General features: G+C 47.6%; 4 protein-coding genes across 8 annotated transcripts; 2 read left to right on the forward strand and 2 right to left on the reverse strand.

Moving 5' to 3' along the window:
- The first annotated feature begins 630 nt into the window (after positions 1-630).
- On the forward strand, positions 631-54571 carry SYNPO (synaptopodin). 2 transcript variants are annotated; one of them, XM_045079575.1, is made up of 4 exons: positions 631-715; positions 17440-18087; positions 43942-46295; positions 51700-54571. In XM_045079575.1, exons 2-4 carry the CDS (start codon positions 17685-17687, stop codon positions 52390-52392), a joined length of 3450 nt encoding a protein of 1149 aa, XP_044935510.1. In that variant the 5' UTR covers positions 631-715; positions 17440-17684; the 3' UTR covers positions 52393-54571. The 2 variants fall into 2 exon arrangements, with proteins under 2 accessions (XP_044935510.1, XP_044935511.1); XM_045079576.1 differs by lacking the exons at positions 631-715; positions 17440-18087 and adding an exon at positions 38341-38527.
- Positions 54572-56077: 1506 nt separating this feature from the next.
- On the forward strand, positions 56078-73051 carry MYOZ3 (myozenin 3). 2 transcript variants are annotated; one of them, XM_004737813.3, is made up of 8 exons: positions 56078-56386; positions 56587-56730; positions 58205-58266; positions 64218-64372; positions 65258-65326; positions 65434-65569; positions 66004-66166; positions 69354-73051. In XM_004737813.3, exons 3-8 carry the CDS (start codon positions 58206-58208, stop codon positions 69520-69522), a joined length of 753 nt encoding a protein of 250 aa, XP_004737870.1. In that variant the 5' UTR covers positions 56078-56386; positions 56587-56730; position 58205; the 3' UTR covers positions 69523-73051. The 2 variants fall into 2 exon arrangements, with proteins under 2 accessions (XP_004737870.1, XP_004737871.1); XM_004737814.3 differs by lacking the exons at positions 56078-56386; positions 56587-56730 and adding an exon at positions 57018-57337.
- Positions 73052-79975: 6924 nt separating this feature from the next.
- Positions 79976-90123, reverse strand: RBM22 (RNA binding motif protein 22). Of its 2 annotated transcripts, none has more exons than XM_045079580.1 (11): positions 89962-90123; positions 89466-89519; positions 88479-88508; positions 87548-87680; positions 85915-86015; positions 85641-85813; positions 84650-84850; positions 83282-83446; positions 82450-82538; positions 82105-82236; positions 79976-80837 (listed from the first exon to the last, which is right to left on the reverse strand). In XM_045079580.1, the coding sequence occupies exons 1-11, from the start codon at positions 90013-90015 to the stop codon at positions 80731-80733; spliced, it is 1239 nt and encodes a 412-aa protein (XP_044935515.1). In that variant the 5' UTR covers positions 90016-90123; the 3' UTR covers positions 79976-80730. The 2 variants fall into 2 exon arrangements, with proteins under 2 accessions (XP_044935515.1, XP_012906136.1); XM_013050682.2 differs by having other exon boundaries at positions 80685-81065; positions 89962-90121.
- A 6714-nt stretch (positions 90124-96837) lies between these two features.
- Positions 96838-127070, reverse strand: DCTN4 (dynactin subunit 4). 2 transcript variants are annotated; one of them, XM_004737808.3, is made up of 14 exons: positions 126893-127070; positions 123957-124027; positions 121572-121750; positions 114861-114904; positions 113559-113666; positions 112437-112457; positions 111951-112024; positions 111612-111724; positions 111168-111277; positions 106808-106881; positions 104810-104864; positions 103633-103740; positions 101902-101999; positions 96838-99437 (listed from the first exon to the last, which is right to left on the reverse strand). In XM_004737808.3, the coding sequence occupies exons 1-14, from the start codon at positions 127025-127027 to the stop codon at positions 99224-99226; spliced, it is 1404 nt and encodes a 467-aa protein (XP_004737865.1). In that variant the 5' UTR covers positions 127028-127070; the 3' UTR covers positions 96838-99223. The 2 variants fall into 2 exon arrangements, with proteins under 2 accessions (XP_004737865.1, XP_004737866.1); XM_004737809.3 differs by lacking the exon at positions 112437-112457 and having other exon boundaries at positions 126893-127069.
- Positions 127071-141872: the final 14802 nt, after the last annotated feature.

Genomic DNA, 141872 nt, shown 5'->3' on the forward strand with positions numbered 1-141872 from the left:
CCTGATTTGCTGTGTGACCTCAGGCAAGTCCCTGCCCCTTTCTGGGCCTTGGTGCCCTTTCTCAGAAATGACAAGGCAAAGATTTCTAAGGTTTTTTGGAACTTGGACACTCTGGGGTCTTGCTGGGAGTTGAGGGAAGTGAGGGGGGGGGAGCTTCCTGGGAAAGAGAACTGGGATGGAGGCTGGATTCCAGCGGCTTGTTTCCCTGCTCTGAAGTGGAAGGTAGCGGGATGCAGGGAAGGAGGGGGGAGGAAAGGAGCCTCAAGGCCTCCAGGTGGTTATAAGAAGGGCAAGGCGAGCCTGAGGTTTGGGAAACATATTTACTTTTAAGTGTCCGGTGTCACTGGGGGCTTTCTCTTTGGGTTTTGAAATGCTCCAGAAGTCGGCACTTGGCATGTGCATGTTTGCCGAGTGGAATATGGGCTGTATTTATTCATCCTTTAGCGGGAGCCCTTAAAAATATAGACGGCTAATGTCTTCAGTATGTATGAAATATCCCATATGCTCGGAAACAAAAGGGGCTCTGTTATTAAAGTTTCATTTCCACACGCCCCCTCCCCTCCCTCCCGCCCGCCCCCCTGACACCCTGCCCTCCTTCCATCCCGCTCAGCCTGCTCCGAGACAGAGCGAGAGCGAAGAGGCAGGCGGGCAGTCGTGGCCGGAGGCCCCGGGCACAGCTAGTGCCTGCGCGAGTGGGTGCAGCTTCTGGCTCCAGGTGAGGGGGAGACTGTGGGAGAGGAGATCAGGGGTCTTCCAGGGAAAAGGGCCCTCTGGGGTCCCCGGGATGGCCAGTGGAGGAGCGGGGGCCGAGGTGGGCCCTTCTTGTGGGCGCCTGTGGGGCCGGGGCCCTGGCAGGGCCCGGCTGTCTGGGACGGAAATGCCCGCTCTGCTGCTAACTGAAACCACATGTGTCTCCCAGGCAGCGGGACAGAGACGCCGCCAAGCCTGGGGCTGGGGACTGGGGGCGGGGGGGGGGGGGAGGCAGACTGGCCCCGCTGTGTGCCCAGGGTGGGCGGTGGGGTAGGAAGGGTTGGGGTCATTTGCATCTGTACAAATGAGGGCATGGCAAGAAATGTGTGTGAATGTCTGAGTTCTGTGTTTGTGTGCCTGTTGCATGGCTGAGTATGTGTGTGCGAGCATGTCTGTAGGTCAGTGCGGCCCTGTTCACAGGGCCAGACTGGCCTCCCTCTTGGCCTGCTGTGGCCAGAGTCCTGGGCAGACTCCTACCTATCTCCCAGCACCGGGGAGCCTGCTCGCTGCCCCCTGGAGGGGTCCCCTGGGGTGAGGAGACCCTCCAGCTGAGTTGGTGCTGGTCCTTCTGGGGGGGGGGGCGGGACACCCCGTGACTGCCATCTTCCTTCTTTTCTTTTCCTCCTACCCAGTTTGGCCTTCCTCACACCTGCAAACCTCTGCCTGTTTGCCAGAGACAAAGACTGAGGCACAGAGCAAGGGGCTGATAACGGCCTCTTTGCCCACGTCTGTGGTCCTCTTTTCCAGAGGGCTCCGTTCCAGCCACGTGGCATCCTCCCTGTAGCCAAGGAAGGTGAGGAAAGCCAGTCCAAGAGAGGGGACAGCTTTCCAGCAGCATCAGGGAGAGAGTAGTGGAGGCTGGCAGCTCCAGAAGGGGTCAGAGGAAAAAAAACAGGACAAGGGCCAGGCCTCGGGGAAGAGGCTGGGGGCTGCCCTCAGATGCTGTGCAAACAAGGGCACTGGGGGCACCAGGGACCTGAGTCCTGGATCCTCTCTCCCTAAAGAGTGAGGCTTGCTGGAAGCAGGGCTCCAGATTCTGGTGGTGGCCCCGCACAACCTTGCTGTGGAGGCTAGACAGGTCTCCTCCCTTCCTTGGGCCTCAGTTTCCCTGTCCTTACAATGGCGGATTTGTGCCAAGACAGTATTTCCCCAAGTGTGGAATGTGGATAGTGCCACGTGGACCGCTAATTTTGGTTTTCACAAGGCTTGTGTGTTATTTCGCACCTACACAAGGGAAAAATACATAAAAACATATTAGATGAAAGTATGAACTACTCAGGTGAACGAAGACAGGGGAAGGTTCCTGGGGTCCTGTTCATTTTGGCAACAGCTCTCTTGGTGCTTCTCTCATTTTAAATCCCCAGAAGAATGTTTGGTCAGGGTGTCTAGGACCCAGTGTGATCTGTTTATAAACGATTCTTTGGCCCCCACAAACTAGCAGTTTTATAATTCTGTGATAAGAGTGAAAAGCCCAATTGTCACATACTCTGTGTGTGTGTGTGTGTGTGTGTGTGTGTGTGTGTGAAGGGACAGGGGATGGAACGCCAGACCTGGGAAAAAGATCAGCCCATCCCAAGGTCAGGGCTGGGTGCCCAAGGTCAAAGGCGGAGAGTTTGGGAAAGAGATTGTTCCCTGACTGACATTTTCAAGGGCTTTATCTGGCCTCAGCCTTGCTTTGAATCATAGGGTTGGGCGGGTAGGCGAGGGGCCACCCTGGCTTTAGCCTTCCTGCTATTCAGCCTTGACACCCTAGTTACTTAGCTGTGTTTTATGTGCCAATCCAGGACTGCCCTGGAAGGGGGGAGGTGCCCTGGGAGGATGCAGGGCACATGGGGAGCCTGTGGGTGGACCCCCTGATCACTTCTCCAGGCTGGGGTGCTTAGAGCTAGTGCCAGTAAGGATGTGCCCCTGCATATCCCCTCCTTTCTATGTGGCTGGCTGATGCTCTCACTGTTACTCATGGCAAAGACTATCTGTCCATGGAGCTTCATTGGTGATGGGTCTCAGCAGTAACTCTAGGCAAGCACGACCCTGCCTGGCTGCAGGAGGCACAGCTTCTGAGACTGTCCTTTCTGGTCTCTCCTGCAACAGGCAGAGGGCCCCACAGATCGGCTCCAGGATGTGGACAGCATCTGTGGGTGGGGATGGATTCAGGAGCCCTTCTTGGGGAGACAGCAGGTGCAGAGGAAGGAGCCCAGGGCAAGTTCCTTGCACTCCCAGGGCCCCAGTATCCACACCAGCCTCCGGAGACGTTGCTCCCAGCAAGGCTGCAGTCGTTCCCTAGCTCTGCCTGAGGATGGGGCGACCTCCATCTACTTCTAGGGGGTTCTTGTTTCTCTGGAAGGTTGGGGGGTTTAGGGCTGGGCTCCCTGGAGCAGGGGTGGGCCACATGGAGTTGTCCGCATTCCTTTGTACCAGGTTCGCTTGGGGCCTGGACCAGCTGTTTCAAATCCTGGACAAGCAGCCGGCCAGGGTCAGGGGCACAGACCTTGCTTTCAGAACTTATCACATTTCCCAGGCGGCCTTCAGTGGCCTTGTGGGTCCTGCAGAACTACCAACAGCTACACCCAAGGCCAAGGACAAACAGAAGCCTACTTTATGAGGCACTGGGCAGCTTTCTGTGCATCGTTATAGAGAGATCTGCCTGGCTAGGGAGCGGGAGGTGGGGCCTGCTGCGTTGGGAGCAATGGGCTTTCAACAACACTTCCTAAAGTAACATTGCCATTTAGAAGACGAAACTGTTCATGCGACCAGCGTCCACTCAGACACGTAACCCTTGCCAAGCCACAGGGAGACCCTGAGCACTCCATTTCCTTAGACTTCACCTTGATTTCTGGGGGCAGAGTTTGTGTGACAGCAAGGCTCCTTCCCGGCAGAGTCGCACCCAGGTCAACCGGTGATGACACAACTTCAGGCAGAGGGAAAAGCGTGCATTTGCTGTGCGGTTAGGAGAAAAGAGAAGGAAGAAAAGCAGTCAGGGGGGCCTGTGCTCTGCTCCTGCTGCGGCCGAGGGACCTGGCGGGTCGCTGCTCCTTTCTCAGCTCTGCTTTCCTGATCTGTGAAATGGGTTGTCAGGAACCTGAGCTGATGATGCAGAAGCCAGGGTCAGGCCCATCAGTGACTCGGCTGACGCAAGAGGGCGTCACCACCACCTCACGAAGGGAAGAACGGACTGCGAGCGATTCCCCTGGGGGGAGAGGAGAGTACTCACTCTTTCAGAGCCTCGGACTCCAGACCCAGCTCTGTCTGTACCCACTCTGTAACTTCAAGCAGCCTCCTGACCTCTCTGAGTCTCAGTTTCCTCATCTGTAAAATTGGGGCAGTGACAGCACCTGCCTGGCCAGATGTCTGTGGGGGTTCAGTGAGCCAACCCAGCAGGTAGTAAGGGCTCAGCGACCACCGCCCTGGCTGAGTCCGACCTGGAGCCCTGGGGCTGGGTCCTGGCTGGTCTCAGGGGCCCTTGCCCCTCAGAATGCCCCCAAACAGTCCCTCTGGTCCCGGGCCGGGGCCACAGCCTTTACAGGTAGTATAGTGGGTGGCCGGAAGCTTGGGGAGGCCCGAGGATGGCTTCTGCTTGGGGACTGGCCTTGGATCTAGCCACAGACACTACCAAAAACCCCTCCTGGGGAAACGCTGTGCCCCATCCGGGGCAGTGGCAGGGCTAGCCGTGCTCTTCCGTAGCATGGCCAGCAGGATCATGGGGTGCCCTCCTCCAGGAGGGAACAGGAAGACTGAGAACCCCTTCAGAGAGGGAAGGGGCCTGTGTGGGGTTGTAGCAGCAAAGCAGGGGCTAGAAAACCTTGTGAGGAGGGAGAGGGGAGTGCCCTGTACCTACCCTGCCAGGGCCTCCCTCCAGCTCTGCTCCCTGGAAGCAGGAACGGGCTAAAGGGAACCGGAAAGGAGAGAGAGAAAGCTGGAGCTTGGAGCACTGGGGTTGTTTGGTCTGGCGGAGCCACCTCCTAGGCCACTCCCAGCAGCATTGCACACGGTCTCCCCAGCCGCCCCACACACGTGCACACACATATGCAAAGACAGACACACACACAGCTGCACACAGGCGTACAGACCAGGCGTGCACAGAGAGACACACGGAGACTCACCCCTGCATACAGTCACTTGGAGAGACATGCACACATGCACACGAGACAGATCCACGTACACACGCACACACGTGGTGCAGCAGCTCTGAGCTGGAGGGCAGGTGCTGAGATAGAGAGTTTCTGGAACCCCTGGCTCAGCCCTTCGTGGCAGCCGCAATAACACATACCGTGTACTTACTGGTGAGCTCGAAGCCCTTTACTTATATGAACTGGTTTCAATCCTCACAGCAGCCCATTGAGGTGGGGGCACTGTAATTAGTCCTGGTTTGCCTATGGGAAAACAGATGCGAGAGGCAAACTAATTCAGACAACGTCGCGCAGTTTTTCCACCGACCCCCACAAAGCAGACCCCCAGCACATGGGGCCCGTTGGCTGAGTGCTCCCCCCACTGTCTCTGGGAGGTGCTAGGCTGTGGCTCTGGGCCAGGCACCGTGTTCAATACTTTTGCCCCCTCTGCCCTCGCCATGTGAAGCAGCAAGCAGAGGTGGCCCGTTTTCTCAGGCCCAGGGAAGGGAAGGGCCCTGCCCTTGGTCACAGAGAGTGGAAGGTGTGGGGCTGGATGACTTGGTGTGAGCTGAGCAGAGGCTTCAGGGGCCAGGAGAAGCGGGGGTTCAGGGAGGGCAGGACACTGCATCTGCAGAAGTCAGACTCAGCACCTCCGGCCTCCTCCTTCCGCATCGTCTGTCACAGCTCCCTTTCTGCCACCTGCCCCGACCCCTGAGACTGTCGCCCTATTGCCCTAGATCTATACGTTCGGGGCCCCCACACCTCCCGGTTGTTCAGCCAGCCAGCCATTACCTCGATAAGCGTGTTCTGAGTTTCCTTAATAACAGTTTTGGATAACTGTTGACAAAACATGTTTCCCTTCCATTGTTTTATTTTATCCTGTATGTGCATGTATGTGCTGGCGGCTGGGGGGTGGGGTGGGTTGTTGGTGGTGATTATTATTTTCTTTTAACTTGACTCCACCACTCACAGAGAAACCTTTCCACGGATGGTCAAACTTGCCAAAATACAGATCAGAATCCGCCACTGGGCTCGCCATGGCCCAGCGCAGGTCCACGCTACGGGCGATGTGGCATGAAAGTAGCAGTTGTAGAGTGAGGTCTTTGTGATCCATGGGGACAATGTGACGCAGTAGAGATACGGCTATGGAAAGAAAGGGAAAAAAGGCTAATGTGTTTGGCCGCGTTGGTGATGATGGAATGCCCGAAGTGAAGGTGGTGATGGTCTGTACCGGTTTGGTTTTCCTGGAATACTGGGTCCGTTCACTTCTGAGAATCTGATAGACTGGGCTGACGGTAGAGGAAGGTGAACGGGATGGGAAGGGCTCAGAAAACTCGTTCCTGGTGGAGTGTTTGACGGGACTGAGGTTTAGCTTGAAGGAAGGTTAGAAAAGAGGGCTGAAGTTGTTCCATCATGCTCAGACGATGGGATTATGATCCGTGGGGTGGGGTGAAAGGGGCTGCCGGAAGAGAGATTTCACCTCAACAGAAAAGGGGCGCTCGGGATGGAATGAATGAACTTCCCCTAGGGAAAGCAAGGCCCCTGACCCTGGAGGTGAACAAGCTGAGGCTGAGGGCCCTGAAGGAAAGGGAATCCAAGAATCAGATGGGGGCTTTAGCTCTTTCCAGTCCCAATATTTGGCCACTGTGCACCAGTGTCTCGTGACTTTGGCTCCTCCCACAGGGGATACTGAAGCTGAGGGGTCCCCAGAGGGGGTTGGGTATATTCCCGCATCCAGCTGTGTCCATGCCACACAGCCCCCAACCTCCCCGAACCACTGCCCTCTGGGATCAAGGCACAGAATCTTGGATAAGGAAGACCCACAGACTTACCAGAGTTGAAGGAACTCTTGGCAAGCATCTCTTCCAGCCTCCTCACTCTGGGGAGGGGTAAACCGAGGCAAGAGAGGAGAAAGAGCTTGCCTGAGGTCGGTGGCTCCTAGAAGATGGCAGATCATAACTCTGGCTTGTACGCGGGTCTCCAGACCCAGGTACCTGCTTCCCTGCCTTGCCAGGCCACTGATGGACTGACAGTCTGATTCCCCGTGTCAGAGAAAATTTCCAGGTGGAACCAATCCATCCCTTTTCCACACCCCACAGTGTCTCTTGTTTGAGATCTGCACAGCAGGCATTGCGGGAGCCCCTACTGGGTGCCAGGCCTGTGGCCCTGGGGACGATAGCTGCCACATTAGAGCAGAAGCGGTGCTCTTTCTTCTATCGTTTACAGAGCGCCCCTCACAATCTGTGATTACCTGGCTTATTTAATTGTCTCCTCGTGTATCATTTGTCTTCCCTATCCTCCCGGCTCTCAACATTTCCACGTCCAGGGGAGTGACTTGTCTTGGCTGTGCTCACCACTCACAGAGCAGCCCTGGCTTCCAGCACGTGCTCCAAAATTGCTGGCTTGCTGAATGAATGAGCGAGTGAATGAATGAATGAACAAACGGTGAGCAAAACTGACAACTTTTGTGGAAGCCCTTGTGATAGCCCGGCTGCCTCAGGCCATCTGTCGACACTGGACTGCTTGTAGGCAAAACCATGTCTGTTTTACCTTCATTTTCCCCCATAGTGTCCTGCAAGACTCTGGCCCCCAGAGGCACCTGTAAGTCTATTATATTTAGTGGGGTTGAATGAAAATTTGGGAAAGGGAAGGATATGATGGAGCGAGGCAGCGTCAGAGTTGGGAGTCATCTTCAAAGATCATCTCACAGTGCCTCCCCCACCCACATTCAATTTTCTGGCCATTTCTAGAGCAGCCTGCCAAGGAGTTTCCCAGCTTCTGCTTGGTCACCGCCAGTGACAGGGAGTTCGGCATCTAATGAGGCATGATAATCCAAGGAAGTCACTTAGCCAAGTGCCAGATGGTCCCCTGATTGCTGATTTTTAATGGATTCCTTGTCCGCGCCAGGACGCTAAATCCACACCAAAGTCACAAGAGGTAATTACGATTATTATCCTCATTTGACAGATAAGGAAACCGAGGCACAGTTATATACCTTGCTCAAGGCCTCCCAGCTGGTAAGTGTCAGAGTACAGGATAGGACTCAAAGCCCAGGACCATGGCATTGGAGAGTATGTCCTCCTGACCTCTATGCCAGCACTGTTTATTGAAATAATGCAAGTACTTATGTAACTGTAAATTTTCTAGCAGCCACGCTACCCAAGTAAAAAGCAACAGGTGGGGAAAAAAGAACTCAGGGGATTTATTTTAATAATACACATTTATTGAAGTCCACGATAGCATCATTTCATCATGTAATAAATCCTTAGAAAGTTATCAGTGAGACATTTTACATTCTTCCTTGGGTACACAAAACCTTTGCGGTATCCTTCCTTGACAGTACAACTCAGGGTAAACTCACCACATCCCAAGGGCTCGGTAACGCAGGCGGCGCATGGCCACGGGATCGGAGAGCATAGCTCCATACCAGACTGTCTGTCAAGGGCCTGATGCGGTACGTCCTAGTGCATAGGACGAATCCAGTACATACTGACCAGGATATTTTTACTACTGATTTTCATTTTACTACTGCTTTCATTTTCAGTGGTCCAGGGCAAAGCTGGGCTGAGGCCCCAAGCCCTTGGCATAAGCCGAATATCTCTATTCTTAATCTGAGTCTTCCAAATCGGCAGCTTGCTGTCTCCCAGGCTAAGCCAAACTTCATGGATCCTTGGCTTGTGGGTTGAGAAGAGCTGGCCTCATCCTCTCTAGGAGGGGAGGGAGAGGCCTGGCTGAGGCCTGTTCATCTCCCAGCTGGCCAGCTGAGTAACACATGAAGTGAGGCCTCCTCGGGGTCTATAGGCTTGTGCCCATCTGCTCTGGAGCGTGGAGGGGTGTCCAAGAGCACATCTGGAAAGGAGAGGGCCAAGACCCTCCTTTCGTGGTCCCTGGAGGCAGCATCTCCTACACATTTTAGGCAGACTGGGCCTTGAAATAGAACAAACAAGCAAGACTCCCCACTACTGCCCCCTTCTCTTTCCTAGTTCCTGGACAGCTGCTGAGTGCTTGCCAAGAGGCAGGCAATGTGAGCCAGCAGTTCCCAACCTTGTCTGCATGTTGGAATCACCCAGGAAATTTCCAAATACATGGGTGCCCCCATCCTACCTCCCTAGGCTGTAACTGAGTTGGCTCGGGGGATGGCCGAGGCTTTGGTGTGTGTAAAAAGTCCTCCGGGGATTCGAACATGCAGACAGGTTTGGAAACCGCTGTGCTGACCCTTAGGGGTACAAGCTTATTTAGCCTGACAGTCGCAATGCTGTCGGTGTGGTTATTGTTCCCACTTTGCAGATGGAAAAAATGGAGGCTGGCAGAGTTCCGATGGAGAACTGGCCCAAGGTCAGCCAGCCAGGAAACAGGCAGAGCAGGGATTCACTAGTCATGGTTGTAAGCAGTGGTGGACTGATAAATGTTGACAACTGGCTCTCCAGGGGGAAAAAAAAAGCCTGATCTGTAGCATCTGCCTGTCTCTATGGTGTGACAACTCGCCCCGCAGCCATTTTCGAATTATCAAAGTTATGTCGCCAAGTGCAGACTAGGGAGGAAATTACAGGTCGGCTGTTGGGTCGGTATGGCCTGCTTCAGTGCAGGACTAGGCCACGCTGCGTGGGAAGAGTCGGATGGAAAGGGAGGTAGCTACGGTTAGTCATTTCCTGAGGTTTTAGTCACAGAACTCTTTCTCAACTGAAATTTTTGAGAACCCCAATACATACATAAAAAGAAGTATGTTATTAGCAGAAGCTTATTTTATTTTATTTTCTGCTTATTTTAAGCCGAAGCTTAAATCTTAATATAATGGGTTTGTTGAACCAGGGAGAGTTGCCGGGCGGGGTGAGGGGTATTTACGAGTGAGGACAGTAGGTGGCGCTCTACTCAGAGCCTGGAGCCTTGTACTCCATGCCCACCCACCTCAGACCCTCACTGTCCATGTGGCCTTGGGCAAGTCCCTATCCCTGGGGCCTCTGTTCTCTTGCATTTCCAGGACACTGGACTGCACACAGGACGCCCCAGGGTGTGGTTTTCCAGGCCGGCCTTGACCCTGCGGCATCCCCCTCCTGACCCCAGCCAGCCTTGGCCCTGTATTTATAGCCATGACTTCAGTCCCTCTGGTTCTGCCCAAGCTGGTTCCCTGGCCCACATATTTATAAACCCAGCAGGGCAGAAATAGATGTGACGTGCATGGGATTTGGCTGATTTTGTGAGCAGGCTGGATTTGAGGCATCCATTTGGAACGGGTTTGAGTCCTCCAGCATCCTGGGTGCTGGGACCCATGGGCAATCTGCAGCAGGAGAGCCACTTGGAGCCCCCAAGCTCAGCCCTGCAACTGTGTGGTTGGAGGGGGTCACCGAGGCCCCGGAGTGGAGGGATGCGGCCCAGGTCACACAGGGCGTGGCAGGAGGCAGAATGAGGGGTTCTTTTCACTGACCCTCAGAGAGCCCCCCAGTGGCCAGCTCAGGTCCCAGGCAGCCTCAAGTCCTGGCTAGTGGTTTTTCTGCTCTGGGACCACGGGCAGACTCATCTTCCTGGCCTCCATTACCCTCCTCGGTTAAATGGGGATAATAGTAGGTACCTGCCTCATAAAGTTATTGGGGGGAATAAATAAGATCATAATTGATATAATGTATGAATTCAGTGCCCAGTACATAGTCAATACGCAATAAATGGTAGCTTTTGTTCTGATTATGTCCGCAGTCACCCCCGAACAGAAATAATAATGATTCCAATAGTTGCATCTTATCAAGTACTTACACACATTACCTGATTAAATCCTCACAACACTGTGACATCAATATTGTTATCCTCAAGTTCGTGTTTTACATGGAGGAGACACTCTCAACTTAATGAACTTGGAAAAGAATGTTTTCAAAGAGATAATGCTAATACGCGAAGTCATATTTTTATATCCAGGATTATAAAAATACTCAATCCTAAACGGTAGGTTTGTTCGTAGTGGAAGATGAAATGAACAATTGCATAATCAAAATATTAGCATAAGAAATAAATCTCCCAGAGGTTTGCAAGGCTTCTGTTCCCGAGTTTGCCACCTAATGTTGATTTTATGTATTTATAATTGCATATGAGAATTTAACATAATTGTGAACTTGAAATACATATGCCATAAAAACACAGAATGGCATCTGTCAAGGGTTTTCATATTAATATCACTGTTTTCTCTGCCCTCCTAATACAGAGCAGTCCCTGCTTCCCTTTCCTGCTTAATTATTTTTCCATTGTACTTATCACCATCTGACATGCTTTCTTATTTACTTGTTACCCATCCACCCCAACTAACATGTGAGCGTCCCGTGGGCAGAGCTTTTCTCTTTTCTGTTCACTGTGTATCACCAGTGCTTAAAATAGCCAGTGGTACATAGCTGGCATTCGTGAGTACGTGTTGAATGAATGAAGGAACAAATGAATGACTGAGTCGCCATTCTAGCAAAAAAAAAAACAACTGAAATCCGGTGAGATGATGTGACTGGTGCTGTTACCCAGCTATAGGAAGGCTGAACTGAGGTCTGGCTGACACTCATCCCTCCTGGGACCACCCAGCGTGCCCAGCTTGGGGGGCTCTTCCCAGCCCCTTCTTCCTTCTCACCAAGGGATGGTTTCCTGATGCCTCCAGAGCTCCCCACCTTCACATGATACCCCCTCCCCATCGCCACTGGCTCCTTCCGTCCCAGGAGGTAGACGGGAACGGAGGAATGGAGAGAAGTAGGGAGGCAGGAGGAGAGGTCAGAGCAGGCTGTGCAGTGAGGGCAGTGATGGCTGGAGGCTGAGGAAGGAAGAAAGGAAGGCAGGACTGGTCCATCTGTCCTGCAGCACTGAAGGGAAGGGTCAGTAATGTGTGGTCACGCTTGCATATCCTTCTAGAACTGACTTCACTCACCAGAAAATGCAGGCACAGGGCCAGTTCAGGGAGGATTCGGGGATAGTTTCGATCTTGGCAGCTCCTACCCCCACCAACCATTCTGCCCAAGGCCTTTTTCAGCTGGGGAAACTGAGGCCCACTGTAAGGAAGTGACTCTTCTGAGAACATACAGCAGGGTAATCGTGAATGCTGGGCTTTCTCATGCTCACCTATTCCAGAGGTTTGGGGTGCTTGGGATTTCCCCTCTGGACCCCCCGACCTTGGTTCCCATCACTTCATTGGGAGAGAAATGCTAAGGCAGGAACGTACTCTCAGCTCAGATTCTTGAGGACAATAGAAGCTCTCTTTTCAGTGACAGGAGGAACTCGGCTCCAGACAGGCTGGACACTATCCCCCCCACCCACTCCTGATGCTGAGGGGCTGTCAGGCAAGGGTGGGGTGAGCAGAGGTACCCTTAGCCATCTGGATGAGTTCTGACCGACTCCTTTCCCCATGGGAACTCCATTTTTGCCCCTAGGCTATGCACACAGTTAATGCCTCAGTCACCCTGCCCTCATTACTCTACTTGATAAATATTTATTGAGTGATTACTATGTGCCAGGCAATCTACCACGTGTTGGAAATAATCTCCTCCCTCTCTCCCTTCCAACTTTCCCTCCTCCTATCCTTCCTTCCCATTCATTCATTCATTCATTCAGTAACAATCATACTACTGAGGCAGTATAGTCTTATGGATAAGAGTGCTATTTGGAGCTAGACCATCAGGATATGAACCCTGACTCAGCCACTTACTAGTTGAGTGACAACTTCCTCATCTGCAAAATGGGATAATAATAGTACCTTCCTTATAGGGTTGTGATGAAGATAGGATGGGTTACTGCACACTGAGTGTCTGGAACAGCACCTGACATAGTAAACACTTCATAAACATCAGCTATTATCATTGTTTTTGTTATTATGTGCCTGGCGCTGAGCCAGGCGTTGAGGCGTTCCTCTGGCAGGAATCCCTGCGCCAGCCCTGGTTTCAGGCTCCCACCTTTTCCTCCCAGCCCAACCCCCCAAGAACTGGGCCTTGCAGCGGCTCCCCACATCCCATCGGGCTGCCCCTGCATCACCTCTCGAGCCAGCAGGAACGAGCGTCCAGGCAGCGGAAGCCTGGGGATTTTGTCTTCCAGCCTTACCTCCTGCAGCCCTGCCACACATGGCCTAGCCTCAGCCTATCCAGGCCATCACATTTCTCCAGATTCCTCCCCAAACGGTCCTGCCTTTTTGCCTTCACTGGGCCTTGGTGGATGGAGTACCTTCCATCCATCAGAATGCTGAGCACTTCCTGTCAAGGTCCTTCAAATCCAACTGAAACGTCACCCCCAGGAAGCCCCCCTTCCTTGCCTTCAGCCAAGAATCATGAGATCTGCCTTTGAATCTGCATTTCCCTTTGTTGGCAACTGGGGTTTTTTGGTTTTGTTTTGTTTGTTTTCTTTTATTCTGTGGGAAACAAGGAGCCATGGAGTGTCCTTGAGCAAGTGAGCACATTTCAAGGCTGCACTTTAGAAGAATGGAGTAGACCCAGGAGAGGGTGGAGACAGGAAGACTGCAGGTGGGGAGGCCAGGTACGAAGACTTCCGGGGCAAAAGGGCCTTCAGAGGAAAGAGGGTCTCGTCTTTCTGGACTGCTTCCCCCCTCCTACCTAGTTCCGTCTCTGCACTGTGGAATCAGAGCCTGTGATTTTCCCCCGACATGACTCACCAAGTCAGTGGGAGACTCAAAACTGGGACCCCATGCCCTGACCCTGCAATGTACCCACTTAAGCCCAACCCTCACCATTCCTCACTCCCTCCACCTTCCCCTGCAGCAGGCTGTGGGCACTGTGGATGGGGAACCTGGGGAGGCCAGACTGTGCTAACATTCTCCCCCAGTGCCCAGCTGCTGAGCTGCACACAACGGTGCTCCCTCATTTCCTGCGGAGGAAAGGAATGAGCCTGTGTTTTTTTCAATAAATCCCTGCATCAACCCTTTGAAGTCGGCCCTACTTTAACCCATTTTGCAGCTGGGGAAGCTGAAGCTCGAATACATGAAGAGACTTGCCCAGGGTCAGGCAGCCACTGAATAGTAGAGTCAGAATTGGAACCCAGATCTGATTCCAAAGCCAGTGCCCTTTCCCTCCCATCACAAAGTAAACAGCAGAAAGAGCATGAGGCTGCCAAGGCCATCTTCCCTGGGCCTACCCTCGGGAGATCTGGGCAGGCCCTCAGACTTCCTGGACAGGGACTGTAGAGCATCTGACCATCAGCTCAGCCGGGTACCCTGTTTGGGCTCCCTAAGGTCAGGGGAGGGAGCAGGGAAAGCTCCCTCAGGGTGGAGCTGGGCTTAGCTGGAGGCAGGTGCCTGGGCGCCTGGGTCCTAGTGCCGGCCTGGCATCTGACTTGCTGGACAACCTGGGGGAGATCTCCGTGGCTCTGGGCTGAGAGTTGACCTCCCTGATAAGAGGACAGCAGATTTGTGCCTTCTGTGTCACCCCTGCCTGCTGAGGCTCCATGCCCTTGGAGCCTGTGGTCATGGAGGGATGTGGGTCTGAGGGAGCCAAAATTAGAAGACCCCTCCCCACCCGTTTCTGCTGAGACTGGAGCAGGCTCTCTCCTGTCCACCTTGGAGATGTTCCCACACAGGCAGGCCCTCTGTGGGGGGTCCTGGAGTTAGTCTGCAGTCACTGAGAGCAGAGGATAAGAGCACAGAGCCCAGCATCTGGACACATGTCCCGCTCTACCACTCAACCATGGTGTGCTTCTGGATTTGGAATTTATCTCTGCTTGCCTCAGTTTCCTCATCTGTTTACAGCACCTGCACACCTGCCATTCAGGAGTGTTGGGTGCAAGGTGTGGCCACGCACTAGGGGATGCTCAGTAAGGGGCTGCTGTCATTCCTGTTGTGGGTCCTGACCACCTGTCCCTGCACGGGGCTCCCGAACTCAGTGGGTGTTCCAGAACTCGGGCCTCGAGGGGCCTGCCCAGGCCTCCCAGCTGGCTTGGGAGTCCTCCCTCTTTGGGAGGCAGACTTGCATTGGAGTGCTCCTGCCAACCCCTCCCTCCTGGCTTGGCAGCCCAAAGACAAAGCCGGCCAAAAATATTTGTGTGGGTGGCGGAAAGTTAACTCTTCCGCCTCTCTCTTCTTTCCTGGAAACCGTGGCCACCGTCAAATACAGCAAAACAGAAGCAGAGATAGAGCGAGGCGAGGCTCCTGTGGGGTATCAGAGGGAGCCCTGCCCCCCCCACGCCCACTTCTGCCTCTTGCCATCTGGCTCTGTCATGGCGTGGGTGGCCGTGGCAGTGGCTGAGGGCGAGGAGCGGTGCTCCAAGGGCTTAGAATCATGGCATCCTGCAATGAGACCTGCCCCCATCTGGCTCAACCCCGCCATCATGCCTTGGGGCAAACGGACTAAGAGTACAGAAGGCACCTGCCCAAGGTCGCATGGCCAGTTAGGTTTTTCCAGAATTCTACTGGCTCTTCATGAGAGTCTAAGATTCTGTGTGACACTCTAGTGTGGAAATCTGGCAGCAGCTGGGGAGTGAGAAAAAGTCCAGAAAGGAGAGAGGTTCAGGAGCCATCCCTCCCATGTCTCTGTGTATCCACCCCATCCTCACGGTCAAGGTGCCAGAGCTGTGTCCAGATGGCGCCCTGCCGCTTACTAACTGTGTGATGTAGGCCCAAGTCACTTCACCTGTCTGAGCCTCAGTTTCCTCACTTCTGAAATGGTCTAACAGCAGTACTTCTCTCGAAGAGTTTCTTGGTGATTTATTTCAACACCCTCCATGAATAACCCGGCGTGGAACAGGTGTTCAGTTCTTCTCCGGGAGAAGGTTGGCTCCTTTGTGCTCATTTCACTGCCGCAGAGGCTGCTGTAACAGGTGCCTGTTATCTTTCTGATCCTGACGCTTGTTTGCCTTTCCCTGGTTGGCACTGATTTGCCCCAGGGCCTGGTAATGCCCTTATCTTTCCTCTTGCCTACCACAAAACACCGGCCCAGTGCCAACCGGAGGCTGAGGCCTTGGGCCAGCTTGCTGGGGTTGGGGGTGGGGAGGCCTGACCCCACCTGGTGGGGGCGGGGGCGGTGCGGAGGAGTGACCTCCAGTTCAAGTACCACAGCAGATGAGGTCAGCGTAAGCCCTAAGGTCGCCAGTGTCCCCAGACTTGCGTCACATCTCAGGATTCTCACAATTCATGGCCAGCCTGTGTGTGTGTGTGGGGGGGGGTGGTTCTTCTCTCTCCATTTCCCAATAGGATGAGATTCAGAGGGTGCACACTTGCCTGCATTACACAGCTAAGCAGTGATGGACTCTGCTAGCCAAGATCTGTAAATGCCAGGGTTTCCGGCCAGTGTCCATGGCCACTGGCCCTGTCTTAAGCTCTATTTGCCCGTCCGAGGCATCTTGTCTACCCCCTCCCTGTGCCTCCACAAATGATTTTCAAGCCTTTCTCTCCAGCCTGGAGCTCTCCTCCGCTCTCCCCCCCTGCATGGAGCTGACACACACTCCCCTCCTGCGGAAGCCAAATCAAACTCATCTCCCGACTCCTCTGGACACCTGCTCCTTCCCATGTACTCCTGATCTCTATGAACAAAGTCTCCCTGTCACCAGAGCGACAAACCTGCCTGCAGCCTGGGCTCCTCCCTCTTCCTCTACACCCACTCTCCATCTGCCGCCCAGCCCAGCCGGCTCTTCCGCCCAAGCTCCTCTCCCACGCATCCCTCCCCGCATCCCGTACACCCTATGGGAAGCCTTGTCCCCTCTCTCTGAGATCATCTTCATTGTTAACATTTATAAATAATCACACTGTTATTATTATGGTTCTTGTGATCATTCACAGCTCCCCCGACCAGATTTTAAGGCTTCGTGAAGCTAGAGTACCATATCTTCTTTTTCCACCATTGTACTCTGGCTTGTACGGAGTCTGCCATGCAATAAAAGCTCAAGACATTTTTGTGCAATAAAAGAACAGCCAACGTGTATTCGATTACATCTCAGAACCCAAACGGAGTCCTCTGCATGCCTTTTCTCACTCAATCCTCCACGCAATACCACATTGGAGATATTAACGTTCCTATTTTACAGATGGGGAAGCTGAGGTGCAGAGAGGCCATGGGACTTGCTGTCAGCTCCACAGGTGGCAGGGCTGGGGGTCTAGCTCAAAGCCTGGCACAAAAACACATCACTGCCACTGTCCCTGGCCTGGTGCACAGCCTCCTCAAGGAGTCCCTGGGCCCCGCCTTATGTCCTCCGCCCCATTGTTCCCAGGATTCCTGTGGTGTATGTACCTTTGCTGGCATGTGAGAGAATTCTTTCTAGGCGGTGCCCAGTTAAGTATCTTTAAATAACTAGATATTTATTTAACGTGTATTAGGGGGGAAACGACTTAGCACAACATACTTGTGGTTTTCCTGCCATTCGTACTTAAGATAAGTCTGAAGTAATAGAAGTAAGTTATTTAAAGTTGATTTATGGCAAAATAGTAAGCAAACAAGGGGTCATGTGGCATAAGGAAATGGTGAAAATTCGGGATGCTGAGTGGCTGAAGCTTGGGATTTTTCCCATGGGTGTGTGAGACCTGTACCCCAAACCCCAGCCCATTCTCACGGCCCCGTTAAGATGGACAGGTCTCAGAAACTCAACCCAAAACACCCAGCAGACTGTCTCACGTGCTGCTTCTTTTCTCTCTGGGCAGGTAAATCACCTTGAAGGAGGGCCTCACAGCCCAGACACAGGCTGAGAGGAAGGCTTGAGGGCCTACCACCCCACCCAGCCCAGGAGGGCCCCACAGTTGGACCTTGCCCCAGCTCTGGGACTTGGCTGAGGAAGACAAAGCTTCAGCGAGCCAGAGAGGAGACACCAAGAGGAGAAAGGACCGGTGCTCACCCAGGCGGCCAGCCTGGCCCCGGCTTCTCCGCCTCCCTGAGGAGAAGCCGCACCATGCTGGGTCCCCACCTCCCACCTCCACCCCACGGACTCGGCGAAGACAGCTCTACCCCCTCCACCTTCCGGATCCCTGATGGCAGCTACAGGTGTCTGGCCTTGGAGGCTGAGGAGAACAGCGGTGGCGAGGAGAGCCTGCAGGGAGAGGCAGGGCTCATGAACTTAGAGGAGGACAGGGTGGCCAGCAGGAATGGGGACAACTTGACCTGCAGAGCCACCCAAGGGGCACCAGACCTGCCCAATGCCCTGGGCATCCAGCCACCCAGCTGCTCCAGGGAAGCCCAAGGGTGTCCCCAGCATGATAACAGTGCCAGCAAGGACTGGGACACGGTGAAGGCTCAGCAGGTGGTGATAGCCACCCCCCGCCCCAGCGTGGGACCCAGGATTGCCCAGAAACCAGGTAAGCTCATGACCTTTTCTCCTAGGCTGCCAGAGCCCACCGGGGTCCCTCACAGTCCCCTGGACACACCCCAATTAATAGCTGTGAGGAGATGGGGGGCTGGGAGTTCTGTGCAGATCCAGCTGGGCCCCATCTATGCCCACTCTTTCCTCTGTCAAAGAGGGCACGTGAGAAGTCCACGAGAGAAAGCCCTGTGATCGGGCTTGGCCAACAGAAGTCCATCCCTCACTCTCGTCCCCCCCTTAATCATCCATGGCAACAAATGGCCTTGGATTCCAGGCCATGGCAGGGCAGGACCGCCTCACTGAACACATCGTGTGCCGGCTGCCCGAGGGTGCTGGGGACGCAGCACTGGGCAAAGCCCATGAGGCTCTTGCCCTCGTGCAGTTTTCGAGGTCGAGGTTAAAATCTCTGATCCGATTGGACCTCCTGATTTTACAGGTGGAAAAACGGGCCCCGGAGTGAGGAAGACACTGCTCTGGGTGGCCTATTGGTGGCTGAGCTGGACCACATTCTCCCCACCCCAGTTTCCCATCTGTTAGAGAGGACAGAGGCATGGTCCGATCCATCCGTATCGCCTGGGCGAAGACCCAAAGACAGTGCATAGGGAAGAGCTCACAGTGCACTGCTGGAAGGAAGGGAGTCAGGGAGGGAGGGGGAAATGGAGGAAAGGAAGGAGGGAGGACAGGAGGAAGGGAGAGCATTTCCCCCCCACTCCCCTCACTGCCCCCCTACCCCCCGCAGGCTAAGGAGACAGCAGAGCAGGGCCGGACAGGGAAACCCACACTGAATCACCTTCATTGCTTGGGTCCCTGGAAACCCTGACGTGGACCCAGATGGAGAGGACATGAGCCCAGCCATGCTTGCTGAGGCAGGAGCCACAGCCAGCAGATGCTGGGGGCACAGGGCATGTGAGGGACCCAGGCCTGGGAGGGTTAATGTGTCAGAAAACTGGAGGAACACGTCGTTTCTCTGCAGGCATGGCTGATCCCCTGGCTGACAGCCCATCGACCATCCCGCCCACTCTCTTTTCTGAAATAATTCCTGCCAGGCTCTGACCACCACCCATGGCCACCATCGCCCCCACCCATCTCCCCACTCCCCTATGCTTGGATCACACAGGAGGCTGGTCAGGATCCAGCAGATGCCTTCGATGCATCAAGGGCAAGAAGAAGGAGGACCCAGGAGGGCCCTGCGGCCTTGAACTTGGAGATGGGCCCTCATACCAGAGTCAGCCCAAACTCAAGTCCCCAAGAGCCTGCAAGCCCCAGTACCTGCTCCCTTTCCCCTCATAGACCCTGGCCGAGTGTGGGGAGCCATGGGTGCTGGTTCTAGACCTGATACCAACTGGCCAAACCCCAGCAAATTGCATTCCTCTGGTGAGTTTCCCTTGGTTTCCTCATTCGTGAAAACAAAATTAAATATGAGTCCCCTCTACCTCACAGAGCCATTGTGAGGTTGCAGTGATCTTAGATTGGGGTAGTGTTTTGGAAATTTTAGAGTGATCACATGATGGACATTAATAATAATTAAAATGATCATCACCGACTCAACAGTACGAAAGCTATTATTCGTTAAGTAAGCCCTTATGTGCCAAGCCCACTGTGCTTTACATATATCATTTCACTAACCTCAGAGCAATCTCCATGAGGGACATACTATGATTATGTCCATTACATGGATGAGAAGACTGAGGCTCAAAGAACATAAGTGACTTGTCTAAGACTCCTGACTAGTAAACTGCTATGCCATGATTCAACCATGGCTTTTTGAGTACGGGACTTTGTTCTTAGCCACCACCATATCCCGGAGTTACAGGGGGAGAGTGTTGTCTGTGACCTCCTGGAGTGGAAAAGACCATGGATGAAGGGTGGAGAGGGGCCACCTTTCATGTTCCTATTGGCTCCTTACACAGAGCTTGGTCATTTTGTAGTATCCCATTCTCAACCCTCTCACTATACAGTCTTCTAAGGCAGCCTTCTAAAGCAAAATCTCCCCATTTTACAGGAGACACGGCTGAGGCTCAGATACCTAAGTCCCTTGCCCAAGTCACATAGTGTGGGAGCTGAGACTATGATCATGTTCTTCTTCCTAGAAGTCTGGTCCATTTCTTCCTTTAATGTCCAGCCAGATGGCCTCCAGTTCTGTCCTGAACAATTCTAGGGGTGGAGGGGACAGGAGTGACCTTAGGACGATGTGTCTCAGGGAAGTCTTCTTGGAGGTGGAGACTGGAAGGAAGCTAGGTCTTACGGGAGAGTAGAAATCCGGGTGGTCTTGGGTCATAGCCCACTCTGGCCTTTCTGCTCCCTCGGGAAAGGGAGCGGCCAGAGTCCCTTCTCTCTGCCTGGAGATCCGGAGGGAAGAGGCCTGTGCGGCTGCCAGGTTATTAGCGGATTAGGGCTTCCTTTTAAAGCTTCCTCCCAGTACCGCCAAGGGATTATAAGCATCTTCAGACAATTACACCGTCCTGCCACAATTATACCTGCCTCTCTTGAGTGCCCCCTGGCAGTTTGCAGGATGGGTCATGGCATCTTCTGCCTTGGGCACCCACCACCTGGGGTGGGTGGGTACTGGTGCCATTTCTCTAGAGCCTGAGTACTAGCTGAGTGGGGCAGAGCTGGGTCCTTGAAGGCTCAAGGGGCAAAGGGTTCAGTGAGATGAGGTGGGTAGCAGCCCGCAGCTTAAGTTTCCTGCCATCAGGAGAGAATATATAGGGGCAGGAATGTGTTGGGTAGGGCTCACGGCTGGGCCTCTGCCAGCAGTCGCTGGTCCACAGCTCATCAAGAGAGCCCAGAGCTGCTGCCCTCACTGCAACATCTCAGCTGCTCATTACTGGGCAGGGCTGGTTGACATCATTCTGGAAATAATCTCGTGGCGACCCTGAAGCCCAGAGATGGCAAGCAGCCTGTCCAAGGTCATACAGTACGTTGGTGCCAAGCTAAAGCTAGAACCCAGGGCTTTTGCCATCTCCCCCACCTCCCCCCCCCCCGCCCCAGTTCTGTTGCCACACGCCATCCTAAATGCTTTGTATAGGTTACTTCATTTCATCCTCTAAACAAGTTGGATGAAGTTCATATTTTTCTTATCCCTGCTACACAGATGAGGAAACTAAGGCACAGTGAATTTAAGTGACTTGTCCCAGTCTCAGGCCTGTGGGTGGAGGAGCAGAGATTTGAACCCCAGGAGGTCTGGGCCCCTGCTTTCAACCACCTTCTGTGCTGCCTTGTCTCCATGGAAACGAGGCAGCAGGCTGTGTTCTTCCACCCACCTAGGGCTGGGAAAAAGGTTGTTCAAGCTCTGGAGGATGGTGGAGGATTCTGCCAAGCCATGGTTCACCCTCACCCCCACACACACACACCGAATACACTTAGGGAAACCTGGGACCCACTGCTGATGCAGCCCTCCTGTATCTATGGCTTGGGGAGAGCCACCTTCCCTCTTTTCTAGGCCGTTCATTATTGGGGACCCAGGGTATCTATCTAAGGACTCGGTGGCCTTTCCAACTCTTACCGGACACTGCTCTGAGCCTCTAAGGTGGGGATGAGGGTGTGGATCTGGCTTGTCAGATACACCCTGCCCCTGGCCGTGTCTATACTGTTGGGGCAGAGGAGCCCCTGGCCATGATAAGAGCCGACCTTGATCATTGGGCCAAAGACAAGGCCCCCGCTCTTTAGGTCTGTGGGAGAGAGGACGGAGCAGAGACCGGGCAGGATACCATCCATGCCCCCTCTCACTTCCACATTCCACAGTGACCAGAAGAGAAGGGCAATGGTGTGGGAGCAAGGCGCACAGGCTCACATGTACCTTGCATATGCTCACACGCTCACACCCCCGCCCAACAGGTGCATCTATGCAGTTCTTATGCCAATAGGCACACACATATAATTACACATCTGCACACACGTGTACACATGTGCATGCCCTCAGACACCTACATACCCATGCGTGAGGCATACACTAGTACACACACACACACACATCCCTCACTCAGGCATGCCTACCTTTCACATGTGGACACATATGCACACAGAATACACAGATTTGTACGCAGAACTACAGTCCCACCTGGAAATATCCAAGCACATATATTCCCTTCCTTACATACAGGTTAAAAGAACGTTCTTCTCTCCATTTTCTTTTGCTCACATACCTATACTTTAAAATCTCTCCTGAATGCACACATTCTCTCCTACAGGCATATCCACTCTTGCACACCCACTGTCACACACCTACGTACAGACTGAACCACTTTCTGTCCTCCTTCCTCTTCCCCATCCCTGTCTCTTTCATACCCACCCACACAGTAATTCTAGCTTCTCCCCTCTCCCTCTCTCTCTCTCTCACCCACACAGTTTGTTTCCTGGTTTCCCACAGGCTGGGCTATAGCCACTTTTCTTGCACATGTACTCATCAGGCAGGAAGTAGCTTACCCGGTGCCAATCCCCAGGACCCCCTCCATGCTTCCCACCTCCACTTGGGACAGCCCCAGCACTAAGGCTACCATGGGACCAGAAGAATTTTCTGCAGATCCTGAGGCCCACCGGAGGGATGGGAGCAGCCAGGGAGGGTTTGCCCCTCTGTCACCTGAACCACCCCAACCTCCTGCGGGGGATCTCCTGCATGCTGTCCCCACTGGGGAGAGGGGATGTCCCCCAAACCCAGGCCCCCTGCAGCTCTGGGTTTCACAGGACCTCTGGTAGGGTGGGCTCCTGTCAGCACACTTCTAACTTCCTCTAGCAGAAATCTAAACACAGAACCTTGATATGAAAGACAAATGAAAGTGGAACCACCCTGGTTGGAGGGGTGGGGTACTTGGGACCTAGGGAAACTCTGGTGAAAACCCAGATCAACATTTTTCCAAGCGTAGTTTTGTTTCAAAATTGGTGGGAGTGTAAAGGGTGCTTGTTATCAGAACTGTTCCGAGCCCACGGCCTCCTCACCACTGGGAGGGGGTGCTAGAAGGTGGGCGTCTTGACTTGTAACAGCATCCCCTTGATTCTGATGCACACTGACCACTGTCCTGGGGCTCTGCTGAGCTCAATCTGAGTGGTGTTTAGTTCAACGAAAAGATGGGGAACTGAAACGCAGGAGCCACACAGCCTCCCTACCCCCTACTGTTGCTGACCTACCCGTTAAGCCCTGGAATGGCCCCAGGCCAGAGGGGAGGTGGCAACCTTCCTCAGTCCCCATTTGCCTGAGTCCTACCGAGGTAGACAGTTATTCTAGGCACCAGGGCTGAGAAGGGGGAGGGAAGATGGCCCTGAGGGGTACAGCATCTGGGTATGAAAGGAAAGGGTCTGGGGAGGTGGGGGTGGTTCAGTTATGGGGAAAGAATCACAAAGACCCATTTAAGAGGGGGTGGTTGGTGGGATTGAGAAAAGATGGGGAGACAGGAAGAACTGGGTGAAATGAAAGCAGAAGATTTAGGGACCGACCTGGAGAAACAAAAAAGGAGGAGGCAACGGAGAGACATTCGAGTGTGGCACAAGGGAGGAAAGCGGGAGGAAAGGAGCACCGCCGGGATCCCCGGGCCGAGCCCGCGGGGTGGGGTTGAGGGAGTCGCCCCTCGGGGGGGCTGGGCGGGGCGGCGGGCGGGGCGGCGCTAGGGCCCCGGGGAGCGAGAGGCAGGAGCGCGTCTCGCCCGCCCGCCCAGCCCTCCCGGCTCCCGGCTCCGGGTCCCGGAGCAGCCCGCTAGGTGGTGGCGGCGGCGGCGGCAACGACGCGGAGGGGGCGCCCGGGGCGGAGCGGAGACTGCGGGGGTCTCGGGGGCGGGGCGCACTGACGGACGCGGCCAGGTACGCGGTGGCGGCGGCGGCGCCGGTGAGCCCGGGGACAGCGCGCGGCGGCAGGAGGTGAGTGAGGGGAGCTGGCGGGGCAGGGGTGCCGGCGCCCGGCGAGCCTCGCCCCTTCCCATCTGTGCTGTTCCCCGCGCCGCGCAGGTGGAGGTGGCACATCTGGGCTCCAGTGCCCGCGCGCAGGGTGACCTTGGCCGAGTCGCTGCTACACTGTGGACCTCAGTTTTCCCATCTGTACCGTGGCGGGGGGCCGGGGCGGGGGTGGGGGTAGTCTGAAAAATCGGGAATCTCTGGAGCAGCCCCGGAGCGGAAAGACGCCCCGACGCGGGGAAGCTACTTCTCGGGGCTGCGCGGGGGCTCCGGCCTTCGAGTCCCAACCCGCAAGCACCTCGGGGACCGGGACAGCCAGGGCTGACGGGTGGGCACCGGTCGGAGGGGTCTGCGGCCCCTAGCCGGCTCCGGGAAAGGCGGGCCGGGCTCGCGCCGGGTTGACCAACATGGGCGCTCGTGGGGTAGCAGAACGGCGTGTGCTGGCCTCGCGTCCCCCTTCCCGCGGGCGGGGCGGCGGCGCCGGGCTCCGGCGGCGAGGGCGAGGGCGAGGGCGAGGCTTGCAGGACGCGGGACCTTGCGACCGCGGGGACCACCGGCCGAGCGCTCTGGGGAAATCGAGGCCCTTCCTGAGCGCCTAGGGGGGCAGAGAAGGAACTGTCTTAAGGGCTCTATCTCAGATTCGCACAACTCCCGGACCACTACTCCGAGGTGAGGGGCCATGGAAGTGAAGTGAGGGGAGGGTGGGGCTCCTACCGAGCCCCTACATTGCGGAATCAGGGGCTCCAAAGAACCCCTGAGAAGGCTTCTCTGAGGGCTCTGGGGAAAGGGTCTCCCTTTCTCCCTCTCCCCACCCCCAGTTATGGGCTTACTCTGGATTGGGACAGGGACCCCCTGTATTCCCCGTCTGGGTTGTCTACAAGGAGCCAGAGTGAGCAGGGAAGAGCCAGACACCCCACTCCCACTTTATCCTGAGTGACAAGTGGCTCTGGAATAAACCAACTTGCTGTGCGATCTGGAGACAAGCCTTGTCCTCTCTGGCTCCCCATGAGAGAGTGAGTAGAGTGACCCCTGAGGGGACAACTGCCTTGGAGACAGCAGGGACCAGATGGGTGAAAAGGCAGTTCCAGGGTGCCCCACCCCTGTCATGTTGCAAGGGTGGGATGAGATCAGATGCTGATCAGAGGGACTAGGGTATGCTGGGAGGGACTGGAAGTCGTGGTGCCCACCAGCCTGTCACCACCCCCACGCCTGACCCCGTCCTATGCTGGGGGACAGAGCCACAGACCAACCTCAGGCACTGGGATGGGGCTCCTCCAGGGAGTTGAAAATGCCATTTGGAGTGGGGTCCCCGGCCTCTGTCTCTATATGAAACCTTGGTTTGGCTCTTCTCTCTGGTCTTCAGTTTCCCCATCTGTACAAGGGGAATGCCCCAGAATCACTATAGTTTGATATTCAGAGAACTTCTGAAAGACAAGTTTTTTGCTGCTGTGCTGCCCCCAGCTCCCACTTTTTTCAGGGTGGCCCCCACTTTGCAGGTTGTGGACTAGCTCCCCCCACATCCCAAACTAGCACCCAAATTAAGCTGTGGTTGGAATCATCATTTATGGTTAAAATAAAACCTTTACCCCCTTCCCTCTCTTGTTGGCTGTTGCCCTTCCCCTAAGGTGAGCAAAAGGACAAAAGCCTGTAGTATTCAGGTGCCCACTTCATAGAGAATCCTCAGCCTCTTCGGTCAGCATTTTATCTAAGCTCCCCATTCTAGAGTTGGGGAGACTGAGTCTGGGGATGGGATGAGATCGGCCCAGGGCAGTTCTGTGAGTAGAAGGCAGCAGAGCCACTTTCCTTAGGACAGCAGCTCCTTGATAAGGGAGGGGGGCAAGTGACACAGGAAGATCTATAGAGATGGGAGAAGCACAGGAGGAAACTTCTCTGAATGTTCTTTTCCCCCTGGTTGTGCCCTCTCGCCATGGTTGCCACATGTCACCCTGAGCCTAGAAGGTAGACGAGGCATGGGTCAGCACACTCCTTCCACCTGCCGGTGCTGACGTTGCATGGGCTCTACACACCTGCAGGTCTAGGGGCCTGGCCTGAGAGGCACCTTTCCTTCAGGGCAGCTCCCAGCCTTCCAGACATGAGCTCATCAGAGCTGTTGATGCCAGGAAGGGCGGGACCGAGGGGGGAAGCAGGCAGGGCTGCCCAGCTTGGGTTGGGTGCCTCCATTGTGGAGGGTTTGTAGGCTCTGGCCCCCACTGTTGTGTGGAGGCAGGGACTAGATAGGCCAGCAGAGGGTCATGGGGGGGCGGGGGGGGGTGGATGGCCAAGTGCCCTGGGCTGCAGATCAGGGAGCTGGGTATTAAGCCGATATCTGTGCTTGCTTGCTGTGTGACCTTGGATGAATCCCTTTCTTTTTATGGACTTCAGTGTCCCTGGCTAGCTACAGGATGAGGTGGGTCCTTAGGCACTAGGGTTACAGTGGTGAACAAGACAGATAGATGGGTCCCTGTCCTCAAGGAGCTCACATTTTGATCAGAGAGATAGACCAGAAAATGGATGGCAAAGAAATAAGACATTTTCAGATAGATAAATTATATATGTATATAATTTATCTACCAATTATATATGTATATAATTTATCTATCTGATAAAAAGATATATATATGTATATATATATATATACATACATACATATATATATATATATATATATATATATATACACAAAAGCCATGCTACTGAGATGGAGGACAGTTTGAAGGGGCTACTTTGTGTTGGTGGTTAGGGAAGGCCTCTCTCATTCCACTGGAGTGGAGACCTGACTATTTTCTGGAGGAGTGGTCATGGCTGGCTTCATGGAGGAGACATGTCCAGGACCTGGATCTAGAAGAAGGGGAGGGATTTGGTTGGGAGGAAGGGCATTTCAAAGGACAATAAATGGTTTAAACCAGAAGCTGGGGTTGGGGTACGGGTGGGGGCGACCATTGGCTGCAGATTATGAAAATGCCTTCATCCCTCATGGCTTCAGGCTGCAGACCCAAAGGAGCCCCTGGCCTGTGATCTGGTCAGAGGGGGTGGCTGGGCTCTTTTGAGTTAGGCCTGTGTATGTGTGAGCTCATAGTTCTTTGTGAACTGTCCCCGGACCCTGGGGCTCAGTCGCTACCCAGTGTGGCCAGAGGAATCAATGTGGGGACAGCCTCCAGGCCCTGTAATTCCAGAGGCTTACAAAAGCCCTCTCTCTCCAGAATGAAATCTTTACCAACTGGCCACTGCCTGAAATTCCACCATCCTGGCTTCATCTTTTCCACTCGTTGAGGCAGTATAGTGTAGAGCTGTAGCAACCCTCTCCTCCCCTGCCCAGCCTCCCAGGGCCACTGCAAGTGAAGCAAAATTCAGCCTACTCCTGTGTGACCAGTTTCCTGTATGGCTAACATGCAGATTCGGTGGCTGGACCCCTGGGTTCTCCTCCTGGCTAGCTGGGAGATCGGAGGCACATTCTATAACCTTTCTGGGCTTGCATTTCCTCATCTATAAATAGAAATAATAATAAACCCTATCTTTATTGTTGTCTTGAAATTAAATGATGATAAATGCTAAAAAAGATAACTATTCCTTCTTAGATAGTATTGTCATGTTTTGATCTCTGTGAAAATAGCAAGCCTTTGAGGAGATGGACACTAGCTCAAGATTCATATCAGGATAAGTGGCTTTTTTTTTTTTAAGATTTTATTTATTTGACAGACAGAGATCATAGGTAGGCAGAGAGAGAGAGAGGAAGGGAAGCAGGCTCCCTGCTGAGCAGAGAGCCTAATGCAGGGCTCCATCCTAGGACCCCCAGATCATGACCTGAGCCAAAGGCAGAGGCTTTAACCCACTGAGCCACCCATGCGCCCCTGGGATAAGTGGCTTTTTGATGTTTAGCCAGAAACAGGTTTTGATGGCCAGAGGATGGGTACAGTGCAGTGGAAAAGGGCCTGGACTGCACTTCGGGAACAAATACTTGAACCTCTGGTTTTAGCTAACTGGTTGGTGGTTTTGGGCAAATCATTCGTTTCCTCTGGGGCTCAGGCTCTGGTTCTGAGCTGTGATGAAATGGGGTAGAAAAGATGTGAGGGGATCATGGGCGAGAAAGAGCTCGGCGGACATTAAGAACATGGAGCCAGCAGGAGAGGCTAGGAAGGGGCGGGCTGAATGAGTCCCACAGACAGAGAGGAGGCTGACTGGAGACTCACACATCTAATCTTCTGGAATAAAATTTCTTGGAGACTTAAGAGTGTTCGATAGATAAAAACCAAAGTTCTTTAAAAAAAAAAAGTTAATGTTTATGGTTACTTAACTGTGTGCCAAGGGCATCCTAAGGTCTTTACATGTCATCAACTTCATGAAGTAAGTGCTGTTATTATCAGTGTTTTACAGATGGGAAACTGAAGCACAGAGAGGTTAAGTGAACTTCCCAAGGTCACATAGCTGGTAAGCGGCCAGATTCTAACCCAGGCAGTTTTGCTTCTGTACAGAAGATAGCTTCTGTACAAACTCTTCTACTAGATGGTGTGCCAGAGGCTCAGAGAGGCCAGGCCACCTGCTTAAGAACACACAGCATTCCTTTTGATCCCCCTCATCTCTGTCCCTCAGGTCCTGGAAAGAGGAACCTGAGGTCTGGGATCTGGGGTTCTGGGGTTGGCCCTTGAGGCAGCTCAGCCTCTTTTCTCCCCAACCCCCTTGTCCCCTGAGAGTAGGTCAGAGAGGATCAAGTGTACCCTGGGAGGGCTGTGGGCCCAGAAGCTCTGCCAGGGCCTGGCGAGTGGGTGTCATTAGTGTCATGATCCCAAGAATTTGAGTTGAAGTGACCTCCTGTGGAGTCTGGCATGCCTTCCCTCACTATACGGATGGGGAAACTGAGGTCAGAGGGTCCAGGGACCCACCCAAGGTCACACAGGTGGGAGGTGCTCTTCCTTGCCAACCCTCCTGCCCTGATGTTTAGTACTCGTGGGCTCCCTGAAGCGATGGGACTTGGGGATCCTCCCCCTAGTCTCCAAGGTGGCTCTGGTCTCAGCCAGGACATGATTCCTGATACTGGGCCCTTTGGGAGGGTACATGGAGTTGGGGGGAGGGCGCTGATTAAAAAATAGACTGTCACGCGCATGGGGAGTCAGCATGCCATCACCCAGCGGGCGCCAGTTGGCTCCCCCAGGCCCAGCTGCCAGGCCCCACTCAGGGCTCCCGCTGGGGGCTCCGCCCACCCCACCCTGGCTCTGGGCCTGAGGCTGAATGTTCTCCCTCCCCTACCCCTGCCCAGCCTCCAGGCAGATGGCGCTCTCACTGAGCCTGGGTGGGCCTGAAGCTCAGCCATAGGCTTAAGCTGTGCGCCTGGGATCTCTTGTCAGCACCTGCTGGCTGTGTGGCCTTGACTGGGGCTCTTTCCCTCTCTGGGCCTCAGACACACCAGAGTGGTGCTAGCAGTGAAAGCTCTTGACAGCTTCCCAAGTCTTTGCCAGACTCCATCTCTCATTTCAACCCAGCAGACCATGGTAGAGACCCATCTCAGGGAGCGAGGTGCCCTGTGAAGCCCACTGGGCTGGAGACCAGCAGAGCAGAGGACTGGACCGAGGGAATCTTGCGAACCCCAGTCTTGTACAACTTCTTCAGGGTGAGCAGGGCCAGAAACCACGGAGGTTTTTGCAGTAGTGATGTGAGCCATGTTTTTATCCATCGTTTCCTTCCCTCAGTTGACAAAAGTTTACGGAGCCCCAGCAATGCAGGGGCAGAGCAGAGGAAGGACAGCCAAGGCCCCTGCCCTCCAGGGCTGCTAACTGTCGTCAGTCAGGGCAGACTGACGCTCAGAAAAATATGATGGAATTACAGATCTAATGAGAGTTTGGAGGAGAGGCAGAGGAATGTGACCTCTGAGGGCAGGCAGCCCTCCCTGAGACCCAGAAACAGACCTGAAGGGTGAGAAGTGTGGTCAGAAAGGGACAACCCAGGGGGTAAGGAAGAAAGCATTCTAGGCTTTCTAAGTAGCAGCTGATGCCAAGGCTCTGGGGTGAGGAGGTGCTTGGGCCCTCTCTGAGCGCTTGAAGGAGGGGCAGTATGACAGGAAGATACGCTCCTTTTGGGGGGAGGCTGCAACAGGGGGCTCACGGGCAGCGGGGCTGGTTATGCAGGGCCTAGAGCCTGGGAAGGGGTTTGAGGCCCATCCTGGGAAGGAGGAGTGACTGCCAGCGCTGGTGTGGGAGGCTGGTCCTGCCTTCTCTCTCCTTTCCCTTGGAGCTGCACCCTGAGAGAGCTGTCCCAGGGTCCTTCCACACTCCCCTAGGCTCCTTACCCAATGTCCGGATCTTCTTTGCAGCCTAATGGCCATCAGACGCACCTGCCTTCCAGGAGGTTCTGGTGGTCTATCAGGCCTCAAACGCAGGCTGGTGAGGGCATGTTCTTAGCTACCTACTCGGCTGAGTGCCTCTGTTCAGGAGAATTCTTACTTTCTTTTATTCCTGTGAGAGCCTGTGGCCACAAGGAGGTTTGGTGTGGCTGAATGAAGGCCTGCCCCTGGATCTCTGGCCACTGCCTGTCACTGCCTCCTGTCCCCTGCCCCACTCCAAGCAGCACTATTCAACTCCAGAGTCTGTCCCAGCAAATCCTAGGAGGAGTTGGGGGGACTGTGTTCTGAGCCTAGGTCTGCTGTGTGCTCTTGGGTACCTCCCTTCTGCTCTCTGGGCCTAAGCCTCTCCATCTGTATTGTTTGTGTGTTTTTTAAGACTTTATTTATTTATTTGACAGAGAAAGAGAGATCACAAGTAGGCAGAGAGGCATGTAGAGAGCCGGGGGAAGCAGGCTCCCTGCTGAGCAGAGAGCCCGATGCCGTCTAGATCCCAGGACCCTGAGCTCATGATCTGAGCCTGAGGCTCATGACCTAAGGCAGAGACTTAACCTACTGAGCCACCCAGGTGCCCTCTCCATCTGTATCGTAGGCAAATACTGTTTCCTGTGTTCAGTATATGGCCTATGGATACACGATCAGCATCACCTGGAACTTCTTAGAAAGAGACTCTCAGGCCTCACCCTCCGCCTCCTGAGTCCGAATCTGCGTTTTAACAACATCCCTGAACAATTACATTGAGTGTACATTGGAGTTTGAGAGGCCCTGTTCTAGGTGGGTCGCTTTTAAACTTAAACATTTTTTTAAAAATTGAAAGCTACAGAATCTTCCTGTCTCTCTGAAGTTTTACATATGAGACACATAAGAGGGGAACCACCCACTCTGTATTTATGCATCGCACGAACAGGGACGGGGAGGAGTGTGGTGGGGTGGTTGAGGCCTGGGCGTATTAGGAGGGGCATGGGAAGGGAGGAGGAGAGGATAACAGGAAGAGGGTGGGGTGGTGTCCCATCTTCTCTGGCTTCTTCCTTTCCCCTGGAGAGCCCCTGACCAGGTGCCTGGAAGAGCCCTTTGAGTTCTGATGTGCAGGGTCCTTTGTCTTCACGGGCTTGGAAAGCTGGGCTTGGAGGGAGGGCGCTTGACCATCCACAGCCTGGCAAGACCTTGTTCCCTGCCTGTCTCCATCTTGGTGTCCTGTTCTCTTCCCTGTGGAATTCCTGAAAGGGTAGCCGGTGCTATTCTTAGCATGACAGGACAGTGAGGAGAGAACATGCTAGTGCATTATTTATGCCTCTGAGTCAACAGGATTACATTCAGAGCTCGAAGAACACCACCCTCCCCGGATGGCCGTCATTGGCACTTCCCATGAACCCGTCACCCATCCCTTCTTGGCCCTGACCATTCCTGCTCGGAGCCTCCAGCCCCTAAGCTGGGAAATGGGTCATGAAATAGAAGGGGAAGCAGGGACTAGGACAGAGTTGTTTTGGAGATATCATTTCATTTCTGTGTTCATTCAACACATGTTTATTGAGCACACATTATACTCGGTAGGTGTGGGTACACAGGTGAATGAAACAGAATCCCTGCCTTCCAGAAGCTTCCGCTTGAGCCTGTGAGTCCACGGCGCTGTGTCCTCCCAGGAGCATCCGTGCTAGGCCTGATGCTAGGTGCTTGGCACATCTGAGATCTAGTCCGCAGAACCACGCTGCGGGGTAGGGATGAGGGGAGCCCTTTACAAGGGGGAAAGCTGGGCGTAGCATTTATAGGACGTGCTCAAGGTAGTGATCTGCTCAGCTGGCATTTGAACTGGGGGTGCTGGGAACAGAAGGACCACTTGGGATCAAATGGTAGCATGTAAGGTACCATTGAGGGAATTGGGGGAGCCCCTGCACTGCCCGGTGAGAGGGACATTATGGCTAGAAGGAACTGACCTGTTTGTGGTTGTCCTGTTCTTGGCGAACCTGGAGTTACTGGAGAAGTCATGTGTGTCTGGAGGCTTCGCAAGCCCGTAGGGAAAGGACAGGTACACTGTGGGCCAAAAGTCAGAGCGATTGGGGATGGGGCGATAAGGCCCTGGGGCCTCATGATGTTGAGCCGAGGGAGAGCTGCATTCTGGGAGATTCTGGCCAGGCCCCTTGGTCGCTCTCTGCCTCAGTCGTTTGGTCTAGAAAATAGTGTAACAATCCCTGCTCGGCTTCTGTCTCTGACAGATGCGAAGGGGCTGGTAAAACGAGAAAAGGGCGCACAGCCAAGGGATGGCATATTACGTAAATGCATGTATCTTCTTAAGTGTATTTTTCGTTAACATTATGGGGTCTCCCTATGTATCAAACTATGTTCCAGCCATTTCCTCGTATGTTAATTCACTTATAAACACGTTAATAAAAGCATGCATTGTAAAGCCCAGTGGGTCCCCAACTTGGCAGTGTTTCAGAACCCCTCAGGGGGACTGTTAAGGTGGACAATCTGTGGTCCAGGGCTGGGGTGGATCCCAGGAATGTGCCTTTGGGACATACTTGCTGAGGGATCCTTGAGCACCTGCAGGTTTCTGCTCTGGGTCAGAGAGGGAACAGCCTCTCTGCTCATCAGCTGCTCTGTATACCCGCACCCCCCAACCCCACAACCTGAAGGCACAAAGCCAGGGACGGGGATGGTGACATGTGGTAATGCTGGTGGCAGCTGGTAACATTTACAGTGCCCTGCGAGGCATTTTACATGGCTTTTCTGTTTAATTGCAGCATGGGTAGAAAAGGGGACACTTTCCGCAAGGACAAAACCCACTGGCACATTTGAGTATCGGGGGTAGATTCTTACGTATTGCGTATTGCTGGAAAGTGGAGACCAGGACCGAAGGGCAGAGAGGCTGGAGAGAATTTGAAGTCACACTCGCCGTGCACTTAACCTTTTACAGTAGTGTGTGCCCTCCAGGCAGGGGCCGTGTGGCAACTCAGCTCCCCATGGGTGGACTGGGCAAGCTGGCGGGAGAGGGCTGCATGGGCCCTCCGCCTGCAGCAGGTGCATCTGGGCCAGTTGGCCACCCGGGGAGCCGTGTGTCTTGCTGGCACACGTGCAGGTGCTCAGTGCATACACACTCGCGTATAGGTTCTGCCCCCTCTGAGGGGGTGCCGGCAGGCCTCCGTGTACTGCAGGCGTGAAACAGGCAGCGCCTGTGCGTGTTGGCGAGAGCACAGAGGCGGAGGTGCTGCTGCAGGGTAGGCTGTCGCCAGCACTGAGAAGCTAACGAGAATGCATGTTGCAGGGTGTGTACGTGCATGCGTGTGTGCCCGCACGCATGTGTGTACGTGCACGCGTGCATGCACAAATGGCTGCCAAGTAGGGGGATCCCTCAGATCCTGATGAACCATTAGAGAACTTGGTTTCTTTTCTTCTCTTTTTTCTTTTTTTAAAATTTTATTTATTTATTTGACAGAGAGAGAGAGAAAGAGATCACAAGTAGGCAGAGAGGCAGGCAGAGAGAGAGCGGGGGAAGCAGAGAGCCCAATGCGGAGCTCGATCCCAGTACCTCGAGATCATGACCCTGGCTGAAGGCAGAGGCTTAACCCTCTGAGCCACCCAGGCACCCCATCCCCGCATCCATCCCCACATCCACCTTACGGGCCCCATCCTCAGACCTGCCAGGTGCGAGCCTGCCTCAGGACCTTAACACTCCCTGTTCCCTCTGCCTGATCTCTCTCTTTTCCTACACACACGCAGGCCTCACTCCCTCACCTGCTTACTTCTTCACGCAGGTGTGACTTCTCAGAGGCTTCAGCTACTGTATTTCTCTTTGCAGACCCTCCCCCTCCCCCATGCAGTCAGTATATGTCTCGTCCCTGCTTTATCTCGTTAACTCGTGTAGGTGTCATCTTGCTCCCCTACCAGAATGCAAGCAGGGACCTTTGTCCGTCACTCTTCATGGCTGTGAACAGTGCCATGCCCTTGGCTGGGGTACAGTAAATATCGGGGGAGGGAATGAGTCCATCACCACCTCTACTTCCTTTTTTCCTTTAAAGTGTCTAACTTTCATTACCGAAATACCTACTTTTCCCCAAACAGGAATATGCCCTTCACAGGTTTGACGTGTTCGTTACACTCCTCTGTCACTACCCACGTGAAACCTACCTACCTAGTATGATTTCAGGTCTCGGGGTCCCACTTAGATCCTTTGGCTTCCGCTAGAGGCGTGGGACACCATACTCTAGGAATCATTGTTCCAGTCTGATCCTCTCTTTGGACACATGGACAAACAGAAGCCCAAAGATGGTCAGGAAATAGTCCAGTGTCTCACCCAAACTGTGACAGGACAGATCCTGGGGCCAAATCTCTTGGCCTCTAGTCTTCTGTTTTTTTTGCAGTTTGAGGGACAAGGAGCAGGCAAGGGCTGGGTGGTCCAGCCTGTCCTCTGGCAGCGGACTCCTCCTGCTGGAGGTGAGCCAGACAGGCCTGGTCACTGGGGGATGGCATGAGCGCATGGCAGGGTCGGCAGCCTCCCGCATGCCCTGGGCCACGGTGCCCTCCAGGCTGTAGGGAGGTGGAAGCCAGCCATGGCTGCGCCTTCCCTCCCGGGACTCTTGTAGCTGGGGCACTCCCAAAGGGCCTGGGCACTCACGTCTAGCAAGGGGCATACCTGGGATTCAAACCTGGTTCTCTCTGCTACAACATGTTGGCTCGAGATGGATGCTGGGGTGCCTTTGCCGAGAGGATGCTGGGGGAGGGAGGGATCTGAGAGTGCGGGGCAGTTGGGCTGTGTCTGACTGTGAGCAGAAGAGCAAGACCAGACCCAGAGAGGGCCCGAGAAGGGAGGAAAAGAGACAGACAAACAGAGCCTGGGCCTTGCAGAGTTATGCAGAGGGGGCTTTGTGCAAACAGCTGAGTTCGGTCCCCCTCAGGCGAGTACAAAATTTCATACCACAGGAAGCATTTCTGCATCTCATTTACGCAGCAGCGACTCTGCAAAGCAGATATTATGATCTCTGTTTCACTGTTGAGGGAGTCGAGACCCAGAGAGGTGAGGTGATCTACGGAAGGCAGTCTGCGAGTGTTACAGGACGCCTGCTTGAACAGGGCATAGGAGGAGAACAGGCCGCGCCTTCGGCTGGACTTGGTCGAGGAAGGCTTTCTGGAAAGGGCAGGCAGGCTGAACGGACGTGGGAGTGAGAGGCGGGAGTGGAGACCGCATACCACTAACCGGCCAGATAACCTTGGCAAAGCCCAAAAACCTTTCTGAGCCTGTTTTCTCCTCTGTCAAATGGGTATAATGGCATCCCCAGGCCATAGCTTGCAAAGAGAAAATGAAACAACATAATAACCTAATGATACTACTTAAACCGAATGTCTGGAACTTAAGAAATTCCCAGCAAATAGCAGCTTGAGTGATAAAAGTCAAGTGTGTCCCGCCCGGACAAGTTTGCCCTCCGCAGTCACCTGCCCTGACCAAGGGATTCCCAGAGCCTTCTTAGGCAGATGTGAGCAAGCTTGAGACCTCAGAGATTTGGCATGGCCTAGGGAGCCTCCAGGAGCCCAGGGCCCGGCAGCCTCCAGGGGACAGGCACCGGGTCCACTGTGGCCCTGGGCTCCTCCAGGCGCTCAGGCTCCCTGCGCTCGTTACCCTGCTGCCAGGATTCCTCTAAGCCCGGGCCAGGCCGTCATTATCATTCCTCCTGCGTTCTTTCTCCCAGGCTATTTATTTTTCTGTGAGGAAGGAATGTGGGGAATTTACCACAGGGTGCTGGCCTTCACTTTCGCTGCAGCAGCCTCTTCTGGAAGAGGGAAGCGGCCCAGACAGATGGCTGAGGAGGCCGAGGCGGATGCAGAGCAGGGTCAGGCTGAATCTGCGGCCTGGACGGTGGGCCGTTGTGTAACCCACCTGGAGGCCCAGGTACCACGGTGCCGCTGGTCCCCTGGGGGAATGTGCCATGTAATGTACACAGCTTCGGTGGAACTCCCCCTGGAATACCCCATTCACTCTCAGACTACGGGCAAGCCCAGCGTTGGGCTGTGTTCCTCTCAAAGGTGCCTTCCTTTCCAGCTGGTCTTGATTTGGGGTAGGGGTGGTGGAGGGGAGTGGGGTGGGGATTGCCTTGAGCCTTCCAGCTTCCGCTGGGCTGGCACTATTGCTTGGAAAGCCTCCACAGCGCCATCTTTCAAGACCTAGAGCATATACATATGCCTCCTCCTCCAGGAAGCCTTCTGGGATTCCTTCTTCCTAATTAATTCTCGCAGTGCTTAATGGAATATTCTGCCTCTTAGGTCAAACCCTGTGATTTGAAGTTTCGTCTCCCTCTCCTCCCATAGACATGTTGCTCCCTCTCTCCTTCCTTCTCCCCATTTCTTCCAGGAAGTACCCTCTAGAGCTCTGATCTAGAATCTAGATGAATCTGAGATCTAGAGGTTTCTAGAAATTGGCTCCCAATGGTGGGGCAAACTGTGAAGGTGGATTTGGATTTGGGGAGGGCTCATCCTTCATTCATTAATTTCCTCCACACCTGAATGAGTGCCAGCCTCTGCTGAGTGTGGGGGCATTGAGAAAGGATGAAGACCTACTCTGGCCCCAGGATGCTACAGGCCAAGAGAAAGGGCTGCATCTTTGTGGAGGGCCCAATGTGCCAGGCCCTGGGCTGGGTGCTGGAGACCCAGAGATGGACTAGGCCCACCACACCCCTGGCAGAGGCAGTTTGGGGGAAGTCATCTCTCCCCAGACTGGCTCACTGCCTTTTGTCTCCTGGATGAAACATTCTGTCTGGAAGGGCAGGGTGTGGCAGTTCTTTGCATATTCTGGAGGCTCCCAGGGCTGGGGTGATGGAGGCTGGTGCAACAGGAGAGGACTTGGCTGGGCAGGCCTGGCTTACCTGGGCTCAAGTAGGAACTGGGGGCCCGAGTCTGAGCTTGGATCTTTGTGAACCAGTCCTTTCCAGTTTGCTGTGCACCTGGGGCTAAGCCTGCCTCTCTCTAGGTCACCATATTCAAGTCCCTGAAAATGTAATTGTAGATTGGTGTTTAGGCCAGTAGAGCAGATAGGAGAGGGGTGGTGGCTCCTGGTCCTTGGCAGAAAAGGACCCTACAGCAGAGGCCCAGCAATGAGCAATGCTTGTGGCCTAAAGGGATTGCTGCCAGCTAAGGCCCACACCCACCTGACAACCTTCTTCTTAGTTTCCCCCCAACCCACCCATTCTTCCTGCCTGATCCCAACCCACTTCCAGCTACAGATGCCAGGAGTTGGGCTAGGCCTGCTTCCCCTCAGGCCTTGGCTCCTAAACTTTCTCAGCCTGCTCTGAGGCCCTGGGGCCGGCTTGAGCTAGGGGTGGAGCACTGATCTCAGGAGTCTGGATGGATCCATGAGGGCTTCCTGGAAGCAGCAGCTGCTGGGCTGAGCCTGGATGGGGGATGGGGAAAATGAGCTCTTCAGAACAAGGGGGCCCAGGCTTGGTTGGCACCAGACTCCCAGCTCCAACTCTGCTCTGCCTGCCCCCTTGCTGGCTGTGGGACCCGGGGTGAGCTCTCTAATTCTGTGGGTCTCTTTTTCCACAACACAGGTCGGGAAGCCTCCCCTATGAGTTGGTGTGAGGTTTCATTGAGAAAATACAAGCTCACCCCTTTGCTTAGCAGCGGCTGGTGCTCCTCGCATGATGGCTATTGTTGTCTTCATTGACTTTATTGTTATTCTGCGAGCACACGTGGAAGATGTGGGGGACAGGGGAGAATACAGAAGGGAAGACCTTGGGACCCCTGATCAGGTGCAGACCACACAGGGGAGGCGGGAACTGCCAGGGGGCGCATGGGAGCCCTTGGGTTCTCTGTGGCCGCTGGGAGGGCACAGAGAGCAGGTTAGTAAGCCCTCAGGCAGGCTCTGGCGGCAGGGGCCCTGAATGCCGTGATGAGGACTTGCTGTTTGATCCTCCACATCCTGGGGAGGCAGGAGAGAGAAATGAGCGAAGCCAGGCAGAGGAAGATGAATCTGGCATCACGGGGCGGGTAGATTGGCGGAGGAGAGACTGGGGGGGCGGAGAGGCCATTTAAAAAGCTGTTGCAAAATCGGTTTTCCTGATAAAGAGCTGGGCTGAGTCATCTGTGGAGGAGAGAAGTCACATCCAGCTCCTGCACTGCCTTCGAAGTGGGATTTTCCTCTCTTTGTCAGCGGGGCAATTGGCTGCCTTTCCCGGAGGCTTTGAGAACCGAGGCCGGCTCAGCATCCAGGGGGAAGCTGGGCTGCAGGGAGGACCCAGCTGGAGTGAGTAAGAGGAGCACACGGCAGTGCCTTTGTGGTTTGGGGTGTGTGACTTAGGGCCTCTGGCCTCCCTCTCTGGTCTCAGCTCCCCTCTGGGCATCAAGAAAAGAGGTATGGATGACTTCTGCCAGCCTGTTAGTGGCAAGGCTGGAGCTAGGTCTGGGGCTCCCTGTTTCTGTTCTTATGCATCTCCCATGCCTGGCAGTCCTCCTCACCTTAGTATGAATTACTCTCCTCCTGAGAGGACGGCTGGCAGCCTGCTGAGATTCAGTCAGGTTGCACTCCCTGGGACTTTGGCATGGTTGGAGCACTCCCTAGGGAACAGAGGCTGTGTCATTTCCTCCTGCGGCCGGGAGAAGATGGGGTAGGGGCTGGCAAGGCGGCCAGGCCATTACTCAGGCCCAGTTCATCTTCCTGCCCCTAGCTGAGCCAGAGGTTGTGTAGCGGCCAGCCATTGGTTCCTTCCTGACCCCGGCAGGGGGGCGGTTTACCCAGCCTGCTCACCTGTCCCATTGCCAAGACTCCCAGGCGACCACAATGGGCTGCCTCCAGCCAGTCTCCATTCCCTCCTCTGGCTCCCTGTCCCACGCCACCCTCTTTGGGGCCTGGGTACTCCCATTGACTGTAGCCGTGTGAAGAAGCATTTCCTTGAATTCTCTCCCTGTCCTGACCTTCTGCTCTGGCCTCCCTTCCCCTGCCCCACCTCTTTCCTTCAGATCCTCCGTCCAGACAGGCCTGATGGTCAGCAGACCAGGCAACTGCCTACAGGGGTGATCAGGCTCGGAGAAAGGGCTTATCTCTGCCTAAGCACAACTGGAACTCAGGTCTCCTGCTTCCTGATACTATGCTCTCTCCATTCTACTGGTCTCTCATTTCCTAGCAGTCATTTCTACCTTAGTAAGAATGAGTTCTATCAGCTCTTCTCCTGCGAGAAAAAAGGGAGAGAGCATGGCTTGTTCTAGGCAGCTGAGAGGGGAGAGGGCACTGCTGGGGACACGGACCGTGAGGCGGAGAAACAGGCCGTCCTGCAGAGCCTTGTCCAAGTGCTCTGGAGCCTCTCTTGGTGTCCTTCCCTCCAAAGTCTGGGTCTAGAAGGCAGAACGGTTAAGGAATGAGACTCAGCAACCAGACTTAGAATTTTGAAAGTCAGCTCAGCTACTTGCAAGTTGTATGGACTTGGATAGGTCTTTCTGAGCTGCAGGTTCATCTGCCAACTTGGGAGAATGAGAGGGCTGGCCTCTCGAGTTTGGGGCAAGAATTGAGAAGGAGGATGGGTGTAAAGTATGCAGCGCGGCCCCTGGTCAGTGGCAGGGGCTGCATGATGGCCATTGTGGTCCTCATTCTGACAACTGTCCTTGGGGCTTCTTGTCTCCCCTACACTTAGGGAGTTACCTAAGTGTCCTTACCCTGTGTACTTAGGGAGTTACCCAGGTGTCCTTACCCTGGGCAGCTCTTCCTTGTGTCTGCCCTCACCCCTTCCTCTCCCGAAGGCCTGTCTTCAGAACTCCTGACCCACTGTCCAGAATGGGTCTTTCAAGGGCCAGCACCCCATCCTGAGAAGAGGGGGGCGTCGTGGCTGACACAGGCACAGGCCGCAGCTGTGCAAATGGGGGGCTCAGTCGAGATACATATCCCCCCATGGTCCTTGGCCGCCTCCTGCTTCTCCGGCTTTGGGGAGCCCCATCTAGGTCCTGGCTGGCTGGGGTACGGCCAGGGGCACCAGTTCCTGCTCTGGGGGACTTAGGGGCCCCCCTCCCCTGGTGCCCTGAAATGTGGGACTCTGGGGTGCCTGTGGCTAGCCCAGCCCCACTTCTCTCAGCTTTGTGCAGGGTGGCAGAAATCGGCTGGATCGCTGGCAGGGTCTTGCCCAAGCCTCCTGCCGGATTCCTTTTCCGTGGAGTCACTGCAGGCTGGGGCGGGGGGGGGGCGGGAGCTCTCTTGGAGGCAGGGCTCTCTCACCCCTTGGCCTTTTCTGCTGCCCTCCTCTTGTCCCAGAACAGCAGCAGGGGGACTGGGCGGAGTTCCAAGCCCAGCTGGGGGTCAGCAGACAGGGTCCTGGCCCAAGGCCTACTCTGCCACCCTTTCCCTCTCTCAGCCTCCCAGGCCTGCTTAGCCCCCAAGGGCCCTTCATGCTCTGACATTTTGAGCATTTTCGAAACCCATGGCCTTTAGAACAAGTCTGGGGACAGGATGGAAGCAGAGAAGCAAGGAGAAAAACAGGCAAGTGCGGGGATATTGGGAGGTCTGGATTATTCAAACCCTGAAGCACTTTCTAGGAGCCTCAGGCTGTGGGAACGAGTTAGCCAGAAGGCTTGGTGCTCTCCGGAGTCACACAGAGCCGAGGTGAGCCAGCTCCGCTACTTTCTGGCTCTGTGACCTCAGGCAACTCACTTTACCTCTCCAAGCCTTGGTTTTCTCATTACTACAAAGTGGATAATAATAGTTAATGCTTCATAGCATTGTTGTGTGAATTAAATAAGATAATATGTATAATCAATGTTAGTAGTTGTGTCATAGGAAACACTAGTGGGATGACGACGGATGTGTATCCTGACCATGCCCCATGGGGAGGGGAATTGTGTCTGTGAATCTCTACAGGGCTCTCAGGTTGGAAAGAAAAAGCTTTTCATCTATGTGGCAGTAGAGGTTGGGAGTTCACATAAAGAGTGACTTTATAGCAAAGGTGTACGCATTAGTAGAAGGCAGCTCTTTAGGGTAGTGAGCTCCCCGTCAGTGGAGTGTGTAAACAGAGGCTTATAACTCAGGGGTGTGGTCTTAGGGACACAGGAATTATGAGGGTAGTTAGACCCAGTGGTGGCCATTCCCAAGACCCTGAGGCTCCGTAGTTTGGGGCAGTAATCCCTGCCTCTCCATAATGCTGAAATCCCCTGCAGGTGTGACCTTAAGAGAGTCACATCCCTTCTCAGGATCCTGATCTTAGGGAAGAACCTCCTTTGCCAGAAAAATTTCTGACCCCTTCCAGGGAGTAGAGTATGGTCACCACAGAGCAGCTTCTCCGGGGGTAGCATGCACCCTCTGCCCTGTCCCCCGGGGCTTGATGACAATGAGTACTGCTGGCATTCATGAACTCATTGCAGCCTTGCAACCCTAACGTCAGAGCTTTTATCACTGCTCCTCAGTTAAGGAAACTGGCTCTGAGAGGTGTGGGGACTTGCCAAGGTCGCACAAGTAGCAAACGGCGGAGCCCGGATTCGGGCCAGGAGTCCTGGTTTCTCAGCAGAGCAGAGGAGGTGAACACTGCTTGAACCCAGCAACCGCTCAGGGCCCTCCTGTGTGGCCTGTGTGCCCCCACTCAAGATCCCACCCCCGGGCGACAGCCTGGCCAAACCCACAAATCCTTCATCTTTTAGAGATGGGGCAACCCAGGCAGGAGAGGAGTCCTACCAGGAGGGAGCAGGTGTCGGGGTGCACAGGGTCGGCTTTTCTGGACAGGTGGGCACAGGTATGTGTGGGTGGGGAGCCAGATCCTGATGGGAGGAGGGGAGAAGGAGGTAGGGACCAGAGAGCCTCTCTTCTGTGTGGGCCTCCCTGTGACCCTAGTGTGACGCTCTGGGCCTCAGTTTTCTCATCTATGTAATGGGGGTAGTGGTCAAATAGCTCCTCTGTAAGGGCCCTTCCAGCTCTGGGAGCCCATGAATTCCGAGCCTCGCTGGCAGGATGCCTAGAAAGACTGTCCCTGGAGACCCATTCAGCATGTCACGGCCAGTGCTAATGAGGGCATGGTAGGAGGGAGGGCAGGGTCAGATTCCTCAAGAACTAATTAGCTTCCCACAGTAAGGAGGGGGAGAGGGAGGATGACAGAGGGAGGAGTTTTCCCAGCCACTGACGGAGCTGTTGACCATGGCCACAGGCTATCTCGTCCATCTGTCCACTGGTCCTTTTGTTCATTCATTGTTCCATAAGCATAAATTGAGCACCAATGGTGTGCCAGCTGGGTACTGGGGATATAGAGAGAAGTGGTTGCCTGCAGTGAGCTTATGGATTAACAGGGGTCTGACCCCAGCCTGATAGCCTGATCACCAACCTCAGGCCCCAGACTCCGCAGCCCTAGACTGAGTCCGTCCCCAACCACAGACTCTGCCTGCTGTATATCGCAAAGGGACCTATTGGGACAAATGGGCAACTCAAGCATGGGTTGTGAACCCAGTAAGAACTGGTTTTGAGCCTAGCCTTGCTGCTCTTTGCCATGTGACCATGGGTGAGTTACTTACAAAGCATCGGGACCTCATTTTCTGCTTCTGTAAAACAAGGGCAGGTAACGTTTGTCTTCCAGTGTTCTTGTGTGGACAAAATCAAGTAATGCAGTGTTCTAGTATAGTTGCTGCTGAAATTAGCCAAATACCCTACTCTCATGATATTAAAATATGAGAATTTTAAAACAACTATTTAAATAAAAGAAGAAACTCTGTAAGAAGGAACTGGTCACAGTTGTTATTGATTTGTGGTGGGAGTGCTCAGGGGTGGAGGGACATTTTTTACTGAAGGCTTTTTGGTTTTTTAAATTTTTGAATTTTTAGACCATGTGAATGCATTCCCTACTCTAAAAAGGGAATGTATTACTGTTAGTGTTTGCAAATGATTATACTATGAGTTTGAAAGTGAAAAGGACCCTAAGACAGACACATAGAAAATGTTCTGGGGGTTCATTCATGCATTTGGTAATGCCTACTAAGGGCCCCCTTTATGCCAGGCAGTATTCTAAGGGCAGGGGACCAAATGGGTCAAACAAGGTCATTGCCCTGTTAGAGCTTATATTCTAGGTAAGGTGTCTGATGATAAACAAGGAAACAGTGATTCCAAATGATGGTGAATGCCTTGAAGAAAATAAAGAGATGGGATAGGAGGGGAGAGGACTGATTATAGAGCAAGAATCCGCCAGAGAGGGAACATTCAAGCAAATCCTGTGTGGCAAGAAGAAACCAACATAGAATGCCACCTGGGAAAAGATCATTCCAAGCAGAGAAAAGAGCAAGTGCAAAGGTCCTGGGGCAGGAGCAAACTTGACATTTTCAAGGAATTGAAAGAGCCTAATGAGCAAAGGGTGGTAGGGGATGAGTCAGGGATGGAGTGGGCCTCTACTGTGAGGGTGATGTGTTCTTGCTGAGTCTGATAAAGTGCAGTATCAACAGCCTTCAGGGGGAAGCCAAATGAGGGGCCGGGTCATGCTGAAGGGGTAATCAGGGGAGGTTTTACACAGGTGTTAGTGTTTGAGTTGGGCCATGATTATTGGGGCAGGGATCATCATGAGGAGAGGGGATTCCAGAAAACAGCGAGGAAAGATCAGATTCCAGAGGAAAAGATCATCAGTAGGAGGGACACGGTGGCCATCTGTCTGTCTCTGTACCCCAGTGGCTTGCATTCCCATTTGCTAACTGGACCTCTGTCTCTCTCTGCAGCATTGGGCCTGAGCACTAGCCTCACTGAGAGAGATCTGAAAGAGGCCAAGGCCCGCAGCCAGCAGATCGCAGCCCAGCTCACCACCCCTCCCAGCTCCAACTCCCGCGGCGTCCAGCTCTTCAACAGGCGCCGGCAGAGGGTGAACGAGTTCACCTTGGAGAACCACAGCCGGAGGGGACAGAAGCCCAGCCAGGAGTCCCTCCAAGCGCCCCCTGCCAGCCCCGCAGGCTATGCCTCAGGGCTCAGCTTGAGTCCCACCTCACTGCCTGAACCAGGCCCTCTAAGGAACACTAGCAGCCAGATCCCCGACGTAGGGGTCCCTGTTCATAGCATGGAGGGATGCTCGGAGAAGGCCAATTTGCTGCGGCACCTGGAGAAGGTGGCCAGCGAGGAGGAGGAGGTACCGCTGGTGGTTTATTTGAAGGAGAATGCCGCCCTGCTGACGGCCAATGGGCTGCACCTGTCCCAGAACCGAGAAGCCCAGCAGAGCCCAGCAAGCCCGCCGACGGCGGAGGTCCACAGCCCGGCTACAGACGTCAACCAGAACCTGTCCTCACTCAGTGGCACCCTCATCACGCCGACCTCGAACAGCAACCACAGCCTGCCGGCTGCAGACATCAATCAGAACCCGCCGGGCCCTGTCACCCCACAGAGCCCACCGCTCTCAAGCAGCCCACAGCCCTCGGAGGCTCAGCTCCCTCCCAATGGCACAGTGTCCGATTCCAAACCCGGTACCCTGTGTTCCGGCGGGCAGCCGCCAGAGCCGGCCGTGGAGGTGAGACCTAGCACGCTCCTGATTGATAAGGTGTCAGTGCCACCTACCACCACCAACACCTTCTCCAGACAAACAACTCCCCTCTCCAGCTCCGGGACCCCGGCCCCAGATTTCATGTCCAGCTCCCTGCTCATCGATTTACGGCCCAGTGCCCCAGCAGCGTCAGCAGAACAAGAGACGTCTGTGTGGGCAGCCACGGCCACTCCCGCCAAGCTCTACAGTGAGGTCCACTTCACGCTGGCCAAGCCCCCATCAGTGGTCAACAGGACCGCTAGACCCTTCGGGATCCAGGGTTCAGGAAGCACCAGCCAGATAGAGCGGAGCCCCATGGTAGAGAGACGACATCTCGGAGAGAAGATCCTGACTCCCCAGCCCCCCAGCATGGCAGACAGGAGCCCTCGGCCACAGAGACACATGATGTCCCATAGCCCCATGGTGGAAAGGAGGTCTGTGTCACAGCGAAGCCCAGCCTTGGAGAGACGCCCTTTGGGGAACTTCACCCCACCCCCAACCTATGCTGAGACCTTGTCCACAGCCCCCCCAGCTTCCCGGGTTAGGTCTCCCCCTTCCTACTCTGCCCTTTACCCCAGCTCTGACCCCAAGCCTTCTCCTCTGAAGGGCCAGGCCGTTCCTGCCAGCAAGACAGGCATATTGGAGGAGTCAATGGCCCGCAGGGGCAGCCGGAAATCCATGTTCACCTTCGTGGAGAAGCCCAAGGTGACCCCGAACCCGGACCTGCTGGATCTTGTGCAGACGGCTGATGAGAAGCGGAGGCAGAGGGACCAGGGGGAGGCAGGCGTGGAGGAGGAGCCCTTTGCACTGGGGGCCGAGGCCTCCAACTTTCAGCAGGAGTCAGCGCCCCGGGACAGAGCCAGCCCTGCGGCGGCCGAGGAGGTCCTCCCGGAGTGGGCCTCGTGCCTCAAGTCCCCGCGCATCCAGGCCAAGCCGAAGCCCAAACCCAACCAGAACCTGTCTGAGGCCTCCGGGAAGGGGGCTGAGCTCTACGCCCGCCGCCAGTCCCGGATGGAGAAGTACGTCATCGAGTCCTCGGGCCACACCGAACTGGCCCGCTGCCCTTCGCCCACCATGTCCCTGCCTTCATCCTGGAAATATTCCACCAATGCTCCTGGCGGCTTCCGAGTGGCATCCCGGAGCCCAGCTCGGACCCCGCCCGCCTCCCTCTACCATGGCTACCTGCCCGAGAATGGGGTCCTGCGCCCCGAGCCCACTAAGCAGCCAGCCTACCAGCTGCGGCCCTCGCTCTTCGTCCTCTCACCCATCAAGGAGCCTGTCAAGGCTTCGCCGAGAGCCGCCTCTCCTGCCAAGCCGAGCTCCCTGGACCTGGTGCCCAGCCTCCCCAAGGGGGCCCTCCCGGTGTCCCCAGCCCTGCCTCGGGCCTCCCGCTCCTCACCGGGCCTCTACAGCTCCCCCGGCCAGGACGGCCTCCAGCCCACAGCCGTGAGCCCGACCTACAGCAGTGATATCTCCCCCGTGTCGCCCTCCAGGGCGTGGTCTCCCCGCGCCAAGCAGGCCCCCAGGCCCTCCTTCTCCACCCGGAATGCTGGGATCGAGGCTCAGGTGTGGAAGCCTTCCTTCTGCTTCAAGTAGAGGACCCCACAGGAATCCCACTGCCTGGCAGGACCCCCTCTCAGAGGGCTGGATGGAGAGCAGATGTGGCTGAAAGTGGCACTGAGCTGAGGGTCAAGAGTATGGGGCCTCGGGGCTCAAAGGTCGATGCTGCCACCAGCTAGCTTTGTGACTCTGGGCAGGTCGCCTCTGCTCTCTGGGCTGCAGCTGCCGCAAGGGTCATTAGACTCCATGTCTGAGGGACCCGCCGTCCCATACTGGGTCGGGGGGAGGGCAACGAAGAGGGAGCTCCCCTGGCAGGCCGCAGTGAGGCTGGGGGCTCCCTCAGGCCTTTGTGAGCTGTGGGGATGCCAGCGTCTTGCTGGGGAATGGCCTAGAAGGGGACCCTCCTGTGGGCTTCCAGAACAAACAGCCGGCCAGTGCCTCCGTGCAGCCAGCCAGCCATGGGTCCGCCTCCTCAGCTGCCCCAGCTCCTGGCATCCTTCTGCCTGTCGCTGGCTTCTTACCTGCACTGGCCTGTCTCCTCCACCTCTGCCTTCTGGACGCCGTTTCCTCTCCGCTGCTTCAGAGAGCTCTGTCCTGGCCGCCACGTTTTCTCCTCTCGGGGTTCTTCTGCTGGATGAGGACTTAGCCTGCCACTGCTGTCTGATGCTTTCCATCCCGACCCTCTGCTCCCCTGCCTCCCTGTCCTCTCCAGACAACTGGCTCTGCGCTGGGGATGAGACCTTGGTCCCGGTGCCACCTGGCTGGCCCTCTGTGTGCTGGGGTGTGCGAGGTCCCAGGGAGTCCCCCAGAGAAGGACGTGCAGGTGTGGGCGTGCAGTGAGAGCGGCCCCTGGCAGCGTACTCATTGGCTAGTCGGGCTTCAACCTCAACCGAGATCTGGCCCACTAAAAGCAACTATCTCTGCGTAGTGGTGGGCGCCGCGGAGAGAGGCTGGAGGGGAGGGTCTGGTCCCATCCTAGCCTCCCCTTTGCTGTGTGAGTCCAGCCAAGTCACTTTCCCTTCCTGGGCCTCAGTTTTCTTATTTACCCAGTCTGTGCCCTTCCAGCTGTGACTGTCTGTGAGGATTGAGAGAATAGGCTGGTGCTTTGGGAGCAAGGGCTTGTAAGTGATAAGACAGTCCCCTGGGGAAAAGAGGAGGAGGCAATGGGCTGTTGGCCGTAGAAGGGCTGGAGATGAGAGGTCTGTGAGGGCGTCCCGGGGAGGGTACTGCTGGAGGAAGCCGCTGCAGGAGGCCAGGGAACCAGAAGCCCAGGCTGGGACAGCCTGGAGACAGTAGAAGCATAGGAAGCCAGGGCAGGAGCACAGCCTCGTGGTGGGACTGAGGGGGAGACCTTAAGGTTTTGAGGAAAAGGCTGGGATTTAAGAGATATAGATTCTACCAGATTAATTCCATGTGTATCCTTGAGTCTCAGTTTCCCCATACAGTGAGGATACTGAGTCAGGCAGGGTGAGATCTTCACCACCTCTGACATGTTTGAGGTGAGCCAGCCCTGAAACCAGACTCTGTTGGCGGCGCGGGGTGGGGGGGATGGTGTGAGAATACAGACGAAAGAGGCAGAATTCAGATGGAAGCCTCCCAAGGCTGGGGGCCGAGCACCACCCACTCCCTCTTCCCCGGCCCTATTTCTGGGCTCCCCAGCGGGGCGAAGGGTGGTGGAGGCGGTGCCCGTGCTGGGCCGAGCCTGCAGTTTTCGTGAGCTCTGGGCTCGTCTCCATGGGAACAGGGGGGGTGCCTTCCTAGTGAGTTCATTCTGCCTGGAACTGGGGGGCATGCGTAGGGGAGTCGTAAGTGAGCTCAGCTTCTTCATACCAGCCCCCTCCCAGGACAGAGTGAAGCCCCTACCCCAGACCCCTGATCCTTTCTACCCCTGAGGGCCAGCAGTGGAAGAGCCCACCCTCCATCCTGCAGCTCCCGCGGCCAGGCTGGCCGAGCTCTTCCCCTAACTTTGTTTTCTCTCCTGTTCTCAATACACTCAGCCTCAAATCTGTCTTGCTTCTTTCTTTTTTCGGCGCTCCCTGGCTGGTGGTCTGGGCTCTCCCCCCTTCCTCCCTGATTCTGGCCTGGGAAGGGGGAGCTGGACGACTCCGTTCCTGTGTGTGAGCATGTGGCGTGTCTCCATGGGCTGTTTGTGACTCTGGTTCTGCTGTGGGTATGGATGTGTGGTGGCTTGGAAGCCAGGGCTGCCCTCTCTCTTCCCTGGGTCAGGACGTAGGGAACCATAATCCTGTGGAAATTCTTTTGTTTTCTCCTTCCTCCAGAGTTTGGCCAAAAAGCTTATAGAGCATGGGGGAAAGCCCACAGCCCCTTACAGCCCAGGTTTGTTTGAATTCTTTGAAAGTGGAATGTAAATGCCTTTAGCCAGAGCATATACTTTCTGGTTTCCTCATGCCCCCTCCCCCCTCTCCGTGTTATCTTAATCTGGCAGTTTCCCATACTCATCACCTCCAAGCTCCTGAACACGGTTTCTGCCCCTGGTGGAGAGGAACAAGCTGGCATCAAGAGTCAGAAGAGGGTTGTAGTCCCCACCTGACTCCTTGTGTCAGGTGGGGACACAAGGGGTTGTCCTTAGACATCCCCTTCTCAACTCTGGGCCTCAGTTTCCCTTCCCTCCAAGGAAAGGGGCTGCAGAAGGCAATCTGGGAGCTAGTTCCATTTGGTCTTTGATAGTTCCTGTCTGACTGCTCTGCCTAAGCTTTCGCCCCACACACATGTCCTGCAGTGGGGCTGGTGCTGGGTTAAGTGGGCGCTGTTTCTGAGTTTTTACCCATGTGCATTTCCAGGGAGTTTTGGCTTATATAAGACATTGAGGGCTTTGTCAGAAAGTGAACAGTCCTGATTTCTCACAGCTTTTCTGTACTGTGCACCCCACCTCCTGCGCTGCACACACAGAGTCAGTACCCAGACATGGCAGTTCCGATGAGGTCAGGCTCTGGCCCACCTCCAAATGATGCGGAACTGCTTACCATTGTCCAATAGTTCACCCCAGGCTTGGGAAGTCAGTTCTGCTGCTTCTTCCTTCCACTGCCTGGCCTAGCCATCCCCTCGTGGCCACCGAAGGCAGAGATAACACTTAGAGATTTCAGACAGGTATAACTCTTCCTGCCCCAGCCTGCCCCTTTTCTAGCTGCAGAGCCCTGGTCCTTGTACCCCCAGACTTGTGGACAGGCTGGGATCAATTACTCTTGGCCGCATTTCCCATAGCTGGGCTGATTGAAAGCTTCCTGGGATGTGTCACAGACAGAGAAGGTCCCAGTGTCTCTGGCTCACACAGACACAGCTTTGGTCCTGGGAATGAAAGGGGTGGATCCTATGCTGAGCTTTTTACCTTTTCAAATTGATGATTGGGGTCTTGGTTGTCCCCAGGAGGTCCCTAAAGGTCCCTCCAGCATTACTATCCCATGAAAAATCTCCTATAGGAACTGCTGTTTAAGGGACCCCATTCTGAGTCAGGTCATCTAGTAGTTGCTGCATTGTAGGGAGAAAACATACTTCACTACTTTCTTTTGATTGAGAGAAATCAGATTCTGATTGGATGAGAGACTGACAGGCTTGACTGTGGCTGATTACTGATTGGATGAAAGCATGGATCCATGAATGGTTCTAGATTTTGATTGGGCAGAAGACATTGAAGGGACTGTCTAGGTCTGGACTCGGAGAAATGACTGCTGGTGAATCTGGATTGGATCGAAGGCTGAGTGGACTGGTTTACTGCTGTAATCTGATTGGATTAAGAGTTGGAAGGTTTAGCAGAAACAAGCTGGACATGATTCCCAAGCCCTGCACTTTCAAACCAGTTCTTCAAACTGCTTTAGCATGGTGTGGCCTTTGAGCAGAAGGTAGTCACACAGTCACACACACACATGCACACATCCTCATGGGGCAGAACACACCAGACAGTTATTTACACCTCTGAACTTCATTTTCATCCTTGTAAAATGGGTGTAATAATGCCAGCCACCACATCAGCATGCTGGGAGGATCTAATGGGGGAGAAAGGATGACATGGAAACTTGTAGACTGGAAAGTCCCTAAAGAGGTAGGAAACAGGTGTAGTCGTGTATAGCAGAGTAGTGCTTTATCTCCTCGAAGATGTTCACCAACTCGGCTTCACCGACTCCTCACTCTCTACCCCATGCTGGCAAGAAGTCCAGTCAGGAGAGCGTGCTGCAGCCTAGCGCTCGAGGACCCAACTTCCTTTTTTGTTCCCATCTGTCAGTGGGAACTTCCTCTCTGCTCAAGGCCTACAAGGAAAAATTAGGAGGTGACCATGGCAACATGGCAAGGGGGTTGGGGCAAAGAGGGCCTTTCCCTAAGTCCTTAGTAATAATGGTCAATATTTTCGCTTTAAATTCTTATTTATTTTTAAAGATTTCATTTATGTATTTGAGAGAAAGAGAGCACAAGCAGGGGGAGTGGCAGAGGGACAGGGAGAAGTAGGTTCCCTGCTGAGCAGGGAGACCTGAGGGGTGGGGATGGGGGCTGGATCCCAGGACCCCGGGATCATGACCTGAGCGGAAGACAGATGCTTAACGGAGGGAGCCACCGAGGTGCCCCTCGTTTAAAAATTTTAGAATAGGGCGCCTGGGTGGCTCAGTGGGTTGGGCCGCTGCCTTCGGCTCAGGTCATGATCTCAGGATCCTGGGATCGAGTCCCGCATCGGGATCTCTGCTCAGCAGGGAGCCCGATTCTCTCTCTCTCTCTGCCTGCCTCTCTGTCTACTGTGAGCTCTCTCTGTCAAATAAATAAATAGAATCTTTAAAAAAAATTTTTTTTTAGAATAGATAATACATCCATAGCTTTCAAGAACCTAAACTAATATAAAAAGTAATACATGAAACCTTTATTCCCACTCCTGTGGCTGCATACCTTGCCCTGTTGGCCCCATGTCCTAACAGAGGCCCACTGGTTAGTTTCACGTGTAGCCGTCCAGTGTGTCTTTATGGTAACTAACATCTACTGAGAGCACTGACTCTCCTCCATGGAATCTTTCAAGACATAGCATATTCTTCTACATGAATTATGCCATTTAATCCTCACAACAGCCCCCAAAGTGTAGGTGCTGATATTATACCCCCATTTCACAGAGGAGAAAACTGAAGCCCAGAGGCTTCCAATTGCTTCTGGGGCTGTAACAACCTGCCCGCGTTCAGGCAGAAGGGCCTGTCTCGGAAGTCAACGTTCTTAACCACGCGTCCCCTGCCTCCGGGTTAAGCGCAGGAGCAGGTGCTGACAGCTGCGGCACCCCGCGTTTTACTGCAGGCACTTCTTTCCTGGCTTGGGTCGCTGCCCTCCCGACTCTACAGTAACAAAGTAGACGCAGTCGCTCCCGAATCCCGGGTCTGGAGGAGCCCAGCACTAACGCCTGCCCCGCCCTCTGCTCTCTCCCCAGGACCGCCGGGAGAGCCTGCCCACCTCCCCGCCCTGGACGCCGGGCGCCTCCCGGCCCCCCAGCAGCCTGGACGGCTGGGTGAGCCCGGGGCCGTGGGAACCCGGCCGGGGGAGCAGCATGAGCAGCCCCCCGCCGCTCCCGCCGCCGCCGCCCATGTCGCCCTCGTGGAGCGAGCGCTCGGTATCCCCGCTGCGACCCGAGGCAGAGGCGCGGCCTCCCAGCCGCCAGCTGCAGGCCCTCCTGGCGCGAAACATCATCAACGCCGCCCGGCGCAAGAGCGCCTCCCCGCGGCCGGCGGGCGCCGAGACCCTGCGGCCCTTCTCGCCGCCCGGGGCGCAGGCGCAGCCACCGCGGCCGCCGCCGCCGCCACCGCCGCGCCTGCGCTCGCCGCAGCCCACCCGGCCCGGCCCCCCCGTCGCCGCCGCCCCCGGGGCCACGTTCTCCCCAATCCCGCGGAGCCCGCTGCCCGCCGGGCCCTCGCCCTGCGCCAGCCCCCGGAGCCCGCTGCCCGCGACGCCCCGGCCTTTCCCCTACCGCCGCTCGCCCACGGACTCCGACCTGTCCCTCGACTCCGAGGACTCCGGGGCTAAGTCGCCCGGCATCCTTGGCTACAACATCTGTCCTCGCGGGTGGAACGGCAGCCTGAGGCTCAAGCGTGGCAGCCTCCCCACCGAGGCCTCCTGCACCACCTAAAGCCTCCTCCGCTCTGGTTCCATCCGCACCCCGGGAGGGCTGGGCCAAAAGAAGAGTTGTGGGCCTTGGTAGATTCCAGCATCCCCTGCGAGGGGCGGGTTGGCGGGGCGGGGGGGGGGTGTAGGGGGAGGATGGAGGGGTAAGGTCTGGCCGCTTTGGACGAGGGGTCAGGGAAGGAGTGCTCCGAGCTTGGGGCTGGGGTAGTGATCCAAACTTGGGTGTAGCCCTTATTCTGTCATTCAGGCATTGTGTGACCCTGAGTAAGACCTCTCCTCTGTCCGACCCTCAGCTTTCCTATCTGTTTAATGGGACTTTGGCCAAAACCATCTGCACAGGTCTAAATTCCCCCTCCCCTCCCATCAATACACATACAGACACGCACACACACCTGCCTCTAAAGAGTCAGGGTGTGGTATATATGGACCCCTAGACTCGCTGCAGTTCAGGGTTCCATACTCCTCCCTCCCTTCCTGGCTCTGCTGTCTGGAGTCTGGCAAATGAGGGGTGCTCACAGGATCCTAAGCCTAAGTTCCCTATCCAGGCCCTGGCTTGACCATCCGCCTGCCTGGCACCAAGTCCCAGGCAGGAGCAGCTGTTTTCCACCCGTTCCCAGACAAGCTCTATTTTTACCATGATGACCTTTAGAGAGGTCTTCCAGGCCAGCTCAAGGTGCCCTGGTGGCCCCTTGGGAGATAAGAGGTGGAAAGATTCCTCTTCCCAGATCCTTCTCGTGCTTTTTCAGCCCCCAGCTCAGACTGTTGGGGCCTCTTACGTGCCGCCAGAGGGGGAGAGCAGGAAGGTAATGGCTGACATCCCCGGCCTCAGGACTTGGGCCTCCAGGAATGCTATAGGTGCCTCCAACCTACCTATCTCTCCTAGGCCCTTTCATGGCAGGTTCCAGGCTCAACGCTGAGCTGGGGAGAGAAGAGTTGATAGGGAGCTATCTGCTCTCCTATGACTTTAACCAGTGGCCCTGAGTTTGAGGTTGCTCACGGGGAGGCAAGAGTTCCTTCTTATGGGAGATATTCAAGCAGGAGCCAGGATGCATAGAGGAGACTCTAGTAGGAAATGGATTGGCTCAGATGACCTCTGAGGGTTCTTCCAGTCCTGAAATGTATTGCATGATGTTAGGGAGGGAGGCAGATGGTGGTGGAGGATTTGTTGGGCAGAATTTGGGGGCAGATGGGCATGGGTGGGTGAGTGAGGGGTTAGACTAGGGGTTAGACCTGTGTTTTTTGTTCCTTAGGAAATACCCCATGCTCAAGTTAGGCTCCAGTATCCATACCATGCCCAGATGGCTGGACACTGTTCTGCCCCATCTCTTTCCTGTTACACTCTGGCCTAGCTTGTGCCTCGGGCCCAGCGACCCTGAGGAGCCTGGCTGCAGACTGGTCTGTCCGTTAGACCTGGGTGGTTCTCGTTCCAGTCCCCAGGAGGGACATGGGAGGAATGCGGCTAAATTCTATAGTTTCCAGAGTTGGCTGGTGGTGCCCTCTAGAGGTTCAGAATATCAGCTTCAGGGTACTAAGTGCAGAGGAGGGTGGGGGTGGGCCACTGGACTTGGCTGAGGATCAAAGAGATGTGGGAGAAAGGATACCAGGATGTTGCTAACAGTGAGGGACCAAGTGAGATTTGGGTATAGGGGTAGACTTACCCACCTATCAGGTGATGCTAGACCTGGAGCTCCTATGTAAGACTAGGGAAAGTTGGCTTCAGGGTGGGAGAAAGTTGGGTGGGGGTTCTTTAGAATTAAGGAGTGATCCCAGAGGGTGCCTAGGGCCTAAGGCTTGGGAACACAGGCCCTGACAGTGGGAAGATAAGAGAGTGTTCCCGCTTGGTTGATGATGAGTGACCATATTGAAGTCCCCATCTGCTTCAGGGTTCCTAGTAGCACGGGAGACTGGGACTAAGGGCCGCTTTAACAGAAGAGACCCTATCAGGCCACTGGTTAATAGAGGGGCATAGAAAATCCACTTCTGCCTGCATTTCCCTAAAGAGCCAGCAGGAGGCAGCCCTGGAAAGCTGCAGTTCTGCCTGGCTGGTTTCCCTGTCATGGCCTCCCCCCCCCCACCCCCCACCCCCATCCTCCCCTCTAGCCCACTAGAGACTGCCTGTGTTCTGTCTCTTGCCTCCTGTAGAATTCATCTCTGGCCCTCAATAAATGCTTCCTGCATCTTTCCGCCTCTTGTGTCATTTTCAGCTGCGTCTAAAGCCCCTCCTCCTCCCCACGGGATTGTCTGAAGGATTCTGCAGGGATGGGAATGTTTGACACAGGGCGAATGGGCGCCAGGCTGTAGATGGGTTCCCAGGGTTGAAATCCTGATCCTGTCTTCTACTAATTGGGTGACCCTGAGCAAGCCCGCTGCGTAGCCAGCCTCAGCTTCCCTATCTGTGCAGGGTGAGCTGGGTGAGGTGGTATTGCCCTGGTCCTCCCTACAAGCCACTGTCACTGGAGCAGGCAGGGCCAAGCTGGGTCAGGGCCCAATGCTGTGCGGCAGGTTCCTTCTGGCAGGTTGGGGCTCCATGCAGGAGGAGAAGTCCCTACAAGAGGTCCCACCTGAATCCAGGTAACCAAAGTAAGCCCGGAACCCAGACTATCTGGAATGCTCCTCACCTGATGGGGGTGTCCTTTGTCCCGAGAAGGGGACTGTGACCCCACTGTGAGGCCAAGCCTGCCCTGGGAACATCCCTCGCCTTCCTCTCTAAAAGCTCAGGCCCAGCAGAGGCGGGGCACAGGAACCGAAGGGGCAGAGCGTGGAGCTCCTGGAGTCCTCAGAGCCCCGGGTTCTTCCTAAGGGCATGTCAGAAATACAGCCTTGGACAGTCAGTCCTGGCACACGGGGACAGGTGCTGCCCGTCCGGGACTGAGCGCACCCTTGCCAGCCCACGCTTCCCTGCAAGTGACCCAGTCTTTATCTTCAGCCAGAACCATCCCCTCCCCGAGCACAACACCGCCCTGCCTACTGGCGATTCCCATCCCTGACACCTCAAATCAAGTTCATCCCCAACTGAACTGAGAAGCCACCACCACCCCAAGCTGTGCCCCCTCACCTTCCTCGGTCACTCAAGCCAGACTGGCCTTTCCCTCACTCCCCACATCTCATCTCGGAGCAGGACCTGGTGATCCCCCAGCTACCCCTCAGGTCCTCCTCCTCTTCTCCATGGCCTCTGTCCCTGTCCCCTGCAGCCTCCCCTTCTCCCACCTGACCACAGTCACATCTTCCTGCCTCCAGACTGGCCCCCTCCAACTCATTTTTCACCTGGCAGCCCAGAGATATATTCAGAAAATGCCAGCCTGACCGCTCCATTCCACTGCTTAAACTCGTCAGCAGTCCTTTCTAAAGCACACTTGCCTTTGGCAAAGCCTGCTGTGATTCTGGCCCACCTGTCCGGCCTCAACTCTCAGCTCTGACCCATGTCTCAGCTCTGGGGCAAGTTCTGGCTCTGCTTGCGGACCCCTGACATTATTCCACACAACACGGCCTCTGCCCGCAAGGCCTGGGCCCCTCTGCCCACTGAACTCCCTCCCACTAAGGAGCCTCCCAGGCCCAGATCAAATATCTCCTCTGGGAAGCACCTTCCCCATCCCCCACCCACCCAAAGGCAGAGCTGGTGGCACCCTCCCCTGGGTACTCCTAGAGCATTTCCCATCATGCATCGCAAAGGCTTATTTTTGGGTCTGACTTGGGCCTGGCGGAGCTCCTTGAGGACAGAGCCCTGCCTTATTTATCTTCCGTCCATCGGGACTCAGTGCAAGAAGGTGGAGGGAGAGAGAAAAGGAGGGAGCGGAAGGAAGAAAGAAAGGCAGGAAAGAAAACAGGAAAGAAGAAATGAACAAGTCAAGCAAGGCTATCAGGGGAAAATTCATTGATTCATGCATCCATCCATTCATTCATTCAACAAATAGCGGTTGAATTCCTATCAGGCCCCATTCTAGGTATTAAGGATACAATTAGCAAGCTCAAGTGACTGGCAGCTGACTCACCATTCCCAGGTGACTCTGGTGTGTGCGTGTGTGTGTGTGCGTGCGTGTGTGCAAGCCCTTCCGTCTGCAAGGGCCTGCTGCCGGGGCACCTGTCTTCCCCAGGGCCTGGTGCTTTTAGCATCTGTCCCTGGATCCTGTTGCAGCCCGAAATAAGGCTGTGAGCCACTACAAGGCAGGACTGATTCTTGATTCTCGTCTGCTGAGGCCAGAGCTGGCTGCAAAGGCGTGCCCCACTCAGACTGGACCAAGGACCACCAGCACCTACACGACCACTCAGCTCTCAGCTTCCCGACAGAGGTGTTAATCTTGAGGGCCTGACATTCCCTCCTGCACACTGTGGTCCCGCCACTCAGGTACCAGGATCCTAGGGGAGCTCGAGGAGCTATGGGGTGTGGGTAGAGGTGATGAGCCAGCTGTCAGAGCCCCAGCCCCCAAGCAGAGGAAGGGCCCTGCCAAGGGTCTGGGAGCTTGGGGCCTCCAGGAAGCCCGGTGCCTGGTTTGGGAGGGGCGGGATTTAAGCTCTAGGTCATTCTAGATTAAATGGGAAGAGATGGCTTGGATTCAAGATGGGCAGAGGTAATTGCTCTGGGTGGGACTTCAAGGTCTTAAGGCTGCAGAGGGAAGCGGGGCCCCTGACAGTGGGATGAGGGCCCTTCCCAGGGTCTGCGCATGTCTGTAAGGGGAGTGTTTATCAAGAAACAGACCCGTGCACTGTGGCCTCCTGAGTGGTCACAGTCGGAGTTCAGTTCATGGCCCTCACCCCAGATGCCTGCAGACCTGCTCAGCTCTGATATGGTTTGCGGGGTGGGGGATTGTGGGTGCCCTGAAGCCCATCTGTGGATCCCATGATCTAGGCCAAACTTCTTATGCTACAGAGACACGTGAGGAATCGAGGCACAAACCTGGGGAGCGGCTTGCTCACAGTCGCAGAGGAGGTCGGGGACACGGATTAGACTCCAGGTTACCCAACTGAGTGCCCGCTGCCTTGGGGCCGTGTGTGGGTGTGGGTACAGATGGAGACAGACTGTTTCTTTCTAAAGGAAGGAGTGTAGAAAAACCTGGAAGCAAAGCACAGGGATAGTCTGTCGGGAGACTCAAGAGCTCTGGCTTCTCTCCTTGGGGCAAGTTAGGGAATCTGGATTTGGGACCTGCAGGAGTTCTCTGGGGCTCTGGACCTCATTCTGTTTGTAAATCTCCTCCAAGGTCTCTAGAAAGTGTCATGAGGTACAAATGGGGGAGGGGAGATGGAGGAGGAGACAGAGTAGGGGTGAGCGAGAGCACCCTGTAGGTCAGCTGAGGGATGGGGCGTAGGGAAAGGGGTGATGGGTCTCTTGGCTTTCTTGGACCAACCTATGCCCTCACGCCTCAGAGCCAAGTAATGGGGACAGAAGGACAGGACCAGTCTTGTAGACCCTAGCACAGCCCCAGCCTAACAACCCATCCTTTCTTTCCCTCCCTGATTTCAACCTCAGCCTCTGATTAGAGCTCATCTGCCTCAGCGGGTGACAGCTGTCTGAGACCCCCCCTTCTCCCCTACCTCTCATCTCCCCCGAGATTGCCCCCTGAAGAAAGAGTGCCTCCCTGGCAACATGGGAAGCAGATTTGTGTGGCCTCTGGCACCTCCTCTTGCCTTCCCTGGACTTCAGTCTCCTCCTCCTCTGTACACAGAGACCCCCAAAGCCCTGTCCAGCTCAGACAGCCTTCCTCGAGACTGGGAGGGGGGGGCAAGGCAGTTCAGAGCTGAGGCTGCATGTCCTAGGGACTGGGAGGACATCTGGGGAGGGGTGGAGAAGGGCTCGCCCATTCGCAAGCATCTCTCTTCCACAGGATGATCCCTAAGGAGCAGAAGGGCCCAGTGATGGCTGCCATGGGGGACCTCGCTGGACCAGGTAAGGCGGACTCTGCCCTTGTGCGTTCTTCAGACCCCACCCTTTCCTGGTCTCAAAGTGTAGCCACTCAGGCCTGTTGGCCTGAGGCCTGGGCAAACAGGTGTGAGTTCCAGGTCAGCCCCGAGAGAGAGTGTTGTGGAATCTGCCACTTGGGTTGGGAAGCTTCCCAAAGTATTGGGAGGGGCCTTGCCTGATGCCCACATACCCAGAGGCTGAAACTGAATGCCTTACACTGGGCCCTGGGCCTAACAAAGTCCTTACCTCAGCCCCAAATTGAGCATGAGGGCTCTGGTCCCAGTTCCAGCCCTAACTGTGGTCCCAAGCTCCCCCGCTCCCCGCCACCACAAGTGCCCCTGCTTCCTGTCACTGTGGGTCTCCGGGAGCCCCTGTGGCAGGAGATAATTGTCGAGGGAGAATGGGGACAGGCTGGCCAAAGCAGGTTCCCCAGTGTGACTCAGACCATTTCACTTGAAAGTTGGCTCACCCAATGAAGAAATCAGTTAAAATACATGTTTATCACCATATGAGACCCCCTCTGCAACCCCCAGCGTAATTTTGGAGTCCGTTGATTTGGCCTACTTCAGAGCATTGCAAGTATCTTATTTTCAAAGAATTGTTTAGAAGATTTTAATTATTTATTTGGGAGGGTGATAGAGTGAGTGTGCACACAGAGGGCGAGGGAAAAGCAGAACAGGGAGACTGACTGGGGGCTCGATCCCGGGACCTGACCTGAGTGGAAGGCAGACGCTTTACTGCCTGAGCCACACAGGCTTGAAATGGGGATTTCAAGTATTTTAAAAATAAATTCAACTAGGTCAGAGCTCTCACCCTACAGTGCAAATGATAGTGAACGCTGCTGTTGGCTAAAAATGCAGATTCCCAGCATCTACCCCCAGGATCCCGATTCAGTGGACCTGGGGAGGGGGGCGGGACATGTGCCTTTGAGACAAGTGCCCTGGGGGGTTCTGGAGCACATGGACCATGCCCCGAGCTCCGACAGACTGTGCTGTAAAGACACCACTGCTGTCCTGCCCCATGCAGCTTCTAAGTATTTCATCCTCTTGTATGACTCCATATGGGAGTGGTCCTAACCTATTTCACGTGTTCTTGCCTCCTTTTGTGGGCATCAAGTTTCCTTTTTTTAAATTTCATGATTTTGGGTGCTAACATAAGCCAATTTTGTGAGGTATTGATGCTCTAACTAGAAGAAGCAGGCAATGCGTTCTCTTTTCCCTTGGCTAAGTAACTAATTAATTACATTCCCCCAAGTGTGGACACATATCATCTATGCCAGACTGGAAATGCATCCATTGTTGGCTGTTGCTAGGGTATTAACTCAAGACAATTTTGAAACTAAAGTACCATGACAAGACAGCCTCTGTAAGGTAATAATAACACAGACACCGTGATTATGTACTTCCTCTGGGTCAGATCCTGTGCTAAGAGCTTCCTTGCTTCCTGTTATATAACCCTCACAACAACGCTGTACGTTAGCTATTGTTGTCCCTATTTTGGTGACGAGAATGCCAAGGTTCAGGGGAGCTAGGCCATCCCATATCTAACAGTTGCTAGAGCTGAGATTGGATTCTAGATCTCTGTCTCCAGAGTGGCTTCTTGACTGCACGGTGGTGCAAAATAATACATCCCTTTCATAAGATATTCAGACAAAACAGATGTGAATGACTTTGAAAGTGAAAGTCCCTCATAATGGGACCATCTGGAGATAACCACGGTTAGTACATCTGTGTAACTCTGTCTTCCAATCATATATAAACGCATTTATACAAATGCCTGTGCACATGGGCTGAGTACTATACGCGTGCTCTGCAGCTCACCTTTTCCTTCACTTAGCAGCCTAGTAGGGACTCCCTCCCATGCTGGCATGCTGTCTCTCCCCCACCCCTGCCCCCCGCAGCATGCATCCTGTTAAATATACTGATACACCCCCCCCTCCTGGCGGTCACGCAGGCTCGTCTCGGGTTGGACCCAGAGGAACAGAGCTGAGCATTGTCACACGAGTGACTTACCGAGGTCACGCTCTCAGGAAGAGGGAAATGATGGAAGCAGGATAGGGCAGGGGAAATGGCTCAGCAAGGATGTGGGCTCAGCTGTTGGCCCAGGTTCGGCCTGATCCCGCACGGGCTCCAGAGCCTGAGTGGTTCTGCAGAATTCATCCCATCCTGAGCAACGGGGCCCTCAGCCCTTCTGCTCAGTGGAGCAGTGCTCACAGAAGGGGGCACTTGGGACCCTGAGCTGCAGATGAAGGGCATCTGGGCAGCATCCCCACGACACGGTGGTGTGGTTTTCACAAGCTGAACCCTCAGCGCTATCAATAACCGTCTCTATCTTCAGGCATGTTTCTTCGACTTTTCTCCCTAAGAATAAATGCCTAAAAATAGAACTGTTTTATCAGATAGATTTTATCTATAACTTTTTTTTTTTTTGAGCTCAATTCATCTGGTAGTATCTGACAATATGATGCTAGGGGACTTTTTATTATGTATTTAAATATAGTCTTTCATGCTTTTAGTAGGCAGTATCTTTCATTGTTAAAAAAAAAAAAAAGTGCAATTTCCAGCCCTCCTCTTCCTACGTCCCATAAATAGTCATTACTGATATTCAGCATATCTCCGTGCAGATTTTTCAAAGCATGCAGAAACATATAGTACTTGTTTTTCTAAATAAATGAGTGGGATCTTAGAATACAGATTCTTCTGAAACTTAACTTTTTTCCCCTCTTAACCTACAATGGGTCTCCTCCTGTCCCTACCATGCAGGAGGTCCTCTCTATTTGCTTAAAGAAAAAAAAAAAATCATCAACCTCCTTTTTTAAAAGCCTGTTTGGATTCCATTGACTGGACTGAACCACAGGACTAGCATGACCCCCACCCCCTCCACTGCTGCCTGGCAGCCCCGTCCATCTCCTTGTCCCATATGACTTGCTTAGAGGATGGTGGCGATCTCTGTCCCCAAACTCCCGATGCCTCCTCCCCCGTCCTCCTTCTCAGCAGATGACCTTGTTTCCTATTGCACTGAGAAGAGTGAAGGGACCAAAAGAGTCCAGTGCAAGCTCCCTCCTCCCCGTCTGGCTTTCTCAGTTCTCCTTCCCCTTCCCTGCGGAGGATGACCTCTCCCGGTCCACACCCTCCCCTTCCCTTTCTTCGCCTCTGTCCCGCTCCAGGACAGTCTTCCAGTCCTGGAGTCTGCCCTCTCTCTATTGCATTGTCAAAATTTCCCATCAACTAAAAAACATGCTTTTATTTCTCCCTCTTAAAAACAAACACCTCTTGATTCTCCCGCTGCCTCGGTCCCATGGAGCGCAACTCCTCAAAACTGTTGTCTACGCTTTCTCGCCTCCTCTCTCTCCCTAACATTTTATTAAGCTCACTTCCAAACACACAAAAATAGAGAGTGCAAATCCCCATGGTCCTCCTTTCGCTCCTGGAGCCCAAAGCAAAACCCAAAGAGCTTGTCGTTTTATCCCCTCGACACTTCAGAAGGCACCGAAAATAATGAAGAGGACGTTTCCTTACATACCTCGAAGATGTTAGCACACTGAACAAAATTAGCAATTTCAATTTAATACCAGCTAATGACCAGTCCCACAGTCAACTTTCTCCAATTTTCTAGTTTGTGTTAATGAGACTCCAAGAAGGACCACTGTTGATCTGGTGGCCGGGTCTCTTCAATCTCCTTGAATCTGTAAGTCCCATACATGCCCCAACCCACCCGCCCCCCACTTTTTTTTTCTTTTTTTTCCCAGGTCATTTATTCCTTTAAGGAACCCAGGCCAGCTACCCTACAAAATGCTTCACATTCTAGATTTGGTTCACTGCTTCCTCGAGGTGTGGTTAGAATGTCCTTCTGTCCATTTTCTCTCAACACTTTCCAAGAAGATTTTCACACCCAAATACTCCATAGAAACTACTTTTGTGAAGATGACCCATAATAAGGTCCTGACACTACGGAGGACGGTCAGTTTTCTGACTCTGTGAGCCCCCCATCTTCCCCGAAATGCTTTTATCACTTGGTTTCCAGGGCAGCACACTCTGGCTTTACTCCTGCCTCACTGGGCGCCCCTTCCCAGGCTCCATGGCTGGTTCCTCACCTCCTGGGTCTGGGCACCGGAGCCCCGGGGCTCAGGCTTCAGATCTCTTTCTCCCTCACATCCCCGGTGATCTCATCCAGGCTCCCGACTCTAAACACCATTTATAGAGCTGGAACACCAACCTCAGTGTATCCGATTTTAGAGGTGGACAGCTCTGGCCATGCTGTCCACACGTATCCTTTTCCTACCGGTGTCATCACCCTCTGTCACCCCTTTCCTCCCAGAGCCTCCCCTTGTTGGGAAGTGTGTCAAAGTGGGTATATTGACAGCGGGGGGCGGACACAAAGGATATGGATGGGTTCCAAAACTACTAAGAACAGCCATCAGTCCTGGAAACCCTCTATGTGGTTATCATAATGAGTCCTCACTCTGAGAAAAGAAAGAAATGTAATGGTCTTCATTAAACAACAACAACAAATACCATTTGTAAGCTCACCATGCCCCAGTTTTTACCTCAGGTCAGTCTCTCCCGTGAGCACGAGGCTCCCATATCAGGCTCCCTCTGTCTCTGCTTCTCTGCTTCCGCATCTGCGAGGCTCTTCAAACCTTCTATGCCCAATTCTGCAGGCGATGAGGGGATTTGAATATGGATTAGGCATTGTATAAAACAAAACAAAAAAAAATGGGTCTACTTGCCCAGGTGGATATCTTTAACTGATAAAAAACAAGTTATAAAGCATGTATAACTATGACTTCATTTTGGCTGAAAACTCATACATGGCTATATAGTCTTTTTCTGATAAAACTTATTTATTTTGGAGCACCTGGGTGGCTCAGTCGGTTGGGCAACTGCCTTCAGCTCGGGTCATGATTCTGGAGTCCTGGGATCGAGTCCCACGTCGGGCTCCCTGCTCAGTGGGGAGTCTGCTTCTCTCTCTGGCCTTCTCCCCTCTCATGCTCTCTCTCTCAAATAAATTAATTTAATTTAATTTAAAAATTATTTATTTTATTTGAGAGTGAGAGAGAGAGAAAGCATGTGAGGGGGGAGGGATAGAAGGAGAGAGAATCCTTAAGCAGACTCCCAGCTGGGCCTGGATCTCAGGTGGGGCTCTATCCCAGGACCCTGAGATCATGATCTGAACTGAAATCAAGCATCAGACACCCAGACACCCAGGCGCCCCTCACATATGAATATATAGTCTTTGAAAAAGATATGAATGGATATACACTAAGGTGTTAAAAGTAGCAACCTCTGGGAGATAGAAATGGTATTTTTCTCTTTTCCCCTTATATCTGTATTTTCTAACTTCCTTCAGTATACACACACACACACACACACACACACACACACACACACTATTTTTATAATAATAAAAGGCTATTTTAAAATGGAAAGAATACATGTGTAACCCTGAGCTCCTGCTCTTTCCCCATCTCATCCTCCTCCGGCCCTCCCCATCTCAGGGAGTGGCTGCCCCCAGGATGAGGACAGACTGGATCAGGCCAGAAACCCCCCTCCCCCTTCCCCAGCAGAGCTCGCTCCCCTGGCTTACCTTTAGAAAAGTCTCTAAAATCTGACCATTTCCCACAACTCCAATCACTGTGGGCAAAGAACTGCAGAGGAAATTCATGGAATAAATACAAATGGCCAAAGAACGTCTATCTGAAATGGAGCTCAGTTTCACTGAGTGTCAAACGCATGCAGATGAAGCTCTGAGGTGTCATTTCTGCCCACCACGTAGGCAGAGTCCCCAGAACGGTGACTCCCAGTGTCAGCAAATGTGGGGAGGAACCGGCATTCTCGTACACTCTAGCAAGTGCTCAGAGGCTGATGCCCTCAGAGGCGCAGCCCCGAGGGCCCTGAGGGATTGGCGGTAAGAGCTCACTCTGGCCTCTCTGGCAGCCCCTCTGCTGGACCTGGGCAAGAAGCTGAGCGTGCCCCAGGACTTGATGATGGAAGAGCTCTCGCTACGCAACAACAAAGGATCCCTCCTCTTCCAGAAGAGACAGCGCCGGGTACAGAGATTCACCTTTGAGTTTGCAGCCAGCCCAAGGATGGTGAGTTCATCCCATTGGGCTTCTAAGGGAACTGAGGCCCAAAGAGGGCCAGTGGTTCGCCTAAAGCCAATCAAGGAGCCAGATGAGGACATCTGGCCCCTGGGGAGTCCCTCCAGCTCCAGCTCCAGCTGGAAAGGCTGTGATGTTCCTATTAGATTGAGCCCCTGACTTGCTGTGTGATTCTAGAAAAGCAGTATCACCCCCCAGATACAAAACATGAAGTGGAAGGGGCAGGGCGTGCTGTGGGAAGGAAGGGATTCTGGCTCCTATCAAAAGAGCTCTGGGCTGAATTTGCAGTGAGCAGGATTTAGACGAGACTTAAGCTTGCCCTTAGGGAAAAAACACAACTCTCTTTCTCTTCGTGACCCTAGCAGAAGGAAAAGGCCAGAAAACCGTCTGCCAGTAGCGACAAGAATGGCTTATCCTCTGGCTTCAAAAAGTCAGGGGGCAGTTTCAGTTACTTGGAATGAATTCACACTCCACTCAGTTTTTGGACTCAACAGAGGGTGCCTGAGAGGGGACGATGGGGCAGAATGCAGAACAGTAAAGACAATAAAACACCTACTTGCAAGCCAAGCAATTCGTGTGTATCATCGCATTTAAGGCTCATACAACCCTATAAGCTAGATAGTATCAACACTAATCCCATTTTATAGATAAGGAAACTGACACTCAAGAAGTTTATGTGCCCAAGGTCAATATTAGTATAGCAACTAACATACAGAGAGCATTTCTCTGTTCCAGGCACTGGGATTAGCACCCTATGTTATTAATTCATCCCCTCACCATCCCCGAGATGTGGGCACTGAGATGATGCACCTCCCCCGCCTTTTTTGGTGGTCCTTTCCCTCACTGAGCCTCCCTGCGGTCTATTTGCCCCCACAGATCGTGGACGGAAGTGCCAAGGGGAAGATTATGGGGTCGAAGGTGACAGGATCAGTGGAGCTGGGGACGGTGAGTATACAGGGAGGGGAGCCCCCATAAGAGGGGAAGTTGGGGGAAGGGACCAGGCAGCTCTATGCAGCAGACCTTGGCTTCTGAGCACCCGCCCCTGTGCCCAGGTTGCCAATGGCCCTGAGGGGCAGAACTGCCGCTCTGAGCTCCACATCCCTCCAGCCTCATCCCAGGGCCCCGAGGATACCCAGTCCGCAGCTTTCCCCACGGAGCGCGCCTGCAGTCCCAGCGCCCTGGCACCAGGTGAGGGCCTCCCCCAGTCCTGGGACCGGGGCTGTGGGACCAGATCCTGATCCCGGCAGTGCTCCACCATGGGGCAGGAACCAGTGCCCAAAGAGCATCTAGTACCTCCCGCATGGACCCCCACACCCCTCCGCAGACCTAACACAAGCCCGGAGAGGCGCAGCAATGTGTCTAAGGTCACACACAGGCCAGAGTCTACACCCCAACTTGAAATTCCCCTGCTCCAGTCCTCCTTGCTTCTAGGGATGGGGAAGGATTGGTGCACTTTGCCGGAGCAATTTTGGTATTTTATTCCCCCTGCCCGCATCCCAGCTCCAGGCTTCCCTCCCCCAACCCTATCCGTGGGGTGGACAGGAGTGGGGGATGAGGGGAAAAAAGAACTCAGCCACCTCCCCCCGCCGCCCCCTCCCCCATGAGCCCTGCTCCATTTCCAGGCTATGCTGAGCCACTGAAGGGTGTCCCGCCAGAGAAGTTCAACCACACGGCCATCCCCAAGGGCTACCGCTGTCCTTGGCAGGAGTTCATCAGCTACCGGGACTACCAGAGCGATGGCAGAAGTCACACCCCCAGCCTTGCCCAGTATCGAAATTTCAACAAGTAAGGCGAGGGGTGCATCTTGGGGATAAATGGCTAGGCTGTGCAGGTACCCATCACAGCATGGCAGGGGCTGCATTTCCTGAGCCCTTTCACATGCCAAGCTCTATTGGAACACTTTCACATGGATTGAGCACTTGCTAGAACTCAATCGAATGCTTACCTCGGAACATAGTAGGTGCTCAAGAAATGTACAGGCCATGAATGGGTGAATGTGCCACACATCTTGTTGGTTTCTCCACACAACAGGGCAGGGAAATGCTGCATTTTTTTTTCCCATTCTGCCAGTGAAGGGACCCACTCAGGACCAACAGCAACCTGCCCAAAGTCATGAAACAAGGAGGTGGCAGGTGCGGGGTCCAAGTCTGTGTTTGTCTGACTCCAGAGCCCAGTTTCTTATTTCCTCCCTGTTGTGTGCCCTCTCTTTGGTGCATGTTCCTCTGCGTGGTGCCCCTATCTCACCAGTCCTCGATCAGCTCAGCCTTCTCCTCACTTTCCTCAAAGGTCTAGAGATGGCTTTGAAGTGTATCAAAGTGGGGGGCAGTGGTGAAACTTCGGCCGCCAGATGTGAGAGCCGCAGAGGAGCGGCTGTACTATTTAGAGCAGGGGGTCTCAATGTGGGCTTACATGCATTACATGCTTATCTCATGTGGGCTTACATGCTTACAGGTGAGGACTCCTCGCCTCACTGTGTGACCTTGAGCAAGTGACTTAACCACTCTGAGCCTCTACTTCCCCATCTGTAACAGGAGACCGTTACAGTATCTACTTTGTAAGACTGTCATGAGGATGGCATGAGAAGCCATAGGCAAAGTTTCTACCAAGTAATGAGCTCTCAATAAACAGTAGCTATTAGTATTAGTATTGGTATTAGTTACAGGCTGAAATAATGGTTGGAAAAGCTAATAGGGAGTGGGTGCCTGGGTGGCTCAGTGGGTTAAGCCTCTGCCTTTGGCTCAGGTGATGATCTCAGGGTCCTGGGATCGAGCCCCGCATCAGGCTCTGTGCTCAGCAGGGAGCCTGCTTCCCCCTCTCTCTCTGCCTGCCTCTCTGCCTACTTGTGATCTCTCTCTGTCAAATAAATAAATAAAATCTTAAAAAAAAAAAAAGAAATAAAAGAAAAGCTAATAGGGAGAACTAGAAAGGGATAAATTTGGTGTTCTGCCCCAGAGGCCCAAAAAGAAATCCTACGAGTCAAGACAGGAGCCTGGCACTGGAGGAAGGCTTTGGGCTGGGGGATGCATTTCACCTGCAGTTGTCTTTCTTGAGCTGATGCTATTTCTGAGAAATGTTCCTCTGGTCTGGGTGGCATTAAATGAGAAAGAGGAGGGCCCACAGGAGGCGGCCATGGTCCAGCTTTTCTGGCACCTGCTCAGACCACATGTGAGACTGTCGGATACCGGGGGTGATCAGCCCTGAGAAGAGACTGCTCAGAAGGGAGGGGATCCCCTCAAACAGCTGATAGCCAGGGAGGGCCCCCATGGGAAGAACTGTGCCCAACAGGCACCATGAGAGCCACGAGCCATTGGCATGCATTCTGGGGTTTCTGCCAGGCCAAACTGTGTTCTCTTTCCCCCTGGGGCCCTCAGCCCCTACCTGTGAGGCTATGTACCCTCAAAAGACATTGAGTCCTGGGTGCTGGGTTCCGGGCTGGCCCCATGCTTCTCAGGCTGCAACTAGGACAAGAGGAAACACATTCCCATCAGCAGGAAGAGGGCTTTAGAATGTCCTCAGCTCAGGCCCCCTTTGAGACAGAAGAGCCAACTGAGGCCAAGACGGGGGTAAGCAACAGTGTAAGTGGCCAAGCTGTGTTAAGGATCCAGGGCTCTGGGCTTCCAGACAAGGGCTGGATCGTGAGGCCTGTGCAGCTTGGAAACTGCCCAACCTGTTCTCGAAGGGCCTGGCTGTTGCCGCCACAGCCGGGGTGGTCTGGGCAGCCCCACTCTCCTGGCTGGAGCCCAGGCCCTGGCCTGAGGCCTGCCTTTCTACCCCAGGGGCAAGCACTCCTCCATTCCCACTGCTCCCAGGCTTCAAGGAAAACACTACATGAGCAATGCTTTTTACGTTTTTTTAAGATGACAAAATAGTTTAAAAATAACATCCTTATATTCTCTTACACACACACACGCGCGCGCGCACACACGAACGCGCACACACAGGCAACTATAAATAAAGAGAGGGTCCTCTGTTCACCATCCTCCAGTCCCAGTTGCCTCCCCAAATTCCCAAAGGTAACACTGTGGTCAGGTTGGTGCATCTGTTTTCAGGTCATTTTCTCCCAGCAGTTCCAGTCCTATAGTGAATGGCATTGTTTTATGTGAATGTGTGCGTTTTAATACTTTGTATCTCATTCTGTAACTTGCTTGCCTTTTTGATCTTTTAAAATCTATCCTACTCAACACGCACAGATCTTTTCATTCCCTTTAAGCGGCTGTATGGTATTCCGCCATTCATCTGTCTTGTTGGTGTTCTGCCTGTGGACATCCGGGCGGTTTCTGGTTTTCAGCCACGTGCTGCTCGTGCCCGTTTCTTTTTGCTGTGTGTGCACGTGCTTCCCTAGGCCCTGTGCCTACAGGTACAATTGCTGGTTAACAGAGTTCGCACATTTTTTAGATTGAAAAGATCCTGCAAGTTGTCCAAGGTAGGAGCACTAATTTGCCCTCTAACCAGTGGTATCTGAGTGAAACTTTGCCCACCATCTCACCAAATTTGCCACATTATCAAATTATTTCTTCTCACTAGTCTTACAGGTAAGAATAGTGTGTCTGTTATCATGTCCATCTCTGGATTCTTAGTGCTCTTTCTAACCCTCTCTTCCCTCTCTGGCCTGGGTGTATATTGTCCTGAGGGGAGATGAGCGGAGGAAGGAAAAACCCCATTCCAGCTCTACTGCCTTCCAGAACTTACTTAAGGGGAAACTAGAGTTTTTCCTGGGACTAGCCAATTCTATCTTTGAAAATTTCATGCCTATTCCCAAGCATCAAGCCATCCCCACTAGAGACAGGCTAAGGAACGGGCAGAGCTGCAGAAACCTGTTAAAGATAATACAAAGCCTTGCCATATATAGGTGGGAAACTGAGGCCTAGAGGGAGGTAGGGAGGGGCCCCCACATGGTGACCTGCATGTCAGCAGTCTGCTCTCCAGTGCTCTCCCACACAGCCTACTTCCCCTGCTGCTTTTCTCTCCCCAGGACCCCGGTGCCCTTTGGAGGACCCCTGGTGGGGGAGACTATTCCCAGAGCAGGCACCCCCTTTGCCCCGGAGCTCATCAGTGGCTTGGAACTCCTTCGCCTCAGACCCAGCTTCAACAGAGTGGCCCAGGGCTGGGTCCGCAGCCTCCCTGAGTCTGAGGAGCTGTAGCCCCAGCCCGAAAATTCAATTCCCCTGTCTTGGTGTTTGGGTAACATCTTGGAGTCAAGACTTCTGGATGGCACTTCCCAGTTTATGAAGGGGCTCTTCACACACAAAACCTTATTACAAATGGCCTCCGCGGCCACAAAGTTTAGTAGTCCCCAGATGGGGTGTGTTTCAGAATTTCCTGGAGATGATGGTTTGCGTACAGATTTCTGGCCTGCCCTAGACTTGCAGCATTCAAATCTCCTGAGCTGGGGAGTTTCTATTAGTAACCACACTCCCAGATGATTCCAGTGAAACTTGTTCATGGTCTGTGTCTTTCGGCATCCGAGCCACCAGTGAATTCACATCCACGCCTCCCTTCCTTCCTGCCATGGACACCAGCTTATACTCCCCCGACAGGCAGCTTGCTAGTGGCTGGTTAACCTATGCAGAACTCTGATAATCAGAAAGATTCCCTTGCATTGAGATGCATGTCTAAACATTTGCTAAGTACCTACTGTGTGCTGGACACCCTGCCAGCCCAGGGGAGTGTGTGGTGAGTATGCCTGGGCCTGACCTAGAGGAGAGAGGGCAGTCAGGAAGGCAGATTCGTAAGCAGTAGTTCGTGTTCGTTTCCTGACAGCACGCTGCCGACAGAGGAAGAAAGTGCCATGGTCAGGGGGATGTGCCCCCTGGGGATGGGATAGGATTCCTGGAACCTTCTCAGAGACTTTGAGTAGGACCCCAGAGGAGGAGTGAGAGCCCCCGAGGGCAAAGGGGGTCATGGGGAGGGCATTCCTGCCCAGTGGACTAGCATGTGCAAAGTGTGGAATTGCGCCCAGGAGGAGGAGGTTATGTTCTGGAGAAAGGAGGGGCTGTGTTAGAGGGTCAGTGAGGGCCAGCTTTGGGGTTTCTTTACTAAGGAGATGGGGGCAGGTTTTAAGCTGGGGAGTGATGGGTCTTGCTATGTGGCAAGATTGGGCAGGACTAAGACCAGAGTCCAGGAAGTCTGCAGGAAACAAGGTCTAGATTTGGGTGATGGCCGTGGGGATGGAAAGAAGGGGCACCCCTCATCCCTCTGGGCACCTTATCGGTCAGCTGCAATGTGGGGTACATGTAAGGCCCCCTTCTTTCTTTTCCTCTTCCACTCACCATCTTGTGCAAGCCTCAGGGTAAATCTCATCCTGGTCTCTGCCGGGGCTAGTTCAGGACTAGATCCAGTTACTAGGAAAGGAGAGAAAGGAATGCCTCTTAGTTCAGCTGATGAGGAAGAGGACAATAACAATGCTGGCAGTGGTGGCTGCTTTTTACTGGGTGCCTCAGTGCTTGGGCTGGTAGTAGGGTCCCACATATCCTATTTCTTATTTCCAGTTCAACCCTGAGGGAAAGTTATTGTCCCATTTTACAGGACGTGCATATCTGGGCTCGAAAGAAATGGCTTGTTCAGGGCCAGAGAAAACATGGGAATGTCTAGTTCCAGTGGCTGTCCCTTTTCGCCACACTGGGTGGCCAGGCCAATGTCCACTCACTATGGAACCATCTAAGCACAGTGTCTTGCCTCGGGGCTTTGAAGTGAAAAGTGCAGGTTGGGAAGTTAGGCTGGATGGGGTGGGCTCTAACTTCTCCTGCTAGTCATGTGAGCTTGAGCCAGTCATTTCTCACTGTGAGGTGTCCATCCCTCTACCTGTAAGATGAGGACAAGGCCAGAAGCCTCTGGATAGGGCAGTGGTGAGCACAATGATGGACGCATACCTAAGAAGCCATCAGTCGTTATTAGGTTTCATGCAGCTCCTGCTCTTGCCTGGGAAAGATGTTCCTGTTCTTAAAAGCTGGCTGCAAGATGTCAGTGGGGTCAGCAAAGCTTAAGCCAGAAGGAAAGCCTCTAATTACTGTTGGGCTCCCAGGGGACGTGGATGTGGAATTAGCTCCCTCTGCTTTCTCCCTGGCTCCCTCTCTTGGGGAGATGAGGTGGTGAGAATCCAGCTAGTTCTAGAATGCCTGGGGTAGTGGTTACATTTTCCTTTGGTTCTGGACTTTCACTGCACCCCACTCCATCTCCAGGGCCCAGCAGCCTATTAGACTTGCCTGCCATTGATGTGTTGTCTTGAATTGGGGGCGGGGGTACTGTTGAAAGCCAAATCCGCATGAGCTGAAAACCAACTGTGAAAGGGTCTGACCCATAGAAGAGAGGATCTGGACCCCCTTGGACTGGCTATGCTGTGTTCTGGACAGTGATGGCCACCACCAGCTACAGGATAGGAGAGCCTGCTGCACCTGAAAGCAAATCCACATTATTTCTTCTGATGATGTGACTTTTGCTGAAGTTGCTTAAAGGAAAAAAAAAAAAAAAAGGGAATGCTTATTATCTAAATAAACAAATAAGTAAAACGTGGAAGGATTGGACCACATAGCTTCTCCTGTGTTCATAGACTTTCCCAGCCTTCTGCATGCAACCTTGTCTCCATATACTGGAGGTAACCAAGGGTGACAGTTTAGAGCTTCTAGACTTCTAAGAAGCCTCGATTAAATATGTAGTGCGTAAAGGTGCAGAGGTGCAAAACTACTTCTTTGTTTAATGAGATCATACCTTTTGTACCATTCTGTATTTCGCATCTTTATTCAACAACAAGTGAAACATGGGTCCTGAAAAAGCAGAGCATTAACCTTTCATGTAATTTGTGGGCCTAGCGAGCCCTTCATATAAAATCCTGTTCTTTGCCTGTTCATATAAAATTCTATGCTTTTGCCTAATCTGTTCCTTACCTAAATGAAGTTGTATGGTGATACGGAAGTGTAAAGGACTGAACCAGTAAGGATGTTGAGAACGCGGACGCGCACTACGGCAGCGACGAGTGGAGGGGAGCTGGGTTTCGTGTAACAGCGCGGGCACAGTGCAGGCACAAGTTGGCACACACGGGAAGGTGGATACAAACACGTATGTGTGTGTTGCAGGGAAGTGTTCACATAAAAGTCAGGATGGGGTTAACTTTGGGAGGAAAGAAAGGGGGGTGACTGTGAAGGGATAAAGTGTTCCTGGGGAAAGCTGGACAATTTCTGTTCCTGGATTCGGGTGATAGTTACATGGGTGTTCACTCTAGAGTATTAAATTTAGTTGTGCATCTGTATTTTATGCGCTTCTTCTATACATGTGTTATATTTTACCAAAACAATCCCACCTTTTAAAAAGTGAATGGACAAATCAGTAATAGATCAGATGTATCTGATAAGAGAATTAGTGAACTAGAAGTGCCCACAGTGTTTCACGGAGAGGTGAGGAAACTAAGAGTATGAGAGAGAAACCAAAAGACGTGGAGAATAAAATGAAAGCGTCTGACAGTACTGACAGGAATTCCAGAAGATGCTTTAGGATGACTGCGTTTTCTCCAGATTTGGTAAAAGGCACAAATTCACACCATCCTCACCTTGTCATGAAAAGGGATATTAAATCCACACTTAAGAACCACTTTTTTGAGGAACGCCTGGATGACTCAGTTCATTGAGCAGATGCGCCTCTGCCTTCAGCTCAGGTCCTGATCTCAGGGGCCTGGGATCAAACCCCAAGGGCTCCCTGCTCAGTGGGGAGTCTGCTTCTCCCTCTCCCTCTCCCACTTCCCCACTTGTGTTAGTCCTCATGTTCTCTTTCTCTTTCTCTCAAATACAATCTTAAAAAAAAAAAAAAAAACCCACTGTATTGAAATTGCAGAACTCCAAAGTCACAGAGAAATTTCAAGAACGTTGAAATTACCTACAAATTACCCAGATGAAGAAGCTAGATCACCTACAAAAGAATGACATTTCAAATGACAGCAATAATAGAAAAATATCTTCAAAATATCTTCGAGAGGTGAGAGCAAAATAAATTCATTTTCAGACAAATAAATAGTGTGAGAATTTTCCACGAACTCCTGAAAGAACAAAAGAACATGCTTTAGGAAGGATCCAGAAAAAAAGTGTAGAATCTAAGAAGCAATGGTGAGCACAGAGATCAATTCTATAGACAGCAGGAATGATGGAACAAGAAGCAATTAAAGGGACACAAATTAAAGTATAAGTACATTTAAATATCTCAGTTATCATAAAAAATGTAAATGTATACAACTCAGCAATTTAAAGACTCTCCAATTTGGATAAAAAGTAATTCCAGCTCTATGCTTTTCACAAATAGCACTCCTAAAAATACGACATCGAGGTAAACTAAAGAAATGGAAAAAGATAAAAAGAGTTAGATGTTGTCCCGAAGAAATACGATCTAGTCGCATTAACATCAGACATTTCTGCAAAGAAGACATCCAGATGGCCAACAGACACATGAAAAAGTGCTCCATATCACTCGGCATCAGGGAAATACAAATCAAAGCCACAATGAGATATCACCTCACACCAGTCAGAATGGCTAAAATCAACAAGTCAGGAAATGACAGATGCTGGCGAGGATGCAAAGAAAGGGAAACCCTCCTACACTGTTGGTGGGAATGCAAGCTGGTGCAACCACTCTGGAAAACAGCTTGGAGGTTCCTCAAAATGTTGAAAATAGAACTGCCCTATGACCCAGCAATTGCACTACTGGGTATTTACCCTAAAGATACAAACGTAGTGATCCGAAGGGGCACGTGCACCCGAATGTTTATAGCAGCAATGTCCACAATAGCCAAACTATGGAAAGAACCTAGATGTCCATCAACAGATGAATGGATCAAGAAGATGTGGTATATATACACAATGGAATACTATGCAGCCATCAAAAGAAATGAAATCTTGCCATTTGCGACAACATGGATGGAACTAGAGCGTATCATGCTTAGCGAAATAAGTCAAGCAGAGAAAGACAACTATCATATGATCTCCCTGATATGAGGAAGTGGTGATGCAACATGGAGGCTTAAGTGGGTAGGAGAAGAATAAATGAAACAAGATGGGATTGGGAGGGAGACAAACCATAAGTGACTCTTAATCTCACAAAACAAACTGAGGGTTGCTGGGGGGAGGGGGGTTGGGAGAAGGGGGATGGGGTTATGGACATTGGGGAGGGTATGTGCTTTGGTGAGTGCTGTGAAGTGTGTAAACCTGGCGATTCACAGACCTGTACCCCTGGGGATAAAAATATATGTTTATAAAAAATTAAAAATTTAAAAAAAAAAAACATCAGACAAGGGTACTTCCTGGCAAAGGGACTTCCTTCCAAGGGGACTTTATTGTAATAAAGAAGATCCTTACATAATGAAAAGCCCATAGTCATAGCGGAAGATTTAACACAGTTCTTTCAATTATTGATCAGACAGAGTAAGGATATAGGAAATTTGTACAATAAGATGAAAATACGGAATCCGCACCACCAAATTGGAGAATATTCATTATTTTCAACTACTATGAAACACTTCATAAAATGAACATACAAAATTTAAAACTTTTGTGCATCAAAGGATCCTTCTTTTTTTTTTAATGTTCCAACTAGCCAACATCATTAGTTTTTGATGTAGTGTTCAACAATTCACAAGTTGCGTATAACACCCAGTGCTCCCCACCACACATGTCCTCCTTAATACCCATCACCCTGTTACCCCTCCTCCCACCCCTGTCCTCTCTGAAACCCTGTTTGTTCCCTGGAGTCCAGAGTCTCATGGTTTGTGTCCCTCTCTCATTTCTTCCCCTTCAGTTTTCCCTCCTTCCCCTGTGGTCCTCCACGCTATTCCTTATGTTCCACATATGAGTGAAACCATACAATAATGGTCTTTCTCTGCTTAACTTATTTCACTCAGCATAATCCCCTCCAGTTCCATCCATATCGATGTAAATGGTGGGTATTCATCCTTTCTGATGGCTGAATAATACTCCATTGTATATATGAACCACATCTTCTTTATCCATTCATCTGTTGAAGGGCATCTTGGCTCCTTCCACAGTTTGGCTATTGTGGACATTGCTGCTATGAACATTGGGGTGCAGGTGCCCCTTCTTTTCACTGTTTGTAGCTTTGGGGTAAATACCCAGTAGTGCAGTTGCTGGGTCATAGGGTAGCTCTATTTTTAAAGTCTTGAGGAATGGCCATACTGCTTTTCCACAGTGGCTGTACCAGCTTGCCTTCCTACCAACAGTGTAAGATCAAGACAGTGAAAGGACAATCCACAGAATAAAAGATTATAACTCAAAGAATAAAGTAAATATCCATGAACTCACAGTGATATAAATAAATTATTGAATAAATAAACAAACAGGGGAGAAGAGACAAACCTTCTTTCTTCCTCACAAAAGACTTCCAAATAATGTATGTAGAAACTTCCTCTTCAGAAGAGGAAATGTAATTCCCATCCTACTGATTATAGATTGGCCTTACCAACTTGCTTTAAAAAAATAGAACATAGGAAAGGAAAAACGGTAAATTTATGAAGGAGAAAGCCGGAAGACATCACCTTAACCCAGTGATCAAGTTAACATCACCGATGCTATTGAAATCCCTGATATAACATGGTAAGAAGGGCACTTCCCCTTGAGATATTATCCCTCAAATCCATAATCCCACACTAATCATGAGAAAACATCAGATAAATCCAAGCTGAGAGACAATCTATAAAATAGCTTACCAGTACTCTTGGGTAATGTGGTAGACTACGTTGGATTCTGGAACAGAAAATATTCTGGATATTAGAGGGGGGAAAATGGTGAAATTCAAATAAAGACTATTTAATTAATAGTATTATATGAATGTTAACTTCCTAATGTTGACAAAAATACTATGGCTATGTTAGTCGTTCACATCTGGGGAAGCTGGGTGAACAGTAACAACTCTCTGCACACCTTTGCAACTTTTCTGTGAATCTCAAGTTATTCCAAAATAAATTTTAAAACTAAAAAAAAAATATCCCCACAAAGAAATCTCCAGGGCCAGAGGGCTTCACAGGTGAATTGCATCAAATATTTAAGGAAAAAATAATAGCAATGTTACATAAACTCTTTCAGAATATAGAGGAAGAGGTAACATTTCCAAAGGTATTTGATAAAGCCAGAAGGAACCTGACAAAGACATTACAGAAAATTCAAGATCAGAATTTCTCACGAACATAAACACAGAAAAATCAAATGATATATATGTATGCATATGTATATTATATATACATAATTGTATATATTTATATATTACATATATATGTGCTTATATATTCATATATTAACATATATGTGTAATATATATCTATATATGTAATTCATAAATATAGAGATATATGATATATAAATACATATATAAAATACATTGTGACAGTCATAGGGCTTCAGATGAAGGTGAAGGTAGTCAAAAGGCACAAATTTCTTGTTGTAAGACAAGTAAGTTCTAGGGATGTAATGTACAGCATGGTGACTGTAGTTAATAATACCATAGGGCATATTTGAAAGTTGTTAAGAGAATAGATCTTAAAAGTTCTCAACACAAGAAAAAATGTAACTGGGGCACCTGGGTGGCTCAGTGGGTTAAGCCGCTGCCTTCAGCTCAGGTCATGATCTTGGGGTCCTGGGATCGAGTCCCGCATCGGGCTCTCTGCTCAGCAGGGAGCCTGCTTCCTCCTCTCTCTCTCTCTCTGCCTGCCTCTCTGCCTACTTGTGATCTCTCTGTCAAATAAATAAATTTAAAAAAAAAAAAAAAAGAAAAGAAAAAATGTAACTATGTGAGGTGATGGATGGGAACTAGACCTATTTTGGTAATTATTTTGCTATATGTACAAGTATCAAATTACATGGTACACCGTAAGCTGATACAATGTTATGTGTCATTTACATCTCAATAAGAGTGGAAAAAATAAAATTAAAAAATTTAAGAAAATTAAATTATGACTAAGTTAGGCTTATCCCAGAACTGCAACGTTGTTTCGACATTTAGAAATCAATCAGTGTATCAGAGAAAGACAAATACCATAAGATTTCAATCAGATGTGGAAACACTATGACTATGGGTTTATCATTATGTAAGGATCCTCTTTATCAAAATAATACTTTTTGCCAGGAAGTCCCCTTGTCTGATGTTAATGCGACTAGATGGTATTGGAGATTGCTGAGGGGTAGGTGTTGACTGGGGAGAACAGGGGAAATTTTTCTGGAATGATGGTGACATTCAACATCTTGCCAGGGATTTGGGTCACATAGATGGATACAATGTTAAAATTCCTGAATAACATATTCAGGATCTGTGCATTTCAATATATGCAAATTTTACCTAGAAAATCTACAAATATTGAACTCTGGTTAATTATATAAATGCTTAAGTGCTTCAGGTGAAGTATACTGCTGTCTTCAATTTACTCTGAAATGCAAAAAAATAGATTGAGGGGTGCATAAAGGAATACAGATCTGTGGTGAAGCAAATATGGCCAAATGTTAATTGTGGATCTAGTGAGTAGATATAGGATTGCTCCCATTAAAATTCATTCAACCTTCCTGTATGTTCGAAAATTTTCATAATACAATGTTCAAAGAATTCAAAGACTAGAGGATCTCTATGGAGGGTAACTTTTTCTAAAGCTGTTTTGTCCTATATCAGTGTTTCTCAGAGGGTGGTCTTTGCCTCACCCACTTACTTAGACCCATGGAAGGACCTAACCTACTAACGTTTAAGAACTCATGTTCTAGATCCCTATCCTGCAGGATTTCACTCCACACCCAGAGCTTCAAATGCTACTTCATCACCAACTCCCAAATCTAGATCTTTCTTAAGCTCCAATTCCTCTTGGGCAGGGAATTGCCACCGGTCTCACAGGTGACTTAAACTTACCAAACCCCACATTGGACTCATTTTCCTATCCCTACTTTCCAATCTCACTCTCCACCCTATCCAACATTCTGTCAGGGAACTTCCACCCATGTGAGCAAACCAGAGAACTGGTGGGCCAGGGGGTGGTTGTCCTAGACCCCTCTTTCCCTTCCATTTATTTCAGGTGACAATACAGTGGGTCACTGACTTGGCTTCTAAAACATCTGTCACATCACTCTTTGCCCTATGAGTTGCCTTAGTTCAGCTGTCATGATGCTGTACCTTTTGAGCCTTCTCCAGGAGGGGAGGACCTCAAAATACTACAGGCAGTGAGAAGGGTTAGAGGCTGAAGCATTATGACTAGTAGGCAGAGGTTAAGTACTGTGCCCCAGGGCACACAGCTGGGAGATGCTCAAGTGAGAATCTGAACACAATAATCTGGCTCCAGAGTCTGTTGAAACCATTACCTGCTGTAAACAAAAATGGGGTTTTTCTTTTTGTGTGTTGAGAGTCAACTACGTTTCTGTTACTAGAGTTAACACTAGCTGCTGTAACAGATAAATCCTCAGGTCTCGACAGCTCACTGTAACAAAAATTCCTCCCAACCCAATGTTTTCTCTCAAGGCAGTGATAGAGAACCCAGGCTCCTTCCATTGTGACTCTCCCATCTTCAGCACACTCCGGTGTGTCTAGTCAGACAGGGAAAGAGCTCATAGGATTAAGTGTAAGATGTTTTTACAGACCTGTTCTGGGAATGGCAAAGGTTACTTTTCACCAAGTGTGCCCCCAGCTGTGTGCCCTAGAGGAAAAGGAAATGGAGTTGGTTCAGTACCTAAGAGTTTTTGTCAAAATCTAATTGCTCTTAATTCTGATTTACTCAAGGAAGATTGAGCATCATTTCTATACTTCAATTTATGCTGGCATATTATGCTTTTCAAAAAATATCTATCCATAGCCAGACATTGCACAAAATTTAGAACCTCCTCTTTCTCAAAAAGTCAAGAATATACAATTCGGAGTCATATATATGTGTATATATGTACAGATATAAATAAACTTGGCAATTATTAAAACACTATATGTAATCCACATCTTATTCACAAGTTGGCTTAAAATCTTTTACATGTTAGAAAGTAGACTAAAAACAAAAACAAAAACAAACCCAACCCCATCCAAAATGGTGTCAATAGTTGGAAGTACCCTCATTGATTCACAATCAGTATTACTAGAAAGTAAATCAAATTTTCTAAGTCCTTCCAGATTTTTAAACTTAAAAAAAAACAATAAAAAACAACAACAAAAAAAAAAGCCAAGATGAATCCCTCTAGAGGAAAAAAAAAAATTCTCCAGAGAACCTAAAAATGGGTATTGTATGGGTTATGTCCATCCCATTAAGTATCTATTTTAGGTAAACGACATGCAATTGACTTCCAGAAAAATGGAATTTCAGCTAACTTTTGTTTCCCTTTAAAATGACTTGTATAATATGGCAATGACTTTTTAAAGCTACCACCACATGGCAGGTTCTGTGCTGCCCTCTATGCATTATCTTATTTCAACCTCATACCCGTAAGTACTTACTAAAAAGGCCAGGGCCTTTTTCCCATCATAAAATGGATATAGGAATAAAAATCAAAACAGTCTCAAGCCAAAAATTTACCGGTTTTCTTCTACTGACCTCAAGGTGAGCTACCAAAGGATAAGGAAAACAAAAATCTAGAAATAAGCCTATGACAACGTTTGGAAAATTGACCCGTTTTAATTTTTTAAAAACAAAAAAAACACAACACAACATCCAATTATTTTTACCATCTACAATTCAGTTATATCCAAACATTCTAAGACCAAACAGAGTCCCCTGGCCAGAAGCAGGGGCTGAGGACGAGACGCTGAAGACACACGAAGGTGAAGGCTAGAGGTGAGTCCCAGCTGCAGGTCACAGTTCTTCCAACACGCACAGGCGCCTTTTGGCTCACAGTTTGTTCACGTGTTTTACAGGAAGCTCTTTCAATTTCATCCCAGACACCAGATTTCTTCAATGATACACAGCTCCACATTTGTGTTTCCATCCAATTGACGGGAATAAAAAGCAATTTTTGTTTTTGTCTTGTTTTGGTAGCGCACAGAGGTAAAACTATCCGCCAGATTCCTTTAGTAATAAATGAGGAAAGGAGAGGTAAGAAAAGATCTGGGCTGTGCTGGGTGCTGGTTTCTACTTGTCTCTTTCATGTTGACTTCTGAAGTGTTAAATCACACTCATGCCACTACAATGATTAGTAATAGTAATCTTTTTGCAGATGATAAAAAGGAAAAATACCCAATGGACATAAAAATGGTCAAAAAGATTTTACTGCAGGTCAATTTTTCTCCCCCCAAAGAAGATACAAAATGAACATCTAATTGGGATGGTAACTCCGTTAGACATTCCAATTCACCCAGTTGCTTGTTTGCCATAGAAGTAAGTTTGATTAGTAATGTTATAGCAGTAACCAGATGTGTTAATGGCAGCTTATTTGAGGTCCATCAATCCTTGGAATACGTGTAGGGAAGCATGGCTGTCGTTCTCTGACTGCCCACATCTGAACACATTCAGCTACCATGGAAACTACAAAGGAAGGAAAAATAGATTTATTCCAAGATTCATGTACTGGGATTTTTTCAGCGCCCTTTCTTCTATAAAGCCCCGGAGTGGTGATAATGTGCTAGGGACTGCTGTGTTTCCCGGCATGAGCTCCCATCCTCTGAGGGTCCTGAGAAGGATAGTGGATTGGTCCTGGAGCCCTCATGAAAGGAGGGGGTGGTCCCATTGGGTGGAACATGTGTGGCCCAAAACCTGCAGATGGGAGAGGACAAATTTGTTAGGCTTGCAGTTTCCTTAACAACCTTTCAAACCTCTGAATCTTTCTAAGGTCAAAACCACCTACGCAGAAACCATACTGACAAAGGGCTTCAGAACATGTCAGTCACAGAACTGCTTAGGAACGTATGTATACCTGTAATACCTCCCTGGTTTTAGAAAACCTGTCCCCTCACACCAGGTCAAAAGAAAACTCCACAGGACTCAAGTTATCTGCTAATATGTCATCTGAACCTTTGGTATCTATCGAACATGCCACCCCTACTGGACAGGATCCAATCAGGATTTGGGAGAGGAGGAAGAAATCAGGTGGAGGCAAGACCCTGTCACCACCACCAACAATGCTTTATCCTCAAATGGAGGGTGTTCAGAAAGCAGGACTTCATTAAAGAGGATGGCGACTCTGCCACAGGAGAACCAGGCACTTGTGATTTACTTACACTCTTCACATGGTCACTGGCAGCTTCTAGAGCAGCGCGATACTGGAACCATTTATTACTGTCCCCTCCCCACCCGCTAAAGATAAAGCCATATGTAACGATCTAAAATTTAACTTAATTACAAGACCAAGGACACTGTTTAGTTCATCTGACACATTTTTTGTAAAGACTTACTGAATTTACATCCTGGCACAAGCTCTCTATCTTAGAGACACGTAATGAATGCTTTATACAATGACACATACATCCACTCTAGGCAATGGCACGCTAGGACATCAGTTAGGATTTAGTTTAAAACAGGGGACACACTGATGATAGATCAGTGTAATCTAGTAACTCCCACTCTGATATACATACACTGAGATCTTTAGAACACTGGCAACTTTCCCCTCGTTGGCAGGCCAGGAAAAAAGAAATCAAAGATCAGGGACCCTAACAAATCAGGTTTACTTGCAGATTTCTATGGGGCAAACTCAAAGAATTTAGACATGATAGTGAGGTGTGAAGACAGACTCTCACAAGGATTTTCCTAGGCTAAGTTAGACCTACTTACTGACAAGGACTATGGACATTACCTGGGGGAGGGGGTGGGGCAATACCAGGAGGCGGGGGCAGTGCGATGTTCACTACAGCTGGAGGTCCACTGGGGGGGAGGTTGAAGTAGTTGGCAGAAGCTTCTTCTTCTGCTGCAGGAGGAGGAGGAAGAGCTGCAGAACAGAAAAGAGGCAACAGTCAGAGAGAAGATGATTGTGCAACATCATTTCCCACTCCTGTAAAATCCTGGGCTGCTGCTGGGAGAAAAGGGCTGCTGCAGGAGCCAGAAACCAGCCCGCAGGCCTCTCCTCGCACTGAGGAACATCAGGGCAGTGTGAGCACCTGACGTGAGCAAGCCATGGGGTGGGCACAAAGTCTGCACTCACCTCCTGGCAGTCCTGGAACAGGCTCAAGCTTGATTCCAGAGTCTGTGGTTCCGTCCTTCTCTTTTTCTTTTCCTCTGGCTGCTTGGGACCTGGAAGACACACAAGGTCAGCACTAGGTCCCACCTTCTCTCATACCTCTGCTTCTCAGGTTTCTTGGTCAAGCAGAGATCCTTCATCCTTGCCTCCTCTTCGGCAAACACTCCTTCCCCATACAGGCCACAGTGCAGAGTGGTAAAAGCAACTGTTTTAATGCCAGAAAGACCTGGACTCAAAATCTGCAGGGAACGTATGGATGAGAAGAGGCGACCTCTGTGTGCTTGGCACAGTGCTGACTTAGCACACCAGAAGCACTTGGTCTGGGGGTGCTGCTGCTCTTCGAGATCCCCTTTCTGCTTCAAAGTCAGAAACCTGTCCTCCCTCTGAACCTCCAGGGCCTTTCACCAGAGTCTCTCTTTCACAATCATCACTTTCAAACTGGAGTTAGCTTTTCTTCTCCACTGGACAACTGGCCTCTGGAGGGCCGACTCTAGGTCTAATGCATCTGTAAACCCTCAAATCCACTTTTCATATCCTGGCATCACATTAGAACTGTAATAGCTGGTCATAAAAAACATGAACCTTCAAAAGAGTAGATTACTACATCAAAACCCTGAATGAATTTCCAAAGCAGGACTTTCCCAATGTCGCAAGATTGAGGTGTTAGGAAATGAAAAATTCTTTTTAACAGTCCTACTGACTTAAATCTATTCACCAGAAACATACTAGTCTCCAGATAATGGAACACTTTCTTGAAAATCTCAACAAAGATACTTTAAAGGAGTCTAACTCTCACCTTCCCCATTTCACGTTGAGTCTGCGGCCATTGACAATCAACTTATTAAAGGACTTCTCTGCAGCCACCTCTGCAGCCTGCCTCGTGGCAAACTGGATGAACGCACACTGCTGTCTCTGCACGACAGTGATCGTCCGGATTTCCCCAAACTGGTAGAAGTGATTTCTGAAGGGACACAGGCAGAGAAACAGGAGAGTTAATGGATGTACTCCCAGGTGGTTGTGATGGATTATTCACTCTTCCGCTGACTCACGAGGCAGGTGGCCCCATGGTTATCTGTCTAACCACCTGCAGGCAGTCCCCCCAGTACCCTACCCTACTGGGGGTGCTACTCACTGAGAGTTTAAAAAAAAAAAAATGAGTAAGACATGGTTTACTAATATCTCAGAGGTTTTTTTTGCCTGGAGGAAAAAGGGCCCCAGTGGGTTCCCTAGGGACCTAAACCCGACGTAAGGGTCTGGCAAACTACAGCCCCCATGGCTCATGAACCAGGAACATTTAAAAGTTATATTAAGGTTGTAAAATAACGACGGTGACAATGATGATGACAATGAAACAACAGGGAGGAGGAGCAGGGAAATGTCTGCCACTGCAGGGATGGCCTAGCTCACACAGACCAGGTTTAATGGAGAAGGCCACAGAGGGCGTGTTACACACTTATAGGAGATTCTTCCTCATTTATCTCTTTGCAAGAGGCAATTTCCATCACTATCTATCCAGAAGTCCCATCCAGCCAATCAAAATACAAGCCAAGGATAATACAAATACATCAAATACAAATCTCTCTAAAAAGTTAACAATTTAAACCATACAAGTTTTGTAATTGCCAAGTTCTCCCTCCTTGACATAATTAATCACACTTGGATACGTGCTGTAGTTTAGAAATTCTAACTGGCTATTAGGTCAAACAGAATATCATGTAGGGGCATCTGGGTGGCACAGTCAGTTAAGTATCCGACTCTTAATTTAGGATCAAGTCATGATCTCTAGGTTGTAAGATCAAGCCCCATGTCAGCGACATGCTGCATGTGGAGCCTGCTTAAGTTTCTCTCTCTCTCTCTGCTCCTCATTCCCCTGGTTACCGCTCACAGGCTCTCAAAAAAAAAAAAAAAGAATCTCATGTAATCATTACTATATGCAAGGATCAAGGATCAAGTAAGTACTGTTAGCTGATGAACATTACTACTCTGACATCAGAAAGATAATTTTATAAAGATATAAAGATTCTAGTCAGCATGATACTAACTATAGAGTGGCTAAAGAAAAATGTACTTCGTACCAAATTATCGTGCTTGCCTGTGTTTTTGCCAAAAAAGTATTCCAGGGCAGTTAAAAGCAGAAAGAGCTCATGAAATTTTATCTACAAACCTTAGATCAGTCTCAGTAATGGTATCGCCCAGGCCACCAACATATAACGTGGTGATAGTCTTGTCCTCTGGTGGGTCCAGGCGAGGCATTGTTGAAGCCCTCTTTAGAAGCTTATCTGCCACAGGATCATTGATTCCATAATATCGGTCTTTAATGTTCTGATCAGCAAGGGGATCATCTGGATCTGTTGGCTTCTCATGTCTATGGTTCAGTAAAGAACAATGCATTAAGGTGAAACAAAGGAAAAGAATTTACAGGTATCACCCAATAGTAGCTACATACACATACCCAGAAATGTCTTTTGAACTAGAAACTACAGTCATCCCAAAACATAATTACCACGACAGATCTAATACCAAAGGAATTACTGTATTACACAAAGACTTGCCAGCCTCCTAAAAGCCATTTAAATGGCCATCTAAGTTAACAGAGTTAATTAAGAAATTGGCACAATCCACTTCAAAACAAAAAGTAACTAAAATATGGTTACCCTTCTCTAGGTCAGTGGTTCTTAATGTACCTGAGGTCTTGCATACCACTGACAGTCTCATTCAAGCTATGGACCAGGCCCAGAAAAAAGCAGATAATTATTTTCATGGGTATAAGGTGAACCAACCCCAAATCAAGAACTCCTAGGCCAGATGCTTGGCAGGCTTGACTGAAACATACTCACATACCTTTGAGAGGCCTGGCCTTCACTGGATATCAACTACACACGTACCCCATGACAGTGATGACTTAGCTCTCAGGTAGAAACTTTTAGAGTCAACATATGGCATAACAACTTAGCTTCCCAAGGCCTGGTTATGAGTAGAAGTCCCATTACAAATAAAAACAGTAATTTCAACAAGCTCTTCTAAATGTAATAGCCCTAAGATGGGACATTTATCATACTAGTTATATAAACCTATAGATTTTAAATCAGAAATAGTCATTTCTTAAATGACTAAGTATCTGCAAGCCAATAATGAAAGTGCAGTTCAGCTCTTGCCTGTATGGGCACTCCTCTCCTCTTTTACATTCTCCTTTTACCCAGAAGGAGCAAATGTGGGGTCGATTCCTCTTGTAGTAGGGTGTGGTCCGGGCCAGCTTGAGCAACATATCACTGGTGGAGGTGGCTTTCCCCAACATGCCAACTGGCCGCGTTCCATCAGAGTTAGAAATCTATAGAGGGATGACAAGTTCAAAAGATAAATTGTATAGACTGTGTCAAACCACTAGGATTCAACCAAATATAAATTTACATCAATAAAGTGGCAGCATACTTCTCTCTCCATATTCTGCGTGTAGTACTCTTTGTTAACATCTGACTTTGGCATGTCATCCTTAAAAGATAATCCCGCATCACGGACCTGGATGGGCAGGCCTAGCACAAAGGAAAAGAGGAAAAACCCTCAAGATACATTTAAAAACAAATCCATACTCAACTGCTCATGGAATAAAACGTCATTACTCTCCTCTCCAGCTTCCTAGGTATCAGAGGCTTTATTTTTATTCAAAATCTTTATTGCTATCAGGCCAAAACTACCACAGAGCATTCTATGAAAATGTCCAAATTCCTGAGCTGTCATGAAATTTGAAATCAATGTTTTAGAACATATTTTAGATGAGTAACATTTGGTTACGGTCAGACTTGACCTGTAGTGAATAAGTAATAGCTTATATAATAAACAATAGCTTTTATTACAAAAGTGTTTAAAATAAATGTAAAAAGTACATTGTTGTTGTTGTTTTTTACGATTTATCTATTTATTTGACAGAGAGAGAAAGTGCGCGCATACACCCGTGCACAGGCAGCAGGGGAGGAAGGCAGAGGGAGAGGGAGAAGCAGCTCCATGGAAGCTCAATCCCAAGACCCTGGGTTCATGACCTGAGGCAAAGGCAGAAGCTTAACCAACTGAGCCACCCAGGTGCCCCAAAAGTGAGTGACTTTTAAGCCTGTCTTACAGATCCTCTAGATAGTCACACGCATGTAAAGATCACAGTATTCCAGAACCAGAACACTTTTAACAAATATATAAATAATATTAAACAGTATGTGACCAGGACTTCAATTAGCAGCTATCTTTCTGAACTTAACATATATATAAACTTATTTTTCCATTTTATTTTATTGTATACTAGCAACTCTTATTGAAAAAGTATTTCTTCGGGCGCCTGGGTGGCTCAGTGGGTTAAGCCGCTGCCTTCGGCTCAGGTCATGATCTCAGGGTCCTGGGATCGAGTCCCGCATCGGGCTCTCTGCTCAGCGGGGAGCCTGCTTCCTCCTCTCTCTCTCTCTGCCTGCCTCTCTGCCTACTTGTGATCTCTCTCTGTCAAATAAATAAATAAAATCTTTAAAAAAAAAAAAGAAAAAGTATTTTTTCCATGAACAAAAAGTCACCTGTAGGTAAAACAAACAAGCAAACAAAAAACAACCGTAGGTAAAACAAACAAACAAACAACCCTCAAAAGCAGTTACTCTTAAAATAGAAGCAGTCACAATCTATCAGTCCTAAAAACACAGTTGAGACAAAAACCTAAAGCACAATTAGCCATTGCTTCTGGTAAGGATTGTGGGAAAGAGCTTTGAATCTTCAAAGAAGCCCAAGGCAAAGAAAATACAAAGCACAGGAAAGATGTCTTCCTTTCACTTTGGCTATACGGATGTACATGAGAGAGATTTGGGCCAATTCTGATCAATTCCCAACTTTTCCTTAAATTCCTCCTATTGTTTAGAAGGGCTCTAGAATGGCCTAGTATGACTCTCCTCTTCTAGGAAAAGTAGAGCACAGCGGGCACTCCAAAGTGGGGTCAGAAGCAGAGAGGGGGTGAGAAATGGGAAACAAAAAGATCGGTTTGTCCTCTAGGACACCTGCATCTATATGCTTTCAGATCTGTTACACTGGGCAGACATACCATATTCCAGATCCAAGAGGCAGGTCTGACAGACATTCTTCAATTTACTGCAGGTCTGGCACACTTCAGTTTTCTTGAAACGCATGCGGACCCCGGGGCACCAGCGAAACACTGTGAATGGCCTGGCACAGATCTGAAAAGCAAAATGAGAGCCAGAGTGCTAATGGTGCTGATCTGGACAATAAGGCCATGAGACTTAATAACAATGGGAGACTGAAAGGAAAGATCCTTGACTCTATGGTTTAAAGGAGACCCTAGCAACCATGTAGTCTAAATACCAGTTACAACACCCTTCCCCAGGAGTTAAAACATTCACATAGTACAGAAATGAAATATGCAAAAGTCAAAGTCCTCCCCACACCAGAGATAACCACTACTAATAACAGGACCATTAATCCTTTTGGGCAGGGCAATGGGGAGTGCTATACACTCCTTTAAGAATCTTATGACAGCTATGACCTTCCTCCTCTGCTAAAACCCTTATGCGCATTGTCAGACAACACTCAGTATATCATCTCAGAGGGTTCAGAGCCCATCCACAGATACCAGGTTAAGAACCTTTACATTAGGGGAGCCTGGGTGTCTGAGTGGCTTAAAGCCTCTGCCTTCAGCTCAGGTTCTGCCTGGGATCAGCCCCGCATCAAGTTCTCTGCTCAGCGGGGAGTCTGCTTCCTCCTCCCTCTCTCTGCCTGCTTCTCTGCCTACTTGTGGTCTCTCTGTCAAATAAATAAAATCTTAAAAAAAAAAAAAAAGAACCTTTACATTAAAGGGCTCACTTTCCTACCTCTCACACAAAACAGTTAACAGTCAATGAGTATATAAATGATAATATGAAAGTCTATGTAGCACTGGCTTTTACTGGAGAAGCCCAGCAAGTTGGAAAGAAAAGGAAAATAAAATTAAATCATTATTCTTAAACAGACATACTTACTTTACATTCCTTCCCATACTTCTCTTTGGTCTGAAACAGAAAAAAATAGAAAAAGAGCAAGTTTACAGAAAGACAAAAATTAGATGTCTGCTCCTTCCCTGAAGACAACCTAAGAAATGTGTCTGGAGATCCCTGGTCTCCTAAAAGGTGGTGGTGAGGGACCACCTACTGGAGGTGTGGGAGAGCAGAGGTACTCTAACCAGCTACTATGAATCACAATCTCTTAAGAATCTTAGAATCTAAGGCAATTATGTATCTTTCCACTGACACAATTCTTAGGCTCATTTCTGACTCCCAAGTTCTCTCCTAAGAATTAAAATTCCTAACAGTTCCCACAGTCCCCAAATCACAGAGGACATAGCTTTGGCCAGTCCATTTTATAAAGGTTAGTCAGGGGTAACTCGTATAGACCCACGCTGTGCAGATACTCTGTATACATACAGTCAATCAAGATCTCTGAGATCGATCACAACACAGTGTTATTCTAATCATTAAATGTTAATTACTGATTATTTTACCCTCATGTATAAGGATGGGGTTACCTTACACTAAAGAAACTACAAGGGGCAGTGGCCAAAAGGTATGTGATTAGGAGTCAGGACACCTACTATCTAGTCCTGATTCTCCTTCTACCTTGCTAAGGTTCCTGGAGTCAACATATCTGAATTTAAATCCAAGCTCCACACCTTACCTGCCATATTGAAAAGACATATCTGTCTCTGCCTCGGGTTAACAGACCTAACTGCTAAGTAAATAAACGCTCAATAAATATTAGCTGTTATGTTATCACTCCTAAACCTCAGGACTGCTACTGAGTTCCAAAGACAGAACAAGCATGACAGTCCTTTGCAAATCGTCCTATGCTTTGGGTGAGTAAGGGAGCATCAGTACTCTGGCGTGGCTAAGAGAAGCATTTCATGGACAGCGTGCGAACACCACAACACTGGCAGAACCTGAATAACTTCCGTTTCACACGCGATCACTCACCATTCGGATATACGGATTTTCTCCGAGACACGTCTGGCACAGAATGGGGAAGTCCTGGTGAAAATGGGAAATCTGGTTGAGAGCCAGGCTCCGAAGACCCTACCATCTCAGCCACACTCACGGCGACGGGGGGAGGGGAGGCGAGAAGCGAGGGTGGGGGACACGGTGGGGCAGGAACCCCAGGTCTAGCACGGGCCAGGTCGCGGGAGGGGGCGCTGTCTGCACTTCCGGCAGGTGGCGGGAGAAAAGACCAGAGCGAAGTGCGTGGAGAGGGCAAGGGTGTGAAGCGGGCTGGTCCAGGACCCTGGCTAAGCGCGCTCCCTCTAAGCCCTGGAGGAGGAGGGCCGCCCTCCAGTCTCCCGCTCTGGCCGAGCTAGGCCGCAGCGCTGGCTCCTGCCCGGAATTCCCTCTGCTGCTCCACCGCGACGGCCCTGCCTGCCCGAAAGAGGCCCGGCTCCGCCGCCTCTCTCTGTCCTCCTCCGGCAGGCATACTCACCGCATCCTCCCAGTTCTGCCTGTTGTAGGTGTTGGAACCCAGAGAGGTCGCCATCTTGAGAGCGTCTGGAGGCAGCGGAGGCTTCCTAGTTGGGAAAGAGGACCGCCACAATCCCGTCAGGCCCTGAGGCTGGCTCCCGGCCCGTTGACGTCTTATTTATGCGTCTTGGGCGCCCTTGTGCGTCATGACGTCACCCAGGGTGTCTTCGCTTAACAATTGGAGTGCTAGGGGGTTGCAATCCGGTGCTCTCTTGGAGTTGGTCACTGGTTGGAAGGAGGGCCACGAGTACAGTTGATTTATTTCTAAAATGGAGCGAAAAAATAAGGGAACAAGTAAGGAAAGAGGGGTTGGGACTAAAACCGCGTTAGCTCCCATGGAGCGCTTATTATGCCTAATGCTGGGCGAACTGGGCTGTGACACTATCTTAATAATCACAATTTCTTTGTAAGGTTGCCAGCTTTAGCAAACAAAAACACAGAACGTCTAGTTAAAGTTGAAGTGCAGATAAACAACAAACCATATTTTAGTATAAATATGTTTGGGGACGTATTTATTCTAAAAAGTGATTCGTTTATCTGAAAGTCCAGTTTAGCTGGATGTCCTGTATTTTATCTGGCAACCACTACTCTCTAGGCAAGTATGGTTGTCCTTTTTTTTTTTTTTAATAGAAAAGGAAGCTGAAGTTTAGAATTTAGAATTGGGTAACTTACTTCTTATGGTCCTGTAGCTAATAAATGATGAAACCACAAGTCCATATTGTTACATATATCAGTAATTTGTTCCTTTCTATTGCTGAGAATTCTAATATATAAATGTATCGGGGGATTTAAAAAAAAAATCCATATGTCAGTTGATAGACATTTGAGTTGTTCCGAATTTCAATGAGTATAAATAAAACCATTATAAACATTCACATATATGTTGTAAGGACATACGTTTTCATTTGTAAATACAAAGGAATGTAATTACTTGATCAAATGGTAAGTATATATTTTCCCATGTGAGAAAGTTCTTGGAGTTACCTAAGCTTGAATCTATGGTTTGTTGTCTTTTTAAAAATATTTTTATTTTATTTTTTCCTAGTTGGGGTGGGGTAGGGGTAGAGGAAGAGAGAATATTAAGCAAGCTCCATGCCCAGCGCAAAGCCAGACACAGGGCTCTGTCTCACAATCCTGAGATCCAGACCTGATCTGAAGTGAAGAGTCAGTTGCTTAACCAGCTGAGCCACCCAGCCACCCCTTTTTTTAAATTTTTAAGTAAACTTTATGTCCAGCCTGGGGCTCGAACCCAGGACCCCAAGATCAAGAGTCACGTGCTCTACTGACCAAGACAGCCAGGTGACCCTTCGGTTTATCTTTTGTTATGTTTTACAAAATATTTTAAGTTTTTAAAATTTTCATTTAAGTAATCTCCACCTTCTACATGAAGCTCAAACTTACGACCCCGAAATCAAGAGGTGCATGCTCTTCCGACTGAGCCAGCCAGGCACTCATTTTGCAAACTCTTAGACATCATTTCTTTATTCTTCTGCGTAGTTTCTTCTCCATTTGGGAATCCAATTATACATGTCAGATATCGTTCCATAGGTTTTTTGGGGGGTTTTGTTTAATTTTTATTTATTTGACAGAGATCGCAAGTAGGCAGAGCAGCAGGCAGATAGAGATGGGGAAGCAGGCTGCCCGCCAAGCAGAGAGCCCAATGCGGGGCTCCATCCCAGGACCCCGGGATCAGGACCCGAGCCAAAGGCAGAGGCTTTGACCCACTGAGCCACCCAGGCGCCCCCGTTCCATAGGTTTTGAATACTGTGTGGTTTCACTCTTTCTGAGGGGGACTCAGATTGGGTTATTCCTATTGACATAGCTCTAAGTTTTCTGATTATTTCCTCAACTATGATGAGTCTACCGATGAGACCACAGAGGATATTCATCTCTGATCCTGTGGTTTTTTTATTTCAATTTGTCCCTTTCTTATAGTTTCTGCCTCTCTGCTGAAATGTTCATACATATCATATTTTTGACTAGATTTTTCAACATATTAATCCATTCAAGTCCCTCTCTGATGATTCCAACATCCGGTCATATCTGTATATGGCCTTTTTGTTTTTTCTATGAAAAATGAGTTTTTTCTTGCTTGTGTAACTCAAACTTTTTATTGAATGACAGTCACTCGTTATGTAACACACTGAGGTAGACGAGTATTACCTGGAAATGGGTAGATCTGTTCTGTCAGGCTATTTGTGTGGGATTTCATCAATCCAGTCAGAAACTGAGCTGGGTTTGCATTTTGTTGTTGCTGTGGTTGCCTCCAGTGCATTACCGATTTCATATCCTCTAGCATTATTTTATGCTCTAGGATTGGGCTGAAGTACTTTTCTCAAGCCCTCATATGTCACCCTCAGCTGTCAGCTGTCCTGCACATCTGAACCACAGTGGTTAAGTCTCTACAGCCTCGCCTGTCCCTCACCAGCTGTTGTTACTATCTCCTTGCTAGGTTGGTAGTTGGGAATGGGTTGGGGGTTCCTTGCTTTGGTTCAGCCTCAGTCTTTAGTAGGTCCTTTGTGGCCAGGCCTCGGGAATGGTTTTTCTCCACATTCTTGCCCCTTCTGTCTGTGGCATCGAAACTATGACCGTGTTTGGAGCTGGCCTTGTGGGGGAGTCTTTCCGGTCCTTCCCGCAGTAGTAGAATTTTAATAGTATTGGTTGATAGGGAATCCAGGGGCTCAGGACTGAATCTTGTCCCCTGCCTCCAAGAGTCGTTTTTTTCTTACCATTCTTACCAATGGGTCTTTACCTGTGCCCTGGGAAGACAAGCTTTTCTGTTCCTCCCTGAGTGGCTTGGGTCTTTTTTGCTCCTTATGAGGGAAGAGCCTGGGCAGGAGGAGGCAAGCGCTCCTGCCTTTCCCACAGTAGCAGCAGATCTCTCCTACCTACCTCCAAACCCAGGATGCTCTTTAGAGCTCCAGCACCCTCCCCTCCCTGCGGTCTTTCCCGTGAATAAGTGGTAGAGGTTTTGGGAAAAGCTTGTGAGTACATGCCAGCTCCCTTGGTGTCTTGGGCTCCCAGGGATTTTATACTGTCATGTTAGTCCAAGTTTGGCCTTTTTAACATTGATTTCCTCTTACTTGCCATATGATGGTCAACACTTCTTCCACTCACGCTGGGCTACAGGTGAGCCAGTCTACAAGACTGATCTCTCTTTGGAAGGCTCTGTCCCTCCTTGAAATTCAGGCTATTCGGCTGCTCTGCCACATTAGCTGATAGATGCAGTAAAAGGTATGATTTTATCATCTATCCACCTTTTCTTTTTGAGAGGGACGTGACACTCCTTCCAGATACCTATACCCACAGGCAGAAGTGGAGCTCCTGTGTGACCTCATGGAATGGAATGGAAATGGAATGGAATAGAATGGAAAATAATACCACATGTTCAGATATACCCTTTAAAAACAAGTACAGTGAAAATGAAAGAGTATTTTAGTAAGTAGCTACTCTTTTGTCTGTGGAAGGCTCTGAACTAGAAGTCTAGGTTGAAAAAGAAGTGTTAGATGTTAAAAACATGAGTGTTGATGCTTGCTTAAACAGAAACAGCTAAAAAGCATGAGGAAAGTATTTTCACTGGCTAATTCTGTATTATTTAATGTTACTTTCATTTAATACTTAAAGTCATTATCTTGTGTATTTTTCTCACACTGTGAAATATATTTCACTATGTATGTTCCTGATCGCCAAAAAATGAGGGTAAACAAGTTAAGTATTGCCACTGAGGAAGCAACTCAGCTCTGAGGTTTTTTTCTTTGTCCAGACTGCTCTTTCAATGGAATAAAGGGCAGACGGATGACAAAGGGCCTGAATTTGTCTCTGAAAGTCTGCAATCCAGTAACTGGGCTACACACATACAAAGGCCCACAAAGAAGGAAGGGGTAAATGCACTGAAGAGATACAGGGCTGTGAATCAAGGTCATGTCTAGATGGGAGGAAGGGAGAGCAGGAAAGTAATTCTGGAGAAGGTGCACAAAGAATGAAGCATATTCTAGGTAGAGGAAACACCGCAACAAAAAAGCTCAAGGCAAGTGGGATATTTGGCTTATGACAAAAAGAGACTGTGTATTTAAAAAAAGAAAGAAAGAAAGAAAGAAAAAGAAAGAAAGAAAGAAAGAAAAGAAAGAAAGAAAGAAAGAAAAAGAAACGAAAAAAAAAAAAGAAAAGAAAGAAAGAAAGAAAGAAAGAAAGAAAGAAAGAAAGAAAGAGAAAGAAAGAAAGAAAGAAAAAAGGTGCCTGGGTGGCTTCGTTAAGCATGTGCCTTTGGCTCAGTTCATGAGAGCCAGGGAGTCCCAGGATCAAGCCCCACATCAGCCTCCCTCAGAGGGTAGTCTGCTTCTTCTGCTCCTCACCCTACTTATGCTTTATCTCTCTCAAATTAAAAAAAAAAAATAAAGCTAGGGGTGCCTGGGTGGCTCTGTGGGTTAAAGCCTCTGCCTTCACCTCAGGTCATGATCCAAGGGTCCTGGGATCAAGCCCCAAGCCCCGCTTCGGCCTTTCTGCTCGGCAGGGGGCCTGCTTCCTCCTCTCTCTCTGATCTCTGTCAAATAAATAAATAAAATCTTTGGAAAAAAAAGCTAAAAGATCAACAGCTACATACGTAAGGAAAAGGGTGATACTAATTTATTCAAAAACTATCGCGTGCCTAATTTGTCAGGTGTTCTGGCCTCTGCAGATACAGCAACTTAAAAAAAAAAAGATAAAATCCCTGCACTCTAGAGCTTATGTTCTCATGTGATGTGTCAGAATATAAGGTGTTTGTTATGCTGGTGTTTAGTGCTACAGAAAAAAACACAGCCAAGGAGAACAGGGAATGTGTTTAGGGGATGGCCCTTTTTACACCATTAAATACGGTGGTCAGGGAAAGCCTCACTAAGAAATGTTTGGGCAGGGGCGCCTGGGTGGCTCAGTGGTTTGGGCTGCTGCCTTCGGCTTGGGTCATGATCTCAGGGTCCTGGGATCGAGCCCCGCATCGGGCTCTCTGCTCCGCAGGAAGCCTGCTTCCTCCTCTCTCTCTCTCTCTCTCTCTGCCTGCCTCTCTGCCTACTTGTGATCTCTGTCTGTCAAATAAATAAATAAAATCTTTAAAAAAAAAAAAAAAAAAGAAATGTTTGGGCAAATGCTTGATTGCGATGAGGGTGTGAGTTATACATGTATCTGGGAGAAGTTTTCTAAGCAGATGGACAACTAGTGCAAAGGCCCTGAGAAGATGCCTGCTGAGGTGACTCGAGAATAGCAGGGACCCATGGGGCTGGGATTTATGGAGCACGGGGAAGTAACAGATGAACTCAGGGAGGCAGTGGTTGGGTGGGTTTCGTATCATGTAGGATCTCATCAGCCATTGTAAGGAGTTGTATTTGCTTTGCTCTTCAGCAAGCTAAAAAGCCTAAGTGGAAAAATGCTTTATTCATTCTGGCTGCTGTGTTGAACACTGATTGAAGGGTGGTTTCCAGATCGTTTGGATGCTACTGCAGTAGGTCTGTAAGTCTACGGTGATTTGGCCCAGGACAGTAATTGTGGAGAGGGTATGAAGTGATCAGTTTGAAGACAGAGCTGATAGGATTTGCTGACTTACTGCAGGTGGCACATGAAGAGTCAAGGTTGATGCCAAGATTTTTGTTGTGAGCAACTGAAAGGATACAGTTGCCATTTAGCTAAGGAAGAATGCAGGAGAGGCAGATGTGGTGAGAACATCCACTGTGGTTTTGAACTTTCAGAGACTATTCTAGAGTTGGTATGTGAATTTATTTTTCGGAGAGACAGAGAGTGCACTCGGGAAGGGGTAGAGGAAGAAATCTTAAACAGGCTCTGCACTGGGCGTGATCTCATGCCCCTGAGATCATGACCTGACCTGAGAGTCGGTCGTGTAACTGACTGAGCCACCCAGGCACCCCACTATGTAAATTGAATATGGTCTGAAAACAGTGAGATCACGGTGAGTAAGCAGAGAGAAAAGTGTAAGAAAATGAGATCTGGCACACTCCTTATGAAGAAAAGTTGTCACTGACATAGAAGCAAAACCAGGGGCTTTTGTTCCAGAAACTAAGTCAAGAAAGGTTTTTAAGAAGGGAGAGATCAGCTGCCAGATGCTACTGAAAGATTAAGGAGATAAGGACTGAAAATCAGCCATGTGTTTTAACAGTGTGGAATCTTGGAGAACTTAAAGAGAGCAATTCCGGTAATGTGCTGGGGTGGAATGGGTTCAGGTGAGAACAGGAGGAAAGAAACTCAAGGGTTTTGAAGGAGTTCCGCTGTAAAGGGAGTAGAGATCTGGGGTATCAGCTAAAGAGGAACGTGAGGTCAGTTTCTAAGCTGAGAGAAACCCTAGCACCATGATGGAAAGATGCAGGAGAGCGGAGGGGGAACTGTGTAAGGGACATCCTTGAACAGAGGAGAGGATGAGACCAGCTGCGCTCGGTGGTGGGGCCTGCGTCAGACAGGAGCGCCAGCAGTTCATCTGTAGTACTGGGAGGGAAGGAAGAGGTCCAGGAGGACAGGGGGAGGGGATGGAGGGGCTACCAATAAGGGGTGGGCCATTTTGGGTTATCTGAAAAGATGTCTTGGGGAGCATGGACCTGGGGTAAAAGCTGATGGGGACCTAACAACATGACATTTATATAATGGTTCTGTGAATATGTTTATACGGAACCCAAGCATCACCGACCTCTGTTACAGTGAACTAACTCGATAGGGGCTTTCAGTTTAGTTCGTTTAAAGAAACAGAAGAGGCAGCATACCCCAGTGACCCTCCTACTAACGCTCTTCCCTCCAAGCCAGTCTTCTGACTCTGAGCCATGCTATTCCATTCAGCCCTCATGAAAGCAAATGAAAGACATACTCAAGGTTTGTCTGCTTTATTTCACTACATTAAGTTAAGCTATAAGGCAAAACAGGGGCCTGTAATTCATAAAGATTAAGGAGTGCCTCTCATTCCCAAAAGGGACCAAAAAGGTTTCTTCACAAATATACGTGACATTTATTTAACTCATTACACCTATAAGCACTTTGAACAAAAGAAACCTCAGTGGGCTAATCAAACTACAAATACATATTAACTTAGCTTTATGTTTCCAAAACTGTAGCTTCTAGTGCTAACGACACTGCACTCGCCAGCAGTGGTGCACTGCCTGTGCGCTGCCAATCCTGCACCTGATCTAGTATAAAAAAGCGACAAATAGATTCTGAATTCACCTCCTGCAGGTGTTGAACCGTTTCTACTAATTCACAGAATACTGGCTTGCACTGAGAACTATCTTGAGGAAACAGTAAAACAATGGCTCTGTTATTAATTTGGCTTCTGAGGGAAAAAAAATTCTATGATCAAAAGTGTTTTTGTGTTTCTGTGTTACATGGGGGTGATGAGAGCCATTACTTCAACATTATTACTTTGGGGAACAAACACTAGCTACATGCCGTAAACATACAATATGCAAGTGTGCGTAGTCTGCAAATGTGTAAACACAGGAAGCCATTCTCTCCTCTGACGTCCAGGTCCTCCACGGGCAAGCATGGAGCCATGGCTTCAGAGCAGATTCTTGCACGTAGTGAAATAAAAACCAAGACACCAAAAATTAAAACTATTTCTCTAGTCTGCATATTTGTCCTTACATGACCCCCTGCCCCAACTCCTAAGAGGCTAAACCTTACTTATTACTGTTATAATATTAGAGATATGTGTATTTCCTTCTTATGCTGCAGCATATGTACTACTCTGTGAAACAATGTTTCATTAAGTCAGCTTGACATTTTGAGTAGGATTTAGTGTTCTCTCAAAGGCTTACTAAATATTTTTGTCTTCCAAAGGGAGCTAATAAGTTACTATGTACTGCCTGTATTCTAGATTACTATATATCTTAATTTCTTTTTTTTTTTTTTACACTAAAGGCTTGAACTTAAAAACAAAATGAGGATAAAAAGGAAATTTCTCTTTTCCCCCAAAATGTGTTGGTTGCTTGCTAATAATACATTTATAGAAAATGTGGTGCAGACAGTGGTCTACTTGGTCAAGTCTCATTTTAGAAAATGCCACAGAAAATTAAGGTTAGCAAGCCAGCTCCAGGATACTAAAAGAAAACAGCATGTGTGCTGTCAGGCAAGTATTCTGGGGTACTAGCTGAACTATTTTGTGTTTTACGATCAAAACAGTCTTATTCAACACACCTTATGATAGATGTTTTAAACTCAGGATGGGAAAAGGTTATCTTAATACCCAGTTTGGGATTCAAGAGATTGTAACTGCTATTTTCCCCTTCAAATCAATGGAAAGAATATTAGTTTGGATCATGCTAAAAGTCTGACCTTTAAAATGTTTTCTGCATTCCAGAAGTGAACTCGTCTACCAAGTTTTCTTTGGCCTCTTTCCAGGTCCCAAATATTTAGAACTTACTGAGTTAAAGAGGCAGAGCAGATGGGAAGGGGAGGGAGTAAAACACAGAAGGGATACCTCCGGATGACAGCATTAACCCCTGGATATTGTGGCAACATTTAAAAGTGAATGGAATTTGCAACCCCTTGGTATGGCATGTGATAGCTTGCTTCTCCAATTCTTAAAAGAAGTTCCATATTCTAATGAGAAAGAAATTTTAAGAGCACCTGATAAATATGCATCCTCTATTTACTCAGAAGACGGCAAATTGGAGTGCCTTAAGAATCTCACAGGTTTTGCCAAACACCACGAAACAAAAGACAGGGTGACAATTCTATTTTTCTGTCCAATGGAAACCACGGCAAGATGGGAGCCACAGGGGCAGGTGAAGGGATGTGTTTAGACTGCTAGATTATAGCTACATGGAATGCGGAGAGCAGCTGGTACACTGACACCAGCACTGGGTCATTAACAGCAGGTCTGCCTTGCAGTTATCATTTTATCTGTGAGACTGTGACCCTTTTTGAGGTCAGACTGGGAGACAGTATGGTCAGTTTCTCGGGTGGCAAATCTAATGCCACTCCAAAGAACAGCCATCCCCTTTCTTGGGAGGGAACTGTGCTGTTGTTATTCGACGTGCAGGGTTCAGTGAGGGAGACAGATTACTAGTATGAACAGAAGTGAGAGCAAGAGGAACAGCAGTTAGCCTGAGTCCCTAATGTCTTGCCAGTGCCCCCACCCTCTGAGGAACAGGATTCAGTAGCGCATGGGTACATTATTACAAACAAGGCTTAATGAAGCAGCGGCTTCCACATGTTAACATGGGTTCATGGTGTCCTTTGCCCCACCAGTGGCACCTTTAAGGAAGAAGCGGGCCCAAGCTGAGTTCCACATGCTGGGTGAGCCAGATGACTTCTGTGCCCTGGTCACTTTCTTCGATGGGGCGGATGGGGGCCGCCAGGTTTTTAAAATCATGCTTCATCTTAAAGCACACGGTCACTTCGCCCTCCTCCCGCTGTGGCGTCACTTTGATGAAAATGCCCACTTTGTTGGCCTTTCTGAAGGCTATAATGCTATGGAAAAAAGTAAGTACAGTGTTGGGTAGGTCACAAGTCAGCCAAGCCACGAAGACTTATATTTTATCTAATGACAAGTTATTACCATCATCTTGTTTATTAGCAATAGAGTTCTTTCAGCAAAATGTCAAACTACCTTTTTAATATTACAAAAGTAAAATACAGTCCTATGTAATTGAAATTCAAATTGGAAAAAAGTTAAGTCTTCCCTTATTTTCCCCTTTAGCACACAGAAAAACTACAAACACTTTGGTTCTTAACCTACCAGGTATTTTTCTACGAGTTTGCACCAACACAAAAGGGACACACTACTTGTTCCGTTAACTTGGTTTTTTCCACTCAGTTTATCACAAATACCTTTCTTCCATGCTGGTATATACAGATCTTCTCCATTCTACTTAATGGCTGCAGAGTATTTTCTTATAGGTTTACTATAACTGGTATATACTAATATTGCCAATTTTCCTGTCATAAACAATGGTGCTGTGAATATCCCTTTACGTTGATCTTTGTGTGCATGTGGTAATGTTTCTATAGGATACAGACTGATATTAACTCAGAACTTTACAGTAGCTTCTAGAACACTATAAAAGTAGTGTTTTTATAAATAAGCTCTGTAAATCAGAAATTTCTGGAATAGAAAAATAATCTTTAGTTGATATTTCCGTTTTGACTTTCTCTGATGTGCACTTCACGTTTGTGCTTTAATAACTTAGCTTCAAACAAAAAGTCTAAGGGCAATGAAACAGAATTTGATCTACTATTCAAATGATACTCCGAGAAAAGTTACTGGATTTAAACATTTACAGAGTATCATATAGTATTTATTTCTAACTATCTGAAAGTGCTAAAAGTGCAATGTGAAGTATAATTAATTCAATTTTTTATTACTCTATCATATAATCTGACTAGAATTTGATATCTCAGATGATCTTTCCAGCAGCTGACCTTGGCTTAACAAATTTCTATATCTAACTAATGTCATTTAAGGATCCACATAAAGCAATGATTACAGAAAATGCCTTTTGTATTGTATTAACTCAATACATTTTGTACTGTAGTAAATAAACCCTTGTAGGATTCATTAAAAAAGAAAAGTTTTCTTTTAAAATTTAAAAATAGTAAGAAGGAAAAAGTGTCTTTCTAGCCTCATTTACCAGGCAACCACTGAAAGCTGGGGAGATTTAAAAATTAAAAAAAAAAAAAAAAGCAGATTTCTGGTGTACCCCTAGACCTTCCAGAGAGAATCTCTGGGCTGGGGACTGGAACTCTACAGAATGAAACAAAACACTGGTGCTTTCCAAAGTCAACTCAAGTTTGCCAATCATGGTGCTAAACTCATCTTTGCCCTTTATTTTTCCCAGTCATCCCATGTTATTCCTTCTAATTCTTGCTGAGGGAGTTTGGATCATTCGTTAAAAAAACCTTATATGTGGAGCGCCTGGGTGGCTCAGTGGGTTAAGCCTCTGCCTTTAGCTCAGGTCATGATCTCAGGCTCCTGGGATCGAGCCCCACATCGGGCTCTCTGCTCAGTGGAGAGCCTGTTTCCCACTCTCTCTCTGCCTGCCTACTGTGATCTGTCAAATAAATAAAAATCTTAAAAAAAAAACCCAACACCTTACATGCTCCTTGTGCCAGCATATGAAGCTGTTCTTTTCAGCTCCAAGTCTACCTTCTGCATCTTGCTTTGTGACACAGGATTCTGCCACCCATGTCTCTCTGCTTTGTAGGCTGGCTCCCTGTCAGGTTCATGTCCAATGGAGGGGTTCTAACGGAGCCTAGAAACCTGGAGGGGGAAGTGGCTTGCTCCTGCCTATGAGCTGCCTCTGTGTTTGTGTATATGTGTGTCTGTGTGTGTGTGTGTGTGTGGGGGGGGTGTTCCTGTGGGCCTCACTCCAGCAATGGTTCTTCACCCAGGAAGGGACAATACCTGTTGCAGTTTTAGACTGTATCCTAACTGATGTATCCTCATCCAGGCAAAGGTTTGGCTTTTTATTTCTCAGTTTTAGGTAAGACAGAGTCAAATCTATTACTCAAAGGGCAGGTGGGGAGGGTATGTGGAGAAATCTAATGATAAAACTATAGAAGAGAATACTGTATCTTGTAACTATTAAAAACAATGCACTTGAAATTTTTAATTAACAGGGGAAAATATTTGCTACTTAAATGGAAACAAAGATTAGAAACTGCTTACAGAATGATCCCAATGATGGAAGAAATACATAGAAGGACAAAGACCAACAAAATGTTATCAGTGCTCATCTCTGGCAGTGGGATTTTATTTTCCTTCTTCATGGTTTCATATATATATTCTGCAAATTTCTACAGTAATTTTTTTTATAAACAAAGAAAAAAATCACCTTAAAAAATCAAGATTAAAAAAACTGGGGTCTGTAAGTGGACCTCCTACATTAGCTAACTGTACTATGTTGGGGGAGGGGGTCACTAAGTGCTCACTCACTCAGGATCGTCCTGAAAGTCCTGGGGTTCTGCCAACTCATCATACTCCGCTGCTGCATCCTTGCCAGCTAGGACGAGCTCTTTGGGAGGCACCACCACCTGCAGAGTAAAAGAGAGAGGGCTGCCTCAGAATGGGTCAGTCTGTTGCAGGACATTCACTCCACAATATATGACACAGTGGTATACCATCCTAAACATACAGAAGGAAGTTTCAGAAAACAGAGTATTACTTCACTTATACAGAGTTTAAAAACTGTTAGGAACACAGACATTTCTAGTAAAAGTACAAGAACAAAGAACAGTTAAGCAGCAGTCTTCAGACTAAGCCTTATGTTGTAACTAGGCCTCAACTTTGCTATGTCAGAGATTAGCAGGTAATGATGTCAACCGCATTTGTAATTATGGGTACGAATGAGGATGGGAGGTATAAAGAGAAAGATAGCAAGTCTACAAACTGGGGTACACATCAGGCACTTATTTCTGTCTCACAGAAACAGATTATTAGTGTACTAAAAAGAGCAAGGACAGATGAGTGTCATCGCTCTTTGAAAGTGATGCTAATAAGTGAAATCATTAAAAAGCAGAAGGAAAAAAGAAAAAGGAGATAAAGAAATTTCCTACTAATAAGTATTTTTTCAATAATAGCTAATTAAAGATATAGGAATCACTTCTATCAATTTTTGTTGTATCATGCTGAATTATGAGTCAATAATAGATTACCCATTGAGTAAAGTTCTTGATCTAAAATTTCAAATACTAGATGAATCACCAAGTAACAAAATGAAAAAAAGTCACATTTTGTTCATTCAATTAACATTTATAGAAAGTCAAAATCACCTATTTTAATATTTAGTGCTATGTATAGTGTATGTAAGTGGAGGGCATCTAGTGGAAGCACACCAGCATTTAGAAGGGTATGTTATTTCCTAGGGTCTTGAGGTCTGAGCAGGAGTCAGACAGAGAGATGCGGGTATATATGTCAGGAAATGGCACTCGAGCTAGAAGAAAAGCAGCTGCAATTCCCACCGCATCGGCTTGGAGGATATGCATTAGTATGTAGAATTTAGAGAATGCTAGATTTGGGGATTTGGGGAAAGGTCAATCTGGAAGATCAGATGGGGGGGGACCACTGAGAACTGATTACGCTATGTGAGGAATTTGGATTTTCTCCCTAAGTCAGAGGGATGCCAAATGATCAGTCTGCCATTATCAGAGTTAGATTTTAGAAAGATCACTTTGGAAGCAAGACAGATGACAGGCTGGAATGGCAGTGGGGGTGGATTCCGAACAGGTCAGCAAGGACATTACTGGCACAGTACAGGTAAGAAAGGATGAGATCTTCAAACAGGGCAGTGGCAGTGTGATTGTGCATAAAATAAAACGAAAAACAAAGCAAAACAACAACAACAAACACAGGGGTGACTGCGTGGCTTAGTTGGTTAAACACTGCCTTTGGCTCAGGTCATAATCCCAGGGTCCTGGGACAGTTTCGGGCTCCTTGATCAGTGGGGAGCCTGCTTTTCCCTCTGCCTCTGCCTCTCTCTCTCTCTTTTTCTCCTTCTGTCTCTCATGAATAAATAAATAAAATCTTAAAAAAAAAATAAATTTGGGAGGTGAAATCAAAAGAAACTGATGATTGCTTGAATGTGGAAATGGAAGACAGTGTGGAGTCCTTTAAGCCAGGTCAAAAGGCCCCTCCAGGAAAAGTCACGGTCCCTCAAAATGCTCCTACCTTAGCAGTGCTGTTGATGTCATCTGGGTCCCCCTCCTCGCACTCCAGCAGCGTCACGTGGGTGAGGTTCTCCACTGGATTCGTAAGCGTCAGGAGGACCTGGCTCTCCTGGGGAAGAGAACAAGCCTCTCTCAGACATGTTCTACTACTGCCACCTAGGTCCACTTTCTTAGTTGCTGTACCACGCATTTCACAAAATCGTCACCTCCTGCCCCTGCCCCCCATTATTCCCGAGCAGTAACACCCACCTCTACATCACTACATTCTCAAAGTGCTTGCAGATTCCTATTCTACTAATTTATATTAGGCTATATATGCCATGGAGTTCCTTAAATTACATGAGGAAATATGGCAGATCCTATAGAAAGGGCCAGGTACTAGACTCAGAAGTTCTGAGGAATGTACATTATCTAAGTGATTAAAGTTTACAACTCTTGCTCCATCCAGTCCTCCACTTAAGGACTCCTTAGCAACAACTTAAGTCTGCTTAGTCTCAAAGTCCTCCTAAAGCATGAGAGCCACAGGATAGCCAGACAGAGAAAAAAAAATTCATCAGGACTCTAAAAGACTTTTAAGACTTCTTGTCCCATAATTTGCCCTTGTTTGGTACTTTCTTGAGGTTAGCAAAATCTTTCAGATGAACGTGGACTCCATAAGCAGCATGAAAGGAAAGAACAAAAGGGACTGTTGCAGAATATTCTACACTCAGGGGCTGTTGCAGAATATTCTACACTCATGGTGGGGGTGAGGAGGCATAGATAAGGAACTCAAAGAAGAGAGGGGCTGTGGTAAAGAAATCCCGTTGATTCCTCGTCTCTGATATACGCACGCACATGGGATGTGGAGAGTCTCCTGCTGGAGAAGAGCTAAAGATGTCTGTGGGATAAAACATCTTCCTTCTTTCCCCACCCATGAGTTCATCTTTACATAATCTACATGCTGCTCCTTCTAACCGTATGTCAAAGATGCTGTTGCCAAGAATCCCAGCTTAAAGAAGTTAAAAATCCCAATCCCTTTATGACTTCAAACTTTCTTTTCTTTCCCTTGCTCCTGAATCTCATGCTACATACACATAGCCACACACACACACACCCGTGCGCGCACACACACACACACACACACACACACACATTTCTTATCAGTTCTTTATCTTCCTGCTAATAAGCAAAGTACTAACCTTCATGTAGCGAAGGTTGGGAATTGACATGATTCTCACTTCTGGGATATAATTGCTATGTGTGAATAAAAAATATATTAATGTCCATTGAAGTCTCTTAAAATCATTGTTACTTTCCTTTCAAGCGATTTCAGCGAAGATTTCTTCAAGTTAATCAGAACATGTCAGAGAAAAAGAATTTCAAAGAATCATACCATCATAATTAAGAATTTAAGACTTATGAAACCAACGGCTGAGTTCTTTCTGAAATTGTATGTACACTTCTACATAGAGCCTATATATCTGTGTGCATCATGGTAGATATCTTCCTTATGTATTTGTTAGATATATTTTTTTGAGATTTTATTAATTCATTTCTGTAAATCTAAAAGGCAACTGGTTATAGGACCCAAAACTGACTTAGTAACACACTGCAGAGGTTGAAACACACTACCACAAACTTATCAAATACTTTCATAAAGCACTGTGTGCTAGGCAATGTTTTAAACACTTTAACTTAATCTCCACTGTGACTGCATGACAGAGGTGTTATTACCATCACCCCCGTTACAGAGATGAAAAAACTAAGCTTGGAAGAAGTAACTTGGTGAATGGTCAGAATTCAAACTCAGGCAGTGTAGCGCCAGGGTCCTTCCCCTTAACCACTGTTTCGCTGCCCAAGAAAGACAACAGAATACTGTACTCACATGTGCTTAGTCTGAACTCAAAATCACCCAGGGTCAAATCTCAGCTTAGTGTTTGTGTACCTTTTCTTTCCTCCAAAGACAACAGACCAGCATTTCTCGACATTCTTGACTGCTGGAAGGACTTATTTTTAATTGCTGCAGAATATTCTACAACCTCAGTGTACTGCAATTTAATCAACTATTTGTTAATGGTTAATCAGTCTGACACTGAAATTGTTTTTAGCTTTTTGCCATTAAGATGGTACAATACACATCTTACATATGTATCTTTAGATACTGGTGGTTTTGTTTCAACAGAATAGATTCCTGAGATGGTACTGCTGGTTTAGTCTATGTAACTTTGTCTTGACATTCCAGACCACTCTCCAAAAAGACTCTAGCAATCCACAAACCTACCAACAAAGTATGCAAATACATTTCCCCACATGCTCACAAGCACTAAATGCTCTGTATTATTTTAAACTTTTCCTATCAAGTTTCAGCATCTTTCCATGTATTCACTGACCATTTGAAATTCCTCTTCTATAAACTGCCCGTTCAAATCCTTTTGTCCCACTCACATTTTCATCTTTCCAATATGTGGGAATTCTGTCTTCCAGGGACATTAAATTTTTATCTGTCATGGAGTAGCAAATATTCTTTCCTGCTCTATTGTCTGTCTCAGGATTCTACTGTCAAATATATAAATGTAAAAATATATGTAGATTTTTTTTTTTTTACAATTTATGTTTTTTTTGCTAAGGGTCGGCTATTTTCTTCTTTAGCTGTTTCTGGGTATCCTGCCTTACTAGTTCCCTCTAAGCATTTCTTGCCCTGAAGTCAAGACAGTATTTTCCTAATTTTTCAAAATATTTTTGATAACTAGTTTTCATTCACAAAATTCCCTTCTATTGACAAGTCCCAGTGAATTAACACTAATAATTACTTTTATCCCACTCAATGAACACTGTTGCAGGGATCCTCTTTGATTTGTTCTACTTGGTTATTTTTTTTACTTAATATCTTGGATCATTATCAAAACTAGGTACATTTTAACTTGCAATCAATGACCAGTGTCTCTCTGTCCAATAACTAATTAATAATCACCACCCAGAGACCATACCATCACTGTGTCCCTGATGCAAACACCCTTGATTCTAGGTAATTTGTTTTAAAGTTCATGGTATAGAACTTGAAACCTAACCAGAAAAAACAGCAAGATAATTCTGATGAAGTTTTTCTTTCTTTTTTTTTTTTTAATCCCAGAGTAAATACATTTTGTTGAAAAAAGTCAAAGAACAATAACTAAAAACACTGATCCCAAAATACTCACACAGCAACCAGCTGGATTTTGAATTTGATAGATGTTGGATTAAATTCTGGCTTGCTCAAATTATGTTCACATTTCTAAAAAGAAAAATTTATAGTATGTATTAGAGGAAAACAAGAAAGAAAACTCTGCTGGATCCATAGAGCTACTAAATTCAGAAGGACAGCACTGACTTGAGTTTTGTTTTGTTTTATTCTGCTATAAGACCGCATGTTCTGATTGCCAAAATTTGCAAAAAAGATGATGCTTTGGACTTCTCTGGACATAAGCAAGAATCTAACAGATACTATACCTTTGCGGTGCTTAATAACTACTGAAATAACAACAACTAACATATACTGAGTACATACTAAGTGTGCTGAACCATATGCTCCTTAAGGGGATTTAAACATGACACTGACTTTGTAAGGTAAGTGTAGGTACCAAAACTGTTATTGTCCCCATTTTACACATGATGAAGGGGCACAAGAAGGGTAAAGTCATCTTACCCAACGCCACAGAGCCAGTAAGAATTAAAGCTGGGTCGGCACCTGGGTGGCTCAGTCAGCTGACCATCGAACTCTTGGTTTAGGCTCAGGTCATGATTTTTGGATCATGGGACTGAGCCCCAAGTTAGGCTCCACGCTCAGCTGGGAATCTATCTGAGATTCTCTCCCGCTGCCCCCCACCTCATGCTGTCATGCTCTAAAATAAATAATTTAAAAAAAAAAAAAAAGAATCAAAGCTGGGATTTAAATCCAAGTAGTGTGATTTCATATCCTATGCTTTAAAATAGAGTAACAATTTTTTACTTTCTTTAATGGGTACTACATACACTTGGTTAAAAAATTTCTTAACAGTACAAAACAGGGACCGTGTAAAGGTACCCATTACTTGTCCCCTTGTCCTCCTCCCCAGAGTCCTACCAGTATCTGTGTTTTCTCATTAATAGCCTGTGCACATACAAGTATATACACACATTGTCTTTTTTATAATAACAAAAAAAGGGAGTATTTTATATACTCTTTGGCCCTTTACTTTTTTCATTATCTATCTTAGAATTCTATACCAGCACACACAGAGCTATCTCTGTATCTTACTGTAATCATTTCTGTACCTTATTCAACTATACCCACACTGATGGATATCTGTGACGTTTCCATGATTTTGCTACTATAAGAAAGGCAGCAACGAGTAAGTATTCCTGCATATCAGTCATTTCCCATATGTGTTAACTTCTGCTAATCTGGTTAACTATCAAATGGTATTTCACTGCAGTTTTAACAGACATTTCTCTGATTTCTGTAGGAGTATCTTTCATGTTTATTGGCTATTGGGATTTCCTCTGCTGTGACTTATATGTTAGTATTTATTGGATCTTCATATACTGACTGGAGTATGTTTTCCTTACTAATTTGCTTAAGTTCTTTACATGTTCTGGACACTAATCCTTTAATTATATATCTTATAAATTACTTTTCTCAGGTTATGGCCTATCTTTCCTTTGGAGTGCAGGTACAAGTTTCACTGTGTCAAATATATAGCATTGATTCCTCTACAGTTTGTGCTGATTTGCCTTATTTATGGAATACTCCCTACCCAAAAGTCAAAGATTTTCCTGTCTCCTTCTAGAAGTTTTGCTCTTCATATTTGCTCATTCATGTTTCTAATGTTCCAGGGCACCTGGGTGGCTCAGTCAGTTAAGCATCTGCTTTCAGCTCAGGTCACGATCTCAACGTCCTGGGACTGAACTAGCATCAGGCTCCCTGGTCAGTGAAGTTCTGCTTCTCCCTCTGCCCCTCTCTCTGGCTCATGCACTCTTCTCTAATAAATAAAAATTACCTTAAAAAAAAAAATGAAGTTTCTAATGTTCCTGAAATTGACTTTTGTGAATGGTGTGAGACAGAGACCCAATTTTATTTTCATGTAATTATTTGACCTAGGAAAATCTAACAGGCTATTCTTTCCCCAGTGATATGCAATGCTGTATTTGGTAAATACCAAGTTTTCTCTCACCCATTAGTCTGTTTCTACTTTCTCTACTCCGTTCCAAGTCTGTTAACCTATATAAATGCATATCAAAAAAAATTTTTGTTTATACACACACATACTTGTTTTCCTTCCTGCCCTCCCTTCCTTACACAAAAAGTTGTGTACTTGCCACACACCCTACTTTTTGCATTTAAAAATATATCCCATATTAGTACATTCCTTTTTAGAGTTATAGTACTCACTTCATGGATATACCATAATCTGCACATTTTGTATTTGTGGAAGTCCACCTACCCTGAAGATACATGGATCAATAGGAAACTGCTTATTTACTTTTGATAAATCTGGTGAATTGTACAGCCAACGTGAATCTTGTATAACGTCTTATGAATTTACATATTAAAATTTACTATCATTAATCTCCTTAAAGGAATCAACTTTTTGTTGTATTGCTTTTTTTTTTTTTAAAAGATTTTATTTATTTATTTGACAGAGAGAAATCACAAGTAGTCGGAGAGGCAGGCAGAGAGAGAGAGGGAAGCAGGCTCCCTGCTGAGCAGAGAGCCTGATGCGGGACTTGATCCCAGGACCCTGAGATCATGACCTGAGCTGAAGGCAGCGGCCTAACCCACTGAGCCACCCAGGCGCCCCTGTTGTATTGCTTTTTTATATTTCACAGTGGTTTTCTGTTGTTCTTTTTTTTTTTTTTAAGATTTTATTTATTTATTTGACCGACAGAGATCACAAGTAGGCAGAGAAGCAGGCAGAGAGAGAGGAGGAAGCAGGCTCCATGCCGAGCAGAGAGCCCGATATGGGGCTCGATCCCAGGGCCCTGGGATCATGATCTAGGCCGAAGGCAGAGACTTTAACCCACTGAGCCGCCCCTTTACAGTGGTTCTTAACTCATTAGTATCCTCTTCCTTCATGTTTCCTTGTGCTTACTTTGCTATTCTTTTTCTAACTTCTTGAAATGTCTGCTGAAATCACTCATCTTTTATTTCTTCCTTTCTAATATACAGGTTTACTTCTAGGCATGGCCTTAGCTGTGTCCTATAAGTTTTCCTCTACAGGAATGACTAATTCCTAATTTAATTGCACTCTGATCAAATAATAAATTCTAATAATACCATCTTTTGAAAAATGTTGAGGGGTGTCTGGGTGGCTCAGTGGGTTAAAGCCTCTGCCTTCGGCTCGGGTCATGATCCCAGGGTCCTGGGATGGAGTTCCACATTGGGCTCTCTGCTCGGCAGGGAGCCTGCTTCCCCCTTTCTCTGCCTGCCTCTCTGCCTACTTGTGATCTCTATCTGTCAAATAAATAAATAAAATCTTTAAAAGAAAAAAAAAGAAAAAGGTTGGGACTGACTTTATGACCAGTATACAGTTAATTTTTATAAGTGTACTGTGTATACTTGGAAAGAATGCATATTCTGCAGATAACTGGGTACATGTTTGTTCTCTTGGTTACTAAGCGAAGCATGTTTAATTTCCCCAAATCATGTCTAAAACAATGTAGTTTTCTCCAATGTTTCGGTATTTTGAGTCTACATTATTCAGTGCATATAATTTTAGAACTGTTACATCCTCTTTGTGAATTATTTCTTCCTTTATGAATTATCCCTCCATTTAAAAATTTATTATTTATACAATCCAGCTTTCCCATTTATCTTCACTTCCAATCTTTCTGAATTCTGTTTCTTGTGATTAGCATAGAATGGGCAGGCATTTTGTTGGTTTTCTTATTAGTCTTTTAACAGAAGCATTTACTTCACTGGCATTTATATAAATACTGAAATATTTGGCTGTAAATCTATCTCACTACATGCTTTCTATTTGAACCACCAGTTTTATGCTCTTTTCCCTCTGTTCTTTTTGTACATGGCTTTTATCAAGCTGAGGAAGTTCTGTATTGCTGTTTTGATCTACAAGGTTTCTTTTCCATGTTCTTTTGGTTTTCTTCTACAATGTATTTATTGAAGAAATTCAGTTGTCGGTTTTATAAATTCATAGAGGCTGGATTTTGCTGATGTTTCTTCTTTATTCCTTTCTTTTAAATTATTTTATTACTCCTCTTTGTTGCCTCTCTATCAGCCTGAAAGTCATACATTCTTTCACTACTCTTCTAGGGGTTAGTGCTATGAATTTATTGACCTTCAGGTACCTCATTTTCCACATGTGTAGAACAGGGGTAACAACAGTACCTACATCTCATAGTTGTAAGGATTTTTATCTTGAAAGCATTTAAAATGGTACCTGGATACCCAAGTACATTTTCTATAAGCATATTTTATATTTATTACATTCTGGAAGTTTCGACATTGGCCAGATATCAATGTTTATTTCATTCCTGCTTTTCTCTGGTACAAACGGCAACTCTACAGAATGGAGTAATTACCCGACAGCGCAGGGACCGTTTGATCAGAAGATGTTTGTGACGAGGATAGAGCTGTGAAGCACAGACTGGCTGGAAGTCAGGCTGCAAGAGGCGCTGCTGAAGGGTGGTCACTAGCATGAAAGGCAGAAACCAGGCTTAGTTTACAATGACTCACTCAAAATTAGACTTATGAGATAACACTTGAAACAACACTTCCTTTGTGAACAGTCCTTCCAACACATGAAACAACACTTCCTTTGTGAATAGTTCTTCAAAAAACTACGACAGAGAAACCTGACATTTTAAAGTTCTTCAAGTGATTATATCTATTTCATTTGTTACTGGATTTATGTTACTACTAACAACCATGACGCCATCAAAAATCTCAAAACTCAGGGCATATTGGTAACAAAAGCAGAATTAGGTGTAAAATAGAAACCAAGGGGAAAAAACGTAAAATATTACCCTCTGTTAAATTTACTGGTCTTGTATAGTAATCTTCAGGTAGAGGTTCCACTTCGTCTACAGCCTGAGCTGGCTCAATCTTTATCTCTTTCTGGTCCTCTCCTTCTTTAAGGCTAAAAGATAAAAAACACTAATTTCTCAAAGGTCCATCTGATCGCCTTCAAAGTCTATAATATCAGTAACTAAAGTATTCTTCTATTGCAGAACATTCTTTCTCTGTTGGGGTCTTTTCTAAGCATGACAATCTTCTTCCCCAGTAGCAAGTGTTTTATGTCACATTCTTCTAATTCATTTGGATACCCGCTTTTCTCCTCAAAGTCATTTAATGTCCAAACTTACGACAGTCCGGCAAGGGTACTGATGGTTGCACCAGCTCGTGGTCGCTGAAGCCTGGTTCCAAGACCATATTTGTCCTAAAAAGAGTTCAGAAATTCCAATTACAAATACTACATTTATATATCCTATTTACCACAAGGAAGACTTTTGGGTGGGCCAGCATGAGAAGCTCAGGGAAATAAGCAAAAAAAAAAAAAAAAAAAGCTAATTTGAAAGCTCCTTTTAAAGAAAGTAATTTGTAGCCCCACATCATCTTATTTTTAAAATAATCAGCAAACGCACCAAACATGGAAACTAAAACTACATTAGTAGAGTAAAACTGAACTAAATGATTTTTTTAAAAATCACAAATATCTAAAAATATCTAAGCTATGACTTAGACCAGAACTATGTGAAGTGTCTATGGCAAATGATGAATGTCTTCTTGGAACACCAGCGATCATCTGCTAACTTCTTCAGGGTTAGCAAGAATCATAAAAGAGAACTTACCACTACATGAATAGTGTGTTGCTGTAGGCCCCCAAATAGCAGCAGGTCGCAACAGAGACAAAAAAATGCAGCATAAGACAGAAGCAAACTCATACAGCAGGCAGGTTATAAGGGAAGCTGGAAGAATAATGCCTTTAATTCAAACTCCTCTCCTACATACACTAGGGCATATGCTGATTCTACCACCAGGCTATTCTGAAAATTTCATTTAGACTTCATTAAAGTCTCTGGTAATGTAGATGCTTTGCATGTCTTAATGTTTTATTTTGTTCTAAACTAAATATTTTTATATGGACCCCACCAATCCTTAGGGATTCAATGGCTTAACTAATTCTCATACAGAAGCAGTATGACAAGTTACATTTCCTCAGCTGTCAATCTACACTACAGGACTGTTGTGTGAAATATGTGAAAAGTTCTTATTAGAATAGTGCCTGACAAACCACTGTCCTTCAATCAATGTTATTTATTCAATGTCAACCTGCTCGACCCCAAGCAAGCATACAGAAAAGAAATTGTTCTACGAGAGCAAATAAAACGTAGGGGACAATAACAAAAGCTCCATATCCTCATGTTTTGCTTCTGGATAGCACACAGACTGTAGTCAATGACTTCTGTGAAGAATTCCTATCAATGACACTGGCATGTATTACTATTTATTTAACCATGCAAAATGCACTGTGTAAGAGTCAGTGTTCTTCACACTGGAAAACTACAGGAAGGTACCAGAAACAATAATTTGAGCTCGGAACCCATTACTATAGGATATCAAAGGTGGCCTACCTGTCTAATATGAAATAAAATCTAACACTTGCCTCTCTTCCTCTGTAGTTTTATCTACAAAATTAAACACTAGCCCTGGGGAATAATCAGAAGAGAGAGGGCAGTGATAGAAAAAGGAACACAAATGTCCTTAAAACTCAAAGAACTCAAATAGAGTGAATGATATGGCAAAAGCCTAACCGCTGGACTTAACCACCTATGATTTGAGAAACCTTTCTCTGCTACCCATCATTCAGAAATCTAAGGTCAGTGGCCACCTTCTGAAATGGTCACTGTTCTCAAGACACACAGGCCTTGTGAACAATGAACTGCACACTCCTTTTTGTACCAAGTCCTCACCGAAAAAGCCAAAGGCATATAGTTTCTACGCCGTGCCAGTTTCTTGCGATCTCGTTCAACCTTCTCCTTCTGAGCAAGCTGCTGGTAATATTCAATCAGTTTGTTCATCTGTAAGACATTGAAGACACAGTAACTGTTTTCGTGAGGAAGCTAACAGGAAGTATGAAAAAGTAAGCGATGACACTTACTGGACACGAACAGAGAAGGCAAACTACTACAGTGGGCAATTTTGCCCTTTTCCTCAAAAAGAATTTCTTTTCATTACATTTCTCTGTATAATTTCAGAATTAAAATGGAAACTTTAAGTTTAACAATGGGAAGAAATGGGTAATGTAAAGGCTAGGAAATTTCATGCCCTCTTGTTTTACTTCACTTTTACTTTTTACTTTTTCATTTCCTTTTACTTCATTACTTATTTTGCCCTACAACTACTCCCATTTTTTCTGTATGGCCACAGGTCTATTTCTTTCTTTCTTAAAGATTTCATTTATTTTTTTGACAGACAGAGATCACAAGTAGGCAGAGAAGCAGGCAGAGAGAGAGGAGGAAGCAGGCTCCCTGCTGAGCAGAGAGCCCTATGTGGGGCTCGATCCCAGGACCCTGGGATCATGACCTGAGCTGAAGGCAGAGGCTTTAACCCACTGAGCCACCCAGGTGCCCCAGGTCTATCTATTTCTAAGAATGTAACATTTTGTACTGTGTCTTCTCCCCCACTCATTTGTTTTCATTTTTAAAATATATCCTAATCCTAAAAGTAATACCTGTTAGCTGTGAAAACTTAGAACAACATTAAACAAAGCAAAACTTCTCTTTTATCTCTTGTGCCCAAGTCACTCTTCCCCTCATAAAGGTATCTGCAATTATTAGCTTAGGTATCTTTCTTACACACTTACACATATGGGTATGTGATTACACTTTGCACACATTAAAACAAAAACCCTGTGTATAGATACATAGCTTTTTTATGTCTGAAAAAAGTATTTTTCATATAGGGGAAAAATATATTATTTTATAACTTTTTATTTCACCAAAAATAAACACATACTGTTTTCTTTTTCTGAGTCACAGCCTGACTACAGAACTAAAGCTACAACTAGATTTCTCTATCAACTTAAGCCAGACTAGAAAATACAGCCATTGTGATTTAATGTCTTATGAGAAGCACTTTCTGTGTGTAACAGACACCAAAATAACATCACAGATTTCTAAGCATATGCCATATCCATGAATAAAATGGAAGATCATCAGTCTTTTTCTCCATCTCTTCTTCGTTCATCCTCTCTCTGATGACGCTTTACTTACCCGTTGTGTGTGAGGATTTTCAGGTTCCTGCCAACCACCGCTAGCTGCAAAATAAAGGGGCATTAAACAAATTTTCATAACTTGATATTTTTATTTTCATAAAAACAGTTCATCTGCAGGCCACAAAATGAAATTTAAAAACACAAAATCACAGAACTTCCAAGAAAGAGTCCTATGAGTTATATAGACCAGAGCACTCACAATGAAATTTTCATTAAAAATAATGAGGGTGACAAAGATAACAGCCCCACCACCACAACTAAGACATGCATAGCTTCTGTGACAAGCATCTGAAATGTATTACATTTCATTTTATGTAATAACTGTCTGACATGGGGATTCTTCTTATTAGTCTCACTTTACAAATGAAACTGAGGCTCAGAGAAGTTAAATAGCTTGCCCAAAGATAACTTGTCTCACAGATAGTTAAGTGGTAAAGCTGGGATTCAAACTCAAGCAGTCTGACTCTTAAGACCCTGCTCTTATCTGTAACACTGCAATTTCTATGTTCTATGACCTTGATTCAGAGAATTTCTTATGTAAGAAACAAACAGCACAAATCACAATGGAAAAGGTTATTCCAGAAAGTTAAAAGTAAAACCATGACAAATACAGCTGAGTCCTGAACAACATGGGTTTGAACTGTGAGCTTCCACATATATGTGGATATTTTTCAACAAATACAATATAGCACTGTAGCTGCATTTTTAATTTTTTCTAGTTTACTATATTACGAGACTATATAGATACAGTACATACAACTTACAAAGTATGTGTTGTTCATCAACTGTTTATGTTATCAGGGAGGCTTCCAGTCAACAGTAAGCTATTAGTAGTTAGGTTTTTGGGGAGTCAAAAAGTCATGCAGATTCCCCACAGTTGGGGGTCAACACTTTAACCTTTGCATTGTTCAAGGGTCAACTGTATATCTCAATAAAGCTAACCCTCAAAAAAGGGGAAAAGTAAACTACAATGAGATACAGTTTTACAACCATCAGTCTGGAAAAATGAAGTAAATCCCACAACACTACAGCAGCCAAGGCTCTGGAGCAACGGGTAGTCTACTCTTATGCATAAATCAGCTCTGTACTAGGAGCAGAATGCTAAGAGAGAAAAGTTGTAGCAGGATACATATACGGTGTGTTTCCATGTGTTTCATATTGAAAAAAACATGTTAGTGGCTACATGCATGCATGGACACCAGACACCGATAAACACAGGACTGGGGTGGTTACTGCTCCAGGAGGCTGAGGAAGGGACTCTAGTGGGGATAGGCTACACAAGGGGCTTACACTATTTGGGTTACATTTACTATCTGAAGCTGGGTGATAAATACATGAACGTGTATTATCTATATAAGTAAAAATAACCTTTTTTCAAAACACAAAGGACGCTTGTTAAAGGTGATGCTACACCTTGCAAGAAATGGAAACGACATCCTTTAGTATATTAATATTTTAAAGGTTGCCTTACTTAAGACAATCACGAAAATAATTACGTAAAAGAAATGTTTTACTTGTAATATTTTAAAAAATCTAAATGAGTGTTTTACCTAATTGCTTTAGAACTGGCAATTTACTCTGAAGAACACTTTGGGAAACCTAACTATCTCATTTCTCTGCACATTAAAGACACAATGGCTTACTTATAAATAAACAAATAGTTCTGAAGTGGTTTCAGAGCTTCTCAGACACCAACAACATCATGAAAGTAAAAATTATCTGTACTCTTTAAGAGTTCCTACTATTAAATTATTGTCAAGATACCCTAGAGGAAAAAGATTTCTAGAAGTAAACACAGGTTTTAAGCTCTGAAATATAAATTCTCCAACCTTAATGGCTCATAATCTAAAAAGCATAAAACATTCTCTTAAGGGTTAACACTGAGAAATCTATTTGGATTTCTGGGCCTTGTTTCTTTACCTTGACAACAAGAGACAAAATATAAACACAGAAAAATATGTTCCAAAAAAAATACAATTCAATTCACTGAGGTGTATATACTCTGCCACTCTGAGGTTGTTTTTCATATTTAACTTACATTCATAAGTAAATTCAAACAGCTAACTTGCTATAGTGATATTAAAACACACATTTACTGACAATCTAAACGTGCTATAGAATCTTTCTAATAAAAATCACATTTCAGGAAGCATCTATCCATCAATGAGCAACAGTCGAGAGCTCAAGCATTCTAAACCAAAGAGCAAACTCAACAGAATCAAGGATTGAATTTTTAAGAATAAAGAAACCTGACCCATATTTATTTCCAAACTGCGTAAAAATCAGTAAGAAGTTTGTACTTAAAGTCCGTCTTCATTTTAGTTATGTCAACTGACATGAGTTAATTATGGGCTTCATCACAGACTAGTAAGTTGGCTGAAATTTTAAAGATTGTATTTATTTATTCCAGAGTGAGAGAGAGATAGCACGAGCAGGGTGGCAGGTGGAGAGGGAAAAGCAGACTCCCCACTGAGCAGGAAGGCAGAACCCTGGGATCATGACCTGAGCCACAGGCAGATGCCCAACCAACTGAACCACACAGTTGGCCCCCAAGATGGGAATTCTTAACAAGTCTGAAAAGTTTCAGAAAGTTGAATGAAAATTCAGAAAGAAAAAAAGACAATGGGGAATTAGCAATGCCACTATTTCTATAAAAAATAAATTGCAACTCAAGATCTTGAACTGACTTACACAGTTTCTACTCTCTGATGTTAACCATGGAGTACAGGAAATGTAAAAATAAAGGAAGTTTCCCAGTCAACAAAACCAAAAGACAACCGACAGAATGGGAGAAGATATTTGCAAATGACATATCAGATACAAGGCTACTATCCAAAGCCTATAAAGAATTTATCAGACTCAACACCCAAGGAACAAATAATCCAATCAAGAAATGGGCAGAAGACATCAACAGACATTTCTGCAAAGACATCCAAATGGCCAACAGACATATGGAGAAAGTGCTCAATATCACTCAGCAGCAGGGAAATATAAATCAAAACCACAGTGAGATACCACCTCACACCAGTCAGAATGGCTAAAATGAACCAGTCAAGAAATGGCAGATGTCGGTGAGGATGTGGAGAAAGTGCAGCTCTCCTGCACTGTTGGTGGGAATGCAAGCTGATGCAGAAACTCTGGAAAACAGTATGAAGGTTCCTCAAAAAGTTGAAAATAGAGCTACCCTATGACCCAAGCAATTGCACTACTGGGTATTTGCCCCAAAGATACACATGTAGTAACCCAAAGGGGCATGTGCACCCCAATGTTTATAGCAGCTATGAAGAGCCATCTGCAATGATGTGGAGAGAACTGAAGGATATTACGCTAAGTGAAATAAGTCAATCAGAGAAAGACAATTATCATATGATCTCACTGATATGTGCAAGTTAAGAAACAAGGCAGAGGATCATAGCGGAAGAGAGGAAAAAATGAAACAAGATGAAACCAGAGAGGGAGACAAATCATAAGAGATTCTTAACCTTAGGAAACAAACTGAGGTTTGCTGGAGTGGAGGGAGTGGGAGGGAGGGGGTCTCTGGATGATGGACATTGGGGAGGGTATGTGCTATGGTGAGCGCTGTGAATTGTGAAAGACTAATGAATCACAGACCTGTATCCCTAAAACAAATAATACATTATATGTTAATTTAAAAAAAAAGAATAGCCCACATAATCTTAAAGTACAACAATACTGGAGAATTCACCCTAGAGAGTTACTAAGATCTATTTTTAAACTTTTTATTTTTATGTATTTTTATTATTTTTTTATGATGAATATGCTTTTAACATATAGTGTTAGATAAAGGTATACAATATAGTGATTCAGTAATTAAAAAAAAAACAATTCTATAAATTACTCAGTGCTTATCACAGAGTACTCCTTATTTCTTTGTGGGAATTTTTTTAACACTTAACGACTTCTTAAATTCCAGTATAATCAATGTACAGTGTTATATTAGTTGCAGGTGTACAATATAGTGCTTCAGCAATCCTATGCATTACTCAGTGCTCGAATAAGTATACTCCGGATCCTCTTCACCTACCTCCCCTACCCCCACACTCACCTGCTCCCTGGTAACCATCAGTTTGTTCTCTATAGTTCAGAGTCTGTTTCTGCTTATCTCTTCTTTCCTTTGTTCGTTTGTTTTGTTTTGTTTTAAGATTTTATTTATTTATTTCACAGACAGAGATCACAAATAGGCAGAGAGGCAAGCGGAGAGAGAGAAGGAAGCAGGCTGCCTGCTGAGCAGAGAGAGCCCAATGCGAGGCTCGATCCCAGGGTCCTGGTATCATGGCCAGAGCCGAAGGCAGAGGCTTTAACCCACTGAGCCACCCAGGCGCCCCTGTTTCGTTTCTTAAATAAGCTTTTTTACTTAAAAAAATTTTTTAAAGATAAATACAGGAAGTCTCCTTTAATAAAGGTAAGTGCAATCTCTACCCTGAAATGCTCAAATGATGGAAAAGTGATTGACACCTTAGCTGGTCTTTAGGTCCAAACACACACACAATTTTTCTGTTTTACTGATAAACATTTCATGTAAATACATACATCTTTGAGCATGTTTTTAATACTCCAGGATATTTGGAATTGGAAATGCTGGGCAGAAGGATAAAAGCAATTTATTTTCAAAAAACGGGGAAGGGGTTTTTAAGAATACACTAACGTGATGAACACTGAGTGATGTACAAAATTGTTGAATCATTCTACTGTACACTTGAAACTAAAGTAACACTGTAAGTTAACTCTACTAGAATATAAATAAATAAAATGCTATTTATTTTAGTAAAATAAAAACAAATATAAATAGAGGCTCAATCAGTTAAGTATCCAACTCTTTTTTTTTTTTTAATCTAAAGATTTTATTTATTTATTTATTTATTTATTTATTTAGAGAGCATGAGAGGGGAGAAGGTCAGAGGGAGAAGCAGACTCCCCATGGAGTTGGGAGCCCAGTACGGAGCTGGATCCCAGGACTCCCAGGATCATGACCTAAGCTGAAGGCAGTTGTTTAACCAACTGAGCCACCCAGGCACCCAAGCGTCCAAGTTGTGATCTCAGCTTGAGTCTTGATCTTAGGGTCCTGAGTTCAAGCCCCAAGTTTGGGGAAAAAGAAAAAATGGGGCGGGGGGGATGAGTGGTGTAGTCAGTTAAGTGTATGACTCTTGGTTTCGGCTCTGGTGGTGATCTCAGTCGTGAGATGGAGCCCCAAATTGGGCTCCACACTCAGCACAGAGTCTGCTTGAGATTCTTTCCCCCTTTGTCCCTCCCACTTGCACTCTCTGTCTCTCTCAGATAAATAAATAAAATCTTAAAACAAAACAAAACAGGGGCACCTGGCTGGCTCAGTGGGAGGAGCATGTAACTCAATCTTGGGGCTGTGAATTCAAGCCTCATGTCGGGTGCAGAGCTCACTTAAATAAATATACTTCACTTAAATAAATATACTTTAAAAACAAAATAAATTAATTTAAAAAAATAAAATTTTAATAAATGTTATCAAACTGCTCTCCAAGGTAGTAATATAGGAAAGAACTATTGTGCCATATTCTTGCCAACACCAGATCTAAAAAATTTGCCAAATCAATGAAGTTTTAATTTGCATTAATAGTACAAGGCAATTTATGGATACTCAAAAAAGAGTCAAAATAAAAAGGGCTAAAAAATGTCAGGGGAGGGGGCGCCTGGGTGGCTCAGTGGGTTAAGCCTCTGCCTTCCGCTCACGTCATGATCTCAGGGGTCCTGGGATCAAGACCTGAGTCGGGCTCTCTGCTCAGCAGGGAGCCTGCTTCCCTTCCTCTCTCTCTGCCTGCCTCTCTGCCTGATTGTGATCTCTGTCAAATAAATAAATAAAATCTTTAAAAAAAAAAATGTCAGGGGAGGGAAACACAAACTTGAGCTCTAACTTTATGGAAGGTTAAGGTCTTTCCATGGAATCTGCAAGGTTTGGAGGAGTCTGGAGTCAAGATAAAGATAATTTTAACCTAACTATGGGCCCTACCATGTACACATTTTGGTTATTCATCATTTTATTTCTACTTCTATGAGCTGCTTTTCTTATCCTTTGCCTAGTCTTTCTTTGGGGCTTCTTTCTTGATTTACAAGGGTTCTTCATTTTTGCTTACTTATCTTTAGTTTGTTATATATGATCCAAATATTTTTCTTAGTTTGTCTTTTTTTTTTTTTTTAAAGATTTTATTTATTTATTTCACAGATAGATATCACAAGTAGGCAGAGAGGCAGGCAAAGAGAGAGGGGGAAGCAGGCTCTAGCTGAGCAGAGAGCCCGATGCGGGGCTTGATTCCAGGATCCTGAGATCATAACCTGAGCTGAAGGCAGAGGCTTAACCCACTGAGCCACCCAGGCGCCCCTTAGTTTGTCATTTTTATCTTTTACATTTGTTCACGGTATCTTTCATCATCTGGAGTATTTATGTTTTATGAAGAGCATTAATATTTTGATTGTAAAAAAGATTTATCAACAGATTTATCAACACTATTTTACCAGCTCTAAGAAAACTAAATGGTTTACCCAGTTGTAGACAAAACATTATGGTCCATAAATGTGAGGATTTGGAAACACAGAAGATTGAGCTCTGAATTTAGCTCCCGCATTCCAACAGGTAAACAGGTAACAGAAACAATCATCTGTGGGCAATTTTAACACTGCCAATTCCATAAAATCTCGTGTTGAAGTCCGCCTGACTCACCCACAGATTTGTCTGCCATGCCCACATCTCTAGATGTCCAGCGACAAAATCCACAGGCCAGGTAGTAGGCTTTTTTCATGGTGGTCTTGGCAGGGTCATCTGGAAGCTGTGTGGAGATACTTGTTGCCCGAGTAGAGAGAGTGTGCATACAGCCAGGACAGTCAAAGCAGTTGGCACACCTGTAACACAAGACCACTGTTCATTCACTTGACAAGTCTTTATCAAGCACCTGCTATGTACCACACAGTGTCCTAGGTATTAGGAATTCAAGAGGGACTGTAACGGAGGACTGTCTTTCAATGAAAAGGAAATTAAAAAGTATTAAAATCTTGTTTTAAAATTTAAGTATTGTATGTTCATTTATTTATTTATTTTTAATGTAATCATCACTAAAGTTCCCAAAGAATTAAGAGCCTGACCAATCCTATTCCAGAGACATTCACTGCTAAACAGTCTGGATTTAACCATTTCAGACGCCATTTAGGCTTGTACAGACCACGAAGATTTCTGAGGGAGAGAGGTCACCACTTATGCCTTTAGAAAGGACTGAGCAGTTGCACAATGAAAACTCAAGAGGCAACAATATAATAGGCTATGAAACTGCTTGTTTGCTGCACCAGAGAGCGGACATAGAAACCAAAGAATATTCTCAAACTGCAACAGTTCAGAAGCAGCGCCTTTTCAGGGCTTTCTGTTCTCTCCTTAGGCACCAATCTTCCTAACGCTCCCCCGACACTTCCCCTTTAGGGGCCCCAGTACCTTGCTGCTTGTAGCTTTTTAACCACCTGAGGTTATCAAGATTTCACTCCTAGAGTCCTGGACTTACTCTGAAGCTCTGTTCTACAACTCTATTTGCAATATTTTGCCATCTGGATAATGTCCTCATATAAGGATAATAATGGTATCTACCCACTGTTCACTGCTCACTGATAGTCTGAGGATTAAATCATAAAATTAATATGATTTAATTTAATGATGTAAATTTAATTTACATCATTAAATTAAATTTTTAATCATAAAACAAACAGTGTCTGGCTTATTAGGAGTTATTTCTCATGTTCAGGAAAGAAAAGTCATGGTGGTTCACATCCATGCAGGTATAAGGGTATGACTGGTAGCCAAGGACTTCCATGCTTAAGCTAAAAACCAAATGGCTTCCAGGGGCAATGAGCACACTTACTACCCAGATCTTGGTTTTTAATACCATTTTCCAATAAAAGGAACCAGGGATCCTTGGAGAAATGGCTATCTCAAGGACTGAGGCAGAGTTCCGGGAGTATCTTGTAGTATCTTGTATGCCCAAAAAATGACAGAACGCTCAAATGAATGAACAGCTTCTCTAACCTCCAGTCCATGCAACAAATGGGGGCACACCAAAGAGATACAGGAGTCTACCGAAAGAGCTCACAACGGCCAAAGCTGGAACAATCTGAGCAAAAAAATAAATAAATAAAGTGGTACTGGATTATATCCTATGGTAAAAACCAGTATTTAAATAAATGATTAAATAAATAAATAGGAGAGGAGAGAAAAATCTACCATTTAAACGAATTCCAAATAATTTATGTAGAAAATCCTCACAGAGGGGGAACATAACTCCCCACTATAAGAGTGTTTTCCTTCCAAAGAGTACAGTATAAAAAAGGAGGAAAAAAGAGTGACTGTATATTGGAGAAACCTGACGAACACTAGCTCAAGCCAGGTTATTAAGGCTAACATCAACAGTGATAAGTTCTATTGACAGTATGTACCCTTCATGGGATGTAATAAAAGATGCACTTTAACTCTATTGCCTTTTACCCCATAACACATTTCCTCAGCTAACACGAAAACCATCAGATAAATTCCAACTGAGGGACATTCTACAAAATATCTTACCAGTACTCCTCAAAACTTTTAAGGTCCTCAAAAACCAAGGAAAGTTTAAGAAAATGTCATAGCAAGAGAAGCCAAAAGAGACATGACTATTAAATGTAACATGGGTATCCTAAATATAATTCAGGAACAGAAAAAGGAGATTAGGAAAAAACTGAGGGAATCTGAATAAAATGAAATGTTTATTTAATAACAAAATCTCCATGTAGTTCATTAATTGGGGCAAATATACCATAATCATGCAGGATGTTAATGATAGGGGAGATTATGTATTAAGTACACAGAACTCTCTGTACCATCTTCACAATAATTCTTAAGTCTAAAACTGTTCTAAAATAGAAAATTAATTTAAAAAAATCAAAAGACATTTCATCTTTGGCAAAGGTGATGCTAAAAAATGAAAACTAGCCAGTTAAAAACAAGAGTTAATTCCATGAGTTTCCTTGCCAGCTATTAAAAAAATAGTTGAGGAAAACAGAAAAAAAAAAAAAAACCGGATCGTAGTCTTACCTATTCTTTTTCAATTTGGCTTCAGCCGATGGCATATTTTCTAAGCAACTGGGACAATAATGGGAGTCCACCTAGAAAGAAACAAGAAATCAAAATCAGAGGAAAAGGCACTCAGTCTAGCTTGTATCTACATCTATGCCAAATAGAGAATTCTAAAATATACTGCACCACATGAGAAACCAATGATATGCCAAATAACCTAGACTGTTTTCAGCTTAGGGTTTATTCTTCAACCATGTTTTTTCTTATTTTCTGTATTTCCTAAAACCCTTCCATTTTTCCTTTCTGATCTTTCCTCTTCCCTTTCATTAGGATTTTATGTAATAGATGTGTTACAAGTTGTCTTGGAAAAGAAGAACTCTATGATAATCTAATAAACAGACTAATAAGTAAAATAACACAATTTGTGAAGCTCTAATCAAATATCCTTTCATCGTTTTAAACTGTTTAGCTTTAATGGACTGTAATAACTTGATCGCACTTAAGTTTTCTCATTATTAAAGTATTACATGTTCACAAAAGTTCTCTAATCTCTAATCAGAGATACTTTTTATTATTTTTAAATACTTTTATTTACTTATTTGACAGAAAGAGAGAGAACACAAGCAGGGAGAGTGGGAGAGGGGGAAGCAGGCTTCCTGCTGAGCAGGGGGCCTGACTGGGATCATGACCTGAGCTGAAGGCAGAGACCTAACGACTGAGTCACCCGGGTGCCCGATTACAGATTTTTAAATGGCAAATTAAACTACTAAGCTAGCAAGATACTCTTACTGTATGTAACTCAAAAACAAAGAAGGAAAATAAATTCACTGTATTTTTAAAGCTCTGAATAATTATTTTCTTTAATATAGGTAGATCCTATTTGACAGTTCTAGAACTTTAATCACCTACAGATGTACAGACAAATTTAAATGAATAGAAATACTAGGACAGAAACTGGCTTCTTTTTTTCATCATCTGCTATATACAGGACCACCTTTGAAAAAATAAAGTCGCTGCTCAAATAACCTCTAGGAACATAAAGCACAGTACTGTTAACTAATATTTGCACTTACTCATCATAAAAGGAAAACTATAATTTGTTCCTTCTTGTGGCTCTTTTCAAATTCCATCTGTCCCTTCATGTGCAGCTTCAATCCCAGGTTCTCCATTAGAACTTTCTGGACTCCTCAAGCCCTTACTGGCCTCACCCTTCCCCAAATCCTAAAGGGCCTCCACTTCACAGGTGGAGGTACACACGAGTCAGTAAGATACAGTTAAGACAGACTGTCCTAGCTCAAGATATCCTTAAAAATCATGGAGACTGAGCTCTCTAATGACCACCATGTGGGAATCTAATCCAATAAATTCTAGAAGTGGAGGTGAAGCTAGAACAGGAAAACACCTAAAAGACAAAGGACCTGCTAAAGAGATACACAGAGAAGATGCTAATGGAGAAAAAAACACAAGAAATATCCTGTATATAATATAGCAATGATTTTTCTCTTGTATTACTTAACTCCTTTCTGTGCCTATTCTTAATATTAAGATAAATACACCTAATAAAATTTTAATAATATGTAAAATGGGGCACCTGGATGACTCAGGCATTACAGGTCTACCTTCAGTTCAGGTCAAGATACCAGAGTCCTGGGATCAAGCCCGGCATCCAGCTCCTTGCCCATCGGGAAACCTGTTTCTCCCTCTCCCCCTGCTTGTGTTCCCTCTCTCACTGTGTCTCTCTCTCTCTCTCAAATACATAAATAAAATCTTTTAAAAAATGAGTAAAATGGCTTAAAGTGCATTATCAAAGTACATTTATCAAATACAAAATGGCTTAAAGTACGTATTTAACGTTTTCATATGCATTTTTAACAGTCCAGGTATCTTCAGTGAAGTTCTCTGAATCATGTTTCAAATCCTGATTTGAAAGGCTGCCGTGAGTTTCAAATCTTGGTCCTCTCTGCCACCCCCAAATTTTTGGCTGGGTAACCTAGGGCAAACACTGTGTCTGTTGCTTTAACTCTAGTTTTTTGTTGTTGATTTTTTTTTTTTAAGAATATTCATTCTATTGGCCTGTAGGATGATTAAATGAGTTTACATAAACCACATGGCGTATAGAAAGCACTGAATAAGCATTAACTGCTACCAGCAGCTTTTCCTTAACTAGACTGTGAGTCATTCAACAGCAGGATTTATGTCTTACTCGTCTTTTAATCCCCAAAGCTTACAGAATGAACAAGATGTGCTAAGTGCTGTATACAAGTTTGGGGATTTTGTTATTTGGTAATTTTTTTTTTTAATGGGGTGGAGTGTTTTACGTTATGAGCAATCCTACTTCCAACGCCCACTTGTTCCTGCGAAGGACAGCACCATACCCTCTGGAGAAGCTCCATGAGCTTCTTACACGAACAGACGTTATTCTAAACGCTTTTAACCCAGTTCGCCCCAACCCAACCTCTTCCCTGCTGCAGGCCTTGGTCTGAGCCACAAAACACAGCAAGGCCCAGTTCCTGGCCAAAGTAAGAGCAGAACTTCCAAGATGGGAGGGGCATGAATGAGAACGCCCGTGGGCACCACCCTACAGTCAGTCATGGAAAGATGGTATCTCGACCCTCAAGTGGCCTGAATAATCACCCCCACATCTTCCTCCCCAACCCACCCAATTACCACCCCCCCCACCCCCGCCAGGAGACGGCCAGGGTCCTTAAAGTCAGGTTTGTCCAATCCGAAGGCGCTCCAGAACCAAAAGATCCGCTCAGCCCCACCCAAGGCCGCTCCTTCTTTCCAAATGACAAATTATAAGCAAATTAAATCGCTCGCAAATCTGAGTGACGGAAGACAGAGCCAATCAGCAAACTAGGAAAATGACTTCCCGCCCGTCGCGGTGACTAGGGCAAACCCTTCCCCCCTCCTCCCCCAACACATACACACTCTTCACCAGACGACTGCATTACCTCGTGAGACACACATTCCAGCGACCGCAACTCGCTGCAATAGCGGCAGAAATAAAGCTGCGATAGCGGGGCCCGAACCTTCTTTTCTCCCTGGACTAGGTAGAGAACCCTCTCCGATTGCAGCAAGGACGCCATCTTGGAGGGGGAGGAGTCAACGGCGCTCTCGCCGCGTCACGTGACCCGAGAGGCTGCGTTGCCTCGGCGCCTTTCCTACGTATTTCGTCTGAGACTTTGCGTAAGGTTTCGGAACTCGTGAGACCCGGCGCCGGGCGAAAGTCACAGTGCGCTTGCGTAGCTGGGGATCCCGGGTTTCTTCCCCAGCGTTTCAGCGAGCGTTGTCTGCCTGGGCGAGGTCCGAGCTTTCTATGAGAGTACGCAATCCCAGGTCAAATCAGACAGGCCAGTGCTCTCCGTTTCCTTGTCTCTTCCGGAAAGAAAGGCTGCACTTTTGCTTCATTTACAACGGCCTCTCCGGCCCTCACCTTCCAGGAAGACTTCCAGAAGGTAGATGGAGGGTCGCAGGGACAGAGTGCCTTGGGAACTGGAAAGTTAATAGTCATACCAGCACTTTCCTTTGACTGTCTTGTCACTGACCTGTAGGAAATCTTCGCAGACATTATCTCGTTTGAAATTTTTTAGACTCTGAGTTCCTCCACCCAGAAGCCATGGCTCATTCATTTCCAGGTTTTGTATTTAGAATTAGGACTAAGTCTGTGTTATGAGCATTCAGTAAGTATTGGTTGATGGAGGAATTAAATCATTGACCAATGTTGCTAGGTATCATTTACATTTTTTCTAGTGCATAAACTAAGGCTTAGATATATAAAATGATTGCTTTTAACCGGCCTAGCAGAGACTGGAGCCCAGATTACCCGCCACCAGTTCTATGCTCCTCTCATTGTACTAATGCATTCTTTACCTGTCTGATGTTGGAGCTGGTGAAAAGAAGTGGAACGGAATACTAATACTAGCTAACGTCTATTGAATATTTATTGAGTGCAAGGCGCTGTGACCAAACTTTACATACATTGTCTCATTTAATGTTCACAAGAACTCCAAAAGGCAGGTGCTATCATTTTTATTTGGCTCCGAGGGAAACAGGCTCAGAGAATTACAATGACTTGACTAAGATTTCATAGATAGCAGTGGAACCCTGTCCTGACTCCAGAGGTGCATGCACCTATGCATACTGCCTCTAGCATATTTTCCCCCCAGCTTTATTGAGGTATAATTGACAACTTAAAATTATATATATTTAAGGTGTACATCTTGATAATTTGATATACACTGTGAAATAATGAACTCAAGCTAATTAACATACCCATCACTTCACATGGCTACTATTTTCTTTTTTTCTCTTTTCTTTTTTCTGATGAGAACACTTAAGATCTACACTCTTAGAAAATTTCAAGGATATCATATACAATATCGTTAACTAGGGTCACACTGTTTATACATTAAAACTTCAGAAGTTATTCATCTTGAATAACTGAAATTTTGTACCCCTTGACCAACATTTCTTCACTTCCTCTCCCTGCCCCGCACCGACCCCCAGACCTTGGCAACAACCCTTTTCTCTGCTTTTGTGAGTTTGATTATTTTAGAATCCATATGTAAGTGAGATAATGCAATATTATCTTTCTGAGTCTGGCTTATTTCTCTTAGCATACTGTCCTCCAGGTTCATCCTGTTGCTTCAAATGGCAGGAGATACCTTTTGATATATTTATGTTTATATTATATTTCAGTTATTGTATATATATTTATATATCACATTTTCTTTATTCATCTGTTGGCATTTACATTGTTTCCCTCTTTTGACTGTTGTAAATAATGCTGAGATGATTGTGGGAGTGCAGCTATCTCTTTAAGATTCTGATTTCATGGGATGCGTGGGTGGCTCAGATGGTTAAGTGTCTGCCTTCAGCTCAGGTCATGATCCTGAGGTCCTGGAATCAGTCCCTCGTTGGGCTTCCTGCTCATCCCAGAGTCTGCTTCTCCCTCTCCTTCCGCTGTTCCCCCTGCTTGTGCTCTCTTGCTCTCTTTGTCAAATAAATAAAATCTTAAAAAAAAAAAAAAGATTCTGATTTCTTTTCTTTTGGCTATAGACCTGGAAGTGGGACTACTGGATCATAAGATAGTTTTATTTTTAATTTTTTGAGGAACCTCCATATTGCTTTCCATAGTAACTGTACCAGTTTGCATTTCCACAATAGTGTACAACAGTTCTCTTTTGTCCACATTCTGGACAACACTTGTTATCTTTTATCTGATAATGGCCATTCTAACAAGTGTGAGGTAATAGCTCATTGTGGTTGTGATTTGCATTTCCTTGATGGTTAGTGATGTTGAGCACCTTTTCATGTATCTGGTGATCATTTGTATGTTTTCTTCAGAGATATAACTATTAAGGTCCTTTGCTCATTTTTAAATTGGAGTATTTATTTATTTACTTATTTATATTGTGGATATTAACCCCTTACCAAATACATGATTTGCAAATATTTTCTTCCATTGTGTAGGTTGCCTTTTCATTCTGTGATTGTTTCTTTTGCTGTTAACAGTTTATTTTATTTATTTGATAGAGAGTGAGAGAGCACAAGCAGGGGGAGCAGCAGAGGGAGAGGGAGAAGCAGACTCCCCGGATCCCGGGTTCATGACCTGAGCAAAGGCAGACATTCAATCAACTAAGCCACCCAGGAACCCCTGTCTGCAAAACGTTTTTAGTCTGGTGGAATCCCACTTGTCTATGTGTGCTCTGTTGCCCAGAGCCTGTAGGTAGAGAAACGCTACAGACTTGAGCTGACTTCACATGAAACATATCTTTTGGAGCGCAGCTTTTGAACAATTCAGTTCAATGGACAATTATCTGGTCCCTATGTGTCAGGTACTGGGGAGGGAATGAAGGATAAATGGGACAGTTCCTGCCCACAAAAGGCTCAGAGCCTAGGCCCTTAGGGCATTGTTTCTCAGGTATGGCTCTGGGTCACCTACACTAAGAATTACTGTTATAAATGTAGATTCCAGACCCTTATCAAGACCCAGATGAGGGAGTGCCGGAGTGGCTCAGTGGGTTAAGCATCTTCCTTCAGCTCAGGTCATGATCCCAGGGTCCTCGGATGGAGTCCTACATCAGGCTCTGCTCAATGGGGAGCCTGCTTCTCCCTTTCTCTCTGCCTGTCTCTCTCCATGTTTGGGCTTGCTGTCTCTCACTCTGACAAAAAATAGATAAATAAAATCTTAAAAAAAAAAAAAAAAGAGAGAGAGAGATCAAAATTAGAATTTTGGCGGTGGGACCCAAAAATCTAAATCTCTGTTAAACTTCCAGGTGAATCTCATGCCCACAAAATTAGAGAACCACTGTTTTTTGGTAATCATTTGTTTAATATTCTGTCTTTGGGGGCACCTTGGTGGCTCAGTGGATTAAAGCCTCTGCCTTTGGCTCAGGTCATGATCTCAGGGTCCTGGGATCGAGTCCCGCATCGGGAGCCTGCTTCCTTCTCTCTTTCTCTGCATGCTGCTCTGCCTGCTTGTGATCTCTCTCTGTCAAATAAATAAAAATCTTAAAAAAAAATATTCTGTCTTTGGCCCCAGGACTGACCATGACAGGCCTTGTCTCTGCGGCTTTCTGATCACTGGTAGCACTGCTTATCAGATGTTCTCTTCCCCCTGTGATATGGAATATGGAAAGTCTCCGATTGCAGAAAACAGAAGCATCCTGCCTATCTCTTGCTAGGCCTCACTCCCTGCCTTTGGGGGCTGGATTCTATCTTCATGATTCCAGTTCCACAGAACCCTACCTGTCAGACTCTGAAGATTAGACCTCACTTTGGAGATCCGTGTTCCAGGGTCAACTCCAGTCCCTGGACCCGGGTCCTCCCCAGATCTTTTTTACTTGGAACTATCTGATTACGACATAAATACCTTCTTGATACTCCTCTGGGAATCCACTTGGCAAACCTGGAGATATGAAAGAGTGAGCATTCTATGGGACCATCATTGACCAATGATGACCAAGTATGGGATCTTATGAATAAATGCCCCCTTCTTCTTTCTCCTAGACATTCTCACTGTGTCTTAGAGAGTGCCAGCAGGATCAAGCCTAGTTACATGCATTGGTGACCAGCTTAATAACATGCTCTTGAACTGACCTTCCTTTCAACTGATTGACTTTTCCCAGCTTCCTGCCTGCAAGCTCTGTTGTCTAAGGGGAGTTGAGGTTAAATAGGGACCCGCAAATGGAGCTGCTAGGTAACTGGTAACCACATTTAATAGTTATTGGCAGTGAGCCCTTGTGAAAAGACCAGACCAGTTTATACTCTCACCATTAGTATCTGAGACTCCCATTTCCCCATTGTTTTGCCAACATGGAATATTATATCAAATATGGGTGAATAATTTTATGCTTTCTAGCTATATGATCTTGAAAAAGCCATTTTTACCTCTGAGTCTTGTTTCATAACCCATTGAATGGAAAGAATAATCCCGGTTTTGGTGTGAATAGGAAAAATCACCACGGCTGAGAAAGCAATCTGTAAGCCAGGAAGTACTAGGCACATGTAAGAAACAGTCCCTGATTATTCCAAATATGAAAAACCCAGAAGGGTTTTCCTTCCTCTAAAGAATCATCCAGAGTAAATTCACAATAACCAAGAAAAAAAAAAAAAAACGAGTTGGTCACGCTTTGGTCGAATGAGATCTTGCAGAGAGGACCTGAAATTGAACCCCCACATCAACTGCTCAGGGTCCTCTGCAGAATAAGAATCCTGGAGGTCTAGTCTGATGTAGTGCAGGCCTTCAGCCTGGGCCACACTTCTTATTTGGGTTTCCTGTGAGAAAACGGTGTTAACCACAGGTTTCCCTGCATTGAATCTGCACGCTCACCTAAAAGCCATAGCAAGTGAGCAGAGGAAGAAGGAAAAAAGTCCTCCATTTCTTCAAACCCCTCCTGTTTCCCCTGAGGGGCGCTGCCTGGGAAATGTGGCGGCGGTGCTGGCTCCGGCTTGTTTCCCCAGGGGAACCATGGGAGAGGGCTGCGGCTGTGCCTTCATTCTGGGAGCATGGCCATAGAGTCAACTCAGAATTGTTTTTCCAGAGCTTCTTACCTTGCCCTGGTTCCTTGCTTCTCCTATCATAGCTATTCCGTTACGGTCACCTAGCTGCCTCACCCAAAAACCTAGAGACTTCCTGGGTGACTTTTGCCTTTTAATCCTACCTCCTGCATAGTTCAGCCACTGCCTCTCTTCCGTCTCACAGCCACCACCTTCACTGGTTTTCACCAGTTTTCTCTTGGGTGTGTCATAACCTCCTGACTGCTCCTCCGTTTGCTCTCCACACTGAGCCAGAGCAAGGTTTCTGAAAGCCAGATTTTGATCTTGATCCTTTTTTGTTGTTCCGCTTTCTCCGATGGCTCTCCAACACCTACAGGAGATACCACCAAACTTTTGGGATAGCGTATAAGGCCCCCCAGGCCCTGGGGCCTGCCTACCTCTTTAGGCTCATCTTCCAGACACTGCCTACTCAGACTCAAGGCCTATCTAACTCTTGCTGGGCCCCCAACAAGAGTGTGCAATGTCTTTGGCAGCCGTCATGCCTCTGGATGTGCACTTCCCTTCGCCAGGTATGACCTTCATCTGCTTGCCACCTCAAGGTTCATTTCCCCAGTGAAACCTTGCCTGGATCTAGAAAGAGGGAACTGGACACACTCGCATTCGTCCCACAGCTGTGTCCCGTTAGAGCAATGGACATACTGTATTGTTTTTGTTTTCTTAGCAAATCTGTCTTCCCCTCCAGACCATGGCCTGGCAAAGGGCCCGGCCCAGAATAGGGACTCAATAAATTCTGTTTGATGACATACATCTGGGACTAATTTTACATACACAAATTGCTAAATCTGCTCACGTTGCCTGATAGGTATTGTTTGCAAGTCACCTAGCATACACATATGACAAGCCTATGGCAGTTGCTGTCACTACAAACTCCATCTTACAGGTGAGGAAACGGGCTCAGAGAAGTGAAGAACCTTGCCCAAGGTCACGCCAATAGGTAGTGGAGGAACCCAGTCACCTAACTCCATACTTGTACCATCTTACAGATTATGTGATAGCCCATGGGATGGCAAACTTGCTCTGTAAAGGGCCAGTTGGCAAATATTTTGGGCTTTGCAGGCCAAGAGGTAAAATCAAGGATATCATGTAGCTATATAATAACAAGAGAAAACTTCTGTTCCATCTCTCTGGATTGCCCATTGCAGGATGAGGGGCACACTTTGCCACAAGTTGGAGACCTTCTCCCAGCAAAGTGAATGGCCAGTGGCAAGGAGGTGGGGTAAAGGGTTACAGGACAGAAAGACTGCCGTTGTGCTCAGTTTAACTTTCTTCCCCAGTGACCTGCATCTGGGTGCCCTGCTCTCCTCCCAAGAGAGCCTGGCCATCTCAGCTGGGGCAGACTGAGACTCCTCTGCGCAATGACTGGCAGTCACCAGTAGCAGAATCCCCAGTGTAGGTAGCTACCAGCGTGGACCCAGACAGCAGCAAGGCACAGGTACTGGGCTGGGAGGCAGGCCCTGGGAGCAGTGAGGGAAAGAGGGAAAGAAGGATGCCTGGCTTGGTTGCCAATGCTTACAGTGCCAGGCTGCCTCAGTGGGACCTGCAGGCTTCACAGAAACAGACAGTAGCCATGGGTCGGAGTTTACTGTCTCTTGCCTATGACAGCATCCTGGTGTAGCAGATGGTTGACTTAGAATCATCACATACCAGAAAGATCCCGCTTGAATCCCTGCATCTTTTGGACAGTAGAAACAAGACACAGAGAGTTAAATATGCCACAGGTTTTCTGATTCCTGGTACAGCATTCCATTTTCTGTTTTAAGATTCTATTTATTTGATATAGAGTGATTGAGCGAGAGTGACAGAAAGCACCAGCAGCGGGGATGGTGGAGAAGGGGCAGATGGAGAAGGAGAAGCAGGCTCCCCACTGAGCAGGGAGCCTGACGCGGGACTCAATCCCAGGACCCCGGGATTGTGACTTGAGCAGAAGGCAGATGCTTAACCAACTGAGCCAACCCAGGTGCCCCAGTATTATGTTTTCTGGTTTTATAAATGAACTTCCCTGCTTCGTGTTGCATCTGTTAATTCATATCCACAATTGAGTAAGAAACCACTTGCTCCTCTAACAACACTTAAAAAACAAGGAGAGCCTGTTTTTCATTCACTCACAACTCTAGAGTGCTCTTCCCTTGGCTTCCATGGGATTTTTCTCAAGCACACCTCGAGCCAAAGCAAAGCTTGTCCCGTACACTCTCCCTTCTCTGGGCTTAGTAGACCAACGGAAAGCTGACGTCAGTTCTGTGGCCCCATGGAACATTTCCTCTGTGCTCTCCTGAGGATGCGGAGACATGAGTTGGGTGTCCTCTTTCAGCTGGAGGAGGCACAGGGTGACCTTGGGCTAACCACTGCAGCTGCTACCCAGCTGCTGCTAGTGCTTAAGGCAGACCTCTGACCCGTGAAGTGCTGGCTCATAAGGGACAGACAACTCATGGCCATGCACTCCACTCATTTCCTTCTCCTGCTTGTTTGCCAACTCACCCCTGGGAACTCACAATTAGCCCTAGAGACTGTAGCTCTCATGAAATACGGGTAAGAGCTTGGAACAGTAGAGCCGGAAATAACCTTAAAGATTATTTAGTCTGCTTTCCTTACTGTAAAGATGAGCTAAAGCCATCCCAGAAAAGGGAAGGGACTTGGGAAAACCCCAGAGGAAGTTAGAGGTGATGTGAAGGTTTGAACACAGGTCTTCATTCCAAGTTTATTACCTTCACTGTGCTTCGCTGGACCCCCATCTCTACACAGTTCACCACCTAACTCTGAACCTGGCTTCTAGACCGCCAGTGTATTGATTGTTGATTTGACTAAAATGGGATCGAAGATTGAATTTCTGCCTGACTCAATGCCTGACACAGAGCCGGCACTCAATAAGAATTTGTTGAAGACATGAATACTACCTTCAACCGCCTGGAACTTGCTGGCAGATGGAAGTGAGTGAATTGAAAAAAATATTTTCCTTTTGATATTTAAGCAATTCCTTCTTTTAGAAGGTAAAGAAAGGAAGGCAGGGGTACCTGGGTGGCTCAGTCAGTTTAGTGTCCGCCCTCATCACAGGTCATGATCCTGGTGTCTGGAATTGAGCCCCATGTCAGGCTTTCTGTTTAGTGCGGAGCCTGCTTCTCCCTCTCCCTCTAGAGGCCTGACCTTCCCCCTGCTTGTTCTCTCTCTCTGTCAAATAAATAAATAAAATCTAAGAAAGAAAGAAAGAAAGAAAGAAAGGAAGGAAGGAAAAGAAAGAAAGAAAGAAGCGGGGGAAGGGAAGCAGACTGTAGTTTTAGATAGCATGGTCAGGATAGGCCTGGTGAGAAGGCTGGGTTTGAGCAAATATTTAAAGGAAATAGCAAGTAGGCTGGTGGCTGTCTGGGGGGAACAGCCTTCTGAGCAGAGAACAGCAAAGTCTCTCAGACCTAACTGAGAAACAGCAAGGAAGCAGAGGGGCTGTTAAGGAGTGAGCAAGGCAGGGAGGTTTAGGAAATTAAGTCTCAGAGGTAAAGGGGAGGGTGCAGCTCATGTAGGATCTTGAAAGGCATTTGAAGGACAATGTATTTTTGCTCTAGGCAGTAGGGAGCCATTGCAGGATTTCAAGCTGAACAGTGACGCGATCTAACTTACATTTTACAAGGGTCACTCTGGATGCCATTTTGAAGATGGACTATAGAAAGACAAAGATAGAAGCAAGGGGTCAGTTCAGAGATTACTGTAGTAATCCAGGCAGGATGTGACCGTGCCATGGACCAGAAATTCTGACTATATTTTGAAGGTAGAGCCTACAGGATTTGCTGCTGCCCAGCTTGGGCATGTCACACAAGCAGACTGCCACATGAAGGGTGATTTGGAATCACGCATCACAGAGGCCCGTGTTGGGTCTGGGAATAATCCATTTCATGGTTTGGCTGAATTCAGCTACAAGAAATTTATTTCTTTATCAAGATGATCTGTTTCTTTTTTCTGAGGTCAAAATAAAAACATCACAGAAAGAATTGGATACTTTTATGTTTAAAAGAAGGGGAGGAACCTAACTTCTCCGGTCTCTAGTTTACTTTGTTCCAAATGACAAAGCATGAGGGTTACCACACAGGAAAGCATATTTCACAAGAGACCAAGAAAAGAGCCAGTCGGTTGCTAAATACATTCATCAGATCCTCAGAGCTCCAGTGTGGGCTGAGGAGGGGACGCTGGTGCGGGAGAGCCCAGCCTCTTTGGAACAGTGTCAAGGGCTCTTGCAAACCAGCTTTATCCTTCACTGTGAAGGTAAAACAATGGAATGAATGTTAAAGTGGGTAGAGCATAAAAGGTACTACATTGCTAGTAAGTATTTGCTATTAGGCCACCAAGTTAGTCTAATGTCTTCATTCACACGTGGAAAAACAGGTTCAGACAGAGGAAGTGGTTTGTCTGGAGTGAAACTGGATCTCTAGCTTACCAAATGACCACCAAGTTGATTTCTTTTATTATGTTTGGATAATTGGGATTTCCAGTCTTGCCTATACTCCCCCCTGTGCCTCTCGGTCCCCTCTTACGATTCCTATCTGGGGAGCTCTTTTAGATTTTGAGCTGTCAGTGTTTGGTCTGAGAATCTTCCTGCCATCACAGGGAAGCTTTTCTGTTTTTGTGTTTGTTTTAACATTCTCTCTGTAGGACATTCCAGGGTATATCTGTAAGTGAAGAGATCATAGGGCAATTGTCTTCCTCTGTCTGACTTATTTCACTTCACAAATGCCCGTGAGGTCCATCCATGGTGTCACGAGTGACAAGATTTCATTCGTTTTATGGCTCAACAATACCCATTGTATACACATCGCAATTTCTCTATCCATTCATCCATTGATGGACACTTAGGTTTCTATATCTTGACTGTGGTATATAATGTTGCAATGAATACGGGCGGGGCGCCCCCCCCCCGCCGTGTTCATTGCAACATTATATACCACAGTCAAGATATAGAAACCTAAGTGTCCATCAACACGGGGGGGCGCCCATCTATTTGAGTTAGTGTTTTTGTTTAAGAGTGTGAGTGGAGTGGAGTGTAATCACAAGGAATACTGCAGCACCCCAGGGCTAGTAAAAGTGGGGTGCCATTTATGGCCTGAGGTCTGAAGGGGTAAGGGGAGGGAGCACTTACTGGAACCTGGAGTCAGAGCAATGTGAAGAGGGCCCCTGACAGGAGCAGGACCTGGGACCTTTGGGTCCAGGACAGAGCCGGGCATTGGCATCCCCAGGGCAGAAGGTAGAATGCAAAGTGCCTCAGATTCTGCTACCATTTCCCCCTTAGCCAAACCCTGCAGGAGGTCGGCCATCAAGGAACACCTAGCTTAGTTTTGCTTCCCTCTGAAGCAGACAACCAGATGAGGGTTTAAGTGAAATCATCTGTGGAGAGGTTCAGGGAACACTAGTAGAGGAGTGAGGAACTGTGGTACAGGGAAGAGGAGGCCGATAAAACTGGGTCGTTAAACAGGCAATCCTGGTGGCTGGAGCTTAGTCCCACAGAGAAACTCTGGGGAACAACATAAACACACGCCTCAAAACATTTCCATCAAAGGCTGAAGGAGTCAAGTGTTTATCCCTCTACCAGCCAAGGGCTGCTCCTGGGGTGTGATTCCAGAGGGACAAATAAAACTTACACGCATATTTAAAGTAAACAACTAGGGGCGCCTGGCTGGCTCAATCGGAAGAGCATTGACTCTTGATCTCCGGGTCACGAGTTTGAGCCCCGCATTGGGTGTAGAGATACTTAAATGAATAAATAAATAAAAACTTAAAAAAGGATTTGGGGTTAAAGACAAAAAAAAAAATAAACAAACTGAATAATATTTACCAATACTCTCTAAAATTTAATAGCACTGTTTGGGTTTCAAAAAAATTTTTCCTTTGATTCCCCCAATTCCTGTCCTCCCCCCTCTATCATAGTCATGCATCTAATGGTCTGACCAAGCTCATACATTGTCCATCAGCTGGGGCAGGAAGTACTCCTTCTCCTGGAGCAGAGAACAAAGGCTAGGCTCCAGATGCCTGATCCCAGTAGGAGGCAGTTAGCCGCAAGACACTAGGAATGGTCCTGCCACTTCCTAGCTGAGTAATCTTGGGCAAGTCAGCATCTCCACCTTGGGCCTCCATTTTCCCATGTGTACAGTGGAGGTTAATAATGTTTGCACCACAGAACTGTTGCAAGGACTCAGTGATATGATGCATGGAAGATCCTTGGTACATAGCAAATGCTGAAGAAGTGTTTTGTTGTTTTTGTTTTTGTTTAGATTTTATTTATTTATTTGAGAGAGAGAGAGAATGAGCAAGCAAGAGAGAGAAAGAGAGAAAGCACAGCCAGGAGAGGGGCAGAGAAACAGACTCCCCATTGAGCAGGGAGCCCGATGTGGGACTCGATCCCAGGATGCTGGGATCATGACCTGAGCTGAGGCAGACGCTTAACCAACTGAGCCACCCAGAAGAAGCATTCTTTAAATAATCTTTTTTGGAAAAAAAAATAAGGACAAAGGCTTTTATTTTGCATATTTTATCTTCTTCTTCTTTTTTTTTTTTTTAAAGTTTATTTATTTATTTGAGAGAAAGAGAGGGAGGAAGAGAAGGAGAATGAGCAGGGGGTGGAGGGAGAAGCAGGCTCCCTGCTGAGCCAGAGCCCTATTTGGGGCTCGATCCCAGGACCCCAGGATTGTGACCAGAGCCAAAGGCCAATACTTAACAGACTGAGCCACCCAGGTGTCCCAATTTTTTTTTCCTTGAGACCATAGTTTACTTCAGAAATTATATGGGCTGGGGCACCTGGGTGGCACATCAGTTAAGCATCCAACTCTTGGTTTCAGCTCAGGGTGTGATCTCGGGCTTGTGAGATGGAGCCCTACGTGGGGCTCCCCGCTCAGCACAGGGTCTGCTTGGGATTCTCTCCCTCTCTCTCTACCCCTCCTGCTTATGCTCTCTCTCTAAAATAAATAAGTAAGTAAACAAATAAATAAATCTTTAAAGGATTAAAAAGACTATACTGGTTGGAATGTGATATCTGCCAGTAATAGGCATTCTCTTCCCTCTTAGCTACATGAGGGTTATAATTGAACTCTTTGGAATTAAGCCATGCGAGTGAATGCAGATAATTACAACCACACTCTGGAGACCACGTGACCATCGCTCTGCCTGAAAGCTGTTATGTGGAAGCCTTCTGTCTCCATTTCTTCCTTCCTGTCTGCCCGGCAACTTGTTTTCACCTCAAACGCCACGGGTTTGGAAAACCCCATCATTTTACCTCCTTGCCTCATCATTAGTTCAATGAGGTCTTTCAACTTCGATAGAAAAGATTGTAATGAAAATAAAAATAATAATTTATGCGTCTAGTTTTTAGGTTAAAGGCACGTTTCTTTTGCAAGTTAGCAAGCTAGGGGGACTTCTCCAAAGAGAAGATGGCATTTGCTCAAGGAGCTGTACGATGGAAATGCTCTTGGGAGTTGTTCCAAGGATGGAGGGGAAAGGAGAGAACAGTCATCTCAGGAATCCTGCTGCCCAGGGCCTGACTTTTGGGGAAGAACTGAGCTGTTGAGGGACCTGTAAGCAGGGAGTGGATATCTGAGCTGGACATTTCCATAAGTGGGGCAAGATGGGTTATGCTGCATGGATATGCTTGTAACTCAGAATTGTAGTGATCTTAAGATCCTGAGTCTTAGCTTTGAAAGGATATTGGAAATGCAAGCAACTTCAAAAAAAAAAAAAACAAACTAGTTTAACTACCTTCTTTTCACTTTTGGGGCCAAAAGACCCTTGAGAGGGATAGGGATTCATTGAAGGTCACATGGCAAATTATTGATGAGCCACGGTTTAGAGCTGTTTGGTGCTAGTTCAGTGCCCTTTCCCTCGTGCGTATGGTGCATTCACTTTCCCCATATCACCCGCCCCCCACCATGCCAATGGAGTCCTCTGCAATATGTCTCTGCTTGCATACCTCCACTGTTAACAAGCCGAACACGCACACACACACACACACCACACACACACACCGCCCAACTGGCTCTGTTTCTCTGAAGAGCCATGACGAATGCTGTAAGTCTTCAAGCATCCAACTGCCTTTAGGCACAACCTCAGAACCAGAAAGAGAAGTCTTCATTGACTTCTCATCTTCCTCTCCGCATCCTGTCAATTATTCACCCCCTAGAGAGCATCATTCTGCACCAGGTGCCGGTGAGCTAAAGGAAAATATTGCAACCAATATCGCAACTTCTGAACTGAGGGTCTTGATAAAATCAGACCCCACCCCAAATCGACAGTGCTGTGACATAGGATTTTGGCTCTGTAGTTAGACAGTCCTGGGCTCATCTTCTGGCTTTGACAATGACCAGCTGGTGGCCTTGGGAAGCTGCTCAGTCACCTGAGCCTCAGTTTAGTTGCCCCACGTGTAAAAGAGGGGTTTGCTTTAAATGGTCTTTAATTTTCCCTTCAATTTTGGACATGCAGTGTCTTAATTGATTGAAAGAGCAGGAAGGGGAGAATTGTCAGTAGTATCAGTCAACCAATAAGATGACAAGTAATGCTGAAACAAGACTGGTAAGTAAGATGCAAAATTAGTTAATGTTTTAGAAGGCAATAAGACATCTACTTCAGGGCCCGAAAAAGCCATACATGAATATATGCTCCACACATGTTACGTATAAGAAAAGTAATACTTACTAGTCTCAGGCTCTTTCACATTTATGATTTCAATTGATCCTACTTCATCCTAACTAAAACCCTTTGAGGAAGGCATTGTCATTCACATTTTGTAGACAGGAAACCTGAGGCTCATAAACATTAAATACTTGGCCCAAGGTTACACAGTTAGTGGCTACCAGAATCAGGATTCAAATTCAAATTTTTAAAATCTCTAAACTACATGAGCACACACCTCCTTTTGCTTGGGGATTTGGGGCATTTAGGGAGGATGGCATGAGTTTAAGGAGTCTGGGATCTGTTTGCAGCCCTGTGTTCTCTCCAAGCAGTTTCTCAACATGTAATTTTGAAAATGTTTGAAATATAAATTTTATACATACTTACAGTGAGCATGCATCAAAGTTTTACTTAAATGTTTAGTGAAGGAACTGGGGGGATGAGAAAAAATGCTGGAATAAGACTGACAAGTTGGGGGCGCCTGGGTGGCTCAGTGGGTTAAGCCGCTGCCTTCAGCTCAGGTCATGATCTCAGGGTCCTGGGATCAAGTCCCGCATCGGGCTCTCTGCTCAGCAGGGAGCCTGCTTCCTCCTCTCTCTCTGCCTGCCTCTCTGCCTACTTGTGATCTCTCTGTCAAATAAATAAATAAAATCTTAAAAAAAAAAAAGAAGACTGACAAGTTGGATGTAAAATTGGTTAATGCCCTAGAGGGCAATATACACACAAGTTTGGAGGCCATCTTTGTTTCCCCTTTTTCGTATAGCTAAAAGTTTGTCAATCTTGTTGATTTTTTCAAAGAAGCAACTTTTGGTTTCATTGATTTTCTTAATTATTGTTCTATCCTCTATGTCACTAATATCAACTCTAATTCTTATCATTTCCTCCTTCTCTTCCTTTCGGTTCAGTTTGCCCTTCTTTTTTCCAGTGTCTTAAGTGGTAGTTTAGGTTGTTCATGTGAGATCTTTCTTCCTTTTTAATGTAGGTGTTTATACCTATACATTTTCCTCTGTCTGCTGCGTTAGTTGTATTCCGTAGGATTTTGTATGTTGTGTCTTCATTTTCATGCATCTTAAAGCGTTTTCTCATTTCTTTTGTGATTTCTTCTTTGATATACTGGTTATTTAGTAGTATGCTGTTTAATCTCCACATATTTGTCAATATCCCAAATTTCTTTTTGTTATTCATTTCCAATTACACATTGCCCTGATTAGAGAACATGCTTGGTAAGATTTCAGTCAC

The sequence above is a fragment of the Mustela putorius genome, unplaced genomic scaffold (genome assembly GCF_011764305.1).
Source record: "Mustela putorius furo isolate JIRA1106 unplaced genomic scaffold, ASM1176430v1.1 tig00000407_pilon_pilon_pilon, whole genome shotgun sequence".
NCBI classification, from domain to species: Eukaryota; Metazoa; Chordata; class Mammalia; order Carnivora; family Mustelidae; genus Mustela; species Mustela putorius.

Coding starts and splice junctions, on each gene's coding strand:
- SYNPO (XM_045079575.1), top strand. CDS start 17,685: ATGCTGGGTCCCCACCTCCCACCTCCACCCCACGGACTCGGCGAAGAC. Junction 18,088..43,941: donor CAGGATTGCCCAGAAACCAG/GTAAGCTCATGA, acceptor CTCTCTCTGCAG/CATTGGGCCTGAGCACTAGC. Junction 46,296..51,699: donor ATGCTGGGATCGAGGCTCAG/GTGTGGAAGCCT, acceptor CTCTCTCCCCAG/GACCGCCGGGAGAGCCTGCC.
- MYOZ3 (XM_004737813.3), top strand. CDS start 58,206: ATGATCCCTAAGGAGCAGAAGGGCCCAGTGATGGCTGCCATGGGGGAC. Junction 58,267..64,217: donor GGGGGACCTCGCTGGACCAG/GTAAGGCGGACT, acceptor CCTCTCTGGCAG/CCCCTCTGCTGGACCTGGGC. Junction 66,167..69,353: donor CAGTATCGAAATTTCAACAA/GTAAGGCGAGGG, acceptor TTCTCTCCCCAG/GACCCCGGTGCCCTTTGGAG.
- RBM22 (XM_013050682.2), bottom strand. CDS start 90,015: ATGGCGACCTCTCTGGGTTCCAACACCTACAACAGGCAGAACTGGGAG. Junction 86,016..87,547: donor CCTCTTGGATCTGGAATATG/GTATGTCTGCCC, acceptor CCTTTGTGCTAG/GCCTGCCCATCCAGGTCCGT. Junction 85,814..85,914: donor CGCAGAATATGGAGAGAGAA/GTATGCTGCCAC, acceptor ATCCCTCTATAG/ATTTCTAACTCTGATGGAAC.
- DCTN4 (XM_004737808.3), bottom strand. CDS start 127,027: ATGGCGTCCTTGCTGCAATCGGAGAGGGTTCTCTACCTAGTCCAGGGA. Junction 111,725..111,950: donor AGTACCCTTGCCGGACTGTC/GTAAGTTTGGAC, acceptor TTTATCTTTTAG/CCTTAAAGAAGGAGAGGACC. Junction 103,741..104,809: donor CCAACCTTCGCTACATGAAG/GTTAGTACTTTG, acceptor TCTCTTCCCCAG/GAGAGCCAGGTCCTCCTGAC.